Source organism: Staurois parvus, unplaced genomic scaffold (genome assembly GCF_062004578.1).
Source record: "Staurois parvus isolate SC_StPar_1 unplaced genomic scaffold, SC_StPar_1.0 ptg000133l, whole genome shotgun sequence".
In the NCBI taxonomy this organism is placed as follows: Eukaryota; Metazoa; Chordata; class Amphibia; order Anura; family Ranidae; genus Staurois; species Staurois parvus.
The window spans coordinates 2,924,254-3,068,432 of NW_028317929.1; positions in this window are offsets into that span (position 1 = coordinate 2,924,254).

Here is a 144,179-nt window from a genome sequence, read left to right on the forward strand (position 1 = left end):
TTCACAGCGAATTTATTCGACTCGAATCGAATATTGTCCACGAATTCGCCGAATCAGTCGAATCGAATTTTTCATTTCTTCGCTCATCTCTAATTGCTATATATTCAATATACACTGTTCAAAAATATTAAAGCAACACTTTTTAATCAGAGTATAGTATCAAGTCAATTAAACTCCTGGGATATTGATCTGGTCAGTTAAGTAGCAGAGGGGGTTGTTTATCAGATTCAGCTGCTTTGGTGTTAATGAAATTAACAACAGGTGCATTAGATGGGCAACAATGAGATGACCCCCAAAACAGGAATGGTTTTACAGGTGAAGGCCTCTGACATTTTCTTCCCTACTCATCTTTTCTGTTTTTCATTAGTTTGACATTTGGCTAGGGTCTGTCACTACTGGTAGCATGAGGCGATACCTGGACCCTACAGAGGTTGCACAGGCAGTCCAACTCCTCCAGGATGGCACATCAATATGTGCCATTGCCACAAGGTTTGCTGTGTCTCTCAGCACAGTCTCAAGAGCATGGAGGAGATTCCAGGAGACAGGCAGTTACTCTAGGAGAGCTGGACAGGGCCGTAGAAGGTCCTCAACCTATCAGCAGGATTGGTATTTGCACCTTTGTGCAAGGAGGAACAAGATGAGCACTGCCAGAACCCTACAAAATGACCTCCAGCAGGTCACTGGTGTGAATGTCTCTGTCCAATCGAACACCTGAATTGGCAGGTCCACCAGTGGCACCCTGTGCTTTTCACAGATGAGAGCAGGTTAACCCTGAGCACATGTGACAGATATGAAAGGTTCTGGAGAAGCCGTGCAGAATGTTATGTTGCCTGTAACATCGTTCAGCATGACCGTTTTGGTGGTGGGTCAGTGATCGTTTGGGGAGGCATATCAATGGAGGGACACACAGACCTCTACTGTCTAGACAATGGCACCCTGACTGCCATTAGGTATCGGTATGAAATCCCTGGACCCATTGTGAGACCCTATGCTGGTGCAGTGGGTCCTGGGTTCCACCTGGCGCACACAATGCCAGACTTCATGAAGCGAGAGTATGCAGGCAGTTCTTGGAGGATGAAGGAATTGATACCATTGAATGGCCCCCACACTCGCCTGACCTAAATCTAATAGAACACATTTGAGATATCCTGTTTCGATCCATCCGACGCTCTACTAGGTTGCACTTCAGACTGTCAAGGAGCCCAGGGATGCCCTGGTCCAGATCTGGGAGGAAATACCTCAAGACACCATCTGTCGTCTCATTAGGAGCATGCCCCGACATTGTCAGGTATGCATACAAGCACTTGGGGGCCATAGAAACTACTGAGTACCATTTTGAGTTGCTGCAATTAAATTTCAGTAAAATGTACTAACCTGCTGCATCATTTTTTCACTTTGATTTTCGGGGTCTTTGAATTCAGTCCTCTGTAGGTTGATCAGTTTCATTACCATCAAATGATGGGGCATACTTATGTTCCTAACACATTACCCAGTCCTTAGCAGCCCAGTCCATTCTCCCTCAACGCCGCCAAACAAGCCTACTTCGTAACCCTCATCGACGCCCTCTCCTCCAGTCATCGCCGGCTCTTTTCCACTTTCAACTCCCTACTCTCTCTCCCCCTTCCCCCACCCAGTACCTCACTCACCTCCCATGAGATTGCCAATCACTTCCAAAATAAGATCGACGCAATCCATAAGGACATCGTCAATGCTCAACCCACCTCTCCACCTAGCCTCCCTCCCACCATAACCCCACCAACTCTCCCCTCCTCTTACCTCGCAACCGCCCTGCCCCCCACCACATCTAACATCCCGCACACTATAACCTCCCCAACACTCTGCTCCTTCAGCCTTGCCACCACTGCGGAGGTCACCAAGGTCTTCTCACCACTTGCCCCCTTGACCCTGTTCCCACACAACTCCTCCGGGCACCCTCCTCCTCCATCCTACGCTCCCTCACCCACATCTTCAATCTCTCCCTCTCTACTGGCACATTCCTCCCCTTAAAGCATGTGTACATCACCCCCATACTCAAAAAACTCTCCCTGGACCCCACCGACTTGAACAACCTTAGACCCATCTCCCTGCTGCCATTTACTTCCAAGCTCCTTGAGCGCTTAGTCTACAATCGCCTAAGTGCCCACCTCACTGACAGCAACCTCCTCTATCCACTACAGTCTGGCTTCCGTCCCCTAAACTCCACCGAAACCGCCCTACTCAAAATCACTAATGACCTGCTAACAGCCAAAGCTAATGGCCACTACTCAGTCCTTTTACTCCTTGACCTTCGGGGCCTTCGACACAGTTGACCACCCCCTCCTCCTTAATAAACTAAACTCCCTCGGCATCAGAGACTCTGCTCTCTCCTGGGTCTCCTCCTACCTATCCCAACGCTCCTTCAGCGTTACCTATAATGCTACCACCTCCCCCTCTCTGTTGGGGTTCCCCAAGGCTCTGTCCTCGGGGCCCCTTCTCTTCTCCATCTACATCTCCTCCCTCGGCAAACTGATACACTCCCACGGCTTCAAGTATCACCTCTACGCCGATGACACGCAAATTTACCTCTCCACCCCTCCCCTTACCCCTTCAGTCTCCGCCCGTATCACCCACCTGCTGAACGACATATCAGACTGGATGTCGCTCCATTTCCTCAAACTGAACCTTTCCAAAACTGAGCTCCAAATCTTCCCCCCAGCCCGCCCCCCCCCCCCTCTCCATCACGACCAACAAAGCCACCATCAGTCCCAACCCACAAGCCAAAGTCCTAGGTGTCACTCTAGACTCAAACCTGTCCTTTCAACCCCATGGCAAACTCATGCAGGCTCCACCTCTGCAACATCTCCAAAATACGTACGTTCCTAACCCCAGACACTACTAAACAACTCGTTTACTCCCTCATTATTTCACGTCTGGACCACTGCAACTCCCTTCTCACCGGCCTACCTCATCACAAACTATCCCCGCTTCAGTCTATCCTGAACTCAGCGGCCAGACTCATCCACCTTACCAACCGCTCCTCTTCTGCCACCCCCCTCTGTCATTCCCTCCACTGGCTCCCGATTGCCCAATGCATTAAATTCAAACTACTAACACTGACATACAAAGCCATTCACAACGCAGCCCCAAACTACCTCACCGACCTGATACCCAAATACCACCCAACCCATAATCTTTGCTCCTCACAAGACCTCCTACATTCTAGCTGCCTGGTCTCCACCTCCCACACCCGACTGCAAGACTTCTCCAGGACTTCCCCCATCCTCTGGAACTCACTACCCCAATCCATCAGACTGTCACCTACTCTCCTCACCTTTAGGCGAACCCTGAAAACCCATCTCTTCAGGGAAGCCTACCCCACCCTCACCGAACAGCTGATCTCCTTCACTCCTCCTACCACTCCATCCCCCACAGCCACCTCCTCCTGTACCACTATCCCCTCCCTCCTAGATTGTAAGCTCGAAAGAGCAGGGCCCTCGAACCCCTCATGTATTGTTTTGTTACTGTATTGTTTCATGTTCTGTCCCCCACTATAATGTACAGCGCTAAGCAAACCTTTCTGGCGCTATATAAATACTGTATAATAATATTATCAGTATAGATATCCAGCATGATATTTTTCCCCATTGATAACTGTTGTGTTTTAAAAGTGTTTCTTTAATCTTTTTGAGCAGTGTGTTATTGAATCGGACTGATTTGAATCAGACATATTTGATATTTTGAAATGCTAGTCCAACCCACAAAGAGAAATGGCATGAGCTGATTGGACAATATTGACTGGCATCATGTGCATCTGAATTAACGAATGAAACAAAACTCAGTCATTTGTTATCCAAATTGAACAATTTAGAAAATTAAACTAATTTCTCTGTGGCCTCAATCTACTATCGCATCATGTGACATCATCCGAATAAAACAAATGCATTTTTTAATTTCATTATAACTTTTTTTGGATTTGTTGCCATTTGTTACTGTGTCTATTCGGAGATTCGGATACATCCGAATCTCTGAAAATGAAATTTTTGTCCTAAAAAGCAAATCAAAACTAAATGAATCGCATATGTCTAGTACATGGCTGGCTTTGCATTAGACTAATACATTTATTTTATTTTTATCAGTTAAGTAGAAAACTTGGTCTTTGAAATGAAGTTTATTGATCTGGGATAATGCACATTTTTTTTTATTGGTCATTACATAGATAAAGCTGATTATGTTTCTTAAAATAATTTTTAGATGTAATGGTTACTGACAATAAGCTGACATTAACAACCTCTGGCACAAAAATGGATTCGCTGTGTTGTTAAAATGTTCTGAAGTTGCTCAGGTATACCATTTTGAATGAGTAAAAATAGTTACCTCTAAAATGAGGTTTCCTATGGCGGTTATTAAAGTGGATTCCATAACAGAGTGACATCGTAGTAGGGGGGTCTCTGCTTTTTCATTTCTACTCTAGCCCGTCAGACAGTGGCTAAATGTTTGCTAAGCTCCTTAGCCTTGGGCTGTGAGCAGAGAAAGTAAATCTGAAGACCTAATCACATCTGGAATATATCAGCTCTTCTCTTGGCTAGTATTACAGTAACCAATTATCTGTAGATCAGCAGACAGCAGAGACTTTAAAGCCCAAATTACTGAACGAGGGAGAGGGAAAAGAGAAGAGAATACAGGAGATGAAAAGGAAGGCTGTGAGTCTTATCGTGCTAATGAAATCAACCTGACAACCCTGCCAAGCTGCTGGGGTTTTGCAGCATCTAGTGAGGAAAGAGCACTCACAACAAAGGCTCCCAAGTCAAACAGTCAATAGGCATGCAGATATGAAAACTGCAAGAGGTCTCCTCAATGGTGATTTATAGACGTGAAGGCTGCTGGTCACTGTTAACATGAATCTCTTAGCCTTTCAGGATAATGACATGTTGAAGTGTTTTGATCGGCATGTCAAGATTTCCAGAATGCTCTTAGATGTGTGCGTATGGAGGACCCCAAGTGCTCTTTAACATAAAATTAACAAGGCGAAAGTCCAACTTATTTATATCTCAGGCAATTGTTCTTTCTTAGTTTTTCATCCTGTAAAACATCTCATGCCAAGTAGCCCTGATAACACATAAACCAGAGCTTCATTGTTTAAGACTGGAGCAAATACAATTGCTTAGTGTTGCTAAAATACTCTAGCATGACATTATAATTTCTTTTCAAGGTTTAAATACCGAGAGACAAACATGAGGACACAAGTGAAAGGTGTTTACATTTCCCAAAGATTTCCCTGGCCTTTGTGTTAAAGCTCCGAGAACAGTAATTTACAGTACTAGGTTTTGTCTAAACTTTCTTTTTTTCGGCCTATAAATTGAAGGAAAGAACAAGGGTCTGGTTCAGGTTCACCGTTAGGCAAAGTAGTCATGGCCTATACTATAGGTAGCAGATGCAAAAAGACACATTTTTAGTTTATAATATTGTCCCACATTTCTTTCCATTTTTATTAAAAATAGTCATTGTATGTAAGGCTATTTATTACAGATTTCTGAGCCAAGTTATAACCCAGAAAACAAGAAAATGCACTGTGTAAAATAGATTATCCTACAAGTGGTACCTAGGACTCCAAAATGTATGAGAATTCCCTTCCTCAGGCCAGACCAGGTATTGGTTGTAGCTGACTTGGTTAGGTCTAATTAGGCAACTGATGTGGCTGTCATTTTAGTAGGAGATAAATGTCTCCTAGAAAGTATCCCAATCTGGAGAGAAGGGAGGGCGTAGACTTAGGCTATGCTGGCCTTTGACTGTGAAGGCAATGGCAGCCCTGTTAGTACAAAGCTTATATTTTGCAGATCTGGCCACTAGGTCCTGCTAAAGAGTAACTTAAACTGTGTAAGTCCTGGAGGAGCTAGGGCTTTACTAGTATTTCTCTTTCATGGAATCATGCTAGCTCCTGTGATTCTGGGGGTGCATGACCAACAGCTGACCTGTTGTAGCAATAGGGCAAATGAATGGGAGCTTACAGGTATTACACTTGCCCTGTTGAGGATTTGCCCCCCTTCCTGGCCAGGCTATTTTTTGTGTTACTTTAACTGACAATTGCGCGGTCATGCAACGTTGCACCCAAATGAAATTTACGTCCTTTTGTTCCCATGAATTGAGCTTTATTGGTATTTGCTCTTCTATATAGAATTGCAGCGCTATAAAATATCATACAAAACAACACAATGTTTAAATGTAAATAAAAATAGTCCCAGCAAAGGTGACTTGGAGTAAAAGTGCACACTAACCAGATGTGCACATTAAAAGTGCAATGTAGAGATCATAATGCTCATGGTGTAATCATCAGAGTAGAAATGGTGTTTCCTTGGTCAAAGAAGATCCTCGGGTGGTGCAGAGCTGGGCAGAAGGGAAAATCCTAGATAACCGGGAACAGGACGATGATCCACCTGAAGAGAACGACTCCTCCAAACTGGGCAAAAAAACATATCTAGAAAAAGGCAGCTCCCCACGGGAGGTCAAGAAAAAATGCCCATAGTGAAGTATTGCATAAACAATTTATTGTAATAAAAAGTGACAGTAGCAGAGGGGATGCATCCAATAAAAAAAGCAAGTACAGACAGGACTAACCGTCCTGTCAGATGTAATAGCCGCCGGAGCTCCACGATGCTCCGACGGCGTGACATCACGGCGTGCGTAGGCTCCTCCTTACGCGTTACATGCCAAGCACTTCCTCAGAGAAAGAACCATATGATATTTTATAGCGCTGCACTTCTATATATAATTTCATTGTGAGGATTTTTTGTTGGTTATCCTGTGTGCCTAGCTGCTTTAATTCTTAAAAGCGCTCACTTATTTCTTTACTTTATTGGTATTTGATCGCATGTGCACTTTTATTTTTTGCGCTATAAAAAAAAGACCGACAATTTTGAGAAAAAAACAATATTTTTGACTTTTTGCTATTAAACATGTCCAGTAAAAAAATTTAAAAAAATCAAATTTCGTCAAAAATGTAGTCCAAAATGTATTCTGTTACATGTCTTTGCTAAAAAAAATCCCAATAAGTGTAAATGAATTGGTTTACGTGAAATTTATAGCGTTTACAAATGGCAGAATATATACTGGGATTTTTTTTTAACTAGTAATGGCAGCGATCAGCGAATTATAGTGGAACTGCAGGACTGCAGTGGGCATTCTGACACTGGGGGGGAACTGACTTGGTGTCACTGACATCCCCAGTGACACCAGTACAGTGATCAGTGCTAATAAAAAGCACTCACACTGTACTAATGGCACTAGGCAGGAATGGGTTAACATGTGGGGAGATCAAAGGGTTAACTGCGTGCTGTTTTACTCTGTGCTGTGTCTGTGTGCTTCACTGTTGACTGTTTGTGTGCTTCAATTCACTGTGCACAGCCATCCAAAGCAGTGTGCATGAGCTGACAGGGAGGAGAACTGTATTGTTTACATACAGTTCTCCTCCCCATCGGAGATGCTCGTGAATCACCGGGCGCCGGTGAGTAATCACTGGCCGGGACCCAATGATTGACAGCCGCAGCCGCGAATGGTGGCGCGAGTAGAGCATGATTTTGTGCACCTGTGCTGCCCTGTAGCAGTATATCCGCTATAGGGCGGTCGGTAAGCAGTTAAACAAAATTTTAACAAAGTGCACATGAGGGAAATTCAGTAAAGCTGCTGCACCGCTTTTCTTGTTAATGCATTGTGCCAAATTCATGAAGCATCTGTGACACATTTGGTTCTGACAACAATTGGTGCACCAAATTCAGGTAGTTCTAAAATGCGCCACTTTTACATTGTGCAAATTCAAAATAAAATACCCACAGTTCGTATCTTACAAAATTGGAGCTAATTAAAGTGGTTCTAAAGGCTCAAGTTTTTTGTGCCTTCATGTATTCTATGCATTAAGGTAAAATACCTTCTGTTTGCAGCGGCCCCTCTACCATCCTTACCTGAGTCCCCTCTGATCCAGCGACATTGTCGACAGCATATTGGCTCCAGCTGCTGTCAATCACAGCCAGTGAGCCAATGAGGAGAGAGTGGACCGGGTGGACAGGGCTGGGCTTCTGCTCTATGTGTCTTATGGACGCATACAGCAGCAGCTCGGGGACGTGCATGCAGTAGTGCCCACTCTGGCAGACGGCTTTCTCTGGGGGCCCTACTCGAGGGGAGGAGCCAGGAGCGCCAGCGGGACCCGAAAAGAAGATGATCTGGGCTGCTCTGTGAAAAACCACTGCACAGAGCAGGTAAGTATAGACATGTTTGTTATTATTTTTTTTAGAACAAAGCTTTAGTGTCACTTTAAGACTAACTCCCTTTTGGCGTACAGAGTGAGAAATTGGCACAGGCAGAAAGTGTCTTGCGTGCATTCTAAAAGTGGCACAACATGTGACAAATTGAAGTGCAAGTTCTAGACAGGTACATTCATTTGGCACATGCTGTACCACTTTTAGAACACATAGGAGACACTTTTGTAAAAACTTTCTGTGTCACTTTATGAATTCCAGGGAATGTGTTTTATCTCACAGGGAAACCTTGCCTGCATAAATTATTCTCCTCAAAAGGTGAACTTAGCCTTTAACCAGATGTTTACATAAGATTTGCAAAGCATTACATTGACACTAAACAATATTCTTATTCTCCAAATATAATTGATGCACATTTTTGCCTCTGTCTGTCCTCTGTGAACTCCCAAACGTCTCATTTTCCCCTTGCTGTGTTTTGTTTAGAATGAGCATTGCACATTAGTTGAGATCATGTAAATGGCTCTATGCAAACTAAATATCCCATAGTCCACAGTCTCTAGTCCATCTCGGAAGTGAGCAAGAGAGGGTGGCTATGTTCCTACATACAGTGGAACCAAGAAGAATGAATGTAGCCATCCTCAAATAGAACACAGCAGCACAAAAAAAGTAATTTGAAGATTTGGAGGAGGCTGAGCGCAATAGAAAGCATTTTGTTGAGTTAAGAATACATAAATACATACAGGGGTTAGACAAAAAAATGGAAACGCTCCATGATTTGGAGGTGTGAAAGCGTCAACAGGTTTCGCATTGAAAGTGGAAGTGATATAACATACCACCAGCCCCTTCCTCTTAGATTGTAAGCTCCAAGGAGCAGGGTCCTCCTGACCCTCTTGTATTGAACTGTATTGTCTCCCTTTATTTTGTAAAACGCTGTGAAAACTGTTGGCACTATATAAATCCTGTATAATAATAATAATATTAATAATAACATTCTTTTGCTTCTGCTGTGTGATGAGACACCTAGTTAACAGGTGGGAAGCCCCACTTTCGTCATTCACTGCATGTGCTGCTAGTAATACGGAGTCATGTCAGAACTTACTGAGCTTCAAAGAGGGCAAATTGTTTGTACCCTCCTAGCTGGTGCTTCTGTGACTGAAGTTGCTAATTTATTTGCCGTGTCGTGAGGTACAGTATCAAAGGTTATGACGGCATATACAGTTTCTAGGAATACATTGAAGCGTTTTCGCCATGGTCAAAGAGACAAAAGGACATTGCTCAGGATTGTGACCTAGAATAAGAAAACAACTGCTGCAAAAGTGACTGCAGAGCTCAATCTCAGTTTTTATGGGACTGCACTTTTGCTTATCAGACAATGTTGTTCCAGAAACTGGATATACTATATTAATTGGCAACTTCAGTCTCAGAGGCACCAGCTAAGCGTGTACCAACAATTTGCCCTCTTTGAAACTCAGTAAGCTCTTACATGACTCCATATTACTAGCAGCACACGCAGTGAATGATGAAAGTAAGGCTTCCCACCTGTTAGCTAGGTGTCTCATCACACAGCAGAAGCAAAAGAATGTTACATCACTTCTGCTTTCAACAAGAAACATCTACCGTTTCCCTTGTACTTGAAAATATTTTTTTTAAACTGGAACTGTCACTTTTTAAAACATTATTCTGCTAATGTTTCAAAAAGTGGTCGTTTACAAGTGTACTGCAGGTTTTACTGATGCTACATCATTTCTGCTTTCAACAAGAAACATGTAGTTTTTCCAGGTTTTGTCTAACCATCGTACTTGAAAATATATATATTTTTTTAAACTGGAGCTTAGTGTCATTTTTTAAAAGATTATTCTGCTAATGTTTCAAAAAGTGGTAGTTTACAAGTGTACTGCAGGTTTTACTGCTGTATGTGCATGTTTTAACTATAGTCCTAATAGTTATAGTGCCACAGTTTAAAGAGAGGCTTTGAATTACATTTTATTCTATAGGCCTGACTCTAATGAATAATATGAACAAAATAACTATAAATTTCCTTTAAAGCAGATCTTGCACCAAAATTGCAAAGACTGCTTATTTACTTGTTCTCCTTAAACCCATGTCAAAATGTTTAAAAATTCATTGAAATAAAACTCTAGGGACAAAATGCCTCTGGCACCTATGTGAGGATGATGTCATGATCCTTACAGTAGGATCTTGGGGAATGACAAGTTACCTAAATCTCGCTAAAACCTGCTCCTGCACTGTGTTTGAGCATGATTTTGCAGGATTACCCCCCTTTCACACGTGCGGACTGTTTGTTCCATCAGTTCAGTCACATTTTTTCAAAGAAACACAAATTAAGTTTACATCAGTTTTTCATCAATATTTTACAACCACTACCAATGCAAAAGCGGATTAAAAAATGACTATTTGTCCATTTACACACATTTTTCCTCAGTTTTCTTTTTTTAATGAAATGCAAATAGGGCTTTGATCCATTTAAAAAAAACAGATGTTGACAAATGCAAATGTAAATGGATGATTTACATCCATTTTTCCATAGAGATGCATTGATGTCCATTTTTCATCCATTAACGGATGGATGACAAATGTAAAATTGGTCTGCACGTGTAAAAAGGACCTTAGGACTACTCATTACTCCCTAGGATCTTATCAGAAGAAACATGACCTCAACTACTGCAGTATGGAAGCCGTGGGAAAAGTAAGTATATTTAACAACTTTTTTTTCCCCAAGATTTTTTTTTTTTTACTTTTTGTCTTATTTTTCCATTGGGGTGGGGGAGTTAGCCTGTAGTGCAAGATCTGTTTAGGATGTTATTTAGCTGCTTACAAGTACCACCTCTCACAGGAGGATCTTAAAGTTGGCATTTAGTAATGACTCACAAGGTCAGTAATAGGTCAGTAACAATCTGGCATTTAGTAATGACTCACAAGGTCAGTAACAGGGGCGGACTGACAACTCCTGGGGCCCCCGGGCAATAGGGGATCATGGGGCACCTGTGTCCTTGCCCACATTCAAAAACGGCACCAGGGGCATTTCATGGGGCCACCTACTGACCCCGGGCTCTCTGGCAACGCCCGAGTGCTCGAATGTCAGTCCGCCCCTGGTCAGTAATGAACTTGCAAGTCTTGTGATTTTGGTTTGCAGCCTTTTATTGTTCCAAATGTAACACAAACAGTGACCACTACTGAAGAATTTATTCTAGGCAGTACATGCATTTTCTGTTGCCACCTAAAGAAGGAGGATTTCAAATCCTGAAAAAACACACTGGCAACAAACCTCCAGCAAAAATTTGTATTTCATATTGGAAATGAGATTTGTGTTTGAGTCAAGCATGGGCAACATCTTAATGCTAGGGTTTAGAGTCTTCAGGTTTCAACAAACTCAGATTGATTTTGCACATTCTGTAATCCCTATTTTTCTATTCCCTATTTTATATGTAATCAATCAATCTTGGTACTCCATTATTTTTATTGTTCACGTTCTTACCAATGGTCCATAGCAGGGCATCAGTGGTTTAGCAGCAGCCTATGTGCTATACTCGCTTTGGAAGACTTCTAGATCCAGTACCAAGTCCGACCATTTTGTCTACAGACTTTCCCTTGGTCCATGAGCTTTTTTTTTTTTTAGTGGCAGCTTAGCAGTAACACAGAAAAGACAACTCCAGGGTACCTATTGTTGGTAGTGTGACCTAAATAATGGTACTTCATGTGGTGGATGAAGATGGCCAAGGTAGAAATGAATGTGATGTCTACAGTACTGCGGCTTAAGAGACATGCTAACCACTTGAAAGTTGGATATGCCAGGGGTGACTGTGATAATAACTATGATAACAACAATAAAAAATTCTACTGCCAGGAAAATATGGCTCTAGTTTTCAAGATATGTTGGAATTGTAACACAATGTGCTTTCTTCTTTCCAGGAACACCGGTATACCTTGTTTTTAAGCCTTCAGTATACATGCACAATGCTGGAAAACCCATTAGGCAATACTGCTTTCTAGACTGTTATTGGTTTTATACTGAATGTTTTTTTAACATTTTGCTTCTTACCTTTTATGTTTCCAAGGGTGAAATGTGTATTTTCTAGCCTTTCCTACATACTTCCTTGAAACAGGCTAAGAAAATGAACGCTCTCCTTTGAGAGCTCCATCACTATTTCATGCTCAGAGCTCGCAATAGTTTCACATCAAAACACATCAAATGTAATTTTTTTATTGCTGAAAGGACTGTAACTATCTTGCTGACTAATGAAGACAGTAATCCTATAATTGCTGTGCACGCATTGGCACTTTAAAAGTCTAAAACAGCTGAACATTATCCAACAAATGCAAAGAAAACATTGAGACTGCAAGTCTTCTGATGTGTGCCCTGCATTCAAAAGAAAAATAACAAAGTGAAAGTATTTGGTCTGAGGAATTGAATGAGCTATACTAGATCAGGTCTTTAAACTTTGGATTTATTGAACCAAAATGTAAAATCATTATGAGCATCTTGTAAACATGTGCTTACTCATAACAAAAATAGAACATACAAAACAGGCACATTTATACGTCCCACCATTTTATGATGTCTATATGTTATACTTGAAGATTATAAATTGGACTGATCATGTTGATATATAATAGGGAAAATATAACATCTTGCCTCGATGTGACATAAATATTACCTTTTCAAAAATAATGTATGTATATCAATGGCAACTGATACCTCCATAAAAGAACTGTTAATAAGAAACATGTAACAAAAAATTTTTTTTTTTTAGTTCTCACTGATTATAACCAATATATATATATAAATATATATACCAATATTCTACTTTATATGCACTTTATATATTTTTTTATTCTACTTTATTAACTATATCTAAATTTTACTTCTAGCCAAAATATAAAATCTCAAGAATCTTAACATGCATGTAAATGCTAAATAAAATATATGAAATCAGCCTTTTTTTTATACAGAATGTAGAGAAAGTGTATTTAAAGACTATATACACAAAAATAACAATAGTCAACAACTGTAAATTTCTCTACAAAATATTTTTTCACAAAGGTGGTTTCCTGGAAAGAACTTAAAGAGAGATAAAGATAAGTGAAGGATACTACAGTAACAAGTGTCTAAAACATATCTAAGCCCAGAAACAAAAATCGTATATATTGTAGCCTACCAGTCCTTAAATGTGATGCCTACATTAGTTTTCTTTTTTCCATTTATTTCCACCTGTTCATCTTACCAGTAAGTCTGTTATTTTTCAACTTCTTTTAACAGACCATTCTGTCCTGCAAAACTGGCAGTAGTTGAGGCAAACTATTTATCATTGACAGGGGGTGCTTACAATGATCAGCTTTTATTCATTTGGGTAAAACTTTTATCCCCTCCCCCCCCCCCCCCCCCCCAAAAAAAAACAAAAGCTTTAACCGCTTATATTGTGTTAATGAAGTTAGTCTTCAATTTGTTTGTCAAGTCCATCTAAACTTGCTAGTTCATCTATCACTACCCTCTTACCAGTTGACAATGCTGCTGTCCAAACATGGCTTCATTGCCTCTCAAACGTATTACTGGCGATACTAAACAATGGAGCCCAGGCAGATGTGCTCTTCCTATTTCTCCATTTCTTGTGAGTTTAGCACTGTTGTGGGATTAGATTAAGGACAGGTTAGTGTTAAGGTAAGACATTGGGGGGGAGTTAAGGTTAATTGTTAATGTTCATGTCAGGGATAAGGATACAAGTAAAGTGTATTTCCTCTTCCTGACCACAATCTTCATAATGTCTTGTGCCATGAATAAGTTGATATATATTCTTCCCTTTGAGAAACATTGCATACTGCTGCTTGTTCTCAGTCTAGTCAACGCTCCCACTGATGACTGCAAACCAAATAGCTCTAAAACAGTGATCACATGTAGGCTGAAGGCTCCATTCATAAAAATGGCAGCTTTCGGCCTGCAGATGAACACTGTCTTCTTCAGGCTAGTGTTCATCTGCAGTGCCATGTATTTAGCATTTCAAATGTCAGATACAAAAATGTTGTTTTTTTTTTTTCACAATTGCCAATCTATGATAAAATCAGATCAGGGTTTTTTTTATTAAAAGGATAAATTCATCTTACATGTTACACCCATATTTAGGGTATAACATGTAACATGTTCAGAATCAAGCCCTTCTTCCCCCAGATCCTTTGTGGATGTCAATTTGTAGTTCTTAATGAACTACCACAAAGCTGTTGAGCGCTGTGGTAGCTCATTGATTCTTCCTGTCAGTGTAAAACTGCCTGCCCGTGCATCAACTCACACTGACAGTCTGCAGGGGATCTGCTGATGCTTTACAGGCCCCTGAAAAAATATGTACATTTATTATATTTTAATAGGTGAACTTATCCTTTAACTAAATGTATAGCAAACAAGAAACTCTTATATGTCCTTAAAATGTGTATAAAAATGATTTGGGTATGTAACTTTCATATTGTTATTAAGTTAACGGACATACAATGACACTGCTAAACCTGGCCTGGGCACCTAGGCATCAATGACCTTTGGTCATAAAAGGGTTAAGTTTAAGGGTTAGTTTATGTGCTAGAGTTAAATGGTAGGTTTAGGCAAAGTGTAAAGTTTAAGAAAGAATCAGAACTTCTGTCGGCCTTTAGTGCCATCAGAGGCTGTTGGATTCACGCAAAAAATCATGTTTTAAAATTAAAAAACCGCATATTGAAATGTCTTGATATGTGTAGTACATTTAGCCATTATCTCAACAGAAGTGAAAAGCTTTCTCTTGTAATCCTACAAACCGAGCCTAGCATTATTCTAGGTGTGTTTGCTTCTAACCTATCCCTGCAGGAGAAACAGATGGCTTTATCAGCAGTTTGTCAGATAGTTGAAATAGAAAATCAGTGAAGATCCCAGTAGAATTACTGGTGGCAGAAGAACAAGGGAATAGATTAAATTGTGTGATTACAAACATGCTTATTGTATTTGGATATTAAAGATGTTAAGGTGTTCTGCTATTGTACTTTCTTCTTTTATGACAATCAAATATTAAATTGTTATCACCTTTTCCATCCACTGACATCTAATGACAGGCCAAGAGCAAATATGCTTTCTTTAAATTTTCACGTGAAGTTCCCTCTTCAGATGCATTGTAGAATTACAAGGTATATACAGTATTATATTATTATTTTATAAGTTCTACATACATTTAAAATAATGGACAGAGTACCTTTTCATCTATGAGCGCTTTATGTGAAATAACCACAGCAAACCCTAAAAGTACAGTGTTATCATATGTACATTTAAAAAGTGGAACTTTCCCCTCCACCCCTAAAGCATGCACTGATCATCCCTATACCTAAAAAGCCCTCACTGGACCCCACCAGCCTAAACAACATAAGACACATTTCCTTGTTACCATTTACCTCTAAACTTTTAGGATGCCTAGTCTACAATCGTCTGAGCTTTGACCTCACTGACAACAACCTTCTTGACCCCTTACAGTCTGGCTTTCACTCACAGCACTCCACAAAAACTGTCCTACTAAAACTCACTAACAATTTACTAACTGATAAAGAGACTCTGCTCTTTCCTGCTTCTCCTCCAACCTATCACAGTGTTCCTTTAGTGTTGCCTACAACTCTGTCTCCTCCACTTCACTTCTTCTGTTGGGGTCCCCCAAGGTTCTACCCTTGGACCCCTTCTCTTATCCATCTACATCTCCTCCCTCGGTTACTCCCACAGCTTCCAGTACTATCTCTGAAGCTGATGACACAGATATCTATCTCTCTACTCCCCACTTCCCCCCATTCAGTCTCCTCTTCCATTACTTACTTATTAATGGACATATCAGTATGGTTGTCACACCACTTTCTCAAACTCAATCTTTCAGAAATTAAGCTCAAAATATTTCCCCCAGCCCGTGCCCCCTACCCAGAATTCTCCATCAAGATCAATAATGCAACTATCAGTCTCTTCCCTCATGCCAGGGTACTGGGTGTAATTATGGACTATGACCCGTCTCTTCAGCCACAAAGCCAATCACTGTCGAAATCTTGTAGATTACACCTTCATAACATCTCCCAAATATGCCCCATTTTATCCAATGAAACCAAATCATTCACTCCCTTGTTTTCTCTCACCTTGACTATTGTAACTCCCTCCTCAAAGGCCACCCTCTACATAGGCTTTCCCCCTTAAGTCTATCATGAATGCTGCTGCTAGACTCATCCACCATACTAACTGCTCAGTGAGCTCCAGCCCTCTCTGATAATCCCTCCACTGCCTTCTGAACATACAAAGCCACTTACAACTCTACCCCAAGCTACATCACCAGTCTTGTCTCAATATATCACCCAAACCCTCCTCTCTGCTCTTCCTTGCAAGACCTCCTGCTTTCTAGTTCCCTTGTCTTCTCCTCCCATGCTCATCTCCAGGACTTCTCCAGGGCCTCTCACATCCTCTAGAACTCTCTACCCCAATCTGTCCAGCTTTCTCTTACTCTATCCACTTTTAGGCGAGCCCTGAAAACTCATCTCCTCCGAATTGAATTTTTTATTTTTTGTTTCTCCCAAAAGCTTGTCTCTCACAGTTATTACCTTTTATTCCACTTGCCCCTCTCTATTAGATTGTAAGCTCTCAGGAGCAGCGCCCTCCTAACTCTCCTGTATTGAACTGTGCTGTTACTGTGCTATCTACCTTTGTATTGTAAAGCACTGTGCAAACTGTTGGTGCTATATAAATCCTGTATTATAATAATAATACTGAGAAAGTCCATCCAGACTTATGAGCTGAGATAACATTTAGGAGGGGCTTACAGTTTCATGTTGTATTGAGAGGATTTGAAAATAAAAGAATCCACCAAGACAGTTTCCTACAATAGATAAATAAAGGTGATATGCCATCTAACACAGCAACATTTATGCTGTATGGTGGGATATTCTGCAGGACATGACGGACTTTGTAAAATAAGTAAGTGCTCTACTGAAGAGCACCACTGTTCTAAAGCATTTATTCAGCCCTTGTGCATATATAACCATACAATGAAATTAGATACATCATTTATAGAACTCGTCAATTGTGCATGCTGTTTTTTACCTGTGAAATAACAATATGTGTACTTTAGAACAAAGTTACAGGGTGCGCTCTCACTTATACAGTTTATAAGCTACTTTACTTCTTAAAAGTCAGGAACAAAAAAGTAAGAAGAATACATTGTCAAACAGAATTATTCAAAACAAAATCTGCTTAGTACAACATGTTTAAAGAGTGACAACACCCATGAAAATATGTTAAGCTTAATTACCCTTAAAATCTGTATAATATATCCTGCCATCATTCTTTTTGAAGTTCATACTTACAGTCATATGACAGGTATTCCAAAATTCACAGGCATAACGATGAAGAAACTAAGCATTTTGAATGATTGCATGTCTCATTAATCCAAAAGTGCTGTTTAGACGAAGTCATCAGCGAAGTTATACAGCATTTCCACTGCAATAGGTTTAGGCTGGTATATCTATTATAATTGTTCCATAGACTAAAGAGCACATTTATGAATGATCGAATTTGCAGTTAAAGTGTATCTAAACCCTTGACAAAATTTGTAATTTACTACAGATTAACAGTCCTTACATGCAGTGATTGCATTACTTGTATTTTTTGAGGCTGTTTTTCATTTATATTCACCTGGTAATCTCACCAGTAACACACTTCCTATCCCAGGGTGACGACACTAAAGCTGGCCATAGATGGATGGAATCACAGCTGGTTCAGCAAGGACTGGCCAAGATTTGTTCCAACTATGGACAGGCTGGTTGTACTAAAGTCGACCCATTGATTGACTTCAGTACAACCAGCCTGTCGGATTTTTTTTCATTGTGATTAGTGCCACCAGCTAAAGACGCCAGCAGCGATCCCCACCAGAAGAACACAAAAGCACTGTGGGAGGTATTCCCCCATCAACATTGACTGTTTTGATGGGAAAATTTAGCAATTTTCTATCCTTCCACCCATGGTGGAAAGAAAGAAATTTGAATAATCTATGGGCTGTTTTACTTACAGTACTGTATTTGTGGAGATGCAGTGTTATCACTCTAGGACAGAAAGTGATGGGAACAGTCTCCCTCATCTCTTTTACATAATATAGATATTATTTAATTTACAGCATGCACAGGTAGAGCCCACGGGAAGTATATCACAATATCTCTAACAGAATTAAAAGCCACTTTTTGCACAAATATAACAAAATTATTTTAATAGTATATTAAATAGTAAAAAGAGGTCAGGGGTCCTCAAACCATCTCATCAAAGATCCATTTCACCAGCCTTGAGACCTTTGGGGGCTTGACAGTGGTCATTGCAAGTAGAAAATGCCTGTCTTTAGTTGCCAGTGGGGGCAAACAACCCCCTTGGTTTGGTGAACTGTGGGAGTAAGAAATGTCCAAGTGTTGGTCAGTGGGAAAAACAATAATAGTGTCTATGAGGAGTGGAAGAAAAAAGAATATTGTATGTTCTATTCCTGGATGTGAGTGGGAGGAATAATGCTCCATAATCAGTATCAGAGGATTGATGCCCCTTTGTTGGTATCAGTGGAAGGCATAGTGCCACTTCATTTGTGCTAATGGAAGAAATAGTAGCCCATCACTGGAGTTAGTGAGAGAAATGATTGTTATAATTGGTGCTCATAATTGGTGTCAGTGAGGGCAATGGTGACCCAAAAGCTTGTAAAGGGCAATCAAAAGACTGCAGTTTACGAACATGCATACATTTACATACATTTTAAATAACCTATTTCCTAATCTACCTGTCTGTTTACATCTCTATGAAATGTTTGTGACTTGGAGATTCTAGGATACACAAAATACTAGTGATATAGAAAGTTAGAGATGCCCTCACAGTAGTTAAGTTTGGGTTTTTTTTCTGTTTTTCGTTGGAGAATATGTCACTGACATTTGGCTTTATAATGGCCATATCAACTGGATAGAGGATTCCATATGTATTCACAAACACTCAGCGGATGATCACAAAACACATTCCTCATCTGTGTACTACCAAGGATTAAATCAACAATTCTACAAGCAGCATGTCTTCTGTGAGTGTGGCCTCTACCTACTGAATAGGACTTTGTTGCACACCCTGAATTTTGTGACTTTTGAAATGACAATATAATTATATATGAGTCCTATTTGGTCATATATATAGCATTGTTTGTTACATGCAGATTTTGGGGATGTGAGGACCATACTGTGTATTCTGGGAATTCTCTTTTGTGGTTGAGAGATAGAGGGCATTTACTTTGGGAGGGGAATAGTCCATAAGGATTAACAGATAAAAGTATGTCTTCCAAACAAGTCTCAGCATCACTTGTGGCTGGTTTCCTAACCCACTCACATATCTCTGCATGGCTTTTACTACAAAAAAAAAAATGGAGAATACCATCAGCCCTAAACGACTGCTCTTCTTTGTAAGGCCAGCATCATCACATGGCCATACTCTTTGAATGACCCCCTTTAACTGTGCTGTATATCTCTAAACTGGGCATGGTAGGACTTTTGGCATGACTGTATAATATGAATGTATTATTTCATGCTCCTTTTTTGTTGGTTGACATAAATCTTTTCAAATGTTTAGGCCACACACACCCATTCCTCAGCCAGGTGAGAAACCATAGATATCCAAAGCCTTTCAAAAACACTGCAATGGCTTCAACACTTTACAAACACAATACAAACTCGTTTATAAAAATCATGCTATTCATCGGCTGGAATATATTTTAAAGCCAAACCTAGTAAATTCCGTTCTATTTCCATATGGAGATTTTTGCTTGCTTCAGGAAATCTGTACTTTGTACCCATTGTAAACATTAGGACGCTGGTAAATGATGCAATTATCAATATGTTATTACTGGGAAACTTCATTGAGTTCCCACACAGTTTCAATGCTCTGAAACACCTCTGGTCATTGTCACTGATGGATAGAGGCTGCTCTGACCCTATGAAAGAGTCCCTGTGGGCTTAACTCCAGGAAAATATAAAATGCACTAATTGATGCAGAACTGTATTCATTAATGCATCATTTTTATGCAAGCAGTATAAGAACATGAATTTGACTCCTGCATTCCCTTGTACAGCTGAGCTCACAAGAAACATGATAATAGGAGGAAAGAGCAGAATGAGCGACACAACCAATCAGTCTCCTTCTTTTCCTTTTACTTTTCAGTTACAGGCTGGGGTAGAGACAAGTCCTATAAGTATTACTTAACTACTTGTCTACCGGGCATTTTCACCACCTTCCTGTCCAGAACAATTTTCATCTTTCACCTTTGTCGCACTTTGAATGACAATTGTGCGGTCATGCAACACTGTACCCAAACAACATTTTTAGCATTTTTTTGAGACAGATCTTTCTTTTGATGGTATCTAATCACCACTCGGTTTTTATTTTTTGCTAAACACACTAAAAAAGACTGAAAGGCACTGATAGGCTGCACTGATGGGCACTGATAGGCTGCACTGACGGGCTGCATTGATAGGCACTGATGAGGCAGCACTGATGGGCTGCAATGATAGGCACTGATGAGGCAGCACTGATGGGCTGCAATGATAGGCACTGATGAGGCAGCACTGATGGGCACTGATGAGGCTGCATGGATATGCGGCACTGATGAGCACTGATAGATGGCACTGATGAAGAGGCACTGGTGAGGAAAAACTGATGGGCGCTGATGAGGTGGCACTGATGAGGCTGCATGGATATGAGAAGCACTGATAGGTAGCACTGACAGGCATCACTGATGAGCACTGATGGGCACTGATAGCCAACACTAATGAGCACTGAAAGGTGGCACTGACTGGGCTACACTGATCAGGGCACTTATTAGCAGTGTAGATGTCCCTTGTCTAGATCGCTGCTTACCTGCTCTCCTCTCCTCATGAGCTGTCAGCATGAGGAGAGGGCTGCCAATAACAGGCATTTCCTGTTTACGCTGTGATTGGACACAGCTGGGCACATTGCAAAGGGTCACTCTGATTGGACCTTTACTGTGATATGTGATCAGCTGTGTCCAAAGGGGAGCATGGTTCTTGGAGGATGTCCATGGATGCCCTCCCAGAACTAGGTGACCATGCAATAGCAGTCTTTTGGCTATAGCAAGTGCCAAGTGGTTAAAGTGACATAAAACCCTCATTCTTTAAGTACTTTCAACAGTTGATTTGATCACTTACTGGGTATGCAGGTTTTTGATCTTTTGGTCCTTGCATAGGAAGATGGTGCCATGATCACTGCCTCAAGATTCCAATTTTAGGGTTCTCACTTTTTCTTGCAACATCATATGGAGCCACCCTAGCACACAGGGACTAGAATTGTCTCACTCTACACTGTGGGCATCAATAGAAACACAGGCCAGTAGCCTAGGAAGGAAGGGCACTCCTCTAGACTCTCCTGGAGTAGTCAGACTGCACTGTCCACTGTTAAATCTTTCCTGTGAAGGTCAGATGTTCAGGGAAGCAGCCCTGAGAGAGTAGAATCCAGCAGCATAGAAAAATGTAAAGTGCTAGGGTAAGAATTTTAACAAATACTTTACTGGAGAATAGTTATTTTTTATGCTCAATGTGTTAAGCTATAAAACACTGTGGGATAAAGGAGAAGTAAGGGCAAATCTCTTTTGGACCTACTTTTCCTGGGGATCACAGACGTGAACTTCGTTCTGCACTCCTGGAACCCATATTCAGCCGAAAGTGGGCTAAATCCCACTATTGGCTGTTGTCACTCAGTCGGTTCAGGTTCAGAGATCCTGACTAGCGATGGGTCGAACACGCCCGTTTGATCCATGGTCCAACATTCAAACCTACTGAAAGTTTAACCACGAACTTCAAACAAGGACAATTCACTAAAGCAGTATCTTACCGCGTTTGAGTATGCAGTAAGATACCGCACAGCTACTAAAATACCACGAGTTATATTATTAAGTCATATGTTATTTTAGTAGTGAAAACTTTGTTTATTGTTTCAGATGTCAGCGAGGTTCCCCACTGACGGCTGAATGTAAAAAATTTGCAGGAATTGCCCGGTAATTTAAAAAAAACACATGGACCCCCCCATCCATACCAAGACCTTCAGGTCTGGTATGGATTTTGAGAGAAACCCCCAAGCCAAAATGTAAAAAAAAAGGTGTGGGGGGTCCCCCCCCATAATCCCTACCGGACCCTTATCAGAGCATGCAGCCTGGCAGGTCAGGAAAGGGGAGCAGAGTGCTCCCCCTCCTGAACCATACCAGGCCACATGCTGTCAACATGGGGGGGTGCTTTAGGACAGGGGGGCTCCCCCCAAAAGCACCTTGTACCCATGTGATGGGGACATGGGCCTCTTCCCCACAACCGTGGCCAGTGATTGTGGGGGTCTGCAAGTCCAGATCCTGGCCCCCCATGTGAATGACTATGGGGTACATGCTACAGCTACCCATTCATAAAAAAAAAAGGGTAGTGTAAAAATGACAAGAGACAGTTTTTGACAAGTTCTTATTAAAAACAAAAATTTAAAAAATGTCCCTCGAAGTAGATCCAACGTCAATCGCGATGCCCGACCTGAAAAAAAAAAAAATGCTCCGCTCTCGAAACTGGTTCCCCAGTCTGACAGCTTTGCTAGGATGACCGTTCTTAAATCATGTGATGAGGTCATAAGGGGGCAGGGTCACCCTGCCCCTTGTGACATCATCATGCACTGTGATTGGTTAAAGCATTGCACCTGACCTGTGGTCAGGTGCAGTGCTTTGGCCAGTCACATTGCACTGTCAGGGCACAGTGTATTGTGGGGTGTGGCGGGCAAAAATCCCATGGAACGCCCTTACCTTTGGTGTGTTCACCAAACACACAAGTGGCCAACAGGGGTGGACTGACAACTCATGGGGCCCCCGGTCAGTAGGAGATCATGGGGCCCCTGTGTCCTCGCCCACACTCAAACCACATTCAAAAAAGCCTATGAAAGGTACCAGGGGCATCTCATGGGGCCCCCTACTGACCCCGGGTATCCTCGCCCACACTCAAACCACGTTCAATAAAGCCTATGAAAGGTACCAGCAGCATCTCATGGTGCCCCCTACTGACCTCGGGCCCTCGAACAGTGTCCGAGCTCCCAAATGGTCAGTCCGCCCCTGGTGGCCAAAGTTCCTGTCAAACTTATGTTATGCTAAAACGTATGTAATCCTGACTTTAACGTTGGGATCCACCCAGATGCCTGGACCGAGAGCTGCCTCAGCTTCTGAGAGCCTGAACCAGCTGCTCCTGCCCACTCCACAGCCCACCGCTCCAGTGAGCGCTAGCGGGACAGAGCACAGAGCAGTCACTGGCCTCTGCTCACTGAAGACCACGTTTTTGAACGCTCAGTTCTCGGTCTTAGAGGCGGCAGAGGACAGATGCATCATCAGACCAATGCTACATCCACCTAAGTGAATATAAATGTTTTTTTTTTTTTTTTTAATACCGAACTTCTTATTTAAATACCACTTTAACTGCAGCAGAGAAAAATCAAATTGCCTACTTTGCCAGACAGTTATAAGGTGATAGCAAAACTCTTCAAGACTAGCTCTGTTTACAAGAAAGTACTTTATCAAAATAGTCCCCTTGCACAGTAATACAGTGCTACCAGCATTCCTGCCACTTCTGGAATGTGTCCTGGAAGTCTTTTCGAAGCATATCAAGCAGCTTCTGCTATTCACGCTGGATCTCTGCAATTATCAAAACGGTGACCTTTGAACTGGATCTTCATCTTCAGGAAGAGGGCAAAGTCTGCAGGAGTCAAATCTGGTGAGTAGGGTGGGTGCGGAAGTGAGATCATGTTGTTTCCAGCGAGAAATTCACGTGTGAGTATAGCTCGGTGACAGGGTGCCGGGAGGATTGCTTGGACTGTTCTGTATGACACACTGGCAATGGCAGCAATGTTGTGGATTGTTCTCCAACGATCATCATGAAAGTCTTCCTGATCTCGTCATCTTGCAGTGATGTTCATCCGCTCTTGAAGCGTGCGTGCTGCTCAAAACACCTTGAACGACTCATTGCAGTATCGCCGAATCATGTCAAACATCTCTCTGGACAGAATAGCATCAGTTGCAAAGCTCCCGATATACACAGCACAATGTCTTTTAGCCCACTGACATATGAAGATTGGTGCTCCCTGTGACTGTGTACGCAGCCTTGTGTTGTCATCTGTTGGCGTGTTACAAAAGTAGTCTAGAAACCTTTTTATACCACATCGTATGTGCTGCCTGACAAGGCTGTGTAAATCTCAGTGTATTTAACTGTTTGCTTAAAGGTCACCCTAAAGGATTACTGTCATATTGAAAAAAAAAAGTTCTAAAGTAAAACAAGGTAGAAGGAGGGGAATCCCTGTTACAGAAGGAGGACTAGTAAAAATATAAACTTTTCTTTCTACTGCTATTAATTTTTAGGCGGTGGTGGGAGATGTAGTCTGCAGTGGTAGTGGTAACCTCTATGCATACTTAACTGTATTACATTAATTATTTGTTCACTATTAAATACATAAACAACAAGAATAGCTGTATTTTGTGTTGAAAAACCCGGAGCCTTTGCCCCAATTAAATGTGCTTTTTCTGCTAAAACACGTGTTATGGTAGCTTCTTAAATGAGTTTTACTGTATTTAATTGGCATACTGGACTGGGAACTGTTACTAATTGGGGCTCATTAAGATCAGAGTCTGTCTAGAATGTCAAGAAATAGAAAAACAAACTAATCACAAACATACACCACAAAACAGTAATAAAGTATAAATACAGCACATATGAGACACTGGGAAGTATAGTCTAAACTGTGCCGAGCATTCACTGTTAGGTAAACTCAGGACATCTGTATGGACCGGAAAGTAAATAAGGAGAGTCTTTTGGAAGGAAGGTGATATGCTGCAATTTATTCCCTGGCAGTAATCATTTGTTATTCCATGAAAAGAACTTCACACTTTAGCAGTAAGTAAAATCTGATACAGGCTATAAGTGGCAGTAACATAGATTAAAGGTTTACTAAAGATGTCGTTTTTTATCTCTATTTTGTTATCCAACAGAATACATGTATTTGTAGCCTAAAAATAAAGTATTGTTACATTCTACAACTTTAATGTATCTATCAGTATTAAATTATTACATACATACAGTATGTATCGACTGTATTGACATTTCGCTGGGCGTAAATGTTTAGTTAGTCTCTATAATAGATAAAACTGCAGTGAAAATACAGAAAATAGTTTATTTATTTCAGGTACCTATATAGCGCTGTCAATTTACGCAGCGTTTTACATATATATTGTACATTCACATCAATCCCTAACCCTCAAGGGGTGTACAATCTAAGGTTCCTAGCTTACATTCATATATTAAGGCCAACTTAGACAGGATCCAATTCACCTACCAGCATGTCTTTGGAGTGTGGGAGGAAACCGGAGTACCCGGAGGAAACCCACGCAGGCACAGGGAGAACATGCAAACTCCAGGCAGGAGGTAGTTGCTCTTTATTTATTGTGTTTATATATTTTGAGCAATAAGCCACATAAGAAATTATCTGTAGCATCAAATCACATTTTAAAATGTACTTAAAAAATACAAAGCACAAAAATTAAATATATTACAGCTTACTAGACCATAAATGGGGTGGCTGCATTTGTTTTCTTTTTTTGTTCAGATTTCTTCCCTTTATTTTTACTTAGTTGCTTGCAAGTAACACACTTCCTATTCTAGTATGACAAAGCTCACCCTCTGTACTGTTTCTTTGGAGATGCAACATTGCCATCCTAGGACAGGACTGCACAACACTTCCCCATCTCCACATAGTTACATAGTTAGTCTGGCTGAAAAAAGACAAAAATCCATCCAGTTCAACCATTAAAAAAAAAAAAAGTTATAATCCTACACCTACAGTTGATCCAGAGGAAGGCAAAAAAAACCAGCAAAGCATGATCCAAAACTCCTTCCTGATCCCCCGAGAGGCAATTGCCTATAAAACCATAAAATAGGTGAAGGTGTTCTGTAGTTCACAGAGGTAACCTTTGTGAGGTCAACCAGACATGCTAGCATTGTTTGAGATAAGACTGCAACGTACACAGGAGACTTTGTACAGCTTGTCACCAGCTGGGACAAATCTGTATTACTTCTATATACTTCATATATACTACATTATCTATTTTAACGTGAGTGAATATTATTTTTTGAACAAAAGTGTTCATGATTGGCATTTCACTGCTGTGGTGCACACCTGTGTTTTTATTATCCCTACATAGATACCGTAAAACAGGCCATAGATGATGTGATTTTTTTTTTCTGCAAACATCTGTTGCAGGAAAAAAAATTGCTCAATTCCCCCATAAACAAAGTCAGTCTCATAGAGCTAATGCCTTCTCCTAATGGGAGGGGGCTTGGAAAGCCGTCTCTTCCCAATGAACATAATTATTATTGCTAGTGGCTATATCCGCTTGCAATCATCGCATGCCAGAAATTCGACATGCTGGTTGTACTCAAGTTGATCAATGGATCAACTTGGGTACAATCAGCCTGTCCATAGATGGTTCAAATCTCAGCCGATCCTTGCCAAACTGGCCAAGATTCGAACCATCTATTACCTGCTTAAATCTACCACTCTCAGTCTGTCAAGTTTACTGCTACAAGTGCAAAGAGGAGTCTGAAATGGAAACATCATTTGTTTATCTGTTTTTATGAGGAACTTTAGGTCATGTGCCATTTTAATTTTTATTTGGGTTTTTTCCATGCATTATCTGTCTCGTCTGCCATATTCTCTACAGCGTTTGAGAGATGCAGTACCTCTGCTATTATCTACACATCTTAGTTGGTACGATTAAGAGTTATTGGTTTTATGAATTAAATGAGCAAATTAATTTCAGTTCTGCCTTGGAATGCTAAATCTGACCGGTGATACCAAAAAACAGAGAGAGATTGGGAGTGAGAAAGCACAGGCAGCGCCTCTACTCATTTAACATGTGAGGAGTGATCAGTATTTTAGAACCTAGAGCTACAGTACCTGAAACCAAAAGTGGTAATAACAGTATCTACATCTAGCAGAGCACAAACACTTGAAAGGATGCAGTTTTACTCTTCTAGATTATTAGTGAATTAGTAGATTTTTCAGTTATACATATCAGAATTGCATTACATAATTAAATTTTTTGCAATAGTTACCTACAGCTTTGGTTCAGATTCTGGTAAATGCATTCAAATGCCCAGGTTTTGTGGTCTTTGTTCTTGCTTTCGCTTCTATGAGAAATATGACATTTCTGGGCAATCCCAGTAAGTTTAAGTCACCATACATAAGCTAAAATTCTAAAATTGACTTATAATTTAGTTTTAAAAAGTGCAAAATATGTGTTCAGTTAGGTTTATATTTAAAGATAAATTCTAGGCATGGTATATTTTTACGTAGTTACATTGGTCCAGCTTGGAAGAATGTATCTGCATATGCCATACCTGGCTGATGCCCTTAGAAGCTGGAAATCACTGAAGTAAACACCAATACATCAGTGATTTCCACTGACTTCCAAGTCCTGTGCTGTGCAGCTGGCCTGATGCATTCTGAACACAGGAGGTCAGCTGCTCAGCATGGGTGCCTTTCAGATTTTTTTTTTTAATATACTAGTAATGGCGGCAATCAGTGACTTATAGCAGGACTGCGGGACTGTGGTGGGCATTCTGACCCTGGGTGGGAATTGACTAACTGCCACTGACATCCCCAGTGACACCAATACAGTGATCAGTGCTAATAAAAAGCATTGACACTGTACTAATGACACTGGGCAGGAAGGGGTTACCATCTGGGGTGATCAAAGGGTTAACTGTGTGCTGTGTGTATTTACATTGTATGCTGTGTGCTGTTTTACTTTGAGAAAAGCTGCTTTGTATCTCTCTAGTGTGAAGAGAGATACACAGCAGCATGTCCATGCTGACAGGAGAGATCTGTATTGTTTACACACAGATCTCTCCCCTCTCAGCTCTGCCGATGATCACTGAGTAACAGGACCCAGTGAATGACATCCCCAGCAGCCAATAGTGGCTCATGTAGGGTGCACGTGTGCCCCTATTTGGAAATGAAAATCACGTATATGTACCTGATTTTGCACAGCCATACTGCACTGCAGCAATACTTCTGCTATGGGGCAGAGGGCACCAGTCAACATATTTGAAATTACTTATTTTTTTCAACCATCCTAATTAGAAATTCACCTCATTATATATTGATTATGTGGTGCTCTCTTTTTGCTCAGGTTTCTGAAATCAGGACAAAGGTAATCTTCTGTTTACATAACATAGTTGATTAAAATAATGTAAATAGAGTATTTAGGGTGGGAAGCCAAATTAATTATCAATTAGCATTTTTATCAGCTGTTGAGTGTGCTGTTAAATAATTCTCTGGCAAGCTATTTGATTCATTAAATCCATGCTAAACCAAGTTTGCTTACATAAAGTATCTAGTAGTAACACAAAACAATGCAGTTCATCTGGACTGACCAATTAATTTACAGTTTCAGTAGGCCCATATATATATATTTGGACACAGGCACAATTTTCATACTTTTGGCTCTGTATGCCACTAGAATAAATTAATATGAAACAATCCAAATGAATTTGAAGTGCAAACTTTCAGCTCAGTTCAGGGGTTGAACATAAATATCAAGTACAAATTTTAGGATCTGCAAATGTTTTTATACACAGTCCCTCTATTTTCAGGGACTCAAATGTAATTTTACAAATGAATATAATCATAAATAAAATGTTCATTTTTAATATTTTGTTGAGAATCCTTTACTAGCAATGATTGCCTGAAGTCTGGGTTTCCTCCTTTCTGATGCTTTGCCAGGCTCTAACTGCAGCTGTCTTCAGTTGTTCTTTGTGGGTCTTTCTGCCTTTAGTTTTGCCTTCAGCTAGTGAAATGCATGCTTAATTGGGTTGAGATCAAGCCATTGCAGAATATTCCACTTCTTTTCCTTCAAAAGCTCCTGGGTTGATTTTGCAGTGTGTTTTGGATCATTGTCCATCTGTACTGCGAAGCACCATCCAATCAACGTTGCTGCATTTGGCTTAATCTGGGCTGACAGTATATCTCTAAACACTGCAGAATTCATCTGGCTGCTTCTGTCTTCTGTCACATCATCAATAAATACCAATGACCCTGTGCCACTGGAAGCCATGCCCATGCCATCACGCTGCCTGCCTGCTGTGTGCTTTGGATCATGAGCTGTTCCAAGCCATCTCCACACTTTTTTCTTCCAGTCATTCTGGTACAGATTAATCTTAGTTTCATCCATCCAAATAATGCTTCTCCAAAACTGGTCTGGCTTTTTTAGATGTCTTTTGGCAAAGTCTAATCTGGCTTTTCTATTCTTCAAGCTTATGAATGGTTTGTACCTTGTGGTGAACATTCTGTGTTTGTTCTCCTGAAGTCTTCTCTTGACTGTAAACTTTGACAATGATACGCCCACCTCCTGGAGAGTGTCCTTCACTTGTCTGGATGTTGTGAATGGGTTTTTCTTTACAATAGAGAGGATCTTGTGATCATCCACCACTGTTGTCTTCCATGACTGTCCATGCCTTTTTATATTGCTGAGCTCACCTGTGCGTTTTTTTTTCCTCAGAATGTACCAAACTGTTCATTTGGCCACTTCTAATGTTGCTGCTATCTCTCTGATGGATTTTTTCATTTTTGTAGCCTCACAATGGCCTGTTTCACTTTCATGGACAGCTCCTTTGAACACATGATGTAGGTTCACAGCAATAGATTTCAAATGCAAATACCACAATATACACAATATTGTTAGCATAATTGTTAAAAAAAAAAATTTCCACCTTTTACACACTAGATGACTTCCAATTTCATTATGTTAGAAACATAGAAGACTGATGGCAGAAAAAATCAAGTGGTCTGTTCAGTCTGTCCATGTTGCTCATGTAGTTTGATACAAGGCTCAATCCTACAACTTTTATAACTACTTGATCTAGATATGAATTACCCATCCCAAAGCTTTATTCAATACATTGCAATTCTTCCTAGTGTTAAAGTAAAAAGCTGATAAAGCTGAATTAAAAAAGGATATAAAGATACAAGTTGAATTCATATTCAAACTTCAAAGATTCTGTGATTCAGATTTACTAAAGTCAAAGGCCTGCATGACCAATCTTTGATCTAAAATTATGCTAGAAAAAATAACCTCCTCTAGATTTAACTTTTTGATATAAACATGTATGCTCATGCCATAACCATGCACTTTTAAGACATCCAACATTTTATTCAGATATTTCTTACTATTCATTCCCTTGCCTCCAAAGTCAGGATTCTAAACATTTTTGACATGAAAATTATAATGTATGAGGGCCCATTTTGACTTAAAGCAGAACTAAAGTCTCAATACTTACCTGTCCAATGGTCCTGTGCTGTCATCTTCTTCTGAGTACCGATCTTCAGGCCCTTACATTAGCCGGTGGAGGATGATGTCACTTCTTCATATGAGGCCATCAGAGACCAGCCCAGTACTGTAAGCTGAAGCTGAGCTGCGTATGCGCTGCACAGTTTTCAGTACCAGAGGAGACAGCGAGCAGGCAGGCAGGGGCATGTTATTGTAGAAGAGACAGTGCATGTCTCTTCTACAATAAAAGCTTGCCTACTGGCAGTTTTTTACAGTGGGACTTCAGATCTGCTTTAAAATGTGTTCCCACAACAAAATGTGCTACATAAGCACATTAATTGCAAATGGCACCCCAAAGCACTGTAGAATAGCAGGTAATGTACAACACACTAGGGTATGTTGGCAGTCCATTCATAATGAATGGGTTGCCTTAATGAAAAGCACTTTATTGCACAAGAAAATGCTTTAACACTCCTCAACAGAATAAATAGGTGTAAATCCAGCCTAAGTGAATTGAATACTGCATAGCTTATTTTGAACTTTTAACGCCTTCAGGCCTAAGGGTAAAACAAATCTAAATGCCTAAGCACAATTTTGCAATGTTGACATCTGTTAGTAAAACCGTACATATCACCACAACTACTTTGTACATCCAGGTGAATTATACCTTGTTTTTTTCAGGACAAATTGGGATTTCATTTGGTGGTAAATGGTAATGGATATCTTCTGGTTTATTTTATTATCAAAGGAAAACTGGCCCAAAATCATTTTTTTTATTTAGCTGTGTGTTTCTTGTTACTATCTTAACCTACCACCAAAGAACAACTCAAAATAAATTCTCCAGTTCTTGACAATTGCAGCAATACCATATATGTGTATTTTATTTGTTGTTTGTACCCGTACTACAGCCCAGAAACAACAGTGAACATTTTGTTTTTGTCTTTTTTTACCTAAAACACACTGACACCAATTTTTTTAAAATCCTGACCTTTGACCCTGACCTTTTGACCTTGACCTTTGACCCAAACACTAACCCTGGCACTGAACTAGATCAAACCTTGATCTAGGTATTTTTTCTTTATTTTTTACTTTATTTTTTAATATTTATTTATCTTTTTTTTTTACAAACATTTTTTTCCCCCTCTATGCCAGGAGTTAGAGAGATACAATGTATCTCTCTTCTCCATTCATGGAGAGATAAGAAAACAAGGGGCCGGGCTGTACAGTGAATGATCACTGTGGTAGCCAATCAGAGGCTATCACAGCGATCATGTGACCCGGAATCGGGAGTCCCGGGTCCCGATCGTTAGAGCGTTAGTGACACTGTGATCTTTGTTCTGGGAGCGCGCCATGCGCCATGCTCCCAGCACAAAGACAGGTACGCAAATATGCGGCTCCAAAAAAAGTTCTGTGAGGCCACATACAATTATTTAAAATGATATTACATGGCAGAGGTGGTGTGTTGGCTTTGCTATCACAATACCGAAAAAGAGCAGCATTGGCTTCCTTTAAATATTGCTTTCCTGAAAAGCATTTAATAGATATACAGTAAATTACACTGAAAGTAAAATATTGTATCTCAGTTTCATTTTTATGAGGTAGCACAACCTTTTCTATACAAAAATAATTTCTGATACATGTTTACTTCATTTTATCACTGCTATACTAGCTGTTAGAATGCTGGAAATTTTACTATGGTAGTTAATATATAATAATATGGATAGGGAGCTCATATGGTTGGGGAGCTACAGTATATTTAATTTGTGCAAATCCTGTTTCATATATAGAATTTATTAATATTCATTATGCTATCCTCTCTGGGATCTCATGGGAAATAAAATATGCTAGGGCTCAGCATAGGCACATACTGTATGCGTGTACACGCAGCAGACTCAAAATCTCACTCTTCTGAAAGTAATAGAAGGGGCTGTAAACTCCAGCAATCCATAGAGGACCTCTACAACCCATTTGTTTATTGTTACCATTTTTAACACATCTATACATTTCATTTAGTGTTGAAATTGCAAAGGGAGGATTTAGTTTAACTGTAGGCTCCTTTTGACATGATTTCCAATTTCCTTACCCACTACTGAAAACACAATTGGATTAACACAGCTCAATAGCTCAAGCTTACATTTTAGCACATAAGTGAATGAGTCAGGCTGGTGGCACATGGTTGTGTCTCATACCTTTTATATATCTATATATTTAACCGCTTTGGCAACTGGTTGTACCAATAAACAACTGTGCATGCATGTGCACCATAAGCAATTATTATATATCTTGTGTAGCTCAATGAGTCTTCACATGTCTCTGAACTTCATAAACTAGGCCTAATGTGCCATTCCAAACAATAGAAATAGATTTTGAAAAGATGTATGAGGTCTGATGCTTGAAAGGTCATTAACACAATTTGTATTGGTTTCCTTATAAAAATTGTATTAACATTTTTCTAATGTGAAAACTATTCTAATGTATTATTTGTTTTTAGGTTAAGGAACTTATGTGACCAGTTCTAGCACCCCTGTCAGTGTTATAGTTTGCCCTAACCTGTGTGACTCTTATTTTCCCAGTCAACTTGGTCTACATATAAATGTGGATAAAAATGAATAAACTGAATAATTATATTTTTTGTAATAACAGTATTACCAACAAGCTAAGCTAAGTAACAAGTTAAAGTGTTACTAAACCCACAACAGTAAAATCAGTCTGCATATGAAGTAAAGCATGCTTGTAATACTCACTGTGGAACCTAAGGGGTTAAACCTCCGCATTGTGTAAAAAGGATGCTTCATCCTGTCTTCTCTGATCCTCCCCTTCTTCTGTTGTCCCCAATCCATCTGCTGATATGAGAAAGTCTTGGGGGCATGCTGAACATGCTCAGTTTGATGTGTATTGCTAGTTGTTTTTTTTTTTTTCTTGGAATAGTGCATGTGATCAGCACAGGACCAATCAGCAATATCCAGGCAGAGGGTCAGGGATTCTGCTGCCTCATAGAAGAGAATGAAAACTCCTTCTACAAGCTTTAACCAGTGCTCTGCTGGACGCTGATAGAAGTCACAAGATTGCTTCAACTGCTGATGAGAAAATGTATTTAGCAGTTTATATTTACTAAAATAATTTAATTTCCATGTACTGTGGGAGATCAGATATAGTGAATACAGAGTCCTGGGTTTAGTCACACTTTAACCAAACACAATAACTTAACAAATACAATATTTTTCATGCTAGTGGACTTGTTAAACCCCATTGCCAAAGTCAGTATATTAAAATATGCACCTTTTTGGGGGTAAAAATTAAGGATCAACAGACAGTCTAATGAAAGCTTCACTTAGTTCACAAAATACATATCTATTTATTTATTTGACAATGTATTTCCAGTCTCAGTGTAATAAAGTCCATATGTAGAATCTGTTTTTAAAAATAAATTTCTGTTGAAATTAAAAGGAGCTGACATTCTATTTTCCTGTATAGGCTTGTTTTGACAATGTATTGATTTTTTTATGACAAAGTGCTGACATTCTCAGTGTTTTACAACTGTATTATGTTAACAAAATAAAAATATCTCACTTCTATTTTTCTAAGACAATGGGTTGGTTTACTACAGGAGCAGAGTATGTTTGCTTAATCTGGCCATAGGTGAACTGAAATTCAGCCAGTTCAGCAGGGGCTGGACAATAGACATGTGGGATTAATTTCGTTTTGATGAGTTTTTCAGATGGAAATTTCATTTTTGGAGATTTGGATTTATTTGAATCTTCAAATATACACAGAAATGAATAGCAATGAATAAAAAAAATGTTATAATGAAATGCATTTGTTTTATTCATTTCATTTGGATGACATCACCTGATGCCATAGTAGTTCAGTGCCATGGGGAAATGTATTACATTTTCAAATTTGTTTGATAATTCAGATTTGGATAACAAATGAATCCAAATTTCATTCCATTCATTAATTTGGATGCACATGCCTCTAGTTAATATTGTCCAGTCAGCTCATACCCTTTCTCTTGGTGGGTTGGACTAGCGTCTGAAAATATCAAATCCGTCTGATTCAAATTCATCCAAATCAATATTATATCGAATATATAGCAATCTTCCAGAAAAACTGATACATTTTTTTGAATATATAGAAAATGAATGTCGAAGATACGAAACAAATTCCAAAAATGAATCGGTTCAACATAACAGATATGACAAAACAAAATTCTTCAATTAACGAAAATTTCCAGTTTGCACATGTCTACTAACTAAATTTCTGTGTGGCTGTGCCTGTTCATCAAAAGTTGATTGTTATATCGATTTCTGTTGAATGAGATTTTTTCTGAATTTTTCACGATCAGCCAGCTGCAGCAATGTATTCTGACAGAGTCTATTTCTATAAGCAACACAGTCTATTTTCATAGTCATGGCTATAATGCTGATTAGCATTGTTGTTGAAACATAAAATGAGGCTTCTTGCTAAAATACCTCGCTAGTTACAAGAGTAGGCAGTAAATACTCTGTCATACAGTATTAACTGCTCAGTACTCCTTGAGTTAAAAACTGGACATTGTTTGTATATAATGCTTGCTGGAGAAGGGGGAATTTTCATTTCCAAACTGATTATTGCTACTCAAAATGGCACAAGAAAAAAGGATTGGATGTGGACACAGAAGAGGTAATGCCACACAGGATCACAATATTCAAGAGGTTGAGAAAGTGACAGAAACAGTAAGCAGACTGGTATCTGAAGCACATGGCAGCTGTTTCCTCATTATTCCACAAGAGATTGTCAAGTACATGACTCAGTCGTGAGACCTTATCAGACGTGTTTTTGCATAACAGAAAAATATATAATACTTTAATAACTTCTTAATAATGTTGTTTAAGAAATGATCCTGAGATATCTCTAATGGATGCCTACATCCCTAAAGTATAAATTATATTAGAGATCCCTCCCCGGTTGGGACTTTAAAGGCATCAATGAATATTATCCCGCAACTTTGTAATGCTGATATACCTTTGTATGGTGATACTGTACTTACCTTTCAATAACCGCCTGCTTTATATTTTATGGCTGATCATTTTTAACATATCTATGTTCAATAAAGACTGATATAACTTATATTTATTCATTGATGCCTTTAAAGTCCCAACCGGGGGGGGATTCTCTAATATAACAATTGTTAATGTTGTGTTCTTTTCTCATGTGCCTTCACAAAAAAGTTAAAAAACATACTAACCCCAGGCTTTCCAATAATACAAAACAGACATTAAAATGTCTAAAGTCATGTTGTAGATCAGAACCTTCATAGGGAGGAGTTAGACAGCAGAGGGAATCTTGGGTGTAAAACCAGAAATTGATAGTGTAGCAAATTTTGTATAGTAGGATCACCTCTGGCAGTATAGGTTTTCTCTCTTGCAATAATAATACAATGTAAATTGGATCCAGTGCTGGAAGCTGTCTTTTGCTCAACTCCAAGAAAGTGCTAACTTGGGCCAGATTTGTCAAGCTGCAAAGTTGTGTCCTGATCTAAAACTAGCACCAGTTCTGGAGGTCAGGCAATGGAAGCCACCAGACACTGCATTAAATAAGCAAAATACAATGATACTCTAGTAGAGAAAGAAAAACAGAAGAAAAGAAAAGGAAAGAGGAAAAGACTGGATAAAATACTAGCTAAAGATTGAAGTACCAATGTAAATTATCCAAGTAGATAAGTAATGTGGCAGAGGTAGACTGACTGCCTAAATACAGATCAGCTCATACTAATCTAGAATAGCAGTCAACTCAAGCAGGAGAGGAACGGAAGCTCCAGGCAATATCTATTAAACAAAGCAGAGTTGATCAGTGCAAAAAACTATAATGTAGTAATTTACTTATCACAAATACACTCACAAACAAAATTCATTTATTTTTTAAGCAGGCCATACACGGTGCAAATTTCTTCGTTGAATTAAAGAAATTTGCTTAACTCCCCCATCAACAAAAACGATGCTGACAGAGGAATCCCTGCCACCTAGTCACTGGAGAGAAGACAGTGATTATTGTTAGCAGCTATACCTACTGCTAGCCATAATCGCATGTAAATTCCAGCAGGCTGGTTGTACCCAAGTTGATTGATCGATCAACTTGGTACTTTCAGCCTGCCCATGCACGGTTCAAATCTTGGCTGGTTCTTGCTGAACTGGCTGAGATTCAAAACATCTATGGCCAGCCTTAGGCAGATGCAGCAGTCAGCATCACTGCCATGTCCCAACATGTACCTGATTTCTTTAGAGTTGCCATATACATCCTTATTGTGACTCCTTATTGTTTTATTCCCGTAGTTCTGAGTGTCAGTGTTCCCACAGGGACATTACTTGCAGATGCCTAGCTGGCATGACTGCAGTGTCCCAATATGTATTGTGACATCTTTGAAGTCAGCACAAGACAGTTTTCTCACATATACTCACCATCTGTGACTCCGGCTATTAATCACTTTAGTTTTTTGGAGGTTGAGGATGGCCCTTATCCCCTGTAGACTTTGCTTCATACTTTCATTTTGGGGGTCTTTTATCTTCAGCTGCTATATGCTTCATTTTGCATGCCAGTGGTGCAGCCATGATTTATTTATTTATTTTTTGTCACACTTTACATATGTCCAATGAGGTTGACAGTATCAGAATATATTATGCTTTACCTGTCTAAAGAGTAAAACAGTGACAGAGCTTCACCCCTCCTGGCTGCAATGTTAGAGAGTACAGAAAGCATTCTGAGGTAGACAAATCCACTTCCTGAACATACCCTTTGATGTTATGTCCTCTCTGCATACCCAGAGCCAGCAATGAAGTGCAGCTTTAGACCTAATAACTGAAATCAGTACTTTTGTGAAGGTTGTCTAATGCTCTTATTAGGGTTTAGTTTGGAAATTAGAAATCTGAATACATATTTATAAGTATGTACTTTAATTTCATAATTTTGGGGGTGGCTACTTGATGAATGTGGAATAATGTGAGTTTACAGTATATATGGCTCTTCTTTGTTTGACATTATAGCAGTAGAAACCTGCTTATGATTATGATTAATTGTGTCATATCTTAATCATCAGAGCTGCTGCAGTCTATTTGTAATACCCGGAAGAGACTACTGAGTATCAGAGGGAGATGAGAGCTATCTCTACTCTGAGGCATTGTTAACACAGTGGCATTATGCTCTGGCATGCACTGTAACTATGTTCAGAGAGAGCTGCATGGGACTGTAGCACAGGTTAGTGGAGGATCTCTATTCCTTTATAGAGTGCCCCATTAGTATATCAGGGGATATAAGGGATGAATTTAAAAATAATATGTGAAATACCTACAGCGCAATAAATACCTATCCAGGGGCAGACTGACCATTTGGAAACGTGGGCACTGCCCGAGGGCCCAGGGCCAGTAGGGGGCCCCATGAGATGCCCCTGGTACCTTTATCATAGGCTGTTTTGAGTTTGGGCAAGGACACAGGGGCCCCATGATCCCCTATTGCCCGGGGGCCCCATGAGTTGTCAGTCCGCCCCTGTACCTATCTACCAAATATTGTAACTAACATGTATAGTGTTCCCACATTCAAACAATATTTTACAAAAGAATGCAGCACAATAATATAATCGCAAATATTACTAAATATATATAAACAAAATTGTGAATATATAAACATAAATCTTGCTGCGTGACAGTATGATATAATTAAATAACCATATCTGTGCATACACTGTGCGCCATATACGAAACGTCCGCATGGATCCCTTATTCAAGATGGCGGTATGTATACTTCCGGTTCTAAAGTGATGACGTCAAGCCGTAGAACTGGAAGTGTACGTACCGCCATCTTGAATAAGGGATCCATGCAGTTCATTCACAAAAAGTAATATGTAAAGAGTCCTTGATCCTATAGTGTCCCAGGCAGACACAAATAAATGTGAGTGGAATATTTTAAGTGTTTTAATAAAGCATATACATTTTTTATATACTTCACTATTTGGAGCATTTTTTCATTTATTTGTGGTGCATTTTGGAGTCTGGAGGCGCAGGAGGAGTTGGAGATCTACATACCAGCATACCTACCCGGGTTAAAGGGAAAGGCGCGGTTTGACCTGACGGTTCGGGTCAATTCATAAGGTGAGCGCATAAGTGTGTCAGAGGTGGATAAAGCACGGGGGGGTCACATGGAATCACTGGATGAATATACACAATTGGAGCACTGAAGTCTTAAAGAAACGGTTCACCAAGGATTGTGATATCATAATATTGGAACACTGGTTGTTGATATTAGATGCACAGCGGCTATGTTGCAATAACACATGGTTAATACAGGAAGCAATATAGGAATGGTGCGTCATTATGATATTTTGAGACGTTTTGTATATGGAGCACAATGTATGCACAGATATGGTTATTTAATTATATTATACTGTCACACAGCAAGATTTATGTTTATATATTCACAATTTTGTTTATATATTTAGCCATATTTGCCATTATATTATTACGCTGCATTGTTTTGTAAAGTAAGGGATAAATTACAGCCAACCACTGACAACCAATGATGAGGAGAGGGTTATTGTTACAGCCAGCCACTGACCACCAATGCTGGGGTATTTTTATAGCCAACCATTCAACATCAATACTGGGGGGATTTTTTTTTTTCAGCCAGCCACTAATCACCAATGCTGGAAGAGATATTGTTCCAGCCTACCACTGACCACCAGTGCTGGGAGGGCTTTTTGTTCCAGCCAATAACAGACCAACAATGATGGGGGTCAGTGAAGTCCAGAGTAGTTCGCATAACATAGGTTAACATCTGGAGGGATTCAAGGCTCATGTACAAAGGGCCACCCCACTGAAACTGGAGTACTCTGGTAGCAATTGGGGAGAAGCTCCCCACAGTAGCTGGGTCTTCCTGCGAAGATGCCTGCTATTAGGCTTCTGCCCGGCTCCCTGCACTTCAGTTCTGACATTGAAGGGCAGGTCACCTGGCTGACAATAACTTGTTCAGGTACCCAGGGTGTTGAGGGAAATAAAATGATAAAGTCATGCACCTGCATAGTGAGTAAATTAACATTCTGCTATAGTACTGCTAAGTGAAGCAATGGTTTGTTGCTGTTTTGATTATCTTGTACACCTAACTCCCTCTTGCATCATTTCAGCCAATACATTTTGAAAAAAGAAGCTCATAGGGCTGGAAGTCTGATTGTCACCACTACAGGGTCAGTGAGCACAGGGCAGGTCCCTAGTAGGAAGGCTAGGGGGGCCTGCAAAAATCCAGCAGCACCTTTGGGAGTCATAGCTGCAGCTTCCCCATATTATGCAAAACCAAATAAAAATGTTTTGTTAATAAGTACACTTTAAAGATAGAGGTTGCATTAACTATCCTGTGTGAATAGCCTATCTTGTTGTACTGACAGCAGTGTCTGGTCCTCAGTCTCTGTTAGATCTTGTAAAGTATGACATCAGTATAGTATATAGTAAAAGCTGTATAGCAACTGTGGATCTAGCATTCCAATAAAAGGACATAGTACAACAAAAATGCTAATAAAGGTTGAAATCAACTGTAATGTGGTTGAATTACAATGCTATTTTCTTGAAGAAGCCTTTATGCTTTACAATCTCTTTACAAGATAATTGCTTTAAAGTTTTACAGAGCTTAGTTTTTATGAGTTGTTTTTTACTTGATGTGTAGAGTTGACTCACATGGCTGGAAGGGCAGGCTGAGATGCATTAAAGGCTGGTCTTAAATCACTTAGCTGTTAGGAAGTTGCAGTAATCAAAGCTCATTTGGTTTTACTTAATCTATGACACAGCGGCTACTGTTGCTTCTTTGAGGCTGTCTCTGTATGTTCTGCATTCAGTGCTCTGGCAAGAAACAGTTAAAATGTCGTTAATCTTCAATTTGTTATATCAATCCAAAATGGGAAATGCAGAACTGTCTAGAACAGGGGAATATTACAGCAATAACTTATTAAAATGTTAATCTAGGCAAGAAATGCAATTAAGCTATCCAGGAATGCTGGTTTTATGGCAAAATCAGAAGTTCAATAAATGCATCTTTATTTCAGATTGTAGGTTGCTCTAATGCAGTGTTTCGCAACCTTTTTTTCAGTCAAGGCAGCCTTTAAAACTATGAATAATCTCAAGGTACCTTTTAAAATTCTGCACATTCTCAAGGCACCCCATTCTAAAATATAAAAAACTATTCTACACCCATCTACACACATAGTACACCGAACATTAGAGGTGATTTATTCTTTCAAAGCACATATACCTTTGCACATTGGTACTGACTAGTATTCCAGTGTGTCTCTCTCAGTTTTTCTCCCCCACTCTGCTAATGTGACCCCCATTGCTGACGGAGAGAGGCAGGAGAAGGGCAAACAAAGTGATGATGTGCATGCAGCCAACGTCCTCCTTATCAACTGATGATGTCATTGGTTGTTAGGACGCTGGCAGCTAGAAGGTCATAAAAGTGCACAATAAAAACCTGTGGCTTTGTGTAACTAAAATGCAGGATTGATCCCCCTACTGGCTTGTATACACTTTGTGGGCAATTTTTAGACATTTTGCAAAGGCACCCCTGAAGAAGCCTGAAGGCACCCCAGGTTGCGTGGGCACCCTGGTTGAAAAAGGCTGCTCTAATGAACTCCTGCGGTCAGACTGATCAGGACTTTAACTTTTGGCCATGTCATTGCTAGTTTTGTCATTTCATTTGGAAATACATACCCTATTGCATTGAAGTAGCATTATTCAAGTGAATATTATCAGAATGATCAATGTGTTCATATTGAAAAAGAGGGCTGTCCTGAAGTTGTGTATGATTAATATAATATCTTCAGAGAGCTAACATAGGTGGATGTAGACATTTCTATTCTCTTTTCTCATTCTGTTGCCGATTTTGACATTCACTGTTGTGAATGGTTGGGTTGACAGAACTACCCTGAATTATGTTTGCCATTTTACCTGTATATGCATTTCTGTTAAATCCATCCATAAGCAGGAAGGATGAGAGTTGCAGCAAATACACGTAAAAAAGATGCAAATACCAAGCGCAATGAGCTTCCAAGGGATATGTAGATAACCACAGTATGGGCAGCTCCAACAACTCATCTGACCAGCAATGAGACATGAGCACAAAACAACAAATAACGGAGCGCTCCCAACCCTGTGGAAGTCAAAAAAGTCACAAGCCCAAGAACAAATAAATTCAAAATTCGCTTTATTGTTGAGTTAGAAAGCATGACATTCAGGAGTGCCCAGACTGATACATCACCATGCCAGTGGAAAGGAGAAACACATATTCCCAGAAGCTGGAGGATGACACATGATCCTGGACCCAACAGTAGGTAGCTCAGCCCAGGAGTTTAAGGACAATGGGAGAAGTGCATGGATAGCGTTCACCAGAATCACTAAGATGGTGCGTCTCCTGGAAGTCAAGTGTCCCAGATCTGGATGTAATGTCACACACCTGGTGAGAGAATGCCCAAGAATGCCCTGGTGAGGGCAAATCTGAGGAAGGGGCAAGCCTCTGAAACGTTATCATGATTACTGGCTTCTTCCCTTTGGTTTGGTATGGATTGAGTGCTCCCCTACGCTTACAGTTTGCCTTCAAAAGCCTTAGTTTGGGTGGTCTCTCACCAGGTGTATGACATTATATCTGGATCTGGGAAACATGACTTCTGGCAGATGTGCCATCTTAGTGATCCCAGTGGTCGCCATTCACACACTCCTCCCACAGTCTTGAGGCTCCTGGGCTGAGCTACCTACTGTTGGGTCCAGGATAATGTCTCATCCTCTAGCTTCTGGGAATATGTGTTTCTCCTCTCCACTGGCATAGTGATGTATCAATCTGCAAACTCCTACATGTCATGCTTTTTAACCCAAGATTAAAGTGAATTTTTATTTTATCTGTTCCTGGGCTTGTGACTTTATTGACCTTTGATCTACCTGAAAACTTTCCAGCTGGTCAAACATTTAAACCACTGAAAGTAAGCAGAAAATGTTGTAACCCATTTTTACCAAGCAGTATTCATCATTCACCTATTTAAATAGACCTAATTGACATAACCTTCAATGACACAGTTAAGTGATACAAAATCCATATTTTTTGATTAGTCACAGGAACAGGTGAACAGGTGAAGAACAAACTAACCATGTGGGTACTAGATCTGGTGACAACTGTCCATGAAGGAAATGCTCTCGTTTAGTGTGCATCTTCTTTTGCTTTCTGCTGTATCTCTAGGACAGTATATAAAGAAACATTTCTCCAACAGGACACAGGAAACAGAAAATCTTGTAGGAATCTTAACCACTCCCTACTTTTTTTATAACTTTTTTATAACTAAAAAAAATGAGTTTATATAAACTTTAAATTGTGACATGGGTGACCAGTGCATTGATTCATGAAAGGAGAGTGTGCATTTTTGCCTGGTTGCCTGACTGCTCTTTTACTTATACACATTGCTCTCCCTTTAATCAAGTGCTAAAAAACAGCAGTACTGGATTATGTTCAAAACACCACTCATGGTGATCTTTCTGTTGATATGATATGACGAACTATTCTCCTTTAATATTTTTCCTTGTAATCAGCATGGCTCATGACTGGTTTCTACACACATCATAATCTGACCCCTGTCATGGCTAGTTTTACAAGAAAGGTTGTGACATTAAGTTGTCCTTTAGTAGGCCTACCTTACACCTTTAAAACATTTTGTTTTGCCTTGGGTGTTGTCAAGCCATTACATTAAGTACCACCAGTTAAAAGTCATAGATTCAGCATTAGTATCCCATTAATTAATGCCAAATACCAAATAGAATTGTAAACTGATTATAGTTCTATTTGAGTGTGTGTTGCATTACACTTTTAGTAGTAAAACAATTATATATATATATATATATATATATATATATTGTTATTACTTGTCTGATTCTGTAGAGAGTAGCAGTGTCGAGCACATTGGCCACAAAAGAGAAAAAAAAAATCAGTTTTAAGTCTGCTTTTTCTATGTACACGAGAGAGTGAAAACACTGTCATAGCCATAACATTTTTTTAAAATGAAGTGTAAGAGCCTGTAACTTCATACATATCTGAGTCACTGAATGGAAAGAAAACCTATTGTAAAAGAAATATTAAATCTGTTATAGCTGACATCACTCTAAAAAAAGCTACTTGCCTGGCTGTCTCTGTTTTTTTTTACTTTTAAGATACTGACCCAGAATAAAAATGCATCAAGCAAAGTAAAATCTTATCTGCATATATATGTGTTCACTGGCTATGAAACTATTGAAATCATTAGGTCAGGACAAGCAAACAGCAAGCATTATCAAAAAGAGGTTAGCCACAGAAGGTTTCCCTGAATTTCCCATTTTAAACATTTTTTAATGTTTATGTGATGATGCAGCACAGAGAAAGTAGCCAGCACTAGTGACCTAAAAAAACAATTACTGCTGGGTTCCTGCAATGCTTTTATTTTTTTTAAACCAGAATGCACTGCATAGATTTATTATGGCCAGCAGGCTTAGAAAGACTGATAAGGGTAGTTTTGGTTAAGCCAGCCATCTCACTAAAAGGGGGGAGGGACCAGGGCAACCAGAGTGTCAGTGCATTGTAAACTGTTGTAGGGAAAGCAAAGAGAATGCTGACAAACTGCATAGTGATCCAATATAGGGGTTGATTTACTAAAGGCAAATAGACTGTGCACTCTGCAAGCACATGTGCTCCAGACCTTAGTAAATGTGGCAGAGTTCTGCTGACATCCATCATCCAATCCTGCAAAAATGCTAATTTTTTATTTTCTTTGCATGTAATTTGGTATCTTTTGCAAAATGAAGCATCGCTCCATTTACAAAGATCTTGAGCAAATGCCCTTGCAAAGTGAAAAAAAAAGAAAAAAAAAAGAAAGTTAGGCATACAACAGTTTGGCCTATTGTCCCTAATTAAAACTGGCCTGCTATTGGCTAGTTTTACACTGCTGTATCCTCTGTAGAATTTTATTCTTGTGGTATAACCCCATCCTGTGCTCTTTTTCTCTAGTACAATTCTCTCAATAAAATTGTTCTATTTTTGTTTTGATAAAAATTGGCTAGGGACAGGACAGTTTTGCATCAACAAGAACATTGACAACAACAGCAAACTACTGGACAATTTTTATCTGCCATCTGAAAAAGCATGTGTCATTGCTAAGGCTGAAAAAGACCAGTTTTTAATACCAAAATCAATCAGCTTAGGGTGCCACTGCTGTTTGCAAGGCAAGCTAATTGAAAAAAAAAAACGATTTCAATGTCTTTGCTAAATAAAGCCTATGGTCATATTTGGACAGTGGGCAGTAATGTCACTGCTATCCCTACCCAGGGGTGGACTGACAACTCATGGGGCCCCTGGGCAATAGGGGATCATGGGGCCCTGTGTCCTTGCCCAAAACTCAAAAAAGCCTATGAAAAAGGTACCAGGGGCATCTCATGGGGCCCCCTACTGGCCCCAGGCCCTCGGGCAGTGCCTGAGTTTCCAAATGGTCAGTCCACCACTGTCCCCACCCCTTGGTTTAAGTGGCGGGGATTCCTGATGACATCAGTGGTTCCTAGGGACACTGCAGGTCCAAGTACCTGAGTCTTCCTTACGGACCAGTGACAGCAGAAATCTGTCTAATATAGAAGTGGCAGAAATACAGCTTCTATATATACTGTTGAACTTCCTCTGAACAGGAGGCCAAACAGGAAAAGGTTTGCATCTAAGTTTCAGCATCCTAAGTTTGCCTCTGTGGTACAGTACCACAAGTTTGCCTCTAAGGTCCAGCACCTTGTTGTCCTAGAATGGTACTGAAAACTGTGTAATATGATTCTTTGCTACAAGAGTGTTATGGAGATACCTGGAAAAGCCTTCAGATTATAATGGTAGCACTACTTCCAGATGAACCACTGATGGATTGGGTCCTTTTTCCTTTTGAAGTTGATGACCCCCACTCAAGTAGTCCCCTAACTCAGCAACACACCTGGGGTTTACAATGGTTTTATTGGACAAGTTACAAATAGGCAACAGTTAGACGACAATGCACTGCAACAATTAAACACAAAAATGTACTAGAAACCATTTACAGATACAAGTTACTGTAAATAAGAGCAATTGTTAAGAGTGGTGGCACTGCTAGGGGACCTTGCTAATTTCAAGGAGTTCCTCTCTAAACCACTGGCCAGTGGATTAGCTGACATTGGGGCCCTGTACCTTTGGCTGGAATTCTTACTTCCAACTCCGAGTGTTTGTAATCCCAAGGGTTAGCAATGTATAACAAGAACAAGTTTCAGCAGGCCTCTCACTACTGTAAATGACACAGCAGCATCCTTGGAGTCAGGTCTTCCTTCTTCTTTCATGCAGTCTCCTCTGTACCCCTCCTCTGGGGGGTATATGTGTTTGCCTCTCTCACAGCAGTACTGGATCCACTATGATGCTCTCAGTACAGCTGCACAGGAACAGCTAAACAGTCTCTGATGAGTTCAGCGCAGTAACTTTTGTATGGACTTGTTACCAGCACAATCTTACACATAGGTTTTGGCAGCAGGGGCGTATTTACCACAAGGCAAACAAGGCACTTGCCTAGGGCAGCATTTTTCAAGGGGGCAACACCTCCCCCCAGAAGAAGGGATGAAAGAAAGGACACATGCTCCATGGGAACCAAGTGGGATCCAAGTGAGACTGCGCGCTGCTTAATATTTTATTGTATTAAACGGTAAATAGTAGTGATAGCTCAGGGAACTTCATCCACCAATGCAGTGAGTTCTATTTCAAAGCTCTCATTCAGACTGGATGCAAAATATTGGTTACAAGGCTGATCATGTATATTATGCAGTATATAAAGAGTAAGATATGTGAGAATGATGGGTGTTTTAGGACAAGAGTCATTCTATGAGATTAGCTGAAGTATGAAACTACACTTCTTTGGTCATCTCAGGTTTGATATATGTGTATGTTTATTGTATGAGTACTAGTGTTCACATTGGGCAAACATCTTAGAAGATGCAACTATTGGAATGATTAAAAGCCTTTTAATACTTCTGCCTTTGACTCCATTAGGGAGATTTCCTTCACTTCCTGTCCCTGTGACACCAATAGAAGAAATAAGGGAAGCAGTTGTCATGGAGGCAGGAAGACACAAACAGCAACTAAATCATTGTCAGACAACTCTTCTTCACTTTGCGTAAAATGTGATTTTGTTTTTTTCTTTTGTTCCCTGATTTTTCTTCATTACCTGTCCTTATAGGAAAACTTCTCAGTAGGGAGTCAGGCAGCAATAAAAACATGTCCTCACTGTATCTCAAACAAAATTGAGGGTCTATGTCCATTGTTGCAGTGCATTAATGCATGTGCGCTGATGAGCGTTGTGTTAAGTAAGCCCATTCATTTGAATTTGAATCTTAATACACTAAAAAAGGTGCAAGCACTGTTTTTAGCAATGCAGCACACCACAACAAAATAAATGCATTAACATGCACTGCAATGCAGGTGCATTGGAAAAGGTGCATAGCAGTGCCATACAGAATGAATGGCACCACAGCACACCGACACACATAATGTGCATTGACACGTGTTTTGGTAAAGGCTTGGACAGAGTTAAGCTTTAACTCTTTTTTATTTTAGAACACCTTAACTGCAGAGAAGTTAAATGTAAGGATTAGGCTACAGACGTTATTTTTTTTCAGTAGCAAATTATTAGCTTAAGTTTAATAACTGGTTAATTTTAGATGAGTACATTCAGTCCTGTCATTCTTTAGCTTCAAAGGAACAAAGGAACAGAGAACATACAAAACATTTAGGCCTTCAATCAAACATAATTAGTTTAATAAATTAATCCGTAGTTTCTAAAATCTTGATACATTTAGTGAGCTCCCACCCTAAGCTTGCGTATGCTTATATATGTAGGTTAGGTGTAAGAAATACATATATATATATATATATATATATATATATATATATATATATGTGTGTGTGTGTATATAGTCCAAAAGAGAGAGCAGTACTCATGGGTCTTGACAGGTGAACACACAGTAAAGATTTTATTTCAATGTTTCGACAAGGCTTGTCTTCCTCAGGACTCGTGTCTCATCGAAACATCAAAATAAAATCTTCACTGTTTGTTCTCTTCTCAAGACCCTGGGCCCATTTTCTCTCAAGTATGTGTGTAGTGACAACCACTGGATTATATATTTTGTGTATATATAAATATATATACAGTGCTCAGCATAAATTAGTACACCCCAAGAGATTTGCCAGAAAACCTTTACTTTCCTTTCAGAATCAACATTTTCTATGGGACACTGTACTGCAAAATACTCCCACAAATGTGGGCCATTGATTGCAAACAAGATTTGTTAATTTGCGCACACAAAAATCTCCATCCCAATGAACGTCTTAGGAGCAAAGATAAATTTTAGACAAGAAAATCCTAATGAACAAGAATTCAAGTACAGGTCTAATTATTCATTAAACAGGTGTCCAGCAGACAGTTGATTATGAAATGGCATTACTTAACAAAGAAAATCCTTTCCCATTTCATGCTGTCAGCAATGGCATCACATGGAAGAGAAATGTCACAAGGCCTGTGAAAGAAAATATTTTCTTTACACAAGAAAGGTGAAAGCTACAAGAAGATCTGCAAAGCTTTACTTGTCAGTCAGAATACTGTAGTAAATGTGATACAAAAATTCTACAAAGATGGAACTGCAACCATCTCACAGAGATGTCCAGGCTGTCCACGGAAGTTAACAAATCGACAGGAGCATCTTCTGATGAGAACGGTTGAAGAAAATCGCCATGCAAGTTCACTAAAGTTAGCTAAAAAAGTAGAAAGCCAAACTGGGGTGATTAATTCCCGTGACACAATACGGCGTACACTGCAGAGGAATGACATGCATGGGTGTCGTCCATGAAGGAAGCCTCTCCTAAAGTCCATACAAAAAAGCCTGCTTAGAATTTACCAGGGCCCATGCTGAAAAAGAAGAAGACTACTGGGACTCTGTACTCAGGAGTGATGAGACCAAGATAAATGTTTTTGGAACTGATGGCTTCTAAACTGTATGGTGTCGCAAAGGTTAGGAGTACAAAGACAAATGCATGGTTGTCGTGCACTTTTCTAACATGGAAATGATCCAAAAAACACATCTAAGGCCACTGTTGCTTTTCTGAAGAAGAACAGGGTGAAAGTGATTCAATGGATAAATATGCCTCCTAATCTTAACCCAATCGAACACCTACTGTATGGGAAATTCTGAAGAGACAAGTTGAGAATAACTCTCCTTCCAGCATCCAGGCTTTAAAAGAGGTCATTCTTGAAGAATGGAAAAAGATAGATGTTGCAATATGTTGCCAACTTGTTCAGTCCATGCCTAGAAGACTTGGTGCTGTCCTTACAAATCATGGAGGTCATACACAATACTAGATGTAGTAGTTTTTGTTGTGGGGTGTATTCATTTTTGCATCAACTAATTTGAGTAAAACTGAAGATTTTGTAATCTAAGTTATAAAATTAACCTTACTTTCTTGTAATGAGCAAAACAAATGTTCTATAAAACAAATTTTTGTCAAAATTTTGGAAATTGTTGTGTTCATTGAGATATTGATTAAAATCTTACTTTTCAAAAGGGGTGTACTCATTTATCCTGAGCACTGTATATACAGTGTATGTGTATATGTGTGTATATATATATATATATATATATATATATATATATATATATATATATAGGGCCATGGATAAGGGGGTACCACCAGTCTTCCTGTATGGGGTCTAGGCCAGCAGGGGAGCCAAGGCACAATGTGTCAATCGGATGTGGGCAGGGAGGGTGATTGGCACAGTGGTGGGGGGAGGGGGGGACAATTACTGGAACCAATATCTGTATGGCTTTCTCTGTAGCACTTGAAAGCAGGCTGTGGCTTTCAGCTGCCGCAGAGAGAGAGCCATACAGGGAATGGGTTCCAGTAATTGCCTCCACCAGCCATCACACTCCCTGTGCACCATATGTTTCCTCTTGCTACCCAGGACCCTTGTGTGCCCTCTACTTCTGCAGTGCTACCAGCTTCCCTCCTCTCCTTCCCTCTGGCAGCTGCAAGCACACAATAGGATCCTTCAGGATGGAGAGTGGGAGAAGGGTCCAGTATATATGACACAATTACCAGCCACTTCCATTCCTGAATGAACACAGTGAGTGATTGGTACCAATCGTTTACTGTGTTCATTCATAACTGAAGCATAGTAAACTGTGTTTTTTTGGGGGGAGGGGAGCTCTCAGGTTGGCTGTATGGGGCCCTGTGGTTTCCATTCCAACAGCAGCTCTGTGTGTGTATATATATATATATATATATATATATATATGTTCCTCCTTCAGTTGGGCCTGGGCTAGAGACACAAGAGAGGCCAACTTTTTCATCTCAGTCTCCTATCGGGTACATGACAGGCGCAATCACGTCAATACCCAGAAACCAATGTATTGAAATGTAAAGTACTGTTAGTGATATTGAAGTGCTAGAACAGAGACTGGATGAGGTGGAACAATAAATTAAATCTGTGGGTTATCTCTATAATGTGATAATAGAGAAACATCTACATCGGTTAGAAACATGAACATCCAGCAGAACATTTAATAGGTTTTCCTTTGTATAACAGTACTATTCTTAAATGTCAATGCTGACTATATTATGTGAGTGATACCACCTAAAGTCCAAAGACAGGATCGATCAGACACAAATGAGTAAAATTACTAGTTGCTAGACACTTCACAGAATGTTTTCACATATCTCAGTTAACATTAATATAATTATTGAATGCATAACAACAAAAGGAGTGGTGGCCATTAATTTATGCTTAATGAGAAACTTACTGGATAAGTTATTTAAATATAGGTCCACTTGGCAGTTTAAATTTGGATGTATATCTACAATTATTTTTGTAATTAAATTGTCTACATGATATTGTGTATATACTAAGAGTTTCTTTACATTTTTGCAGGTTCCTTCAGCCCAGGTCTCTATTCATAGATACAAAATTGGCTCCTCTGTCTCTTAGGAGAGGTACTAGACAGGGATTCCCCCTTTCCCCTTTACTTTTTGCATTAGCAGTGGAACCACTTGCTATTGCTATCCGTTCTGACCCTGCTATCTCTGGTATCTACAGTACTGTGGCCAACGAGATCATAAATGTCCTTATTTGGTGGTTTGGGACTTCCTAATCTTATGACTTATTTCCATGCAGCTCAGATAATGCAGCTCTCATGCACTACTGCTAGGGGCTATGTGCCTCAATGGGTTGGCATTGAGGCCCTATCTTGCCGTCTGTATGCTTCCCAGTCAGTTGTGTCCTCCCATCTTTTGCCCTACATTATCATATTCTTTAACAATCTGGGATAGATGGTAGGCCCCATGCCTTTATTTTCCCTACATACCCCTCTGGCCCCAGTTTTTTGGAATCCTGAATTCATGCTTAACACCATCTGCGTTTCACTGCTGGATCAATAAGGGCTTTTTGCGTATCGGGGACTATTTGGATGGACTTAGTCCATATTCTCTCCAATATTTTCAGACAAAGTGCCACCTGTTTCACTATCATCAAATTATGTCTTTTGTCACTAGCAAACTTAAATTACTAACGGAACCCTGTACGCTCACCCCTCTCGAGATCTCCTGTAGGGCTAAAGGTCGTTTGTCTAATATATATGCTTCCCTTGTTGATCCAAATATTAAGCTCTCTTATATGGTACATTGGGAAAGGGATTTAAATATTTTTCTGAAGCAGGACATTTGGCAGAATATGGCTGATGCTCTTTCTAAAATCTTGATTAACACTACACTCATTGAATCTAACTACAAAACACTTCTTTGGTGGTATCTGGTCCCTTGCTAAAATGTACCTGTAACGGAACCGGACCCCGACTGTGCTAGGGTATTTCACTGCTGACCATACAAGACGAAACAGCACCAGACTTGTCTTAAAACAGGAAGTGGAGTGCAGGCCATCCCATCAGGGGGAAGGGCTGCCGGAAACACCTCCCACCAAGCCAGTACAAATGCATAATAGAACAATGGGATACACCATGTGGCAGTAGACAATACACAAACCCATACATCCCATAATAGTTTGCTGGCCAGCAAGACACAATAGAACATTGGGATGCAGCAGGTGGCAGTAAACAATGAACAACCCCCACACCCCACCTATACATGTCTACTCAATATTAGGACAGATCACCCTGCACCCCTAACAGGCACAGGGTGCCTTACACATAAGAGGGATATGGGGAGCTGAGACAGGGGTCTCCCCACCTCTCCAAAGGGGGTTGTGTTCCATGGGCCCCCCCACCCAAAGTCACTCCCGTCACAGTACCCTTCTGTGTCACCCATTTGTTTTCGACCGTGTGGACAAGAGGGTACTATGCTCCACATATGGTGAAAATGCCCTGTGGTGACTAGGTTTTAGATCCGTTTATTTATTTCCTTTATTCGGTAACGGGGGTTAATATTCATCGATCCCCTGAAATAGCTCTATTGCATTTATTGCCCGCTGATATTTTTAAGAAATCCGTTAAACTGATTTTTTATATCCTATTGGTGGTGAGAATTACGATAGCCAAACGTTGGAAACAGTCTACAAGTTTTCTGGAATTAGTCAAGCAGAAACTTAATTGGATTATGATTAATGATAAACTTACTAGTATACTTAACAACAATACTTCTAAATTTGAGAGCACTTGGGACCCATGGATTCGGTATATTTCTGCTATTTAATGGACTCTTGGCTGGCCCTCTCCCTTATTTCTTTTCTGGGTTTTATTCTTTATTTTCCTCTTCAGTTCTTTCCTCATTTTTTTGTTCTCTATATTTTTGTCTATTATTTTAATGATATTATTCATACCACCTTGTTTATGGAGAAATTTGCTCATAATCGATCAAACTTTGTTTATGCTACCAGTGTATTCCTCGTTATGCTTTATTGGTTGATTTTGTTATGTTGCTACACATTGTACTTGAATTTACTGTTTTATTGTTCATGTTTTGCAACTCGTCATGTTGGTGGGTTGCTTCTCCTGTCTTTCTGTATAATGTTTCTAAAAATTCTTAATAAATATATTAAAATATACATTTTTGCAGGTATGTTTCCCATAGTGACTCTTCTTGACTTTTTCATTTGATCATGTATTAATTAGGTATATAGCAAAGAGCTCATCTGAATGACTGTAATTCAGGGATTTTGCTTCTCTTTCATTTATAAGTTTATATTTATATTATTTATTATGTTGTGTGCTACTTTGATTCATAAATGTCTCCTGCCTGATGAAGGGCTAATTTTAAGTCCAAAACTGCAGCATATTTAAAGAAAAACAAAGTTTACTGGATTTACATTACAAATAAACTCTTGTGTGCAGCAACAATTGGACTGTTCCTATGTGTGTGTATATGTATATATATATATATTTATTCAGTGACTAAGTCTTAGCACTTCCACCTGGCAGCGCTAGGGTCATCTGTTCAAAAACCAGCCACTACTGACCTGCAGTTTCCATGTTCCTATGTTTTTTTTTCTCCTGGTACTCCGGTTTTTTCCTACACTCCAAAGACATGCTGGTAGGTTAATTGGCTTCTGCCTAAATTGGCCCTAGTATGTGTATGTATGAAAGTCAGTTAGGGACCTTAGATTGTAAGCTCCTTGACAGCAGGGACTGATGTGAATATACAATAAATATGCAAAGCGCTGCATAAATTGTCAGCGCTCTATAAGTACCTTTAATAAATAAAATATACCGTATTTTTCGCTCCATAAGACGCACTTTTTTCCCCAAAAAAAAGGGGGGAAATGTCAGTGCGTCTTATGGAGCGAATATAAAGCGGCCGGTCAATTTCTGCCGCCACCATGTCAGAATACCGGGCCGGCCGCTCAGCTGTTCTCTCCTGCAGGGCCTTACCTGTTCCTCGGTCCAGCGCTGCACAGTCTTCCTGCGCTGGCTTCTGTGACAGCCGGGTGCCCACTGCGCATGTGCTGCGCTTTGTGAATGATCCGGTGTCTTCTGGGACACATGACAGGTCCCAGAAGGTGCCGGGCCATTCACAAAGCGCAGCTCTTCTCGCGCATGTGCAGTGGGCACCCGGCTGTCACAGAAGCCGGCCCGGGAAGAAGAGGGAAGGACAACTCCGCGGAAGTGGGAGCGGGTACCTGTCAAATTCAGGTACCCGCTCCCCCTCCCTCCCCAAAGGTCAGCAGTCTCTGGTCATTCCCTGCACTGTCTACAGTCTCTGGTCATCCCCTGCACTGTCTGCAGTCTCTGGTCATCCCTGTACTGTCTGCAGTCTCTGGTCATCCCTGTACTGTCCGCAGTCTCTGGTCATCCCCTGCACTGTCTGCAGTCTCTGGTCATCCCCTGCACTGTCTGCAGTCTCTGGTCATTCCCTGCACTGTCTGCAGTCTCTGGTCATTCCCTGCACTATCTGCAGTCTCTGGTCATTCCCTGCACTGTCTGCAGTCTCTGGTCATCCCCTGCACTGTGTCCGCAGTCTCTGGTCATCCCCTGCACTGTGTCCGCAGTCTCTGGTCATCTCCTGCACTGTGTCCGCAGTCTCTGGTCATCTCCTGCACTGTGTCCGCAGTCTCTGGTCATCTCCTGTACTGTGTCCGCAGTCTCTGGTCATCTCCTGCACTGTGTCCGCAGTCTCTGGTCATCTCCTGCACTGTGTCCGCAGTCTCTGGTCATCTCCTGCACTGTGTCCGCAGTCTCTGGTCATCTCCTGTACTGTGTCCGCAGTCTCTGGTCATCTCCTGTACTGTGTCCGCAGTCTCTGGTCATTCCCTGTACTGTGTCCGCAGTCTCTGGTCATCCCCTGTACTGTGTCCGCAGTCTCTGGTCATCCCCTGTACTGTGTCCGCAGTCTCTGGTCATCTCCTTTACTGTGTCCGCAGTCTCTGGTCATCCCCTGTACTATGTCCGCAGTCTCTGTTCATCTCCTGTACTGTGTCCGCAGTCTCTGGTCATCCCCTGTACTGTGTCTGCAGTCCATTGGTTCAGAATATTTTTTTTTCTTGTTTTTCGCCTCTAAAACCTAGGTGCGTCTTATGGAGCGAAAAATACGGTATATGTTCAAGGTGAAAAAAATACAAATATATCATGAAAAAGCTGGGCATAAAATATAAAGTAAATTAAACAAACATAGATTGAAGGTTATAAAACTATGTTAGTTACCACGTTGATATGGTAGTTTTGAAAGCATCAGAGTTTGTTCACACCAATGTGTTTTCTTTTATATTTTAGTACTTGGTAAACAATTTAAATCTCCAGAAAAAATTGTGCACATTTTTGAGGTTGCTATTTTGACCCACTGTTTAACTCTCTAGAAAAAACACAAAATAACAACTATACAGTATATGTCAAGAAAAATACAAACTAAAATGAAGAGAAAAGTTTTTTTTAAAATGCAAAAAATAATGTTTTGCCTTTTCTTTACTTATTTTTTGTACACATTGTTTTTTTTTTTTGGGGGGGGGGGGGGGTTGTGTACTTTACTGTTGAGGTTTCTTATTGTTTAAAGCTATTCACAAAAAAGACAAAAGCAAAATAAAGGGTGGATATACATAAGAAAAGGGACACACATTTTTCACTATTATTTATTAAAACAAGAACTACAATGAACATTGTTATTTTCAAAAAACATCATGGTCATTATAAAAGTTATAATATAATAAAAATGAAAGTTTTGGGGGGTTTTTCTTATGTTTTTTATTTTAATAACAGGATGAAAAGGAACCTAAAAACAACTTGGATCATTTCAAGTGATAGAACACTTTTTTTTTTCTTTTGCTTTTTTTTATTTGTTGAAGAACATCAAATAAACATTTAAAATATCTGACAGAAGACTCTTCACATTTTCCAAGGTACTATTTTCACACCTTTTTATTATTTACTGTCCAACACGCCTCAAGTAGACTCAGAAGAGTATGTGGGGGCTTCCTTAGCCATTTTGTGGACAATTGGTACCCCATTGACTAAAATTTTGTGAGTTAGAAAAATGTAAATTCAGACTTTATTTGAATTGGATTTGAATTGAAGCTCAACGCTATTGCACACTCACTGAACTATAGAACACATGAGCCCACTGAGAGAGACATGGAGGCCAAATAGTCAAAGCAAACTGAAAGTGTATTGGTTAAAAGAACTGCAAAATAATGTAATCAATTCCCAACCAGCCATTGTAGCTAAACAGTTAGTCCTGGAAGCTGTTACTCTTTGTTTAGACCTCGTGTGTACATGAGATGTACGCACAATGCCTGTGATTGTGTTTTCACTAGATGGCTCGGATCACAGGCAAAATTAAAAAAACAATCAGAGTGCTTTTGTATCTCTGTGTCTAATTATTAAATGCAACTGAAAGCTCTATTTGTCTCAGAAAAAAATATGTAAGTAATTTGGGAACAGTATTGCATGACCGAGTAATTGTCAGTCAAACTGTCACAATACAGAAGTAACTGTTAGTGTTGTAATGTTGCAATGCCTCATGGGAAATGTAGTTCCACAACAGCTAGAGAGCCGCAGGTTGCCTACCCCTGCCGTAGCAGAAAGGAAAAAATAAAATTAGCGCAGGGCAGGCATGACTAGGCCTAGATTGGGAAGGAGAATAGAAAGGGTTAATTATGTGCCAGGGGGTGTGGAAAAGTATAGCTGGGGGTGCTGGTTGGTAGAGAGAGAGCGTGGGTGGGCTCTGCCGCACCTTAGGGTGGGGTGTCCCGGTGGGGGGGGGGCATCAGTCGGAGCTGGACATTGGTGAGTGAGCTTCCCTCCCGCCCTCCCTATTTTAGGGAGTATTGTGTTCCTCTCGGGGGGAAAGCGGTTCTTATCTTGGAGGTACAGATAATGGTGTGGGAACCATCCGTGGTATGGGGGGCCCGGGGACATTCCAGTTAACCAAGGTTTAACTGGAAGGTGGTGGTGCTGCACTGTGGACGGTATGGTTGTCTCCGAGCTGGTTGGTTGTGGCTGGAGGCCTTGTGTAATATGGTTGTCCGCAGGTGCATTTCAGATCATTTTTGTGGGGTGCCTTCGAAGACCAACAACAACAAATCTGTATGTTTCTGTTATAAGGAATGGTTGGTGTGTTAAAATGTTTGTTAATAAAAGGCCATGTTGGCCATTTACTCCAAAATTGGTGTCATGTTTTTCTTTAAGTATAGCCAAAAGGGGGGGGGGGATTTGGATGACCTATCTCTGGTGCTCTAGTCATGAAAATTAAAAAATGGCCTGGAGAGGAACATGCCAGTATTGGGATGAGTAACATGTTATGTGGAAAATGATAGAAAAATAGAAAGCTAGGTTAGAGTTGCTAAATGTCACAAAAGTAATGCTCTACAGTTATCACAAAATTGAGGCTGCACCACTTTTATCCAACCTCATACAGTATGTCATAAAAATGTACCATATAAGTTGGCGTTTATGATAGGGCCACTATCTAATATATACATGTAACCAAACGTTTCTCTTTACATCACTCCAAACTATAAAATGCAAGTATTCTTCATTTTCCTATTTGCTTAATACAATTGGATAAAGGTATTGAAAGAGTAAAATCTTTTCAACTCATGCCTGCTTGGTGACTCTTCCTAAATGCCTGGTGACTCTTCCTAAATAGATTTATCAAACTCTACAGAACTTGGCAGTGTATTCCTAAAATCTGCATAAAACCCAATAGCAGTTGAACATTAATATAGCACACACCCACAAATTAATTATGTGTGACTAATTTTGCAGATACTCATTATTCTAAGCAATTTGTCTGGTGACAACACCTCATGTCTTTTTGGAAGGCAGGGATGGACTCCACCTTCTCCTTAGCTGAACTTTAAGCAGATATTAAAGACACACATGAATGCAATTCTGTAATCATTACTGCATCATATTCATATAAAATGCATCTGCAGTATTTTTAGCAATATAGTGCACCACAATGCACAAAATATTCACATCTGTGCATTGTGGTGTGTTAACCCACATGCATTTTTTTCATTCATTCATTGTGATGCTATTCAAAATATATAGCAATGGCCAATGGTTTTTCGCTGGTGCGACGCTTTTTGACTTCTCGGTTCTTCCCTACCTGGAATTTTCTTCGGGAGTCATGGGATGTCCCTCCGGCAGAATTTTTTCGTTACCTTCAGTTGCGGCATTGGCTGATCTCATTGCGGGGCACCTCTGCTTTCCTGTACCAGAAATCTGCCTTTGAACTGCTTTGCCAACAGCGTCTGGGCGCCCTGGGCCTTATTTCCCATCTTTATGCAGCTTTGAACCGACGCTCGACGTATACTTCTCTCTCATATGTTGCTCAGTGGGAGTGCGACCTGCGGGCAGTCATAGATCTGGAGGACTGGAATAGGGCCTGGTCGCTTATAGTTAAATGTTAATTTAATACAACCACACTGGAGGCAGCATACAAAGTATTGTTTCGTTAGTATTTAGTTCCGGCGCGTTTGGCCCAGGCGAACCCTGCCTGCAGTGATTGATGCTTTCGGGGTTGTGGCCATCGTGATGATGTATTGCATATCTGGTGGTCATGCCTGAGACTGCTTAATTTTTGGTCTTGTGTGTTTGGCCTCCTTTTCACCTTGTTCCATCTCTCTATACGACGGGATGCTCGGTATGCTTTGCTTCATTGTTCCATACTGGGCCTCTTGGCTCATCAGCAGAAGTTGGCTTCCTATTTGTTTTTGTCGGCCACTAGAACAATTGCTCAGGCCTGGAAGAGCCCGTTTGTTCCTCTTCAGGGGGTGCGGGACCGTATGACCACTATGATGCTCAATGAACAGATGTAGAGTAAATTCTTGAAAATATGGGAGCCGTGGTTGCAATATGCCTTTCCCACGCTCCCCATAGCTAGTCTGGGGATGTGATGTTGCTCGGCATTGGCGTTCTTGGATCCCTGCTCTTGGTTTTGTTATCTTTTTTCTTTTGTACTCCTCTTTCCTTTTCTTTTTTTTTTTTGTTTATTTTTGGTGTGGCAGTGGATAGCTGCCTTTAGTTTGAGTTACTATCAGTGTTATACTAATGTTTTTTTATTTAAGTGCCATTGATAGCCCCTGCGTGGGCGTACCTTTTGCTCTGTTGGTGTTAGAGCACTGATTTTTCTAATTTTCTAATTTTTTATGTGCAATTGATAGCCCCTGTGTGGGCCTGATTTGTTGCTCCTGTGTTAAACTGTTACAAATTAATAAAAAACATTGAAATACAAAATGTGTAGCAATGCACATATATCATGCTCAAGATTCATTAGCATGAAATCAAGAGTTTTAACACACTATAACACACACCCTTCCTAGTAGTAACACACTCTGCAGCTGCAACCATTAACACACTGTTACACCAATGTTAATAATTAGGCTTCAGTTGTTTTAGTAATTTTGTAATTGATTTGCTCAATAAACTGGCAGAGAGAGGGTTGGGGCTATTGGTAGAGGCATATGCCTCTGCCACAGACTAATGTAGATCTCCTAATCTCTTGCCATCCATGTAACATATATTTGCAGTAGCAAAAGGGTGGGCTTTAACACTCACACTGCACATATGCGTCACTGGGTGGCCAAAGTTTTATGTCATAGACCAAGTTTGGACCCTTCAGATCTCTCTCACAGCTGAGTCTAGGGCACTCTAGACCTAGACAGGCAGTTAGGAAAACAAATACTCTTCTTTTGGCTATGGCTTCCCTCTTCGGGCATGGGACCTCAAAGGCAAAGACTGGGCCTTTCTTTAGATGCACCCTTCCTAGGAAACAGGACTAAAAAGGAAAGCACTGGACTCTGGTCCATGCAGAGAACATGGAAGGCAAAGACCCTAGAAAGTCTTTACAAGTATTTATCCTCTTTCCCTAGGCAACATCACTAGCATAAACCCCACAGTGATTGGCCAGGGTTGAATAAATATTCATTATCCAATGCATTGTATCTACTTACACTACCTACTGGAGAACACTCAAAACTAGCAGATAGAACCAAACAATGGGCAGCACAGCGGCTAAATGGTTATCACTTTCACCTAGGAGCACTAGGGTCATTGGGGTGAATGTCAAACATGGTACTGTCAGGAGTTTGCATATTTTCACTATGCTTACGTGGGTTTCCTCCAGGTACTCAGTTTTCCTCCCACTTTCCAAAGACATGCTAATAGGTTAATTGGTTCCTGTCTAAATTGAAGCTAGTATGTGTATGATTGCGTGTTAGGGACCTTAGATTGTAAGCTCCTTGAGGGCAGGGACTGATGTGAATGTACAATGTATATATGTGAAGCCCAGTGTAAATGGATGGCACTATATAAGTCACTGTAAATAAATAAATAAATTGTCTTTGGGCTAAGTAGAGACCAATTTATCCAAATAACATAAACAAAGCTCAAGCTGGCTACAGCTTATCTGCAAACACTAAATTTAGACTCAGGGTTTTTAGGATGGGATGCATGAAGGTAAAAAACCTTCTGTGTGCAGTAGTTCCCCCCCCCCCAGTACTTACCTGAGCCCCATGGTGATCCAGCAATGTGAACGAGAGCTTCAGCTCTCCGGAAACCCTCCCTCCTCACTGGCTGAGCATTGGCTCTCGCTGCTGTTAATCACAGCCAGTGAGCCAATGAGGAGAGAGAGAGGGCAGGGCCAAGCCACAGCTCTGTGTGTGAATGGACATGCAGAACAGTGGCTGATGAGCATGCCTGCTTGGGGTCTCTGGGGGTACTTGGCAGGAGGGAGAGGCCAGGAGTGCCAGTACGGGACCCGGGAAGAGGAGGTCCAGGCTGCTCTGTGCAAAACCACTGCACAGAACAAGTAAGTATGACATGTTTGTTATTTAAATAAAAAAACTTGCCCTTAGTATCACTTTAAAGAAGGATCCATACAGTTACTATGAGTTACTCCAAAATGTTTTAATAAAGATGCAAGTAAATAGGTCATATTCACACACTGGTGTAAATTTATAAATCCACTCTTTAGTCCTGACATCCTTGTAAAATGTCCTCTGTACACAAAGGTGAACCACGGGTAATTACTCTTTGTGCTTTTGTCTGTCAGACTGCCAATTTAGATGTTATAGTAACTTGAATCTCATTCAATGACTGCTCATCATCTGAATAATGGGAAATTTTTCTTCAGACATACTTTTAATTAAACTCATGGGAAACTGAGATCATAAATTAATAGTTATAGCTGGAAGCTGAAAGCAATGAGCCCATCCCACACCACTTAAAGCTCCTCTCAAGTGTTTCCACTTCCTAATGGTGGAGATTACTCTTTGAACCCAGAGTGGAATGCCCAGGCTCTAAATGACCTATTAAGCAGGCCCAGGCATTGCCATATAGTGAATATATATGGATTTGCAAATATTGAAAGTCACTATTTCTGGAGGGTGGTAAAAAGCACTGGAGGGACACATTGCTGCAAAAAATGGCATGATCGGACAGCTTATGCTATAGGCTACTAGGTACAACTCTTGGTAGATATGATTTGAGCTGTCCACAGATTTCCTTTATAATGATATCTAAAGCTAAAAGTTAGTTTTCTTTATTTTGAGTAGAGTAGGAAGTATTTAAAACCCCTGTTGGATTTCTGGTATCTGTTACCAATTGGAGAGATTTCTTGTGATTTCCTGTCCGGAATACATAGCAGTAAGTGAAAATAGATCTCTCCAATGTGGATCTCTCCAAAAAATGTATTGACATTGCAAGACTTCCTCCTTATTTCTTTTCTGGTGACTGCTCGGCATGTGCTGATCGAACACAAATTTTCCAACAGTCCCATTTGAGAGGATTTGATCACTAGACCGAATCCTCTTGAATGGGAACAGCCATAGATGGATCGAAAGTCAGCCAGTCCCTGCTCCTACTCTTACACTGTATGACAGCAGCTGCAAACCAACATTCATGAGACATACAGACTACATTTTATGTTAGAAAAGGTTCCACAATTTAGCAGATCAAAGATGCATTTGTGTGCATTTTTATTTCCATGATGCCTCCTTTTATCACAGAGATGAATAAAGATCTATAAACGCAAGGCATGTTGCATGTCATCACAGATACTCTTTTAAAAAAAAACAGAAATACATACAAATGTATTGTATATGCAGCCCTGGCAGCAGTCAACAGCTGTCAAAATCAGAGCAGAAGCATAGGCATGAAATCTTTAAAAATAGTTAAAAACAAAAAAATATTTGTAATTACATAACTCATGCGTGGAACAGCAATTTTCATTTATTGCTGGCATTAGAGCAAAAACATTCTGATCAGGGAGGTTTTTTACCTATGTATCTTTTTGAAATGAGAAATGCAGCATGCAGGACAATGTGGACACTGAAATGGAGGCTCAGTCATAACAGGAAAAAATAGAAAAATGTATCTATAAAAGTGTTTGTAAAGCTAATGCTGGCCATACATGGATCCATTTTTTTTATCAGGCAGGGGGCTTGTAAAAAAAAATTAATGGATTCCCCAATCCAAACAAGCAAGAAGGAAGGAGGAATCTTGCCTGATGTGATCTTGGTTTCTGACAGCAGGGATTCCTTAGCTGTCAGAATAAAATGATCAGCACTGCAGCTGATTGGCTGCAGTGCTAATCGAAGGAAAATTTTACAAGTTGGTTCAAGAAAAATCGATCATTAGATCAGCTTTTTTGGAATGACAATGACCATAGATGGATCAAAATTCCATTTGTTCCTGCTGAATTGACCAAATTTTGAATCATCTATGGCCAGCTTAATTTTTTTCCCCTATTTTCTAGTTTCACCTGGAGAATGAAATGTTTAGAACCTCATCAGGTTTCTTTTGTTGTCCTTATCCTTTTGTGGAAATCGCCTTTATTTATTGCCCCAGAGACAAAGCATGAAGTAAGAAGAAATCTCTATAAAGCTAAGAGAAATCCTGTCTTAGCTTAGTTGTTCCTGTGACAGGTGTTTCCATTTCAAATTTTCCCATTACCTCCTGTTACGTGAATAATTTCTTTAGCAGATACAGGACTAATACAGAAGGTGAATGTTCCCGCTTGGACAAGAATAGCAATAAAAACTTGAATAAAAATCCATTCTTCACCATACCTTTAAATGCCTTCAGGAGGGTGCACGGCCAACAGTGATACCCATGAATTCCAAACACAAAAATGGCCAACACACCAAACATAGGCATTTGGCAGACACTATGGCCCTGATCTTGAAGCTTAAGAAAGGGGACCATAGTGTCCTATAAAAATCTGTTTTTGTATGTCTTTTTAAGCTATTTAATAATAACAAGGATACATATACAGTAAAGAGAAAATTAATTAAAAATGGTAATGAAATGGTGACCATATCTAGTTAGTAGAACAATCTACGTATATATTTGCAGAAGAATACATGACAACAAAGTGTAGCGATTGGAAGAGCTCATTATTAGCCTTAAGCAACTAGTATTCTTCCGAAAGATTTTTTTAACTATCTTCTTACCCTAGAAATGGTTATATATAATGTGATCATGACCTGGATTCAAGTTCTGAACTCTGAATTCATTGACTCAGTAGACCTTTTTTAGGTGCTCTCTCTTCACTGATATCATGTACTCAAACACTATAAACAGGTATAATAAAAAATAAATAAATAGACTAAATCAGTTATGAGTTAGCCTGCCCTGGCAAATTTTCTTGCAGTGCTCTAAAAAACAAAATTAACCATTTCAATTTTACAATGGAGTACAATATGTTCACTTTACAAAGTGCAATTTTACTCAAGTGTGAGACAAAATCCTGTTTTTTCAGTGTTTCTTGTATGCGACTGGGTATTCTTTCCACAGTGAATGTTCACTTTGCTTCATCTTATTCACTCAGATAAATGAAAATTCACTTTGTAAAGTAGAAATTTCCCTTGAAAGTGAACATGTTCCATTTGTTAAGCGTACCCCAACATAGCTGCACAAGGTGAAAACACTTTGCAAAACTACTTATATTAGTATACAATATGAATCCTGAGTAAAAACAAAAGCAATAAAATATAACTTATACAATATCAAGTGTTCATCAAAAAATGTCCACAAAATTATGCAGTACTCTGTGCTGCTAACAGGCTGTCATGCCCCTAAAGATGTCAGCAGGAAGAAATGCTGCATTGGGGCAGATTGACAGAAAGTGACGTCATCCCGCCGCCATAATCTGAAAGGAGAGGTATACCTGTATGAGAAGTGAGGCTTGTGCTGCAAACAAGCAGTAGCAGCAGAGCTGATATTTTATATGATTCAGTGCTCTATCACTTGTGTATTGTTGTGCACATTTCAATGTGAGTGAGCATTTACGTGATTTTAGTGCAAGTTTTCTTCCTTTTTGGTGATGCCTGAGTCTGAGTGATTTTTATTGGAGGAGAGAGAGACAGTGGTCTGGGGTTCCCCTCCATTGAAGAAGAAAAGCACTGCATGACCCACAATACATCGGAGGATCATGGTGATCCAGTGATTTGCCTGTGTTAAAGATGGTGGCACATGAAATTGGTTGAAAAGTACTGAGGAGCACAGAGCACTGCACAATTGTATAGACACTTCTTTGATGGACACTTGATATTGTATAAGTTATATTATATTTCTTTGGTTATGACTGTCAGGATTCATATTGTATACAAGTAGAAGTAATTTTGTGCAGCTACTTTGGAGTACACATTTTAGCACTTACAGTTAGGGAGTGTAGGGGTAGCAGCAGCTTTGTACACACATGCCAACATTTTTTTTTCTTCTTTATTTACATACAATTATTTTTATTTACATATCTTTCATTTTCATTAACGCATTTTTATTTTTTAGTCTGAGGCACCAGTTTATTGGTTCACAATCTATTTGTCAAGAAAATTAACCCCTATAAATAGTAGGACTTTTAAGATCAAATGAACGTTGACAGATTATTAAATTAAAATACATACATCTCATCATTTAATTTAATTTAAGGAATCCTTAATGGGTTATTATAAAGGAAATACTTAAAACACACAAAGTTATTGTTTTTGTTTCAGAACTATAAATGCTAAGACTAGATTCCAAAGATGCAATGAGCTAATTTATTGATTTGGTTCTACACTGTCTTGATCAGTCACATCATGTCCCCTTATACACATGTAGGAGAGTAGGTTACAAAATAATGAACTACTGAATTGTATACATTTTAAGTGAGACATTTTCATTCATGAGCATACATTTCGTCATTTGCTGCTATGTATGTAGTTTTGAATGATCATTTCTGAACATCCTGAAAGACCTTTAGCACCAATGTTTATTTTTGCAAACACCATTTTTTCCCTTTTTTATAATTTTTGAATCGGTATCTAAAACTAATACTCTCTATAATAACTTGTGAACACAATACTAAAAAGTCCACCTTTCACCCTTGAAAGTATAAATCAATATAATAAACCTTTTTAGCGTTCATAAACAGTGTAAAACATGAAAAAAATCCCCTCGAAAAAATTCATAAATACTTTTCCAATTTCTTGAAAAAAATCACCGTGTCAATATAATAAACCTTTTTACGTTTTTTCCCTGCTGCTCAAGTCTGGATTCATACCATACCATAAATAGCTTTATATCTGTAAAAGTGACAGTTATTATGCACATGTGAAAAATATCCCTTATGCTCAGTTTTGCAAGATTTCCATAGAATTCCAAATCCTGGTTTTGTATACACCCCCTAAACAGTCTACTTCATACCCCCCTTTCAAAAAAGACATGCTTGTTCTTAAATGTTCAGCTTTTCTTTTTAGAGATCATGTAATACAGATTTGCTTCAGCATAAAATACTAAAAAAGCTAGCCAGTGGTATCAAATAGTTCCTTCACTCTCTGCAAAATGCCGAATTCTTACATGGTAATATTAATTCGATATATAATGCAAAATAGTGATTTTGGCAAAATTGATTTCACATCATCTTTGAAATTTCAAAAAAACTTTTAATTTTGTTCTCAGTGTTGTTTAGGTGCAACTTGAATAAATAAAAATTTTCTCTTTTTTTATTTAGAAGATGTGTGCTTTTTGGAGGGTGTTTTAGGGTGGTGTAGTTTATTTCATTAAGTGTTTTCTACTTTTTTAAGTATTTGATTGTTTGTGTAATAATGCTTTAAATTTTATGTTTTTTTTCCCTACTGTGTTTCTTTCTGTGAAAAAAAAGTAAAAAAATTTAACTAATAGGGAGTTTTTTTTGACACAAGAGCAGGTATAGGAAACAGTTTCTGTAACCCTAAGGAGTTAAGCTAGTTAAAGTTTTTTTCACCTTACAAAACCAACAAAAACCACCTTAACCACTTGCCCTCCAGAGGATTTACCACCCTTCCTGACCAAGCCATTTTTTGCGATACGGCGCTGCAGTACTTTAACTGATAATTTTGCAGTCATGCAATGCTATACATAAATGAAATTTATGTCCTTTTTTTCTCCACAAATAGAGGTTTCTTTTGGTGGTATTTGAACACCTGTGCGTTTTTTATTTTTTGTGCTATAAACAAAAAAAGACGACAATTTGAAAAAAATATATATATTTTTGACTTTTTGCAATAAAACATATCCAGTAAAAAAAAAATAAAAAAATCTAATTTCGGCATAAATTTAGGCCAAAATGTATCTCAGCAACTTATAGTGGGACTGCGGGACTGCAACGGGCATTCTGACACTGGGGAGAAACTGAATAACTTCCACTGACATTCCAATGACATTAATACAGTGATCAGTGCTAATAAAAACCACTGACACTGTACTAATGACACTGGGCAGGAAGGGGTTAACATCTGGAGCGATCAAAGGGTTAACTGTGTGCTGTTTTACTGTATGTACTGTGTGTGTTTTACTAGGGAAACATGCTGCTGTGTATGCGCTATGCAGAGATATACACAGCAGCATTTTATTGCTGGCAGGAGAGAGACCTGTGTTGTTTACATACTGTCACTGTTTCTCGGCGGTAACCGGGTGCCGGAGGGGAATCTCCTGCTGGGACCTGGTGATCGACATTTGTAGCAGGCAATGGCAGCATGGGTAGGGCAGCATAAGTGCCCCCTATCCAGAAATGCAAATCACGTATATATACGTGATTTTGCCCAGCCCTGTAGCAGTATTTCTGCTAAGGGTGGCTGGGAAGCGGTTAAAGTGTATGTATGGCCAAAAAATGTTTTTTTACTGTTTTTTACTGTCTATGTCATGATGAGAACATTTGTTTCACTTCTTGTTCTAAAGATGCAACAGGACATAAGAGGAAATCTTGATACATCTCTAAAATGTAGGATTTCTTATCACTTTCTGTATTGATGACAATGGTTCTCCACAAAAAGGGGGCAATTCTCTCCAACGGCACAGAATGTAATAAACATCGCAAAAGAGTGTAAATCCCCATCATACCAAAATTGAAAAAAAAAGTTTTGCCTTTACATACACTTTTTTCCTACCCCATTAAATCAAATTTTGCTGAAATGAAATGGAAAATTCCAGAGAAATAACAAATCCCAATTTCGTTCATCTCTAATCCCAATATGGGATACATTAACACAGTTGGAGGAAAGCGACAGAACCAGCTCTGGTCATTGAACTACATTATACCGTAAAAGTTGAAAGAGTCAGATTCCTAATTAACCATTTATTGCACATCCTAATTCAAAAATGTATTTTTTTTCAATTATTACTATTCACAACATCCCACCTCCAAAATATTTGCTGATGCGGATACAGCTGAAATAGTAGTTGTGTGAATCAGTAATTAAATATACTTTATACTTGTTCTATATTACATTTGAAATAAAAGAAAACTAAAAAAAAAAGTACAGATGACATCCAAAGTGGAAAAGTTAGCATATGCTCTATCATCTAATGTTACAATATTTTTTTGATGATTGTTTAATTTTATTTGGAAAATATTTGACATGTCAATGCATTATTTATCAAGGGAAGAATGTTCAGGATAGGAAACATTTGACTGAATGTTAACTATAAAAGGTCAATTTTTAATGACACACCTCTTCCATTATTGTAGGCAAGAAGGTGGCTGTTTACCAATGGCTTCAGTCCAATTAGGGCTGTTTTTATTCTTTCCTGAGTAAAAACCACAGAACCTAAATATTCAGAATCAACATAAACAAAGGCATTCAATGAAGTCATTATTGTAATTACATTTCAGCTCATATCATGGAGTCATTCTGTCTAGATGCTGCGACTTGTTCATCACACAGCCGAAGAAAGAACAGTTTTGTCCAATCTCGATAACTATGTTGCAAAATGACACAAGGGAAAAAAATTAATAACAGAGTGCCAAGTGAGTTTAGTAATGCCCAAAGCATTGTTGTATTAAGTTCATTTTTTTCTATTAACTCATATTGTTAATGTGCCCCATATGATTTTCTTTAGAAAGCATCTTAATTGGAGTACTCAATGGACTTCCTTTCTCATACAAATTAAATAAACAAAGTTTATTGATCTTTGTTATTCTACAAATTAAATAAGGACTTTTTTTCCTACTTCTTCTACAGCTGTATCATGTGCTTTAATTTTTTTTTCTTCAGTTTACATTTTTTAAGTGAATTTCCTTAATTATTACTTTTTGAAAGCAACATTTTTGTCTCTTTATGATCTCTGCCCAAACCCCACACAGGAGAATTGCAAACAAATATTTTTATACTTGTGTTTTTATTTATTCACATATGTAAATATTTATGCACACATGAAAATCAAACTAGTTTGGATGAAGAACATTGATAAGGCTAACCAAATTGATGTTTCTCCGGTTTCCATGAAAAATTAGAAATTAGTTTGTTCTTATTGTCATTATTTTGTGACTAAGTGCTTGGACTATTGCCTTTTTGGTTAAAGTAGACCTGAACCTAAAAGTGAAGATTTGCTATCTTATATGGAAAATATAGAAATGTTAATTTCTCCTAATTAGTACCCTGTAAAAACTACCTTTGGTCTTAAATACCTCATAAAAAATACCTCATAAAAAATAGCAGAGTACTTCCCGTCATCATCTAAGGCCCTAAGGCCTGTGATCACTTGTTGAAGTGAGATTTGATCATTTGGTCATTACCGTGCCACTTACTGTTCTCTTTGCTGGAAAGAAAGTTGTAGCTGAGGCCCTGTGAATTGCAAGGTACTGTTTCATTAATTCTTTGGATCTGTGCTTCCATCTCTGCTGCTGCTTCTTGATAATTTACAACCTTTCATGGGAATATTAGTCATCATGGGGCAGCTCTAACATTACGGGGCAAAGCCCTGCTCCTCTATCAAGACGCCACCACTACACAGAGACGCAGTGCAGAACAAGTTAAGTCAGTCAGTCAAGATCAACTGCAAAGAGCCTACATACAATATTTGTGGGTATCTTTTTGGGGCACACCTTCCACATTTCAGGAGCTCTTTAAGGAATATACAAGTGCTCAGTTCGAATAAAACTGAACTAATTTCTCTATCTACACAAGCTGGATAGAGGAATCCTCCCTCCTGTGTTTCTGTATTCTGACAGCAGGGAATCCTATGATCCTCCTGATTGAAATTTCCAACAAGTCAGTTCTATAGAATGGCCATAGATGGATTAAAATTCAGCTGGTCCCTGCTGAACTGGCTGAATTTCAATTTGTCTATACCAGCTCCCACATTACTATACCAATGAATTCCATTTTATTCAGATTTTCTTCTCTACTTAAAGCAAACCTTTGGCTTCTTCCACAACATCCCTCCAATCCACCCCTCTCTCCGTGCCATATACGAATTGTGCTAGTGTTTTATTTTTTATTTTTTAATTACCTTTTTCGTTAAAAATGTCCAGCTCCATCGCCCCGTGCAATCATTTGCCTTAGGTAAATGATGCATACACTATCTGCTGTGCCTCCTGGGATATGTACGTCACATATTCCAGGAATCATAGCCTTCTATAGAGGAAAAGAAGGAGGGAGCGGGCCTATCGGCACATCCTCGGGTGGCCCACCTGAACTGAACCAGGAAGAACCGGAGGGTCTCTAGAGGATGTCAGAAAGAAGATGGCTACTCAGGACGAAGTTGTAGCCAGCCAAGAGAGGATCTCAGTGGGACAACATTAAATCCGCTGGATGGGTGAGTATCTGAAATATGCAGATGCCACCTAAAGGTGAGCGGGGGTGAAAAAAAAAAGGAGGATGGGTTGGCAACAGGTTCGCATTAATTAGATTTTCTAGTTCTACTTGTAAAAATCTCTCCACTAGCAAACGTTTCTGTTGTTTATTCAATACTATCTACACTGCTCGATTATCCCTAGCAAGAGTCAGGACTATGTACGAGTCACTTACAAGTGGCATCTATTTCCATGTAATAGTAGTTTAAATTGTTTATAGTTAGCCAAGAATCCTTAAACCCACTTAGACGAATTATGCATCTTAAGGAACTGAATGAGTATTCATCTTCACTGTGGTAGACAGGTCAAGCATAGGTTAAGCACTCTGATCTGTGCTTCAGTTTTTTTGTTGGGCACATAGTTGCAACACCTCTGACCATGCACTTCGTTAGCAGCTCCTGTTTCTATTTCCTTTATCTCCAGCATAAGTTTTCAGACACATTGACTACCTAAATCTCTATATACAGCACTCCAATTAAACTTGCCATATACATTACATGGATATACAAGCACAATCTAACAGTCTCACAATGGTTTTTGATTCATCTTTAAGCATGTGCAGGAGAGCTTTGGTATGTAGAAGTGTCTGATCACTTTCTCCTGGACTATAGCAACATCACCCCTGCCTCTCTCCTTTGCAATTTGATACAAATTGCTCAATAAGCAGCATAAGGTTGGCCATACAGAACACCTTCCAACTGCCCTCAGGCATTCTCAAACACAAGAAGTTTTTTATATTTAAGCCTATGGAGAGAGGCAGGGAAGCATACTGCTGACCACGCCAGTGGTTATCGTAAGGGAAATTGTGATAAAAAAAAGTATCTGATAACCATTGGTCCAACCAGAAACCATGGCCAGTAGGGTCTGAAAGTGGCCAATAGAGGTATGTCTCTGGGCATAACTGTCACAGTTGCCAATATGCTTATGTCAACTCTCAACCACTTTCAAGCTCTCAAATAGTTGATGGCATTGCTAATCACATGTGCAGCACCATAGCAAGTGTAGATTAAATTAATATCAAGACAGTGACATTTTTGGCAGATGGGAGATTTATTATTACTCATACTTATAGTTATTGCTCTAAAGGATAGCAGAATCCACTTTAACATGTTCCACATATACTGTACAGTGCAAGCTAGGCTTTGATATCACAGCACTAATTCATTTTAGTGCTCCCTAGCTGGCAGGACAAGATTTGAGTGGGGATGCAGAGCGGAAAGTACAAGTACAAGGCACATCCATCCAGCGCATGTGAGTTTATGAGTCTCAAGTATGGTTTACTTTAAAGTAATAATTACAAGGGAAAATCAACTGGGACAGATGGAGTAACATGGTCAAGTCTGATTCCTGTAATTGATTAGGATTAGCGAAGTAATTTACCTAACTTTGATTGAATGTTGCACATATGAAAGAACAGAAAATCTAGTATTGTACCATGGAAACTAATACAGTTAAATAATATTATGATAAAGATACCAAAATACACACATATATGTTATTATTAGTGTAGGATTACTATAATATAGACTAGACGCATTACAACCTTAATGACCTTAGCATTTTTCTGGAAGTTCAAACACATTCTACGTCCTGCTGCATGAAGTTATTGAGAGGATATTAAAAGTAAAAAAAATAAAAATAAACATTTTTAGGATCATTAAAAAATGTCTGCTGTGCGGTCCTATAATTGGGAAATTCATAAGAGTTAATTTACACATCAAATGTACACTTTGGACATCTCTTGACAGGGATATTAGTACACAGAGTCACTGGCTCTTGACTTTGAGACTTGTCTGCTTTGAGACATTTTTGGAATGTGAGTTACCAGCAGAGAAAAAGATACAAGAGACTTGACATGTCTTGTCTTGACTTGCCTTTGGCCATTACCTTTTAACCAACAACCATATATCAGAGAAAACAGACACTAAACAGAGACGTGATGTAAAATTAAAATTACTAAACATATTTGGAGACTAAGTTGGCTTTATATAAACTCAGAAGCAAGCCTATGAGGCACTCAAACAGATTATATGTGTGGGCAAAGTACGAAAATTGCTGCCATTATATTGCTATTATTAACACCTTGTAATTAGCCCAAAGGAATCCTGAGGTTTTCTATCCTGATTCGCATTTAATGAAGGTAAATTGCTACCTTTGCTACATGCATGGCGCCTGCTCTGCTTAATGTTAAAGACCAATTATTTTAGAGAACAGTTGCAAATACTTTCATTTTACAGCACAACTTGTCTCTTTTCATATGATGCATCTTTAAGTCAGTTAAGAAACAGGGTCATCAGCATTGGGATCAAACAAGATTGGAACTACACAAGAAAGGTTAATGGATTCATGAATATCATCATCGGTAATTACTATCATTTCAGCTAGTCTAGAAGATTACTTAGATTGATAATTCTTTGATGAGGATTTAAGTGCTGCTTTGAAATTGAAATAATGCTGATGTAACAAAATTACTGAAAACTACAACATATTAATACAGCCAACAGATTAGATTAATCATACTTTGAGTCAGTTTAATATACCAATGCAAGAGATTATCTGAATGTTTCAGGACAATAACTTTAAACATTTATGGAACCACTAATGAAGACTTATTTACAAAATCTGATAATTTTAGGATTTTTAACGGTTTTGAAAAGTTGAAATGTTTAGAAGGTCTGTCCCCCAATATGGATTCTTCAGCTTTTAGCAGATAATGGAGAATGTTGCCACTTAAAGCCCCCCCAAAATAGATTCTAAATAGTGCATTGTGCATCAATTACCTTACCACCCAGTCTTGAATCCAAACACCTCTTCTTAAGCCATCCTGAGGTGTAATGAGTCAAAGTTACAGTTTCCTCTATGAGCAAAGCTAATATCCTACCCCGGGGATCACACATTTTTGCCTGCTCCCTATCTTTAAGAATACTGATCCTTTCACCACCTCATTGAGTTCTGTTCCCTCTGAGATAGGACCTGGTCACTGGAAGTGTTGACTGCAAAAATGGGAAGTGTACACATCATGTGGGCAGTAATGAGGACACCAGAAATAATGCCCCAGGAAGTAAAACAGAAGAAGAGAGAAGGATCACTATGTGGCTGTGGCTTCAGTAAAGTAGAATGTACATTTAGATTTAGTTTTTTTTCATACTGGGGTTATTCAGAGGGGGATTGCTAATATCCTGGAATTGGGCTTTAAAGGTTGACCCTGGGGAAACCAGAGGTAAGACCTATACACACTTGAGTTCTATGCCTGTATACTTGGAATGACTATTGTGATAGATTGTCATTCTCCTTGTTGGATTTTAAGTTCATTTTTTATAATGGAAAAGGTAAGAAGAAGGGTGGGAAGATCCAAATTTGAATAGGGATGTTTACAACTTCATGGAACGCAGAAGAAGAGTCATAAACTAGGGCAAGAAGACCCCAAGTGATATAAAAAGACAGTAGATAACTGAGACAGCTAGACTTCATCTTTAGCAGAAATATATGTTTTAGCTGTACCAGCCCTGTTACTCATGGGTAGCTCTTATGGAAGAAAACATTAACTGATTTTGTAACATCTTTTTCCCTACAGAAAATATATCATGTAGATATCTTGAATGATATAATTTCCTATAAAAAGTCATTAAAAAACACTGGAACTTTTCTGAAACTTCCAGTTCTACTTTGTTCTCTTTGTTATGAAAAGGGTAGGGAAGCCATGTTTGCATAATTGACCCTGTCTGTAATGTGAAGGAAGATATGACCTCAACAGTTGTACTATATTTGAAAGTATAAACTAAATAAGGTAAGATCCTGTGACAAAGCTCCATGGGACCAACAGCACTCATCATGCCAGCCATCTGTGAAAGCTGTCCAACCATGCATAAGATAGTCTTTAAAATATAACACAATGAATATAAGAGGTAGTCAATAGGATCATAAATGAACACAACCTGAGAACAAACAGGTGTATGGGTAGTCATGCATGCATTAGGAAAAGACTGATCTAGCTAAGCATGGAATGATGCTGGGTGATCAGGAGGGGAAGCTCCATCTAATGCAAGAATAGAAGACAGAAAAGATACAGAACAAAAACCTGCATAGTGTAGTACGTCAAATTCAGAAAATGTATTAAAAATGCTAGGTCATTGCTCAATGACAAAGTCAACAATCTCTGATGGGAACAACTGTGCCTTGGCCAAAAGCATAGATGATCCAGTGATAGCAGAGTGCCAGACAGTGCCAGCCAGTAAGATGGTTGAAACCACCAGCAAGCCAGGACATGTGGCCATGAGACCAGGATCTACCCTCCTTTGATGTCACACATATCCAAGGTGTACAAAGTCTTTAGCAGCTAGTGATATCACCCAGCCTCATTTACTCATTTATTTACTAGCCTTATTTAGTCAATGATGTCAGTCACTATCTCCGCCCTCTTGTTTACATTCCAGATAACAGTTGGGGAAGTTGTCATTAGTGTGTTGTAGTTGAAGGGTGTGGACAGGTCAGTGTACTATATATTTGATCAATGGGTTAGTGGGAATCATTCATTATACATTCATACTTCACTAGATGATGTGATTGACATTGGCTTCCCCCATTGTACTTGTAAATAAAGGACTTCTAAATTGTGTGCGTTTACTTACTTTTCAATTTTTTTTGTAAGTGAGTAAATGGTGGTATTATGTACACCTTACTCACTTACATGGGGAGTTAGTGTCTGGGGGTCCCCTTATTTTAAAGGGGACTTTTAGATTCTGGCAAGTCACTCTCTGCACCTCACCATACACTGGCCCAGGGCTGCGGGGAAGAGATTCTGATCCTCTTCAACTTGGGGACAAGGTGCATTTCCAGGGGGGTCTCCTGCAAGGCACCCTCCCAATGTTAAGGACACATGGCTGGGGGGAGGGGGAGACACAAAGTCTGCTCATGGATTTAGGGGAGACCCTATGGATATCCATGTTCTACATAATTTCTTAATGTTTTTTTCATTTTGTGCTCTAGGGTGTACTGAAGCAAAAGTGACATTTTAAAGAAAAGTTATATAGATTGTGGCAATTGAAGCTTTGCTACTGACTTTATTTTAAATAAAGTATGGGAATTTGCCCTTTGCAAGGGCATTTACCCTAGTTTAGTGAATGTGGGGAAGCTCTGCTGACTTTAATCATTCAATCACATGCAAGCAAAAATACTTCTTTCTTTTTCCTTGCATGTGATTGAGTATTCTTTACAAAGTGAATTTTCACTAAATTCACTAAGCTAAGGGAATATTTTGAAGGGTTATTTTGAGTTTTAATTTCTTATGGGGTTATGTTGAATTTTCTTTTGCATTGACAAAGTCTTTATTTCTAATTTGATGGGCTGAAAGTGCAGCATTGACGTTTTCTTAACTGAATAAATCAGATTTGTGCTTGAAAATTGTACTGTTGTACAACACCACATACAGCTTCAAGGCATCTTTCAAGTCTGTAATTTAAAGGATTTGTGTTTTTTCCATGACACCCTTTGAACCCACATGAAAAGACTTCTTGCTTTACAGTAATGAACAAAAATGCAAGGAGACAAACTTTGGAGTCGCTACATTTGTAGCTACACCCCTGTGAGACTGGCTTCATTCTAGGTACAGTAGATTAGTTCACCACAAGGAATGAGCGAACCTGCCTAAATCCAAATTGCCCTTTATTTGACAATAGCTTTCCTATTAACCATACAAATTAACAGAATAACTAACAAAAATGTAATGGGGTTTGCTGCTAATTTCAGGTTCATCAAGTTTTTCACAGGATTTATTAAACTCTTTGTGATTTGAACCCAGGAAGGTTTGCTCACTACTGGTTCTGACCTTAAGCAACTGAAAATTCAGTCATTTTCATAGGGATACAGCTACAAATGTAGGGGCTCCAAAGTGTGGTTCATTACTACTGCTAAGTTCAGGTTCACTAAGGTTTTTATAGGATTTGTCGAACGTTTGGCCAATTGAACCGGTTCCGTCAAACCATTCTCACAGAGGAATAGCTACAAATGTAGAGACTCCAAAGTATGTCTTCTTACTACATTCCTTATCTTAGCCCCTCAATAACCCTTTTTTTACTCTACGCCTCCAAACTGTTATCCTTTTACTGAAGTCCTTCCTCTTTTGGAGCTCCCTGCTTCGCTGTCCACTATTTTTATTATGCAAAGCACACAGTCAGAGACTGGAGAAGTGCTGTCTGAGAATGAATGATAAATAGATAGGCTGCCCATGGCAGTTTCAGCGACACTTCCCCATTCACCTGTGTTTGGTCATCTGATCTGTGGCCTAAACTGTTCAAGTGCATCTCTGCTGTAGATTATGTTCAGACAGCATATGTTCTATGACTACTGGGGCACTCAACATATCTGTAAGTTTTACTATCAAAGGTGTGTTGGGTACCAGGTCAGATCTGACTGATTTGTACTAGGTCATATCAAAGGTTAAAATTAAGGTTAAAAGAATGATTGAGAAATAGTTATGTCTTCTTTGTAGTTATGCATTCATGTACTATCTGAAGGAAAATGACAATGTCAACAATGACAATGATGTTGAACTTACTTGGGAAAGTCAAATTATTGTCCTGGAAGCAATGGGATTCCTAGTGAAGAAGATTTACGACACTGAGATAAAGAACAATAGACATGGTAGAAGGTTGCTTAAATAGTGACCATTGTTTTGGATGTTTTACGCTAATTGCATGTTTCCTTAAATGTACTTTTCCTGCATTTTGTTGTTATGACAATTCATGACAAATTGCACATTCTAATATAACCCCTTAGCCATGACTCTCGAATGTGCAAACTAGATGGGATAAGCACAGAAGAAGTCCCAAAATGGAAGTGAGGGGTTAGTTGGTAGGTAGCCTTTTTAGAGGGTCAGAGAGAGTATTTTATTACTTGATTTATGTGTCCTTTGGTAAATACCTAAAGTACATATAGACATTAGCAGCAGGGCAGTCATCATAGATTAAGGGGCCCCTTAAACAGCTTTAGGCCTTGGCTCCACCGGACCTGACCACTAACATTCCCGGGGCCCACCCACTGGCCTTCTCTCAAAATTCACCCACTGGCCATCCCACCAAGTCCTTCAGTGCACCCACTTTTATTTTAACACTCAACTTAATATATGAAAAAAAGTGTATTCCAAGTCATCAGTGCTTTCAAGATTTAACAAGGAAGGAATTACATTTTGGCTAAAAAATATGAAGCCTGACACCATTACAAGGTACACTCTTTTGAACAGGACCCTACACTAACACTAACTGTACTACATTCTCAAAGAGACATCCCCATCAATTCAGCAAAAAGACTTCCCCATCAATCCAGCAAAGAGACAACCCAATCCAGCAAAGAGACATCCCCATATATTCAGCAAAGAGATGCCCATCAATTCAGCAAAGAGACATCCCAATCCAGCAAAGTGACAACACAATCCAGCAAAGAAACATCCTCATATATGCAGCAAAGAGACATTCCCTATGTGAGCTGGGGATAAGCAGTTGGGATATATGCTTCCTGGGGTAAGTAGTCTTTCAGGCACAGATACCAAATACAGTGAGATTAGTGGCAAACAGTGAAGGTGTTTATTAGCTCTATTTACAAAAGACTATATACAAAGTGCTGTACAGTGTTTAACCAAAATAAACAGGGCAGGAAAATATCAAACAAAAAAAACCTAGCCATGCCCCGGCTCTTACTACACAGTAATGCAGGTCCTAACTACCAGACTGATCAAGCCTACCATTTGTCAGCCACAATATACACAGCTAGTTAATTTCCACCAACCTTCCAGCTCTCCAGACAGGACTTGTGTGATCCCTAGGCCGAGAGCTCTGGCTACAGGTTCCAGGTGGATTTAATTGCCCATGGAGAGAGAGTTAAACCCTGCACTGGACCTCATATCAGAGATCCCTAAAGGTATAGGTAAGGAACCTGGGAGACGTTCCCATGGTTCCTTTGGGACGCTCTGCCACACCATATATTCAGCAAAGAGACATCCCAATCCAGCAAAGAGACAACCCCATATATTCAAAGAGACTCCTCAATCCACAAAGAGAAAGCCCAATTCAGCAAAAAAAAATCCTCATATATTCAGCGAGACAAAAGAGACATCCCTAGACATCCCCATATATTCAGCAAAGAGACTTCCCAATCCAGGAAAGAGACAGCCCAATCCAAAAAAGGGACAGTCTCATATATTCAGCAAATAGACTTCGCAATCCAGCAAAGAGACAACACAATCCAGCAAAGAGACATCCTCATATATTCGAAAAAGAGACTTCCCAATCCAGCAAAGAGACAGCCCAATATAGCAAAGAGAGATTTCCAATATTCAGCAAAGAGACATGCCAGTCCAGCAAAGGGTCAGACCAATCCAGCAAAGAGACATCCCAATCCTGCAAAGACACAGCCTAATCCAGCAAAGAGACATCCCCATATACTCAGCAAGGAGACATGCCCATATATTCAGCAAAGAGAAATCATAATCCAGCAAAGAGACAGCCCAATCAAGCAAAGAGGCATCTTCATATATTCAGCAAAGAGACATCATAATCCAGCAAAGAGACATCCCTATATATTCAGTAAAAAGACATGGAATTCAGCAAGTGCCATCCCCATATAGTCAGCAAAGAGACAGCCCAGTCCAGCAAAGAGACAGCCCAGTCCAGCAAAGAGACATTCCCATATATTCAGCAAAGAGACATTCCAATCCAGCAAATATATATCCCAATCCAGCAAAGACACAGCCCAATCCAGCAAAAAGACATTCTCATATATTCAGCAAAGAGGCATCCCAATCCAGCAAAGAGACAGCCCAATCCAGCAATGACACATCCCAATCCAGCAAAGAAACATCCCCATATATTCACAAGACGACATCCTAGTTCAGTAAAGAGACATCCCCATATATTCAGAAAAGAGACAGCCCAATCCAGCAAAGAGACATCTGCATATATTGAGCAAAGAGACATCCCAATTCAGAAGAGACAGCCCAATCCAGCAAAGAGACATCCCAGTCCAGCAAAGAGACTCCTCATATAGCAAAGAAACTTCCCACACAGCAAACATCCACTAAGCCTGCACAATATTTTCCATCTTTTGCAGCGTGAATAAAGCACCCATACCTGAGACTAAGGGCATTCCCATGCTATTCCTGTTGCTGTGCCTGTAGCTAGGTAAAGGTGCAAGTGCCAGGCCCCTCAGGGTGCCTGGGCCCTTCAGGATGACTGGGCTTCCTACATGTGTATGGGCTCCTGATAGCGGCCCTGATTAGCAGATATATTTTTAGGTGATCTGATATAAATACATTTGAATTCCTGTTTACATATACAGTACATAATGTTCTTTACTATATAAAGGTTTGTCTACCATGTTAATTTCTATTAATCACCAAAGAGCACACTAGTAATCAAACAAATGTGCTATCTATCATATACTGTCAGTGAAAGAATAAGATTTATATTGCATGCATCCAACAGGGTTGATTCACAACAGGCAAATTGGCTGTTCACTTTGCAGGGGAAGTTGCACTTTGCAAATGAATTTTCCTCAGGTCCTAGTGAATGTGGTGAACATTCATTTTGAAAAGAATACCCAATCTTGCATGGAAAAAAGACCATTTTTGCTTACACATGATTGAGTAATGGAAGTCAACAGTGCTTCGCTTCATTAAGTAAGCTCTGGGGAAAATTCCCTTCCAAAGTTCAACTTCCCTTGCACAGTGAACAGCCAATTTGCCTTTAGTAAATCAACACACTTATTTCATATATCCTAGGCATGCTGCTGTTGAGAACAGGAACGCCATTGGAATCCAGTTATAGAAGTCTTTGGTTCCCAGAGTGTTAAAACCCAACTAGGAGTCTCAGAAAACAGTTTCTTTGCACTAGAGGTCACAGTATAGAAAGTCTGGGAACCTCTAGCAGCTGTGCCACAGGGAAATGGGAGATGGGTTCCACTTTTCTTATTATAGTTATCTGTGTGTTTTTGCCTCTCCTCTTTTCTAGTGGGTTAATAGTTCCTTCAAGTTGCTGTAGTATACCCATATATATTTTCTTATAGGAGTTACAATGTGCGTTGGATCAGGGTTGTTATTCCATTTTATCCTATTTTACCACATTTCTTCTAATTATTAATTTATATATTTTAATTTTCACATATATTTTGCAATGCAGTATATCTTTATATGGGTTTTATTTATTTATTTATTTATTTATTTATTTATTTGTGTCTTTTTTTTAAGTGCATTCAACTCAGGCTCGAGTCCTAGCAACTTGATTATTGAGAGTTCTAAAAAGAATACAGTTTTTGCAAGTCTGGTGAGATCTTCCAGTGTCAATGTCACAGCTGTAATCAATGTGATCAACCATCTAGTAGCTGGTCTCTCTCTTCACCTGGTGCCTTCGATCTTCCTAAACAATATTTCCTTCTTCAGTGATCTCTCTAATAGGTGTGACCAAAATAGGACAGTTGTAACTTCATAATTTGGGCTTCTAGTGACATAGCCGGTTTGATCTCTTTTAAAATTGAAATATTTGTTCTATGGATTGTCCATGGCATGCATAAAATCCTTCCCTGCACCAATGCTCAAATTAGTCAATCTTTCTGTCCCATTTCCGTTGTTTCCAGCTTTCACAGCTGTAATTGATAACTGAGAAGAAAAGTGCATGGACAGGTCCAGGGGCGGACTGACCATTTGGAAACTTGGGCACTGCCCGAGGGCCCGGGGTCAGTAGGGGGCCCCATGAGATGCCCCTGGAACCTTTTTCATAGGCTTTTTTGAGTTTGGGCAAGGACACAGGGGCCCCATGATCCCCTATTGCCCAGGGCCCCATGAGTTGTCAGTCCGCCCCAGGACAGGTCTGATCTTCATTTTCAGTGCAATTTCTTTACCTTTGAATAGTTTGTCAAGAGTCTTCATTGTGTGGCTACCAAGTGCTATTCTGCGGAATATTTCATAACTGCTAATTGAGTCCTTGTTTATGAAAAAGCCCTCCAGACCCTGCCCATTCAGCTACCACCCGCTTTCTTCACTTCGTGTAGACAACTATGCAGCCTTTTCCTTTGGAATCACAAACGACCTCGTATTGCCTACTCCCAACTTGTGCTCCCAAAATCTAAAGGGGTAATCGGTTTGCCCTATTTACAACGATACCACTGGGCCTGTCACCTCACCAGGATAATTGACTGGAACATTCATCTTACCACCAAGGCCTGGGTTCAATTGGAACATTCCTGCTCCCTTCCCCCTTAGCTTCGGTTCCGTGGCTTCTATCTAAGCATGTGCCCCCAGATCTCCTCACACATCCTATTATTGGTCCTTCCCTGAAAATCTTCCGATTGGCCTGTAAATCGGTCTCCATTTCAGATGCTCCCAACCCCCTTACGTCCCTTCGTTTCAATCCAGACTTCCCTCCAGGTATGCACAAATCCTTCCCTTGAGTTCATTGGCCACATACTCAAGTCTTGGCAAATCACTTCTTCCACAAAGGTCAGCTAAAGACCTGCTTCTCCTTGGCCAGTTCGATGGGAGACCAGTCTTTCCCCTTTTGGGCCTACCTTCAGATCAGACACTTTCTGCTCTCCTCTACGTACCGTTCTAAATGGATTCACCCACTCACCTCATTTGAGTCAATCTGTTCTAAAGCTGAACCACAGAGGCATCTAATATCCTTCACCTATCTGCTCCTCCTTGCCGATAGGCCCTTCGACTCATTCCCAGCATGTAAGGCGTGGAAAAGAGACCTAAATATAGATTTCTCTCCCTCAGACAGGGAACAAATCTTCACATATTCTCACAAATGCTCCCTGAATGTCTCAGCCCAGGAAAATGGCTTTAAACTGGTGTCCCGGTGGTACAATACACCTTCTAGAATTCACCATTTTGACCCTTCTAAGTCTGGTAGTTGCTGGAGATGTGGAGCTCCTGTTGGATCCCTTTTGCATATTTGGTGGGACTGCCCCATTGTTCAGCCCTTTTGGCGGGAGGTGCATAGAATTACCTCTTCAGTGTCTGCTATTGACATTGAATATTCCTAAGCCCAACTCCTCCTTCACCACACCCCGCTCTCCAAACATATCTATTCCAAATCCCTGGCAATGCACATGCTCACAGCGGCTAAACTCTGCCTGCCAGTGCTTTGGAGATCCACCCACCCACATTAAGAGATTGGTTCCTGCGCATTGACAAGATTGCGGAAATGGAAGAGTTGATTGCCTCATCTTTAGATAATCCTACCAAATTTTCTCACACTTGGTCCTGCTGGACACATTTCTGCATGACTCCTGAATACCGGTCTCTCCTGGGCCTGGCTGACTGACTGATTTGAATACTTCTCAAGCCCTGACATACCTTGAGGGCTCTGTTAGCTCCTTGTTCCCTGACAAGTGTATATGAGACCCCTGATATTGGTACCCCTCAGTGCCGGGAGCGTTATTCATATTGATTTATTTCTGCATACGCTCACCTTTAGCCTCTTTTGAGGACTCCTTTTTGTACATGCACATATTTTACCCTGACAGTTTTTCAGTGAAGGTACCTTATTCGCCCTCCTACCTTCCCCTCCCCCCTTCCTATTATTCCCTTTTTCTGCTATTAACCCCGCTCCTCCCCTTCCCCCTTTCTCCCCCTTCCTCCTAGTTCCACTGCCCGCCTCCTTTTTTTTTTCTCTTTCTCTCTTCTTCTCTCTCCCTACTTATTCCCTATCCTACTCAGAGCCTTTTTCATTTTTCTTCTTCATTATCCTCGGATTCATTGCCTACCTGCAGGAACGCTTCATTTATACCCCGCTCCTCCCCTTCCCCCTTTCTCCCCCTTCCTCCTAGTTCCACTGCCCGCCTCCTTTTTTTTTTCTCTTTCTCTCTTCTTCTCTCTCCCTACTTATTCCCTATCCTACTCAGAGCCTTTTTCATTTTTCTTCTTCATTATCCTCGGATTCATTGCCTACCTGCAGGAACGCTTCATTTATTTGTTCTCCAACCGTGCCGTCTCTTCTTTCCCTTATCTATCAAATAGACGCTGACAACTACTTTTGAGTTACCTCTACAACATAACACAAGGGGCTACGCATTATTTGCCTCTATATGCATCTTCCTGCGATCACCATAAATAGTGCCATTATGCTTTTCCTACACCTCCTTCATTGGCCTTGATAAGGTAACCGATGTTTCAGATCAATACTTCTGCCAGTGTTACGACTCCAATAAGCTGCTTGGGGAACTGAGACCAGTTGTGCCTTCCTCTACCTTTTATCATTGATAATGTTCTGATAATGTTCCGTAATACACTATCTGTTGCATATACTTTGTCATCTACTGTATGCATTTCTGCTCTCATGTGATGCTTGTACCCGCTGTATGCTCTGAGTTCTTTAACCATTTGACGCCCGGCCAATAGCCGTATGGCGTCCGTAAAAATGCACTAGCTTTCCGGGAGGCCGCCATATGGCAGTTCGCGCACTTGCAGAGCCACGCAGCAGTGCGATCTGTCACCGGCTGTGTACCTCGGACACGGCCGATGACAGATCTGAGTATCCGCCTCATTGCCTGTACATGTGACCTGCTGTGACCAATCACAGCAGGTCACATGACAGTTGTATACAATGGATGGCTTCATTCATGCCATCCATTGTATACTAGTGACTAGCTGGGAATGGTCACAGCTAATCACATGCACATACACAAAAACCCTGAATGAATCCATGTCATTCAGGTAAATGCTTGCTTATAGCAAAGTAATTCTTTGCTATAAGCAAATTGTGTAAAAAAAAAAAAATACTGATCACTTCCCCAAAGTAGTACAATGTTACTATGGTAACATTGTACTACTTTGGACATAGTGAAATATGAAAAAAAAATCTTAAAAAGAGAAAAAAATGTAATAAAACTATATATTTTTTTTTCACACTGTCACCAGTCAGTGTCCCTGATCACCGCCATGACAGTTATATGATGATGCTGTACTGCACTGGTGACAGTATGTAAAAAAAAATTGTGAAAATAATTTTTTTTATTTTTTCATTTTCCGAAAAATTATGACAAAAAAAATACAACTTAAAAAAACTTTCCATTCCTCTTATGAAGTACGTTGGACTGTCTACTTTGCAAAAAGGGGTCATTTGGGGGATATCTGTACTGTTCTGACATTCTTGGACCTCAAGAAATTAGATTGGCTGTCAGTACTTCAGGATTGATGAATATTCAGATCTATACCATAGTTTGTGATCTCTATAAACTTTCCTACAAACTAAAAAATACATCCTAATTTGGGTTATTTTCACCAAAGACATGTAGCAGAATACATCTCGGCCTAAATTTATGAAGAACAGTTATTTATTTGTAAACTTTTATAACAGAAACAAAGAAAAACGTGTTTTTTTTTCAACATTTTTGGTCTTTTTTTGTTAATTTAGCAAAAAATAAAAACGCCAGTGGTGATTAAATACCACCAAAAGAAAGCTCTAGTTGTGTGAAGAAAATTATAACATTTTAGTTTGGATACAATGTTGTATGACCGCGCAATTGTCATTCAAAGTGTGAGAGCGCTGAAACCTGAAAAATGGCCTGGGCAGGAAGGTGTAAAATTGCCTGGTATTGAATTGGTTAATAAACATTATGGAAAAAAAAAAAAAGAAAAAGCCCAGGAAATTAAAATGCTTTCCAACTTCTATTCTATTGCCATCAAGCTCAAAATCGTCATCATTTTCTGTGTTCGTGATCTTTATCTGGTTTATATTCAGTTCTAATCCTGTTTTGACTTTTGGTTTCACCTTTTCCCAGTAAGTACAGCATATCCTCTTCACTGCTTCTTCACTGTTGGTGATATGCATTGTTTCATCTGCATAGCTGTCAGGAAACCCATACTCAAGTGCATTTTCAAAGGAATCTCCATGCTCAAAGAAATGCCTGTACTCCAAGAAATGCTTGTGCTCAAAGAAATACGCATGTGCGATATAGAACTGTGCATAGAATTAGGACCCTGCATGCATCTACATGAGTATGTGTTTGTGCACGTGCACGTGAGCATTAGTATGAGCGTTTTTGTTCTGGCACCCAGTGGCTTATTTAAAGCCCTGCTGGACATTGCTGAGGGGTCATCAGCTCCGTTTGCTTGTGACCTGATCCTGTGTACTCCTGTATTCTGACCCGGCTGGCTGAATCTTGCTCGTTCCTGAAGTCCTGTTGCTGACTTTGGCTTGTGATCAGACCTTGCTATCTTCCTGCTGTTCCAGTACCCTCTCTGCTCATCTGATGCTGACCTTAGCCTGGCTCTGACTCTGCTCTTGGTTTCCAATTCGGCACTCCTGCTGTCCGGTTGTTGCTGACCCCTGCCTTTCTGACCACGTATCTGAGATCCTGTAGCTGGCTGTTGCCAGCTGATCTTCTTCAACTCTGCATCTGCTATCAAGACATCCTACACAAGATCCCCTGCAGGTACCCATGCCACTCTGAGCCCTCTTATCCCCAGGGGAAACAAGACAAGAGGTGTAAGGGCAGCCCTCTCGTCAGCTTGGCCTCTACCAGGTAATAAAAGGTAATAGGCAGGGGCGGACTGACCATTTGGAAACTCGGGCGCTGCCCGAGGGCCCAGGGTCAGTAAGGGGCCCCATGAGATGCCCATGGTACCTTTTTCATAGGCTTTTTTGAATTTGGGCAAGGACACAGGGGCCCCATGATCCCCTATTGCCCGGGGGCTCCATGAGTTGTCAGTCCGCCCCTGGTAATAGGACAATAGTGCAGGTTGCTTATGTTTCGGCCACCAACTTTGATACCAACAGGCTCATCTTCAACAGCAACAATAATATATAAATATGAGTCAAATATAGACCAGATACAATACTCTATTATAATCAATTATATAGATTACGTATATTTATATTCAGATATTTTTAAACATGTGTCAGATACAGATTAGATACAATATGCCTCAATTATCAGCTGCATTTATTACTTTTCTTTTAATCATTTTAGTTATGTTTTTGAGACATGGGGTTGCTGACATTTATAGTTCACCACTTTGTTTGGCCTGTTTTATTTTCTCATTGTTTTATTGTATACATGCAGTATGCCGCTTTCCTAAATTCACTGTGGATATATGTTGTATAATGCTGGCACTTGTAGTTCGCTACTATGCTATGCCATCTAGCCTTGAAGTGCTCATACATATATTCTACTGTATAAGGATGCTTTTTGTTTTGGTTCTGTTTGCTTTTTGTTTTCTGCGTTCAGCGGGCTCCTTATTTCCCATGCCATCCGTGGAGGCTGGTTCTCATTATATTCCGCCCACTTTATTCATATACACCAGGGGTGTCCAAACTTTTTTCAAAGAGGGCCAGATTGGATGAAGTGAACATGGTGGAGGGCCGAACATTTTTCCGAACATTCTTTGAACCATTACAATTAAATGCAAATAAATTATTTTATGCCAAGTTAATTGCAAACGACATACTTTTCATTTCATAACATTAAGATCAACTGACAGCTGAGTTTTCACAATGTATTGAAAATAAATTTAAAAAAAACTAACCTGCACTAATGTGAAGGGTGAAAAAGGTAGCTGGAGCTGAAGTCTCTGCTCGGCAGCCGGGAGGGGAAGAGAAACACACTTCACGCTGGAAGCCCGGCCCTGACGTCACCGCCCTCTGTCGCTCCCAGCGCGGCGCAGTCACGCATGCGCACTGCTCTCAAGCAGAAGACTGTCTGCCACAGAAGGGAGGGCCATGCGACAGCCGCATTTACACAGACCAGGGAGAACGCGCCGCAGTCAGGCATGCGCACTGCCCTCTGCTCTCAAGCAGAAGACTGTCTGCCATAGAAGGGAGGGCCGTGGGAGGGCCACATTACACAGAGCAGGGAGGGCTGTTGGAGGGCCGTATTAAACCGACCCCCGGGCCGTAAATGGCCCGCTGGCCGGACTTTGGACATGCCTGATATACACAGTCCTTCTCAGTTGTTCCTTGCCATGTGCCACCTCTAATTCTCCCCATGGCATTCACTTTGGTGTTTTCTCTTTCTCCTGTGGGCAGGCTGAATGCATCTCCAGTATGGTCATCTATTCCTTAAACTAAGAGAAAGGGAATGCGTAGCCATGCCCACCACACCCAGCTGATGTAATGAGGCTTCCTTGAGCTAGCCAAATTAGATTTTGGTCTGTAGGGAGGGACCTCCTAGCTGTGGTGATTCCTTGCTGGCTGACAGAGCTGACTCGGGTGGAAGGAAGAAGTATTGTGGCACCTTTGTCCCTGATGATACCTACATGATTTTTCTCTTCATGTGAATGGTCATTTTTGAGTAATGTTATCACAATAAAGGATTAATATACTGTGCTTAGCTGCACCTTCCCCTTTTTCTTGTGCTCTTGGTACCTTTTATAGGCTTTTTTTGAGTGTGGGCAAGGACACAGGGGCCCCATGATCCCCTATTGCCCGGGGGCCCCATGAGTTGTCAGTCGTCCTCTGGCTTACAGTATCTCTTAACCACTTCAAGTCCGGACACTTTCACCCCCTTCCAGTCCAGGCCAATTTTCAGCTTTCAGCGCTATCACACTTTGAATGATAATTGCACGGTCATGCAACACTGTACCCATATTAATTTTTTTGAGACAGATAAAACTTTATTTTGGTGGTATTTATTCAGCACTGGGATTTTTGTTTTTTTGCTATATAAATGAAAAAGTCCCAAAATTTTTAAAAAAGTGTTTTTCTTATAACATTTTGCAAATAAATAATCTTTCTTCATAAATCTTGGGCAAAAATTTATTCATCTATCTTTTTAGCAAAAAAAAATAACCCAAATTAGTTTATAACCAAAAATTATAATTTTTCAAAAGCATTTTTTATATTTTTATTTTATATTATTATTTATGGGGTTTTTTTTTTAACATACTGTCACTCTAGCAGTATAGTGTCACCATAGTGACACTGTACTACTTGAGTGGAGTGATGAAGAATTTTTTTTTCTTTTTGTTCACGGATTGCTTTTACACCCATAACGGCTGTAAAAGCAATCATTTCTCCTTCTCTTTGTAGCAGCCATTGAGAAATACTGTGTGAGCTGTGATTGGTCGCAGCTTGTCACATGGTACAAGGCTGTTGTGAATAGCCTTGTACCATGTGACCTCTGTGATCATTCACAGATTTCACAAGTAGTAAGCAGGGGTGGACTGACAACTCATGGGGCCCCCGGGCAATAGGGGATCATGGGGCCCCTGTGTCCTTGCCCAAACTCAAAAAAACCTATAAAAAAGGTACCAGGGGCATATCATGGGGCCCCCTACTGACCCCAGGCCCTTGGGCAGTGCCCGAGTTTCCAAATGGCCAGTCCGCCCCTGGTAGTAAGCAATGTGCTCCGGAGGACACAGTGGGCACAGATCACGGTGCCAAGTGCTCACAGGTAATGGATGCGGGGGGGACATTTAGAAACGTCCCCCCGCATCGGCAGCGCTCCCATCCGGCCGTTTATCGACATGGGCCAGATGGAAAGAGGTTAACTTCTTTCCAGTGCATGAACTGATTTGCATGAACTGATTTGCTCCTGTAGGTACTACTTCCTCTCATACTACAACTCTGCTATACAAGGACTGGAAGATGCTGATACCAGGTTAAATTCAGGTACTCACACTTCCTGCATTTAAAAACTACAAGACTTGTTCATTATTCCTTATCAAGTCTGTAAATATTCAGAGAAGTGCAAATGATCCCTTACAGATTTATTTCTTTTTATAAACTGTACACAACCCCTACACATACTATATATGGCCTGCGTAAAGTAAGGAAAAATACAATGGGTTTACTTCAAGCATCCAATCAGGTGAAGAGGAAGTTCACTTCAATTCAGTTTACCACTTCATAAATCAGGCATATGTTAAGTTCACCTCATTTGACTAACTGGACATTTTTAGTAAATTCCAGGAGCACAATGAATACAGCCACTATCTTAGACTAAGTCTACCATAGAGGAGCAAGCATAGTTAGCTAGCAGTCATAGGTGCAGGGACAACCTGGAAAGACATATTAAGGCTAGATACGATAAAGTATCCTAAAATGTTTTTTCATAAAAACATTTAAGAACTTCAGCCAGAATAAAAGGCACCAGAAACCATCTAATATCATGTTATGTGCATTTCCTGCTTGCTTTTCTATTTGTCTTCTGCAATATTACTGCAGAGAATTGTGACTTCCCAGGTACTGGGAAAAACTTTGTCTAATGAAAGGCAGTAGATGGGAGGATATGCAATAGGAATAAAGTCTAACAAAACCTTCAAATGAAAATGAAATGAAAAAAACCAAACATTTTAAATGACTAACACCCTTTTTAACACTTAAATATACTTTCTTTTAGATATCAGTGATTGCACCATGCACAGTGCTTCTGCTCAGTAGGCTGGCTTTTGTTTTCTTGACAAGTGTTAATGCACATCGCTTTATTGTAGACTACACATCAGCCACTAAGTGTGCAGTCCCGATGTAGGGAACATTCTCAATGAAAAAATCAAACTATGTCTGCCATCCTGTTTGGCTCAGCATTTTAGTATTTACTGCAACATCCTGGGTGACAGCATTGCGACTCCATAGAATAACATTAGGGTAGTGTTTTCATCCTGGGAAAGAAAGTCACAGAGAGGGCCACAGGGATCCCAATGCGCAAATCAAAGAAAATCAAGTTTTCAGTGCAAAATATTCAGCCTCACAAGATCCAAAGGGGTAAGCTACTAAGTGTTCTGTAGTCCACGGAGACAACTTGGGACAATGCTAATTAAGACCAGGGTTGCAGAGGCAGAAAGCACAGGAAGTTCACAAGATTTCTGACAGATGTAACCAAATATTTTCAATGGTATACTTAAGAAACCAAAAGGGAGCAAATAGGAGAAGGTTATTGTTAGGGGTTATATACATTTTAATAGCTGCTGTGTCGTCAATGACTTGCCAAAGCCATGCAATAGAGAAAGGTTTACTCTCTTGGCAGAGGCACACAAATTTATAGAGCTTTATTTGTTCTTTAAACTGGTACACCTATAAAGCAAATATGGATAAAAGTGTTTCAACTTACATATCTATCACTGAATTCTATGTTTTGCCTGAAGTCCTCCTTTAAATCAATTTAATTTTACCACTAGTCAAAATATTAACTGTAATAGCAACTGACAGTAGTTTCTCACTTAGTATTAGAGTTGATGTGCAAAGTGAACATCAAAGGTCTTCTAGGGGAAGCAAATTATTTATGATAATTAGGTTATATGTGTTAAAAGCTTTGCCAAGAAGAATAAACAAATTTGTTAGATTGTTTAAAAGTAAGCTATAAAGACACGTTTACTTTCCTGGCTTAGAAAACATTTTCAATTGAACTTGAATCCAAGAGTACCATGAACCATCTTGTCAAGCCAAAAGAGCAAAATGGTATCACATTTACATTTTTTTTTCTTAACCTCCCTGGCGGTCTGATTATTTCAGATTTTTGGTGCTGAAAGCGGTACCATTATTTTGCATGGAAATTTGGCGTTTTATATTGTAGGCTGTAATTCTTAGGAATAACTCACTGAAATCTGTCTGAACAAGAGTCTAGTAAACATCCCGGGTAGGATAAAACTTGAAACACGAAATCAAAAATTATAATTTAATAAATAATCATAAAAAATAATAATATAATAATAAATGTAATTCAATATTATAATCAAACCAAAAACACTAAAATTTGAAATATAGCGCCAAGTTCGCACATCACTGAGCAAAGTCGCAAAATTGTTTTCAGTGTCTGATGACAAATTTCCCCACGAATCATTATCACTCAATTCTGCAAGTGGTTCTGATTTACTATCGCTGTTCTCTAGCTGGTCTAAAACCACTTTTGACCTAAAGGGACGCATTTTGGACGCCATGGACGTTTCTCAGTTTCCAGGCAGAAAGAACAGTAAAAATGCAGGCAGGGCGCAGGACAAAGCACTAGGGACAAAATGTATGTGAAATGGTTTGATACAGTAATGTTTTACTATGTGATTTTAGTGATTTTAGTGAATGTCACTTTTTGTCATTTTCAAATTTTCCTCCGTTCTGTTCCCCGTATGTCCCAGAGGACGGAACCCAGATGATAGATACCGGCATCCGCCGGATTACATTGCCAGGGACACTGCAGGAAGGACATCGCCGGAGCGCAGGACAAGGTAAGAGATCGAGGGATCGCGGAGCAGCGCCGCATGGTATTCCCGAGTGTAGCTCGGGGTTACCACTTGTGGTATTGAAACTTTACCCTGACCTACACTTTGGAATACCGCCAGGGAGGTTAAGGTAGAGTAGGCAACTGTATAATAGGTTATTATTGATATGGTAAGTCCTTTTTTGACAATAGCGGACTGATTTACGAAAGTGTGAAGTGAAATGAAATGCAGTAAAGCAAACCTATGTTCAGTATGATCATCCAACCAAACTGTTCCTGAGATTTACCTACTGCTCTCACATAATCATTAAAGTATAACTAAAGGCAAAACATTTTTTTTTTGTTTGGGTGGAGTGAAGAGGGATTAGAATGCTTGACAGCTTTTATTGCTGCCTGTTCCCCTGTTAAGGAGATTCTTCCTCTCTATTACAATTATCATTGAAGGTAAAAGTAAAAGAAAATCCCAAATCTTGTGTTGCCCCCTAAAAAGTAATAGTGGGTAATCTTCCAATGGAGACATTGGTTCTGGAGACCTGGGGGTCCCCAGAAAAATCCCTTAATTTGCAGGGATTTCTTATTCCTCTTTGGCTATGGGATAGGAAGTGAATAGAAATCTCCACGATGGTACACAAATGGCGAAAAAAAAAAATAATGACGGGTTATAACCTTTGCTTGCTCTATCCAAAATGAAAACAAATTTAAAATACAATTCAAATATACTGTATGTCTTCAAAAATACAAATCTACATTTTTGGAATGCATTTACAAATATATGTAAAAATATATGTTAAAATTTCTTTTTTATATGTTAAAAATGTTTTTAAAAATGTTTCCTTTCACTTTAAATAGTTAATTTGGGCCAAGCTTGCTCAAACAATCTCTTTTCATAACTAAGTTATTCTATTGCTGTCAGCGTCATCTAAATACAGCATTAGCATGTTCCAGAAGCATCACAGCAATTTCTTTTTTGCTTCCTGATCAATATCAAGTCTGGATGAATGTTTCTCAACCATTCAGAGGAAGCCTTGCATTTTATCTGATTGTGGTTGGCCAAGGTGCAGAGGCAGGCGCATGATCACTTCAGTATGATACAGTGTTCTAACAGCAGCAGAATGACTTAGTTATGGAAATAGTTCATTTGGGCCAGCTTAGGAAACCTGACTTCAACTTTAATTCTAGGCCCTTAGCCCCATGAGCACAGTCACAAGTATCTTAATTGATGAGCAGTGGTACTGTATCTTGCAATGTCCAGCCTAGCAACTTCTACCTAGCTATTCCCTGGATGCTCTTTATTACAAAAGATGTCTCCAAGAATGTTCCATATAGTCAACTGCATCTATCTTTGCTCCTTCTGGACCACAGTTCACTGGCTGGGGTAAGGCCCAAGAGAAAAAGCCCTTTTTGGAGGGTTTGCACCAAATATTTATTACCTTCCCTCAGCTTTCCTCAGTGGATCAAAACCCTCAGTGATTGGCTAGGGTATATAAAAATTCAGAACTCATACATTGTTATTTCTCACACTAACTACTGCAGACAACTCTTTAGTGCCGCACACACAGTCTAAGGAAAGGTTTCTGAATAGATCCCTAGTGAGGTAAGGTGACTCTTTGTATATACTGTACACTATATTGCCAAAAGTATTGGGACACCCCTCCAAATCATTGGATTCAGGTGTATAAAATCAAGTACCTAGGCATGCAGACTGCTTCTATAAACATTTGTGAAAGAATGGGTCTCTCTCAGGAGCTCAGTGAATTCAAGCTTGGTACTGTGATAGGTTGCCACCTCTGCAATAAGTCCATCCGTGAAATTTCCTTACTGCTAAATATTGATCGTGACTGGTCTTACATCACACAGACAACGTATTACTGTATATTTGTGTACCTTTGTATGTCAGATATTGTTTATTCATGTTTTCCTTTTTCTTCTTCCTAGAGTACATTTTATATAATATATACAACTGTTCGTCCTCTCAATTAACTATTTGGTCCATAAGAAGCGGGAGCATCTGGAAAACGCATAGATCTATCTTTTAGGATGCACAATGCACTCAGGAAAGATGATTTTGTATATAAATCTTTAATTTTTGTATGTAACTAACAAAATAAATACATCATGATTTTATATATATTAGGTTTATGTTGATTTACTTGTGAACACCAGATGTATATTTAAAGTCCCACTCAAACTGTCTACTACAAATGTTCTAAATAGTTCAGTAGTACATGCTTACCATGTACTCTTATGTACTGCAGACAACTCATCAGCAGCAGGCAACAAAAAAATTAATTGGCCTGGGCTTAGAAGGCATTTACTGAGCACAGAAAATGTAAACAAATCCCAAGCTGGCAACAGCCTTGTTGTAGCTGTTCTCTGGTTCCTGTGCTCCTCTCTGGTCCCCTGCTCTTCTCTGTTCCCCATGCTCTTCTCCATTCCCCCTGCTCCTATATGGTCCCTGTGTTCTTCACCAGTACCCCCATGCTCTTCTCCAGTTCCCTGCTCTTCTCCATTCCCCATGCTCTTCTCCATTCCCCGTGCTCCTATCTGGTCCCTGTGCGCTTCTCCAGTCACTTGCTGTTCTCCGTTCCCAGAATGGTCCCAAAACAACAGGGGACCGGAGAAGAGCACAGGGAATGGAGAAGAGTAGGGGACCTTAGAAGAGCACCAGGGGGACTGGAGGATACATGCAAAAAGGTGACACTGAAAACAATTGGAAGCTGATTTCCATCCTCGTGCTCCTCTCAGGTCCCTGTGCTCTTCTCCGGTCCCTTTGCTGTTCTCTGCTCCCTGTGCTGTTCTCTGGTCCACTGCTGTTCTCTGGTCCCCATGCTATTTTTGCAGTACCTGTGCTCTTCTCTGGTCCCCTGCTTTTTTCCAGTCTCTGTGCTCTTCTCCGCTCACCTGCTGTTTTCCTTTCCCTGTGCTCTTCTCCAATCCCCTGCTGTTCTCCAGTCCCCTGTGCTCTTCTTCGGTCCCCCCTGTACTGTCTCCTGCCCCCCCCTCCCCCCACACTGCTGCCACCCCCCTTCCTGCTGGCTGCTGCATGGGATCTGTCAGAATGGAGACTTGGGAAGGGTCCAGTAAATATGTAGTTTACCGGCCCCTTCCTTGTCTAAAATTATGGTACCGATCACTAGCTCTGTCCATTCATAACTGAAGTGTAGTAAACTGTGTTTACTATACTTCAGCTTGTAAATGAACAGAAATTTCTGTACAGAGCTATTTCTGTCCATTCACTCTGTGCAGCTAAGGGTGCAAAGATGGAGTTTGAGGGCTGTGTCCTCAATCTCCTTTCTCTGTCTCAAAGGTGGAACATCAGAGGTCTGCTTAGACCCCTGATATCTCACCAAATCCCCCCCTCACAGGGCTTCTAAAAAATTGTCAAAAATAATATTGTAAAAAAAAAAAAAAATTAAATGGTAAAAAATAATAAAAAAGAAAACTACTGACATTAGTGGCAGACCTACCAGGATTTCAAAGGTCGCACTTACAGCAAGGCCCTGGTGTTCCTCCACTGGGCTCGAAGGTAAGAGCTCTGGACTCATGGTTTCTTGCACTGGGGACCTAACTAGAACTGGTTCTAGTTATGCCTCTGACCTTAGTTATGAGGAATGACCAAAAAATTTAGCACATTCTCAATCAGCCTTACCAACTATGTAACTATGTGCCAGTTTTAGTCCTTCATAGGCACACCATGGCTGTTTGCCTCATTCCTCCCTCTGCTATATTCAGTGGGATTCAGGGGAGTTTTCCTCCTTGGGGATAGTTCAAAAATGTGACAGGAGCTAATGAAATCCCTTATGCATGTAGTCACAAGTTTTCACATTGCTATGCCAGGGGCATAGCCTAGAGGCAATGAGGAGGGGGTTCGCAGGTTGGGAGATATAAGGGTAAGCAGCCCGTTTCATGCCCTCTGTTTCCTTGTTAAGAAAGCTGGCCTGTAGGAAGCTTAGATTTTTTTTGACAGATAAAGGTTTATAGTAAGTGTGAGGACAATGATTTTATAAGCTTGAATGTCATTCCTTGAGAATTGACTCATGTCTTATAGACTGATGGAGGATGCATTTTTAAATTAAAATTGGACGTTTTAAAAAGAAGGACCAATTACTTTTTTCTGACTCTCTAGGCCTTATGACATAAGGATATATGAACAGGTTTGACATGCTTTTGTTCTATGTGGGTAGGTCCTTAGATGAGGGACTGGACCTGTTTTGGGCGTAAATTATTATTATTATTATTATTATACAGGATTTATATAGCGCCAACAGTTTGCTCAGCGCTTTACAATATAGCAGGAGACAATACAGCAACAATACAGTTCAATACAAGAGGGATAAGAGGTAAATACTAAAATCATACATGATGAGTCTTTGTTATATTATTTTTATCATTATCATTCAGGATTTATATAGCACCAACAGTTTGCTCAGTGCTTCACAAAATGCAGGTACACAGTAAAATATTAATACAATTCAGTACAAGAGGGATCTGAGGGCACTGTTCATTAGAACTTACAATCTAAACGGGAGGTCAAATGATATTAAAGGTAATAAATGTTAGGGATGAGCTGAGGGAGAGAAAAAAGCAAAGTTTATTAGTCAGAGGTTGAATAGGACTCACTGAAGACATATGTTTTTAGGGATCACATAATAGTGGACAGAGTAGGACATAATGAGACAGGTTTGATATCTAAGTTATCTTAGTTGATTTGATAAAGGCAAATAGGCTGTTCACATTGCAAGGGAATGTTCACTTTACAAGGGTGTTTTTCCTTAGCTTAGTAAATGAGGTGACACTCTTCTAACTTCCATTATCCAATAATGTGCCAGCATATTTATTATTTTCCATGCACATGAGTCTGTATTCTTTGAAAAAGACATTTTCACCAAATTTACTTAGATAAGGCAAAATTCTCTTGCAAAGTAAACTGACTATTTGCCTTATCAAATCAACCCCATTGTGTCTTCCTATTACTTATGACTATTAAACATTTTAAATAACATCTCACATAAAAGGATGCAAAGTTTGTGAAGATGATACTGTAGGAATAGGATGGTGGGTTAGGTGAGGAGGTTTCAAATTATAATTAACCATATGAAACGAGAAAACAAATATTATAAATATTTTATATTTTTAATGATGCTTTGAATGTTTTTGCCTTTAATTATATTTAGTACTAGAGATGAGCGAATCGAACCAGGCGAACCGGAATTCGAGTCGAATTTCAGGAAATATTCGATTCGCGGCGAAACCGAAATTTTGCCTACTTCGGGTGCGCGAATCGAACATTTCCCGATCAGCCGGCAAAAGTGTCCCTGCAGTGAGCTCCGCTATTTCTGACAGTTCTCTGACAGAAGGAACACATGTTTAACGGTTGAAACATTGTATCTATTAGTTTACATTTAGGATACAGATGTTTCAACCACTGTTCATGTGAAGAAGCTGTGAGAGAACTGTCAGAAATAGAGGAACTCTGCACATACACTTTTTGCCGGCTTGGAATTATACTTCTTTTCATCCTACTTCTTCTTCTTCTTCATCTTCATCCTCAGAAGAAGAGGATGAGGATGAGGATGAAGAAGAAGAAGAAGAAGTAGGATGAAAAGAAGAATAATTCCAAGCCGGCAAAAAGTGTATGTGCAGAGTTCCTCTATTTCTGACAGTTCTCTCACAGCTTCTTCACATGTACAGCGGTTGAAACATCTGTATCCTAAATGGAAACTAATAGATACAATTTGTATCTATTAGTTTCCATTTAGGATACAGATGTTTCAACCGCTGTACATGTGAAGAAGCTGTGAGAGAACTGTCAGAAATAGAGGAACTCTGCACATACACTTTTTGCCGGCTTGGAATTATTCTTCTTTTCATCCTACTTCTTCTTCTTCTTCTTCATCCTCATCCTCATCCTCTTCTTCTGAGGATGAGGATGAGGATGAAGAAGAAGAAGAAGCAGTAGGATGAAAATAAGAATAATTCCAAGCCGGCAAAAAGTGTATGTGCAGAGTTCCTCTATTCTGCAGATACACTTAGAGGAGCTCTGCACATACACTTTTTGCCTGTTTGGAATTAATCTTATTTTCATCCTACTTCTTCTTCTTCTTCTTCTTCTTTACCCTCATCCTCAGAAGAAGAAGAAGAGGATGAAGAAGAAGAAGAAGAAGAAGAAGTAGGATGAAAATAAGAATAATTGCAAGCCGGCAAAAAGTGTATGTGCAGAGTTCCTCTATTCTGCAGATACACTTAGAGGAGCTCTGCAGATACACTTAGAGGAGCTCTGCACATACACTTTTTGCCGGCTTGGAATTAATCTTATTTTCATCCTACTTCTTCTTCTTCTTCTTCATCCTCATCCTCAGAAGAAGAAGAAGAGGATGAGGATGAGGATGAAGAAGAAGAAGAAGAAGAAGAAGAAGTAGGATGAAAATAAGAATAATTCCAAGCCGGCAAAAAGTGTATGTGCAGAGCTCCTCTAAGTGTATCTGCAGAGCTCCTCTAAGTGTATCTGCAGAATAGAGGAACTCTGCACATACACTTTTTGCCGGAAACCGCTGTATGGAGGGAATGTCCCAGAACTGTCATAAATAGTCTATTTCTGACAGTTCTGGGACATTCACTCCATACAGCTGTTTCAACCGCTGTATGGAGGGAATGTCATAGAACTGTCAGAAATAGACTATTAATGACAGTTCTGGGACTGTCCTTCCATACAGCGGTTGAAACATTGTATCTATTTGTTTCCATAAATGGATCCATTTATGGAAACAAATAGATACAATGTTTCAACTGCTGTATGGAAGGACAGTCCCAGAACTGTCATTAATAGTCTATTTCTGACAGTTCTATGACATTCCCTCCATACAGCGGTTGAAACAGCTGTATGGAGTGAATGTCCCAGAACTGTCAGAAATAGACTATTTATGACAGTTCTGGGACATTCACTCCATACAGCGGTTGAAACATTGTATCTATTTTTTTCCATAAATGACATTCTGCAGATACACTTAGAGGAGCGCTGCAGATACACTTTTTGCCGGCTTGGAATTATTCTTATTTTCATCCTACTTCTTCTTTTTCTTCTTATGAGGATGAGGATGAAGAAGAAGAAGTAGGATGAAAATAAGATTAATTCCAAGCCGGCAAAAAGTGTATCTGCAGCGCTCCTCTAAGTGTATTTGCAGAATGTCATTTATGGAAAAAAATAGATACAATGTTTCAACCGCTGTATGGAAGGACAGTCCCAGAACTGTCATAAATAGTCTATTTCTGACAGTTCTGGGACATTCACTCCATACAGCTGTTTCAACCGCTGTATGGAGGGAATGTCATAGAACTGTCAGAAATAGACTATTAATGACAGTTCTGGGACTGTCCTTCCATACAGCGGTTGAAACATTGTATGTATTTGTTTCCATAAATGGATCCATTTATGGAAACAAATACATACAATGTTTCAACCGCTGTATGGAAGGACAGTCCCAGAACTGTCATTAATAGTCTATTTCTGACAGTTCCATGACATTCCCTCCATACAGCGGTTGAAACAGCTGTATGGAGTGAATGTCCCAGAACTGTCAGAAATAGACTATTTATGGCAGTTCTGGGACATTCACTCCATACAGCGGTTGAAACATTGTATCTATTTTTTTCCATAAATGACATTCTGCAAATACACTTAGAGGAGCGCTGCAGATACACTTTTTGCCGGCTTGGAATTAATTTCATCCTACTTCTTCTTCTTCATCCTCATCCTCATCCTCATAAGAAGAAAAAGAAGAAGTAGGATGAAAATAAGAATAATTCCAAGCCGGCAAAAAGTGTATCTGCAGCGCTCCTCTAAGTGTATCTGCAGAATGTCATTTATGGAAAAAAATAGATACAATGTTTCAACCGCTGTATGGAGTGAATGTCCCAGAACTGTCATAAATAGTCTATTTCTGACAGTTCTGGGACATTCACTCCATACAGCTGTTTCAACCGCTGTATGGAGGGAATGTCATGGAACTGTCAGAAATAGACTATTAATGACAGTTCTGGGACTCTGACAGTTCCATGACATTCCCTCCATACAGCGGTTGAAACAGCTGTATGGAGTGAATGTCCCAGAACTGTCAGAAATAGACTATTTCTGACAGTTCTGGGACAATCACTCCATACAGCTGTTTCAACCGCTGTATGGAGGGAATGTCATGGAACTGTCAGAAATAGACTATTAATGACAGTTCTGGGACTGTCCTTCCATACAGCGGTTGAAACATTGTATGTATTTGTTTCCATAAATGGATCCATTTATGGAAACAAATACATACAATGTTTCAACCGCTGTATGGAAGGACAGTCCCAGAACTGTCATAAATAGTCTATTTCTGACAGTTCTGGGACATTCACTCCATACAGCTGTTTCAACCGCTGTATGGAGGGAATGTCATAGAACTGTCAGAAATAGACTATTAATGACAGTTCTGGGACTGTCCTTCCATACAGCGGTTGAAACATTGTATCATACAATGTTTCAACCGCTGTATGGAAGGACAGTCCCAGAACTGTCATTAATAGTCTATTTCTGACAGTTCTATGACATTCCCTCCATACAGCTGTTTCAACCGCTGTATGGAGGGAATGTCATAGAACTGTCAGAAATAGACTATTAATGACAGTTCTGGGACTGTCCTTCCATACAGCGGTTGAAACATTGTATGTATTTGTTTCCATAAATGGATCCATTTATGGAAACAAATACATACAATGTTTCAACCGCTGCATGGAAGGACAGTCCCAGAACTGTCATTAATAGTCTATTTCTGACAGTTCCATGACATTCCCTCCATACAGCGGTTGAAACAGCTGTATGGAGTGAATGTCCCAGAACTGTCAGAAATAGACAGAAACTGTCACAGAACTGTCCTTCTTCTCATCCTTCTCCTTCTTCTCATCCTTCTTCTCATCCTTCTTCTCATCCTTCTTCTCATCCTTCTTCTTCTCATCCTTCTCCTTCTTCTCATCCTTCTCCTTCTTCTCATCCTTCTCCTTCTCCTTCTTCTCATCCTTCTCCTTCTTCTCATCCTTCTCCTTCTCCTTCTTCTCATCCTTCTCCTTCTCCTTCTTCTCATCCTTCTCCTTCTCCTTCTTCTCATCCTTCTCCTTCTCCTTCTTCTCATCCTTCTCCTTCTCCTTCTTCTCATCCTTCTCCTTCTCCTTCTTCTCATCTTTCTCCTTCTCCATCTTCTCATCCTTCTCCTTCTCCTTCTTCTCATCCTTCTCCTTCTTCTCATCCTTCTCCTTCTCCATCTTCTCATCCTTCTCCTTTTCCTTCTTCTCATCCTTCTCCTTCTGCTTCTCCTTCTCCTTCTCCTTCTTCTCATCCTTCTCCTTCTTCTCATCCTTCTCCTTCTCCTTCTTCTCATCCTTCTCCTTCTTCTCATCCTTCTCCTTCTTCTCATCCTTCTCCTTCTTCTCATCCTTCTCCTCATCCTTCTCCTTCTTCTCATCCTTCTCCTTCTCCTTCTTCTCATCCTTCTCCTTCTCCATCTTCTCATCCTTCTCCTTCTCCTTCTTCTCATCCTTCTCCTTCTTCTCATCCTTCTCCTTCTCCTTCTTCTCATCCTTCTCCTTCTTCTCATCCTTCTCCTTCTCCTCCTCCTTCTCCTTCTTCTCATCCTTCTCCTTCTCCTTCTTCTCATCCTTCTCCTTCTTCTCATCCTTCTCCTTCTCATCCTTCTCTTTCTTCTCATCCTTCTCCTTCTTCTCATCCTTCTCCTTCTCCTTCTTCTCATCCTTCTTCTCCTTCTCCTTCTCCTTCTTCTCATCCTTCTCCTTCTCCTTCTTCTCATCCTTCTCCTTCTCCTTCTTCTCATCCTTCTCCTTCTCCTTCTTCTCATCCTTCTCCTTCTTCTCATCCTTCTCCTTCTCCTTCTCTTTCCTCATCTCCAAGGGCATTTAAATTAAAGGTACAGTGTTCTGCACTAATTTAAAGGCTCTCTGAAGCCTAGAAACCCTTTTTATAAGTCATCTTCGTAGCGAAGAAATTCGCATCGAATCAAATTTCACACTGGAATTCGCCGAATCAGCCGAATCGAATTTTTGAGAAATTCGCTCATCTCTATTTAGTACCTTAAAACCCCTCTTCTTAGCTTCGAAGCCGTTAAGAAGCAGATGAATTTTATAACGGTTAATGAGAAGCTAACGGACATGCTGTTAGACACCCACACTAAGTTTCCGCAGATCTGGCATCCCTGGATTGATGTGGTCTAGATTTGAGCAGACCCTCCTGTCAATATAAGACTCTCCTGGCGGGATCCCCTGGAGCCCTTTCTTTGTCTTTACTACCCTTGTTTCTCCCTTCTTCGCTTTTTTCTTTTCTTTCTCTTTCTTTCCTTTGTTTTTGTCAGTCTTCATGTTATTTGCGCTGATTTTAATACTCCTAGAGAATCGTACCTGTAATGTTTTATATACCTGTCAGACTTTCTCAAGAGTCCTTGGTGCAGAGTACAAATGTGCGTCCAGTGATGCTCCGCGCTCAGCTTTTCCTGCCTTCTGTATGCGATTTTGGTGATTATCATTGGTCTTTGCCTTTGTCTTTGCTCATTGGTTATTACTTGTTTGCTGTTAACAAAAATTTACAAGGTTTCATTCCATCCTTTTATATATTATGTTTATGTACCCCGTTTCTCTCCCTGTCCATACTTCAGTGCATTTGTTATGTCCCTTAACAGAAGAATTGTATACCTTATTCTTTTGTGTCAGTGATCTTGCTTTTGAATGTTTCTTTGTAGTTGTTTTGTCTATAACAAAATCCATTGTAAAAGAATAGAATTATATTCAGTACCTTAAAAGTCCAGTTTAAATCATTTGTTTGTTTGTTTTTACTGGATTAGTTCTTTCCTCTGAACAAAGAGAAGTAACCTGTCACACATGATCTGTTTTTGTTTGTGGGCCAAGTTCCAAAAACCTAGTGGTGTTGATTTACCAAAGGCAGATCAACTGTTCACTTTTTTTCAACGGAAGTTGCACCCCACAAGGGAATTTTCCCAGGAGTTCAGCAAATAATTTTCCTTGTACATGATTGGGTATTCCTTGCAAAGTGAAACTTCCCCAAACTCACTAAGCTCAGGGGAAAATTCTCTTACAACGTGCCACTTCCCTTGCAAAGTGAACAGCCTATTTGCATTTAGTAACTCAACCTCAGTGTATACACCAAAGTGTATGAGGACAAACACACCACCATCTGTCTGTCTATAGCTCTACTACAAGATCCGAACATTTGGTGGATAGTTAGATGCACTAAAAATAGTTATATTTTAGCTTTGTCAGAGGTACCATAGTGTCTAAAGGTACCATAGTGAAAACATTGTTGGCCAGATGACGTGATGATTGTAATCAGGGGCGGACTGACAACTCATGGGGCCCCCGGGCAATAAGGGATCATGGGGCCCCTGTGTCCTTGACCAAACTCAAAAAAGCCTATGAAAAAGGTACCAGGGGCATCTCATGGGGCCCCCTACTGACCCCGGGCCCTCGGACAGTGCCCGAGTTTCCAAATGGTCAGTCCGCCCCTGATTTTAATAACTATGGTTTCTTTTCTTGTTATATAAGGTTGGAGCCTTTGTTACATATTTGCATGTGCATGCATAGGTTATACAAGTTGTTCAGTTTGTACAAATAAATAAAAATACTAATTAAGTTTCCCTACATTTTCTCTAGCACTTTTTGTATTTTCCTTGTGGAATAAATTAAGCTCTCGATAATAACTGGATGTTTCAATTTATTGTTCATATAAGACATATTCCCTCTTAGATTGTAAGCTGCAAGGAGCAGGACCCTCCTAACCCTCTTGTATTGAACTGTATCGTTGCTGTATTGTCTCCTGTTATATTGTAAAGCGCTGAGCAAACTGTTGGCGCTATATAAATCCTGTGTAATAATAATAATAGTAATAATAATAAGACATATAGGACTGATGACCAGAGACGCACCCAATATAGTGTGTGTCCCTCTGATGTCAGTGACTGCTGAGTTAAAGTAAGCATCCATGTGCAGCTACACAAACCAATAAGGCAGTGAAGAATGTTGGTGACTGCACGGTGAAATGAATGCTTTTAACCTGCTTACTCATTCCAGATGTGCACAAGTGCCATGCTGTGACTTGATGAGCCTTGTTATCTAAAGGGCATTTATGTCAAAGGAGACATGAAGTTCCCTTTCAAAGACGGAAAAACGTTAAAGTATGAAGTTAGTGCGCTGTAATGTGAGGACTCAATAAACTGTTTAAATGTGGATAGGAAAAAGTTATTCTGAAGTTTTTGTTTTACAAGGAAATGTAAGTGCATACCTATCTCTCCAAGTGGTTTAAAATAATGCTTATATTGATATGTATAGACAAAATGAATGCAAATATTAAGCTAGTGTAAGGAAAATTGCATAATAGCTGTTTATAGAAATAAAATTCAAAATCTGGTTGTTGGATACATATTTGATGTTTTTTTCCAGTGATTTTACACTCATTTGTCTAATGATGCAACAAGATTCCTGTAAGATTTAAAGTGGATCAGGTTTTTTACCTGCATAAAGGTATAAAGCCTTCAGTGTGAAGCTCCCATCCCTAAACCCCTTTATACCTACCTGTGTCCAATCTTGATACAGTGATGTGCATGAGAGCAGAGGCTCTCCCGGCTCTCTCCTTCCTCATTGGCTCAGACACAGCAGTGGGAGACACTGGACACAAAGACCCAGCTCAAGAGTAAGCCTGCGTGAGTGCCCCTAAAGCAAACGGCTTTCTATGGGGGCACTGGGTCGGGGGAGGAGCCAGGAGCACAGGAGGGGGACCCCAGGAGAGAAGGATCAGGGCTGCTCTGTGCAAAACCATTACACAGAGCAGGTAAGTATGACATGTTTCTTATCAAAAAAAATCAAACATTTACAATCACTTTAACACAGAAGAGAGGCCAAGTCTGACAGTTCTTAAAAATGTTCCCTCACCCATCCTCCTGCCTATCCTGCATACAAAGATGTGTGTACCTATCTATTTTCAAGCCACTACAATCATGTGATTCTGCAGTACAAGGTAGCAATGACACCACCCATAGGCTCTCATGGCCCAAGTGTTGTCTGTGCTCCCTCATCTCCCCTGCAGCAGCCGTTTAGTGACACTGAGGAGAGCTGTGAAGTCATGTGGCTGTACTGGAGTGGATTTAAATTAGGTAAGTATACTGTACATACCTTATCATACAGGTTAGGCAGGATAGGCAAGAGGAGCTGGGAGGGAACAGCTTTAAGAATAGTTAAGCTTAGGCTTTTCCTTCATTTTAAGCGCTTCCAGACCGCTCACTGTAGATGTACGGCTACAGGGCCATACACAAACATGTATGTGCTTGATCACATACATGTATGTGATCCAGCATTTATGGGTAGGGGGCACACGCCCACCTCCCCGGATGTGCTGTCATTCTCTACATTACAAGCTGATCAGTGGGTTCCGCCTAATGATTTATGGCCGGGACCCACTGATCAGCTCAGTAAATGACAGAAGAGATCCCTGTGTTGGTAAACAACATAGAGTTCTCTACAAATGCAGTGATGTGACTGTTTTTTTTCTCCCTGCAAAGCAGGAAGTAAAATACAGTCACATCCATTACTAAAAACAGTACACAGTACACACTTTACACTTGTTAGGCACACAGTTAACCCTTTGATTGCCCCTATATGTTAACTGTTTCCCAGCCAGTGTAATTAGTACAGCGACAGTGCATATTATTAGTACTGATCACTGTATTAGTGTCACTGGAGATGTCAATGGCAGATAATCAGTTCCCACAAAGTGTCAGTTGGTGTCAGATTGCCCACTGCACTATCACAGTCCCACTATAAGTCTCTTATTGCCGTCATTACTAGTATAAAAATAAATAAATTAAGAAATAAATAAATATTCCAATATACTGTATATACCATTCTTTGTAGACTTTATAACTTTCACGCAAATCAATTAATCTTATTGGGATATTTTTTTACCAAAGACATGTAGAAGAATATAGTTTGGCCTAAATTTATGAAGAAATGTGATTATTTAATGTTTTTATTGGATATGTTTTATAGCAGAAAATAAAAAATCTAGTGGCAATCAAACACCACCAAAAGAAAGCTCTATCTGTGTGAAAAAAAAATTATATAAATTTAATTTGGGTACAGTGTTGCATGACCACGCATTTGCCAGTTATATAGCTCAGTGCTAAATAGCAAAAAATGGCCTGGTTATGAAGGGGGTAAAACCTAACAGAACTTAACTGGTTAATAAAGGAATTCTGTTGAATCTTTAATCATGTCCCAGTCCAGGCCCTTGTATTGTTATGATGGGGGTTTTTTTCAGTCTGATTCCTCAGACCTGTAGTTCTAGGACAGTGTACTAATCTATAGCTTTGTTCACGCTGCCCTGCTTGCCCAGGAACTAATACTACTACTGAGAGTCAGATGATGGCAGATTTTAATAGTGGATAGTTCCGTATTAGGAAATCTCCCAAACCAATGACACTGACAGACGTTCTCACCATTGCCCACTCTAGTGAAAACTAAAAAAAAATAGCTATAGTTCCAAAAAAAATTCTGGGGATATAATTGTGTCTTAATGAAAAAAATGAGGCAGAGACAGGTTGAAAGTTACAGTTAGAACATATCCAGTCCTGTAGCAAATATATATTGTTCTGTTATTTCTATCTTGCTACACCAAGGTCTGTACAAAGTAAAACCTTTTTGAATATATGATTTATGACTGCTGGGATTTCAATACCACTGTTTATATTTGGGATAAACCTAAAAACATTTTGACTTTAAATTCCAGCAAATACAAATAAAATATCAATCTCACCAAAATTGTAATTTGTATAAAATCTATCATTTATTTAGTATAATTACAATAATGCCCTTATGTACAAATACAGTGTAGATGATCCAAACATCATTTAAAATCATGTAATCATATATTCTGTATAACTTTGTATAACAAGGAACCACCAGTATTAGTAATTTTAAGTAAAATTGATTAGTGCCAGTCCAATTTTATCGATACATTGGGTTAACGCATTTAACGCCACTTATTCAAGTTCCCTAAAATGTTAGTATATTCTGACCTTAATACAAACCCTCTGATGGTAGATCTGGTTGTTTCAAATATATGTAATAAATCATATTCATACATGTCACATTTGTTACAAATTTCAGAACCAGTGAGTAACCCCTGGGAGTTCACATAGATGTTCCCAAAGCACATTAACCTTCCAAAAGCCTATGGCATTTAGCTGAGTGGCCCGATTACAAATCTGGTTCATATGCACTAACAATTAAAAAAAAGATATGTTACCCTTATATCCTACTCATTCACTGGGTCCTTAGTTCTGAGTGGAATTAAAGTCCAAGATGCAAAATGTGGCTTTAATTATTTCTACAGTGCAGTTCTGTGCATATCATGTTGATTTTGCAGTCCTGAGCTTTTAACAAAGCTTTACAGATAACGCATTTTTCCCTTCATTTATAGCCTCACACCCTCTTGACCTTTAGATATTTTTTAGCTGCACAGAGAATTCAAAGAGGAGATGCCATCAGTAAGTAACCAAAGCAAAATTCATAATTGTAGAGGCCAGTAGTTCAGCCTTGAATGTGTGTAGCAGGGCTAAATAAACAATTTAGATAAAATCATGAGCCATTTTAAACATACTGAGGCTAGGATGATATGATTTTTATATCATCTACAAATACTGTACAAGTTCACAGATGGGTTCATCCATTTTTTTTATGTTGTTTTATTTTTGTATCCTATTTTAGCCACTTGCTCTTCCATATAGTTACAAAATAATCACAAAGTATTGGGTATGTAAATGAAAATATCATGGGTTAGCCAAATATACAGCAGAGAAAATTATCAAAAAGTTTAATAAAAAGTATAATCAGAAGGAAGAAAAAGGTCGGGCTAATCAGTCTTCTGCTAGATGTCAATATTCATTCACAGACTGAGAGCATCTGCATCTTCACTTTTCTTTCTTCTACTTGTCAGCTATTTTCTTGGCAAGAGTTGTACTCATTATTGCCTTTTATGCATTATTTTGTAAGGGACACTGGGTCTCGTGGATGATCATTAACGGTTATAAAAATGGAAGTCATACTTACAGTTACAATGGACCTTGTGGGCAGGGGTGTATTTACCACAAGGCAAACAAGGCATTTGCCTAGGGCGGCATTTTTTTGGGGGGAAGCACTGCCCCTTGGAAGAAGGGACAGAAGAAGGGACACACACACAGCATGGCGGCCTGGTGGGTTCCGGGAGATGCTGTGGGTTTCATGATAGTGTATGCACAGCCCGACTCTCATTCCTGGGGATTTCCGGAGCTGTGAAGGTGAGTGTCTTTCTCTCTCTCACCATGGGGGATGGTGTGGGGGGGCAGTGGTAGTGGAAGGCTCGGGTGGAGGGCAGAGTTGCTCTTGGTCAATGTCAGGCTCTTTCTGCAGGGGCGGCGCCAATTTTTGTGTTGCCTAAGGCAGCACAAAACCTAAGTACACAACTGCTTGTGGATGAACATTAACGGTTATAAAAATGGAAGTGATACTTACAGTTACAACTATGTAGTTAAATGTACTAAACACAGTTGTGAGTGGTGACTATGGGCAATGTCAGCATTAAAGGCGAAATTCCTTTTTAGTTTTGCATAGAGTGGAGAGGGATTAGATCACTCATCAGGTTTATATTACTGTCTGTGCCCCAGTTAGGGAGATTCACCCTCTCTATTTTTCATGCTTACTAATATCACTAAAAGTAAAAGTAATGAAAATCCCAAACCAGGGGCGGACTGACCATTTGGAAACTAGGGCACTGCCCGAGGGCCCGGGGTCAGTAGGGGGTCCCATGAGATGCCCCTGGTACCTTTTTCATAGGCTTTTTTGAGTTTGGGCAAGGACCCAGGGGCCCCATGATCCCCTATTGCCCAGGGGCCCCATGAGTTCTCAGTCCGCCCCTGTCCCAAACTTTGGGTTGTTCCCAGAACAATAATAGAGGGGAAAACTTCAAATTCTGGTGAACCAGAATTGCTTTGGCTATGGGCCAGGAAGAGAAGGGAAATCTCCACAATGGGACAGAGATGGCAAGGATCCCTTACTTATTCAAATGAAAATAGTTTGGGCTTTACTTATATTTTAACTAAGTTTATGTCATGGTGTTTATGTATGAGGACTTTAAGGCTCCATTCACACTAGTGTGATTTCAGATGCAACTTGAGTTGCAGAGAATCACATGACAATGTAAATCTCATTGTTTTCAATGATATCCATTCACATCAATGCAACCCAACACAGAGCAAATATTCCTGAACTAATTTGGTGCCATTCTAGGATGATTTTGACCCCAAAAAATATGTAAACTACTCTAAAGTATCATCCAAGTTGCACTACATAATCGCACTAAAAGTTAGATCAAAATCAATTTGCATCAGTGTGAACCTAGTCTTAACCACTTCAAGTCCGGACTCTTTCACCCCCTTCCTTTCCAGGCCAATTTTCAGCTTTCAGTGCTATCACACTTTGAATGACAATTGGACGGTCATGCAACACTGTACCCATATGAATATTTTAGCATTTTTTTGAAACAGATAAAACTTTATTTTGGTGGTATTTATTCACTGCTGGGATTTTTATTTTTTTGTTATATAAATGAAAAAGTCCAAACATTTTGAAAAAAAAAAGTGTTTTTCTTATAAAAATTTAGCAAATAAATAATCTTTATTCATAAATCTTGGCCAAAATGTATTCAGCTATCTTTTTAGTAAAAAAAAAAATAACCCAAATTAGTTTATAACCAAAAATTATAATTTAAAAAATTTTTTTTTACATTTTTATTTAATTTTATTTTTAATATTATTATTTATGGGTTTTTTTTACATACCGTCACCCTAGCAGTACAGTGTCACCATAGTGAACATAAGTATTTTATACATGACTATATACTGTAAATATTGATTGTTTTTATAGAGCTGATTACATACAATATGAATAGGATTACATTTATGCCATATACTTAATTATACATTGTTGTGTTTCATTTTTTTCTTTTATTATATATTTTGATATATTTATCAGGACTATTTTAGGACATAGTGTCACCATAGTGAACATAAGTATTTTGTACATGACTTTATACTGTAAATATTGATTGTTTTTATAGAGCTGATTACATACAGTATGAATAGGATTACATTTATGCCATATACTTAATTATACATTGTTGTGTTTCATTTTTTTCTTTTATTATATATTTTGATATATTTATCAGGACTATTTTAGGACATAGTCCTTTTTTTTTTTTGCTATTCCAAGTCAGAATTTAAAAAATGTTCAATACTGGCCCTAAAGCCTATTTTGTATAACAACTTTTAGATGGAAAAAAAATATTTCATTATGACACAGAAATTTGGACTGCTTCTCTTGAACTGCACTTTGCATATACTTAGAAATTCTGCTTTAATAGAAAGGGAGGAGAGAAATAAGCATATAATGATAGAAACTTCATTTGTTGCCTGGCACACTATATAATGATGATAATAGGTAATAATGATGGTATAATGATGACAATAAGTTAGACTTCAACAATCACTAGACATGGCATGCTAGACTACGTGCTAGAATCTGACCTGCTATTCTATAATTATCTCTTCAGAACTTACTCATCTATAACAAATCCTTAGTATTAGCTAGTTATCTCTGCTGCTGTACATCCAGGACAGCCCTATGAGCTGCTAGCCAGAGCTTGCTCAAGAGAAAGTAGTTCAATTAATAACTTAGGTGACAGATAGGGAAGTTTTTTGTTATGGCTTGATTAACCGTTACTTACTGTCACTCATAATAAAATTTAGCCTCACAACAATGGTACGGTGTAGAAAATTTGATCTACTGAGAATAAAGCTTTGGGTTGGTGTACACGAGTATCAGTGGTATGGCTTTTGCCACTTGCTTTATAACAGTTTATTAAACTCAGTTAAATACAGACAAAAAGAAGTAGACGGAGCAACGTCCATTCACATCAATCCATCTGGTTATGCAATGTCAAAGCACCAGAGATTGTCTACATCCCATTTCTTAACTTCTTTTATACTCTCAAGACATTATGTTTTCAGGATCCCCTTTATTTTTGAAAAATGACTAACTGTCATAGATAGGGAGAAGTTTCATGTTTAAGGCCAACATGAATTTAACCAGAACTGCAGTTGTTCTCAGTTTTAGAATATGGTGAACGAATGCGGCTGTTCACATCCATAGCAATGGACTGCCAATATGTGCTTCTTAGCCTCTAACTGTGAGCTTAACCCTGGTACACACTATGAGGTTTTATTTTTGTTCAACTCACTGAACCTGAGGAGCTTGCGAGGAGGTCTTTGTACTAACTATGCCAGGGTTCAAAATTTCAAGTCCTGAGCTACTAGCCAGGCCTTAAGAGTTAATCGCCACCAATTGCCCCACCCAACCCCTACCCTTCCCCGCCCCTAATTTCACCCCTAAACACGCCCTCATAAATTATCTCATGAAATGACATTGTGAAATGTTTTATGTGGAATAAATATTAACAACAACATATTTAATAATATTAATAAAGCAATGTAAACACCTCCTCCATCCCATGTCTGTCTCCTTCTCCAGTCCCATCTCCCCCATCCCATGTCCTCCTCTACCAGTTCCACTTTACCATCAGAGTCCCCATGTACCATCAGAGCCCCCATTCCCCATCAGAGTCCCCTGTACCATTAGAGTTCCCCTTTACCATCAGAGCCCCCTGTACCATTAGAGTTCCCTTTTACAATCAGAGCCCCCCCCCCCACCATAACAGTTCCCCTTCACCATCAAAGCCCCCCTGTACCATCAGAGTTCTCAAGTAAAATCAGAGCCCCCCTTTACCATAAGATTCTCCATGTGCCATCAGAGCCCTCTTTACTAGCAGAGTCCCCCTGTACCATCAAAGTCCCCCTGTACCATCAGAGTCCCCATTTACCATCAGAGTCCCCCTGTACCATTAGAATTCCCTTTTACAATCAGAGCCCCCCCCCCATACCATAACAGTTCCCCTTCACCATCAAAGCCCCCCTGTACCATCAGAGTTCTCAAGTAAAATCAGAGCCCCCCTTTACCATAAGATTCTCCATGTGCCATCAGAGCCCCCCTTTACCATCAGAGTCCCCCTGTACCATCAGAGCCCCCATTTACCATCAGAGCTCCCCTTTTACCATCACAGTTCCCCTTCACCATCAAAGTCCCCCTGTACCATCTGAGTTCCCATGTAACATCAGGGCCCTCCTTTACCATCAGAGTCCCCCTGTACCATCAAAGTCCCCTTGTACCATCAGAGTCCCCCTTTACCATCAGACTCCCCCTGTACCATCAGAGTCCCCACTTACCGAAAGAGCCCTCCAGCTGTGCTGGAACTGTGCATGGCAGGGAAGGAGAGGAGGAAAGCAGAGAACAGGTTTGGCTTGACTTAGAAGGCAGAGAGGAGTAAAAAATGAGACTGAAGCAGAATAGAACATCTACACTGGAGAGGAGGGGAGAGATTGTCAGGAAAGAAAGTGCAACTGCAGCCGGAGCACAGATATCTAACCTGTCAGGTGAGAACCCGCTTGTCAGGGAGTTGAGGTTTGTGCGGCGGTACCCTGTACACAGTGCCGGCCCGCACATGTTCCCCTTCGAGAGAGACCTGGAAGCACTTGAAACCGAGGCTGAGAGAGGAGAGCAAAACACTGCGGGTGAGCAGGGACAGGAATGGGGGAATGGTGAGGGTGATTGGTGCACAGGTCTGGACATGGAGAGCCGGGGTCTGCCTACCCAGCTGCCTGTGCTGCTTTATAGTGGTTCCAGCTTTTCCAGTGACTTGCCCCCATGTTATTTCCACTCTCCAAATACGAGCAGGCGAGCGGAAATTTTGAGGCCTGAACTATGCAATGTTAGTACAGCAATTTCCATGCTGAGCTATTGTGTTCGGACAAGGGGACTGCCCCCTTGCCAGAACATACCAGCTGCGATTGGTGACCAGATGCCAAGCAGCAAATGTTTTTCCAGCATGCCCCTTCGACAGAAGTAGGACATTCGACGGGCTTCTGTGAGACAAGATGCTGCACACACGGGCCGAAGGGGCTGGTTTCTGTTGAATCGGCCGATATTTGCACCGTGTGTACCAGGCTTTAGAAGGGCCAATTATGGGGGTTTTCTTATATGTCAGCCCCAACTTATAAAAGTTAAAGTTTCCAGCAGCCTTTTTGGCAGTGTGTGTTGGAGGAGACATAAAATAGATAGTGACAGATCACAGAGTGTTTTCAGATATTGATAGTTGTTGTAGATGAAAACTGCTATGTTTACAGTCAGTCACATGCAAACTTAGTGTGTGTTAGAGAGGCCTGGAGCAGACAGGGATATATCACAGAATGTTTTGCAGAGAGAAATGAATGCTGCTATACCACCATATAATACTGCAGCTGATAAATGCTAAAACTACCCAACTCTGAATAGTTATGCATTACAGTGAACTGTAGTGTGGTGGGCTCTACAATGTTTATTCCCCAAACCTCCCATATTTATTGTAATGTATTATTCTAGGGTGGGCTAAATATTATTGTTTCATAGACCTTGCTTGCACTACTACTACTATTGCTATTACTACTACAACAACTCGTACTTTTGTGCTTGTTTCTGCAGCAACTTTAGTTGCTGTTTTAGGGCTTTATTGTTTATATCATATTTTATGTTAATATCATTTTGATTTTAATATATTTTATTTGGTTCAGCTGCATGAATTCACTCCTGACTGGGGGAATCAATGGTCAAAGTTAACAGCTGAGGGAATCAATGGTGGAGAAGGATCTGGGAGTTCTGGTAGATCACAAGCTTAATATTGGCAGCAATGCCAAGCTGCGGTTTCAAAAGCGAGCAAAATCCTCTCTTGTATTAAAAGAGGTATAGACTCCAGAGAGAGAGATATCATATTACCCCTGTACAAACCATTAGTAAGACCTCATCTGGAATATGCAGTTCAGTTTTGGTCACCAATTCATAAAAAAAAATTGGGGAACTGGAGAAAGTACAGAGAAGGGCAACCAAACTGATAAGAGGCATGGAGCTCAGCTTTGAGGAAAGATTAGAGGAACTGAGGTGTCCGTTTATGAACCAGTGGTAAATGATCGCTGCTCAGTTCTCTGGAATTCTCGGAGAACACAGTTCTCCTGCGAATGCCTTTTATGAAGCATATGTAGATCAGTTCTCCAAACGAAGGGAGAACAGTCTAAAAATGGTGGAAAATGGCTGCTTTTACTATAATCTTGCGAGATTACAGTAAAAGATCAGTTTACTAAGCAGAGGTAAATTATCGCTGCTTAGTTTGCGGTTCCTCCGATTCTCCAGCTCAGCTCTGGGCTGGAGAATCTGGAGGGAGAACACAGATCACCAGTGAAGGGCTGAACATGTTCTCCGCTGATCTCCTGAGTGTCATAAGCTGTGAATGACCAGAGAGTAGCTGCGATCCTCTGAATAGCAGCTATTCTCAGTGTCATAAACAGATACCTGAATTTGTTCTCTCTTGAGAAGAGGAGATTAAGGGGGGATATGATCAACATGTATAAATACATCAGTGGTTCATATAGTGAACTTGGTGTAGAGCTATTCACCCTGAGGTCATCACAGAGGACAAGGGGGCACTCTTTACCTCTGGAGGAAAAGAGATTTAATCTCCAAATGTGGAAAGGTTTCTTTGCAGTAAGAGCTGTAAAAATGTGGAATAGACGCCCTCAAGAGTTGGTTCTGGCCAGCTCAGTGCACTGCTTTAAAAAAGGCCTGGATTCCTAGATACACACAATAAAAATGGATACTAACATTTATATGTAAAGTTGATCCAGGGAATATACAATTGCCTTACGGGGATCAGGAAGAATTTTTTCCCCTGTAGGAGAAAATTGGATCATGCTTTGCTGGGTTTTTTTTGCCTTCCTCTGGATCAATGGTGGGTATAGGATTATAACTTTTTTTTTTTAACTGGATGGACTTTTGTCTTTTTTCAGCCAGACTAACTATGTAACTAATACAAGCAAAGATCTGCCCTTTTGTTTGCACATCACTGCATATTTGTGTGGTACAGCTTAGTGCACCAAAGCATTCAATCCTTAAATCCCCTTTTTATGTAGTTATATCTGCTAATAAAAGCAGAATTTAACTAACCAGTCTTAAAAATACTTTCCGACCCTAACTCCTATTCTGACTTACCTGTATAAGAAAGATATCTGTACTTAGCTATTTTCAACCTTGCTCTATTCCAGTCATGTGATGTCCCCTGTGTCAACCAGCGGCGGCTGCAGGAGAAAGGGGGGGCTGGTTATTCCTGGGAGCAGTGAAGTCACTTAGAGGATTAGTATGGTCCATCCATTATTCTCTCCCCTGCAGCTGCTGCTGGCTGACACAGGGAAGCTGGATCTTATGACCAGACTGGAGTGGGCTGAAAATAGCTAAGTATTCAGATCTTGCTGATACAGGTTAGTGAGCATAGGTGTTAGCAGGGGGGAGGGGGCATTTTTAAATCTAGTTAGGTAAAGCCTGGATTTGTACTGTAAGTTAAGAAATATACTGTATTTAAAAGGTCTGGCAGGCCTAAAGAGACAGGGAGAGGTTGTGCAGTTAGTAGGGGGTTAGCAGGTTTTGCAATTGAAAAAAATGCACATAAACCATATGATTTGCTCTTCAAAGTGAGGAGTGTACTCCTACTGAGTGCCCAGGCAGGACCACTGTCTGCAATTTTGACAGTACATTCTAACTTTTTTTTATGATAAAACCCGCATGGTTTCTCCTTTTGAAAATGCAACCTATTAGAGTCGCTTACCTTTTGTGCATTAATTCTGTACAATTTTTGTCTTTTGTCGGTAAAACTGAAATATCATCTCTTTATAAAAAAATAAGCCAGCTAAGTAAAAGTGCTTTGAATCAAGTCAGTACAATATTACTATTTTTTATGTGACATAATACACTATAATTTGAAGTTTCCTGGTGTCTCTGAAACTTTGGCCTAGTAAAATCATTTATAGATTTTTTAATATGAAATAATATACTGTAATTTTGATTCTTGATTAGAAACCTTCCTGGTGTCACCCTGTGAAACTGTAGCCTAATAAAAGCTGCTTGTTCAATATTTATGCCTTTGTTTTGTGAAATAATACAATCTATATGTATTTCTTGGTTATAAACCCACTTGCAGCCTAATAAAAGTGCTTAACCACTTCCCATCTGGCCTATTGTAATATGACAAGTGGACGGGAGCTCTCCATCCTGGGTGGACTTCATATGACGTCCTCCTAGGATCTTTCCGCCACCGGTCTCAGCGCACAGCAACAGATCAGTGCATCAGGTAGCTGGTGGTACCATGAGATCGCTGTGACCAATCCAATAGTACCAATAGTACAGACTGAATTAATAGGTTTCATTCAGAAAAAATGGCTGCTTATAACAGTTATTAACACTGTCCTTACAATCTATACCAAATCTAAAATAAGGGTCTGGTATGGATGAAAGAAATGCTCTTTGTTTACAAAGAGAGGGAAGCCTGGCAGGAAATGTAATTTACCAGCCAGCAATTTAAATGGATTTTTTTTCAATAAATGTTATTTTGCCTGTTTACATTATACAGATGTGCTACTTCACAGGCAGGTTTAACTCTTTTGCTGACAAAGACCTTTTTGCATTTTTTTGCACACGTTTAACCACTTGCCCTCCTGAGGATTTACCCCCCTTAATGACCAGGCCTCTTTTTGCTACTCGGCGCTGCACTAATTCAACTGTTAATTGCGTGGTCATGCAATGCTGCACCCAAACTAAATTCTTCTTTTCACACAAATAGAGCTTTCTTTCGGTGGTATTTGATCGCCTGTGTGTTTTTTATTTTTTGCGCTATAAAAAAAAGCTGACAATTTTGAGAGAAAAAACAATATTTTGGACTATTTGCTATAAAACATGTCCAGTAAAAAAAATTTAAAAATCAAATTTCGTCATAAATTTTGGCCAAAATGCACTCTGCGACATGTCTTTGCTAAAAAAAAAAACAATACGTGTAAATTAATTGGTTTACGTGAAAGTTATAGCGTTTACAAATGGCGGGAAAGATACTGGGATTTTTAATTTTTTTATACTAATAATGGCGGTGATCAGCGACTTATGGCGGCGAACAGCAACTTATGGCGGGACTGCAGCGGACATTCTGACACGGGGGGGAACTGACTTGGGGTCACTGACATCCCCAGTGACACCAATACAGTGATCAGTGCAAAAAAAAAACCACTGACACTGTACTAATGGCACTGGGGAGGAAGGGGTTAACTTTTTTATTTACTGAAAGGGTTAACTGTGTGAGGGGAGTGTTTTACTAGGGGGCGGGATGCTGATCGGGAGAGATAAACTCTTCTCTTCGGCTCAGCATGTCAGGAGCTGACAGGGAACTGACAGAAAGCAGAGATACTGCAGCCCTGTAATGAACGGCTGTGACCCGGCGACTGACATCCACCGCCGGGATTGGCGGGACAGGTAGGGTGGTGGTGCGCCTCGCGTGTGCCCCCTACCTGTTTTGCAAACACATGTTTTAAAACATGGTTTTGCCCAGCCGTGCCACCCTGCTGCCGTATTTCTTCAGTGGCTGGGCGGCATGTGGTTAAAAAATAATTTTAGACCTGAAGATTACATAAAACCCTCAAATATTATATATTTTCTGAAATCAAACACCCTAGAGAATAATATAATGGTAACATAAAAATAGCGCAACAATTTATGAAATGCAAACTTTCCGTATAATATACACGTAAGTGTATTTTAGGGCACACAAACTCAGTACAGTAGTTTATCCATTTTTTGATTACACCAAGTAGATACCAAACATGTCAAACCTTAATATTTTGTGCACCTGTGAAATGGTTACAAACTTCAGTACTCTATATTTTTCTTAGGCAACACTTTAAAAGCCCCTACAGGTCATTTGATTAGCGTTAACTGTGAACAATTGCATTTTACATGTCACTTCTGGGTCAGTAACAGGAAGGGAAGCAAATGGAAAATAGCACCAGAAGACTTCCAACTGACATTCGACAGCTTGTCAGATCCCCTCCCCCCCGCTACATACATTGGTGGCTGTACAAGGGGTAAAGACATCTCCCAGACAGGTTATTTGAAGGAAGTTTGTGTTTTTAATGTTTCACTTAAAAAATGAATAAAATAACTGCTACTCATATTTTGTTTCTTTTTTTTTATGCATTCCTACAAGTTCTCCCTGTTAATGCTGAGCTCCACATGCCCTTTGTTTGACAATTCCTTGCCTATTGTCTTGGCTAGAATTGAACTTCAAGATTTGACTTTGATTTCAATAAGGTTTGCATTACAGTTGCAATTCCTGAACCTTTTGATTAGTTCAGCGAACATCCCATTAAATGAGCCCCAGAATCCCAACCCTCCTTCTCTCCATCACCATCACCACAATACTCCTCCTCACCACCAGTACCCTAAACCCTCCTCCTCTTTACTGTCAGCACCCCAACCATCTTCCTATTCTTTGTATCTCTCCTCTGCATGTTGCTAATTCATCACACTCCAAATGCTGGTGGAGGGCAGGGAAAGCTTTCTCTTAGGAGTAATGGCAGTTAGCATATGCTCTTCTGGGAAAAATAATGGCGGCTGAATACCTAACATTGTGTTATAGGACACGCTTTCAAAAAGACTTAAAGAGGATAGTTGGCAAAGTTGGCTCAAGATGTTGGGCATGAGGATGATTTGGGGAGACTTTTGTCTTACATTTCCACAATAGCAAAGCAAACTGGCCCTGGAGATAGCAGGAACAAACATTTCTGCAACTCCTCATAGCCAGTTAGCAGCAATAGATTGAGATTAGCAGTGGAAGAGGAGGAAAAGAGAAAATGTTTAAGTGTCTTAGCGACTTGATGAATAAGAGTTCTCAAAAAAAATTGGTTTTGTGCTAGTTTGGTGATATCTTCCGATGTCATCCCCACAGCTGTAGTCAATATGTCTAACTATCTAGTAGTTGGTCTTCCTCTTCATCTGGTGCCTTTGATCTTCCCAAACATGATTTCCCTCTCCTTTCTTCTAACAGCGTGACCAAATAGGACAGTTATAATTTCCTCATTTGGGCTTCTAGTGACATAGCAAGTTTAATCTTTTTTCCAATTTGAATATTAGTTCTATGGGCTGTCCATGTCCCCCATAAAATCCTTCTCCAGCACCAAAGCTAAAATAAATGGTTGTTATGCACCCATGAGAAGGAGGAGGGAGAAAAGGGTACATTAGCAGGTCCAAAATAAATGGCTGCTATGGGCCCTTGAGGAGGAGGATGAAAAGAGTGCAGTATAAGACCCAAAATAAATGACTACTGTGCACCATTGAGGAGGAGGAAGAGGGCACATTTGAAGGCCCAAAATAAATGCCTGCTATGTTCCCTTGAGGGGGAGGAGAAAAGAGCAAGGATTGCTCTGCTAGATTACAGTCATGGCCAAAAAAAATGGCACCTCTGCATTTCTGTCAGATAATGCACATTACACCCATGTTTATTTCTTTTGTTTGTACAGGTATGACACAAAAAGTGGAGAAACAAAAAGCCAAATCTGACACATTCCATGCAAAACTCCAAACGTGGACTGGACTTTAAAGTGGTTGTAAACTTCAAACATGAAATTTGAACAAAACATATCCCTGTATAGTGTGTACTTGCCTCAATTAAGAGAACTGAGTATGATTTCTGTCTGCTTCCTCATTCCTTTGCTATCTGCATGAATCAGTTTTGATAAGTTTTCCTGACACCAAAAGAATTGACAGCAAGATTATTTCAATTCTCCACCCCCTACTTTCAGAACTCTCAGACAAGCTTTTAAATTCAGCACTTTCAACAGATGTAGAGAAGAGAAGACTGCAGATAGACAAGTACAACTTATGTAGGATGATTGTTTTCAGCTCTCTGTATCACCTGAGGCCAGTCAATGCACTGGGTGTATGTAAGGGTTTACAAGCACTTTAAACATGGATTCATTATTGAGGGAAAAGTAACACACTGCCCAGTTTGTACATGTGCAAGTATTTTATTTCAGATTAGACTAGACAGACAGCATCAGTTATTTATTCAAATCACAATACATGATTTTCTTTGTACTGCTGGGCATGGTCATAAACTAAAGAAATATATTAAAATGTATTTAGGTTTTCTTTATTTCACTTCTGCTTTACAACTGAACACTGAAAAATGGATCAAACGTATGTTATTGTTAACAGTGGTGATATAATCAAATAGTTACTGTAATATAGAACCTTGGTCTGGTTTTATGTGAAATCTGAAGAAAAGGTTTAAAATGTCCTTAAATATTACCAGAAATGTATTTCCCATATTTATTCCTGGCCTTTCAAAGTGTGAAAGTTTTAAAGACTATTCAAGTATAAACCATGCCAAGTAATGAAGACAGTTATAATGCTCAGATATGACAGGTACAGCTTAATGTAGTAGCCAGGTCAAATACAGCGAACCATTCTCTCAGTCTTTTCCAACCTTTTTTCAGTCAAAGCTCCCTTTAGAATTGCGCACAATCTGGGGGCAAACCGGTTTGAGGGCTCTCTGACACATAGAGGTGTTTCTGAGCGTGAGCATTTTTTTGCATGTTCCCTCGTGTTGCGTTTTTAGGCTGCACTATGCTAGTGAAACATGCAAAAAAGGTGCTGGAATGATTTTTACCGCATTGATAGTGCGGTACTATGCATTTTAGTGGGCAAAAACACACATGCAATTGGTGGATGCGTTGGGGTGCTATTAAGAATTACTGGCACCTGTGTGCAACTGTAATGTAACGCATTTTTGGCACTGCACCTGGTGTGGAAAAGTCCACAAATGTAGTGTTTATGGCAGAGTTAAGCAGTCAGCAGGTTGTAAATCTCCCCATCCCCTTAGTTAGCACAAATCCCCCCTCCAAAATCTCCCACTCCTAGCACAGATTTCCCCCTCGTAGCACAACCCCCTTCCAAAATACCCTCTTCTTCCACAAATCCCCCACCCCTTGCTAGCCACAACCCCCCCCCCACTAAAATGCCCCCTCCTAACCACAAATCTCCCTGCAAAATCCCCCCCCAGGACAAATCCTCCCCTCCTACTAACCCCTTTGCTTTTATCACAGCAAACTTACAGAAAGCCCTGGTAGAGTTCCATGATTAACGGCTCGTGCACACCATGGTGCGGAGATGTCAGTTTTTCTGTACGCATTCTGCAAGGGTACAACAAAATCAATTGATCTCTATGTGTCCTGTTCACACCACAACACTAGTATCACGTGCAGATACAGGCCTAGTGCATTACCATAAAAATTGTTTAATAAGAAATAAAATAGGTGTTGTACTCAAACGACAATAAAGTCAAGGCACATCATAAAAGAACAGCTGGGTCAACACCGCGCTGAGTAACAGTCCGCAATGGGTAATGCACTAGGCCGGTGCGCCCTCTGTTTGTTCTTTCCTCATTCAGTATATTTGGATTCCCCCGCTCCATTTGAGGGCAGCAAGGTGTGCATGTTCCAGAACATTCTTAATGTGGTTGTAGCCTGCATTGAGTCCATCCCCAAGCACAGGAGCATTTTTGTTTGCTGGTTCAAGTGTATAAACTACACTTACCTTTTTTATCCAGTTCCTGTGATTAGGTTATTTAATTGGCAGGTACCAGACGCTTATTCCCCCAGCGTCTTCCAAGCTGATCTATCTTTTTTTAGAGGATTTTCATAAGATTTTTATAGATAATACTTTAATCTGAAGCATAGGCAGGAATGAACAGCATGGACAGTCTACTGATGAACCTTTACATCATTCATTGTCATAAACTGGCAATGTCTATAATAACATTTACTTTTGCACAGCAACTATTTACTGGAAACAGTATCTAAATACATTTTTACAACACAGTTGATAGGTAAATTAGGTGATTAGATATGTCAGATGACAAGCTGATGATTGAATTATTGAGAAATTTCTTCAAATTCCTCATTGTTCCCCAGCATATGTTGTCTATGTAAGCCATAAAGTTGGTAAGTGCTGTATATGGGTAACGTTACTGCCTATAGAAAAGTCCACACCATTTTCTAGGTGACTGTGATCTTGTTTTGTTACTAGGGAAATGATCAACATTTGTACTCACTTTAGGGTAATTAGTTCATAAGAATTCTTGTGGTGAAATATCTTTCCTGGCATTTTAAAGTTTTCCTTGGCTAAGATGAAAATGTTAACACCTGATCCTGTCATTCCATTTTAATACACATAACCTAATTTCTGAACTTATTTGTTTTGGTTTCTTGTATGTATGGATTGCATGTGTTGTTACCATTGTGTGGTGAAAATTTCATGACAATAGCACAAAATTATCTTCATGCAAAATTATTATATAAAAGGTATATTAATGTCCAGAAACATAGATTGTAAGAATTGTAGTGTCCTGTTGCACTGGTAGTCAGAGGAGAGGTTTGTTCTTATATTAGTAGTCAGTTCAGTAAACCGTGTATTACTGGTCAGTGGAAAAGTGGCCCTTACCTTTTGGGTCAGTGAAACCCTTATGTTGAATGTTAGTGGAAAATTTCTCCCCTAAGGTGGTTGTAAAGGAATTTTTAAAAAATGCCTATACTTACCTATTCCGTGCAATGGAATTGCACAGAGCGGCCCCAAACTTCCTCTTCTTAGATCCCCGCTAGAACTCCTGGCTCCTCATCTCTTGGATGCCGCTTCCCATGGGGGCACCCGTGCAGGCTCACTCCTGAGCCTCCCAGTCTGACACAGACACAGATGGTGTGACTTGGCCCCGCTCTCTGCAACCTTGTCACTGGCTTTGATTGACAGCAGTGGGAGTCAATGGCTCCCAGTGCCCCAGCAAAGCCAATGAGACCCGGAAGTTAGGGGACAGAAGAGTTGCAGACATGCAGAGTGCTAGATTGAATGAGGGCTCAGGTAAGTATAAGGGAGAGTGAGAGGCCAATACTGATGTCCAAACATTTTTTACCTTACTGCAAGGAATGAATTAAGGTAAAAATTGTTTAGGCATTGTTTAGGAACCATATTAAATCAATTGTCAGTGTAGGTGGGAGCTCAATCTTCACTGCTCAATACTCAATAAACCCCTAGCAACCTGTGGAGGAACCCTGGAGTTTCACAGAGCCCTAGTAGAGTAGACTACTTTAAACAGTGGGTTTACTGTATATGAAAGTGGAAATGTGAATCTTTACTCTACACTGACGCCACTATCCTAAAATGTCATCACTAAAGAAGTGAAATATGAATTGCTAACACACGCTCAAAGAAAGCTGCATCCAACTTAAGATTTTTCATTTCTGTTATATTTCTGTCAGGTGCATGACAGCAGCAACAGAGTTAATATTGAAGCTTAGCCTGGAAATATTGGAAACATCAGCTTGAGCATGGAAAATTCTTTGTATAACATCAGTCGCAGGCAATATGTTAACATAAAACTGTGTGACTGTAAAAAATGGAAACATGAGGGTAGCCGATTCTGGAACAACAAAGAAAGTCAAAGATCTTTTGGACTTTAATTATCCCATAAGACATGGAAGATCTGAATGATGATAGCTTGTTACCCCAGATGAATCCAATTATGGTATTAGAAATAGCTTCTTATAAAATTTATTACTAACCTTTGGAAAGCGATGAGATAAGGTTGAAAGTCTCTCCTCATGTAACATTGTTAATTTATTATCTGAGATGCAAATGTGTACTAATATTTAATATACCTGATAGCCTCAAGGGAGCACTAATATTGATATATTTATAGGTTTTCTGAGGACTAAACCATGAAAAATATTTTCACACAAGTCTTTTAAAACATTTAAATGAATCCATCCTTACCCTCATATACAAAGAGAGTCAGAAAAAGAAAAGTTAAAGGCAAGGGCAGAGAAAACAGAGGCATTCATAGTATGTAGGGGCAACAAACATAGACAGACTCCCTCTGCAACCTCAGAGGGAATCCCAGGGTTGGGGGGTTAGTGCTAGAAGTATTAAGACTTAAGTCAACCCAGGCACGGCTGGGGTACACATTGATGCAACAATAGACCCAGAACAGGCAGAAGCAGTGGTGGACTTTATGACTTGACCCAGTTCCATCACATCATTTGTTTCATAGACCAATAATCAGCAGCAGTCACAGAGGGGCTGAAAAACTATTTCTGCTTGAAGTGCTCAGACCAGCAGCAGCAGTACCTTTGCAAATGCACACAAACCTCTATTATGATGCAAGTGTCCACGATGGACACCAAGCCTCCTGGCAAGGATCCTTGGCACAATCCTTGGAATAAGAAGCTTACGCTGCTCTAGCTGCCTTGCCACCCCAAGGCTCCCGCCACCATTAAGATCCACATTATGTGTAATATTTTAGTATCCCTGGCAACAAAGATTCACTTACACTGCTTCTGGCCATATTCCTACTGCTGCTGTCTGAGTATACCAATGCTGAAACTCCCCAAAACCAATGCAATTACATTTTCTTTCCAGAAAGTTTAATGTAATTGGTTTCCAGGGAATTTAGGAGCTGCTGCTTTTTTATTGATTTCCGCAGACTGTGAAACACTTTTTCTACCTTGTGACACCATCGTTTCATTAAGCATAGAGACCAGGAGCTTCCAAAATCATTATGCACAAATGTGCATCATTTCCTTGCTTTGTAATATACATTTTTGAAGACTGGTTTAGATTCCTATTGACCTTTTTTATAACTATTTATCAAGGTCAAAAAAGGGAAAAAATGGCATATTGGTACATAAGATAGATTTGCAAACAGTTGTGCAGTCAGGATACCTCGTAACACTGCACATTTAAATTTTATAATATAATATTTATAATTTTATAATTTATAATAAATTTCAACTAACGCAACACAAGGCCATCTACAGTAAGTAGTACCAAATTCCTATTAACTTCAATGAAACTTCCAGTTTAGAAACTTCTAGTTTTTGAGGCTGAGAAGTTTGAGCAAACCACAGTATAAATGTTTTCAAAAGTTCATTTTTCTCTAGTCTCACTGTCCTCTAAAGCATTAAAACAAATAAACAATTGGAGATAAAAATAAAATCATGGAAATATTTTGCTAAGAAAACTATAGTATACATTTTTGACTCATCAGAGTTGGCATATTTTGCAAATTTAAAGAGCTGGACACACTTGTGGCATTCTGTCTAAAATGGAAATCAAATGTTCAGAAAGTTTTTCCCAGTACTATTGCAGAATTTCCTTCAAATGTGTGGCATTTGTAGGTTGCTTTGTTTTCGCCCTTATGTACAGTTTGCTTCATTGTAAACCAGCTCAATGTGGTTAAAGTCTGGAGACTGTGGTGGCCATGCCAAAATGTTGTCTTGTTCTTTCTTCTATGATATTAGTACCTAGGATGGAGCAGGGGCGGACTGACAACTCATGGGGCCCCCGGGCAATAGGGGATCATGGGGCCCCTGTGTCCTTGCCCAAACTCAAAAAAGCCTATGAAAAAGGTACCAGGGGCATCTCATGGGGCCCCCTACTGACCCCGGGCCCTCGGACAGTGCCCGAGTTTCCAAATGGTCAGTCCACCCCTGGGATGGAGGTAGGTCTTCAGTTAGAAGGGCTGAGTAGCAGCCCAGGTGTAACAGTCAGAGCGAGGTCAAATTGTGGTCAGAGCTGACAGGCTCTGCAGATCAGCTCTCTGAGACTTCTCCCTGCACTGGAACTTTGGAGAAAGTTCTAGAAGCAGTGGGAGGAGGTAAGGAGTGGCTGGACTGCACCTTTGACGGATCCTGACCAATCCCCAACAGGAGGCTTGGAATGGGATCAGGACTTCAGCAACTCCTAAGGGCTACATATGGTTTGGGTCCTGCTCTTTCTGTAGGATAAACACCTAACTAAGCATTGAAAGGAAACCAACAGCATGGGGCTACAAAAAGCTGTGGTAGGCATTTTGGTAAAAGTGCTAGTCACTCTGCGCAAGTCTATGAATCTAGATCCAGCAAAACAGCCACAGGCCATTATGTTTTTAACTGCATGTCTATCTTTTTGACCGATTGTTGGCATACAAAAGCCCTGCCTGATAACCTGAATATTTAAACTTTGGATGCATCAATCCTTAAGACCTTTTCCAGTATGCCACGAGCAGAAGCGTCTCACCTAAGCAAGCCTCTTTTTCTTGCCTTTTTAGCTTTTAGCACTGCCACTTGCCCTGTTAAACCTGCAGTTCCCTTCACAGTTGAAAAAGAGCTGAAAGAGTATGTAAGCAAAACTTGGGCTTTTTTTTTCCTTGGGGAAGCATTAACAGCTCAGTTGTGTTGTTATCGCTGTCTGTTTCCCTTTTCGAGATGTTCATCCCCTCTGTTTGTCCCAGTGACTATTTACCAGAGACAAAAGGTGAAAAGGTGATAGGAATCCAAAATGTTGTCATAAGAGATAGAAATTAGTAGAATACCTCCAATGGGGACAACTTTTCCAGTGACAACCATCTAAAATAGTAATCCCTCTCACTTTTAGATGAGTTTCTTCCACCTACTGATGCATCTTCAGAACATGAAGTGAAGTGGAATCTCCCTAGTGCAGTGTTTCTCAACTCCAATCCTCATGGACCCCCAACAGGTCATGTTTTCAGGATTTCCATTATTTTGCACAGGTGATTTGATCAGTTTCACTGCCTTAGTAATTACCACAGCTGTTTCATCTGAGGGAAATCCTGAAAACATGACCTGTTGGGGGTCCATGAGGACTGGAGTTGAGAAACACTGCCCTAGTGAGATGCCACTAGCACAAAACTTTAACTTTTATGGGTTTTAACACTTACCTGCTGTATATATAAATCAAAAGAGTTTTCTCAAGGCAGTGGAGAATGACAGGGTGGGCATCTTATTATTTCAGGCATTTCTATAGCGCCATCAATTTATGCATTTTTTTACATATATATATATATATATATATATATATATATACATATATTGTACATTCACATCTGCCCTCAAGGAGCTTACAATTCAAGGTCCCTAACTCACATTCATACATTCGCATACTAGGGCTAATTTAGATAGGAGCCAATTAACCTAACACCATGTCTTTGGAGTGTAGGAGGAAACCAGAGTACCCAGGGGAAACCCACACAGGCACGGGTAGAACATGCAAACTCCAGGCAGGTAGTGCCATGGTTGGGATTCAAACAGATGACCCTAGTACTGTCAGGCGGAAGTGCTAACCACTGTGCTGACAGGTAAGTCTTCAAAGCACAGCTGTCCAACTTTTTGGCCCTCCAGCTGTTGCCAAACTACAAGTCCCATGAGGCATTGCAAGATTCACAGTTACAAGCATGACTCCCAAAGGTAGAGGTATGATGGGACTTGTAGTTTTGCAACAGCTAAATGGCCACCATTTTGGCACCCCTGCAAAGCATCATTTTCCAGAAAGCATTTTTTTTTTGTATTTCAGTGACGACAGCTTCATTTTAAAGGATGGGCAGTTCTTGTTTCCAACAGCAATCACTCTTGTTTTATCCTACTGCACTACATAACGGGGAGAATATGATTGGTTACACTAGAATGTTCAGCTGCCCAATTCACTTTGAACAGCTAATCAAGAACAGAGGAATTCAAAAAATAGGAATTTCTACTAATTTTAATTGGGGAAATGAAGTTAACATTCTATTCCTTTAGCAAATCACCCCTTTTGTTTTCAAAGGTTTTTTAAACACCCTTGTAATTATATGACAACATGCAAGAAGCACTGCAGCCAAGCCATTTACTAATTGTTAAAGAACAAATTAAAGGGCTTTAAGACATATGTAAGTGTCCAATGATTTCACTTTACACAACTGTTTCACTGAAGTCATGTTACAGCCCGTTAAATTATTGCAACATCCCAGTCCTGTGAAGTACATTTGTATGAAATGTACTTTTAATGTGAAGGTTATTGCCACAGCACTGTTAGTCAAACTAGTGAGTAATGCTACAGCCATATGAGAATTCACAAAAGCACTGAATGTCCTCATAATAGTCTTGTTAGTCTTCATTGTTCTACTTACATTTCAAAAGCAATTATCCTCTGCTTTTGGTTTATAGTGTTGTAAACGGTGTTTTATTATAAATGGGAACAATGATTTATTTTACTGTAAAGTTTATTTTAATGCAATGAACAATGACTTACACTTTGTATAGGCTGACATTAGGTTAATGTTGTTGTAAGATGTTTTACTCTAATATGAAATTTGTTTAACAATAAAATCTGGATAATTTTTCAGGGTTTGGTTTAATTGAAACAATATAAATGGAGATGATTTAGATCTTTGCAATACAGCTTTTACTTGCTCATATGACTTGAATTTTTTTTCTATTTTATTTCTACTAGATCATAGTTTTTGGGCAAGAAAGATGTTGGTGAAGATTGAAAAGGTGTTGCCAAATCTGATTATAAAATGCTCTTTTGTTGACTAGTAAAACAGTCATATTGAGTTAGAAACTCTACCAGGGTGATATTGCTGTTTGTGGGAAATTGCCTCCAACTTCCTATTACGACAGGAAGTGATGTGAACTCTCTTCTGTTGGGACACAGGCAAAAATAAAACGTATTTTACTACAGTGAGAAAGGATTAAGACTTTTGACAATATTTTTATTACTTCCTGTGTCTTCCTCTCTTGTTGACAAGTGAAGGAAAATCTCCCCAGTGGAGTCACAGAAATAAAAACCTGATAATGAGGATGTCAAGGTGATGTTTGGTGATTTTTAGGAGTACAATAGGATTTAAATGGCACATGAGAGTAATGAGAGTTATTTTCATCTATCCTGGACCTGTTCTTGTACCAAAAAAAGTCCCTCATTAGAATGATTATAGTTTCTTTTCTTTTAGAAAAAAGGAAAATTAAAAAAACTAAAATGACAATACACAAATACGTAGCTATCAAATCCATAGAAATGGGAAAAAAAACACAAATAAAAAAAACACTTATGAGAAAATTAAACAGCCATTTATAAAAAAAAAAAGGGAAAAAGGAGCATATAATTTACAGTATTATTTCAAGCAAATTTTGTGGCATTTTTCACTTTGAAAATTGACAAATTTTTATGTGAAATTTGACAAAGAGAGAAATATCTCGGTGAAATCATTTGTGCCAAAATCTTTCAGCTCGTTTCTTTTTTTATAGGTGTCTTGTCTTTGCATGTCATGGTGTTGTAAAGGATAATTACTAGAGATGAGCGAATCGAAGTATCCGAAGTGGAATTCGAGTCGAATATCGGAAAAATTTCGATTCGTGCCGAATCCGAAAAACAGCCTAATTCGGACGCGCGAATCGAAATTTTTCCGAAAATGGCGGCTGACATGTGCGGCGACGGAGCGGGGATGTCGGGGAAGGCGCGCAGACAAGGCGCGCTGCCCCATAATGCATTCCTCAACGACATGTGATCGCATCAGCCAATCAGCAGCCAGCCAGCCAGCACTGTGTAATGGTCGAGGTATATATAGCGGCCATTTTGGAAATCTTCATTTGCCTGCAGTCATTGAACAGAGGCAGACCGCTCTGTACTAGGGACAGGGACAGAGTTAGGGCCACAGAAACGAGAATTGGGGACAGAGAGAAGTTACTTAGGGACAGAGAACCATTACTCAGGGACACAGACTTGTTAATGAGGGCCACAGAATCGTTATTTAGGGACAAAGAAACGCTAGTTAGGGCCACAGAATTCATACTCAGGGACAGACAGAATTGTTACTCAGTGCCAGAGAATTGTTACTTAGGGCCACAGAAACGTTATTAGGGCCACAGAATTTTTACTCAGGGACAGACAGAATTGTTACTGAGTGCCAGAGAATTGTTACTCAGGGACAGACAGAATTGTTACTGAGTGCCAGAGAATTCTTACTCAGGGCCACAGAATTCATTCTCAGGGACAGACAGAATTGTTACTCAGGGACAGACAGAATTGTTACTGAGTGCCAGAGAATTGTTACTCAGGGACAGACAGAATTGTTACTGAGTGCCAGAGAATTGTTACTCAGGGACAGACAGAATTGTTACTGAGTGCCAGAGAATTGTTACTCAGGGACAGACAGAATTGTTACTGAGTGCCAGAGAATTGTTACTCTCACAGACACAAAATTGTTACTTGCACAGACACAGAATTGTTACTTGCACAGACACACAATTGTTACTCAGGGCCACTAAATTCATACTCAGGGACAGACAGAATTGTTACTGAGTGCCAGAGAATTCTTACTCAGGGCCACAGAATTCATACTCAGGGACAGACAGAATTGTTACTCAGGGACAGACAGAATTGTTACTGAGTGCCAGAGAATTGTTACTCAGGGACAGACAGAATTGTTACTGAGTGCCAGAGAATTCTTACTCAGGGACAGACAGAATTGTTACTGAGTGCCAGAGAATTGTTACTCTCACAGACACAAAATTGTTACTTGCACAGACACAGAATTGTTACTCGCACAGAGACAGAATTGTTACTCAGGGCCACAGAATTCATACTCAGGGACAGACAGAATTGTTACTGAGTGCCAGAGAATTGTTACTCAGGGACAGACAGAATTGTTACTGAGTGCCAGAGAATTGTTACTCTCACAGACACAAAATTGTTACTTGCACAGACACAGAATTGTTACTTGCACAGACACACAATTGTTACTCAGGGCCACAGAATTCATACTCAGGGACAGACAGAATTGTTACTGAGTGCCAGAGAATTCTTACTCAGGGCCACAGAATTCATACTCAGGGACAGACAGAATTGTTACTCAGGGACAGACAGAATTGTTACTGAGTGCCAGAGAATTGTTACTCAGGGACAGACAGAATTGTTACTGAGTGCCAGAGAATTGTTACTCTCACAGACACAAAATTGTTACTTGCACAGACACAGAATTGTTACTTGCACAGACACACAATTGTTACTCAGGGCCACAGAATTCATACTCAGGGACAGACAGAATTGTTACTGAGTGCCAGAGAATTCTTACTCAGGGACAGACAGAATTGTTACTGAGTGCCAGAGAATTCTTACTCAGGGCCACAGAATTCATTCTCAGGGACAGACAGAATTGTTACTCAGGGACAGACAGAATTGTTACTGAGTGCCAGAGAATTGTTACTCAGGGACAGACAGAATTGTTACTGAGTGCCAGAGAATTGTTACTCAGGGACAGACAGAATTGTTACTGAGTGCCAGAGAATTGTTACTCAGGGACAGACAGAATTGTTACTGAGTGCCAGAGAATTGTTACTCTCACAGACACAAAATTGTTACTTGCACAGACACAGAATTGTTACTTGCACAGACACACAATTGTTACTCAGGGCCACAGAATTCATACTCAGGGACAGACAGAATTGTTACTGAGTGCCAGAGAATTCTTACTCAGGGCCACAGAATTCATACTCAGGGACAGACAGAATTGTTACTCAGGGACAGACAGAATTGTTACTGAGTGCCAGAGAATTGTTACTCAGGGACAGACAGAATTGTTACTGAGTGCCAGAGAATTCTTACTCAGGGACAGACAGAATTGTTACTGAGTGCCAGAGAATTGTTACTCTCACAGACACAAAATTGTTACTTGCACAGACACAGAATTGTTACTCGCACAGAGACAGAATTGTTACTCAGGGCCACAGAATTCATACTCAGGGACAGACAGAATTGTTACTGAGTGCCAGAGAATTGTTACTCAGGGACAGACAGAATTGTTACTGAGTGCCAGAGAATTGTTACTCTCACAGACACAAAATTGTTACTTGCACAGACACAGAATTGTTACTTGCACAGACACACAATTGTTACTCAGGGCCACAGAATTCATACTCAGGGACAGACAGAATTGTTACTGAGTGCCAGAGAATTCTTACTCAGGGCCACAGAATTCATACTCAGGGACAGACAGAATTGTTACTGAGTGCCAGAGAATTGTTACTCAGGGACAGACAGAATTGTTACTGAGTGCCAGAGAATTGTTACTCTCACAGACACAAAATTGTTACTTGCACAGACACAGAATTGTTACTTGCACAGACACACAATTGTTACTCAGGGCCACAGAATTCATACTCAGGGACAGACAGAATTGTTACTGAGTGCCAGAGAATTCTTACTCAGGGCCACAGAATTCATACTCAGGGACAGACAGAATTGTTACTCAGGGACAGACAGAATTGTTACTGAGTGCCAGAGAATTGTTACTCAGGGACAGACAGAATTGTTACTGAGTGCCAGAGAATTGTTACTCTCACAGACACAAAATTGTTACTTGCACAGACACAGAATTGTTACTTGCACAGACACACAATTGTTACTCAGGGCCACAGAATTCATACTCAGGGACAGACAGAATTGTTACTGAGTGCCAGAGAATTGTTACTCAGGGACAGACAGAATTGTTACTGAGTGCCAGAGAATTGTTACTCTCACAGACACAAAATTGTTACTTGCACAGACACAGAATTGTTACTCGCACAGAGACAGAATTGTTACTCAGGGCCACAGAATTCATACTCAGGGACAGACAGAATTGTTACTGAGTGCCAGAGAATTGTTACTCAGGGAAGACAGAATTGTTACTGAGTGCCAGAGAATTGTTACTCAGGGACAGACAGAATTGTTACTGAGTGCCAGAGAATTGTTACTCTCACAGACACAAAATTGTTACTTGCACAGACACAGAATTGTTACTCGCACAGAGACAGAATTGTTACTCAGGGCCACAGAATTCATACTCAGGGACAGACAGAATTGTTACTGAGTGCCAGAGAATTGTTACTCAGGGACAGACAGAATTGTTACTGAGTGCCAGAGAATTGTTACTCTCACAGACACAAAATTGTTACTTGCACAGACACAGAATTGTTACTTGCACAGACACACAATTGTTACTGAGTGCCAGAGAATTGTTACTCAGGGACAGACAGAATTGTTACTGAGTGCCAGAGAATTGTTACTCAGGGACAGACAGAATTGTTACTGAGTGCCAGAGAATTGTTACTCAGGGACAGACAGAATTGTTACTGAGTGCCAGAGAATTGTTACTCGCACAGACACAAAATTGTTACTTGCACAGACACAAAATTGTTACTTGCACAGACACAGAATTGTTACTCGCGCAGACACAGAATTGTTACTCAGGGCCACAGAATTCATACTCAGGGACAGACAGAATTGTTACTGAGTGCCAGAGAATTGTTACTCAGGGACAGACAGAATTGTTACTGAGTGCCAGAGAATTGTTACTCAGGGACAGACAGAATTGTTACTGAGTGCCAGAGAATTGTTACTCAGGGACAGACAGAATTGTTACTGAGTGCCAGAGAATTGTTACTCGCACAGACACAAAATTGTTACTTGCACAGACACAGAATTGTTACTCGCACAGACACAGAATTGTTACTCGCACAGACACAGAATTGTTACTCAGGGCCACAGAATTCATACTCAGGGACAGACAGAATTGTTACTGAGTGCCAGAGAATTGTTACTCAGGGACACCTAATCGTTGAATTAAATAGTATGTCAGACAACATGCAGAGGAGTGGCAGAGGAGGCAATGTTTTAGGAGCGAGCAGACGTGGCAGCAGAGGAAGGGGTCGAGGCAGCAGTATTCGCAGCCAGAGGCCAGTGCTCCCGGTGTCATCCAGCGGTCGTGTCTCCACCGACAACCCTGCCGTCATTGATTGGTTGGCTCGGTCGTCTTCCTCTTCCCAGGTCACCTCTGACACCTACAGCCAACGGTCGGTGGGTACGTCAGACACAACCGTTAGTTGGCATGGCCCGGGACCAAGCCCACTGAAATCACGTGTCCTCTACCTGCCCCTGTCCTTTGCTGTTCCCTCACCAAGCGAAGTATCGCATGCTGTGGGCTCAGCCCCACTGTACAGTGAGGAAGAGCTAACAGAGGGCGGTCAGGAACGGGGGGAGACATCGGCCTTTTCAGCAGCCAAGCGAACAAGTACTGGCGAGGAGAGTGGCTCGGTAGCCGGTCTAGAGACAGGTCTGTCTCCTGACCCAGACGCAGCCGAGGGGGCTAGTAGTGAGGCGGAGACCCTACTTGATGATGAGGAGGTTGATCGCACTTGGCAGCCTCGTCGTCATCAGGCAATTTCTTCCGCATCATCAGGAGAAGAGGGTGGCAGCTTGGCAGCGAGCAAAACAGTCGGTGGGTTGCCCAGGAGACAGCAGCAGGGTCGCATCAGTGTCAGTGGAGCCAAACGTCCACGGAGTAGAGCACCAGCTCCACTGCAGCCTACCACCACGGCCAGTAGTGGTGCCGGTGCGCACGGAGGAAGTAGCAGTCAGCCAGTGAAGAGTAGCGGGGGCAAAGTTTCCTACTCGGTGGTGTGGCAATTTTTCCTCAAGCCGCCCGAGGAAGTAAATGTAGCCGTATGTCGACTATGTGGCCAGAAATGCAAGCGTGGCCAGGGGGCCCATGTTGGGACTACAGCGTTGCGTCAGCATATGCAGCGTCACCATTCGGTGGCCTGGGAAAACCGTGATAAACATACGGCGGTTCTGCCTGCCCCAGCCCCCGCTCCATCACCCGCTCCGTTACTTGCTCCGTCACCCGACGTCGTCAATCGCCCTCTATCAGCCAGTCAAGGCTCCAACACCTCTGCTGAGGGGAGTTGTCGCTCATTGGCATCTTCCGCTCGTTCAGATGCTCCTTCTCCTGCTACTCCTCTTCTCGGATTCCGTCAACAGTCTTTCTTGGAATCCGTATCCAAGAGACAACAGTTTGCGAGCACGCACCCGACGGTGCAAAAGCTGAACGTCCTCCTGTCCAAGTTGCTGGTGCTGCAGTCCCTCCCTTTCCAACTGGTGGACTCAGCACCTTTCCGAGAAATGATGGCTTGTGCCGCGCCGCGGTGGAGAGTGCCAAGCCGTCATTTCTTTGCCCAAAAGGCAGTGCCAGCCCTGCATTCACATGTAGAAGAGATGGTGGGCCAGTCTTTGAGCATGTCGGTCTCTGCCAAAGTGCACGGCAGCGCCGACGTGTGGAGCTGTAACTACGGTCAGGGACAGTACATGTCATTTACGGCCCACTGGGTGAACGTGGTGCCGGCACAGCCGCACCAGCAACTTGGACAGGTCACGACGCTTTTGCCTCCACGTTTGCACGTCCTTGGTCCAGCAAGCATGTCCGCCTCTACCACCTCTTTTTCCGCCGTGTCCTCAGCCGCCACCCCCGTGCCAAGTCCCATTACCCGACCGGCATATCACATGTGCAGGGCGCAACGGTGTCACGCTGTGCTGCACCTGGTATGCCTTGGCGAACGTAGTCACACAGGGGAGGAACTGCTGAGTGTAATGAACAGAGAAATCGACAGATGGCTGTCTCCGCGCAAACTAAAAATCGGAACCATGTTGACTGACAACGGAAAGAACATGGTGTCTGCTCTGCGTCAAGGAAGGTTGTGCCATGCGCCATGCATGGCTCACGTGTTCAATCTGGTTGTCAAGCGGTTCCTAAAATCCACCATCCCACTGCAAGACATCCTTAAAATGTCACGTAAACTGTGCATGCATTTCAGCCATTCCTACACCGCAAAGAACACCCTCATTGAGCTGCAGCGGCAGAACGGAATTCCACAGCATCGCCTGATCTGCGACGTTGCAACAAGGTGGAATTCAACCCTACACATGTTAGACCGCCTTTACGAGCAGCGAAAGGCCATCACCGATTTCCTGATGTTACAAGCGGATAAAGGTACTCCCCTGTGTAACTTAGATGTCAGCCATTGGCAGCTCATGCGTGACACCTGCCGCTTGCTCAGGCCCTTTGAGGAGGCCACGCTATTCGTGAGTCGGCAGGACTATGGGATGAACGACGTCATTCCTCTGTTGCACGTCCTGGAACAAATGCTGTTAACAATGGCTGGTCAGGGTGCGGTAGACGTGGCGCACAGATCTCAACGCCACATGACCCCTGTGGGGGCAGGACAGGAAGAAGAGGAGGAGGTAGAGGAGGACATTTGTGCTCAGGAATTATTGAGTGAAATGGGTGGTTTTTCCACTCAGCGGACAGGAGTGGAGGAGCAGGAGCATCTGGTAGAGGAGGAGGAGGAGGAGACAGAGGACCCAGACGCACCGTGGCAGTATGCTGTGGAGATGGAGGCAGGGAGTCCCTCGCATTCCTTGGCACAAATGGCCCATAGCATGCTCGGTTGCTTGCGTAGCGACAGCCGAATAATAACCATCAGACAGAGGGATGACTTTTGGCTGTCCACCTTGTTGGACCCTCGCTACCGGTCCAAAATGGTGGCCTTTTTCACACCTGCTGAGAGGGAGGCCAAAATTACGTACTATAAAAACCACCTATGTAGTCAGTTGGTCTCTGCCTTTGTGCGCCATCGTCCATCCTCAGACACTGTGGGCCCTGTGCGCTCGCGTTCCGCTGGCATGGCAGCAGGGGAGGGGTGGGGTGGTAGGAGCAGTGGCAGCTCCACCAGCAGCGGCTGCCTCAGTCTGCAGTCGATGATGAGTAGCTTTCTTCACCAGCGCAGTGAGGAAACTACTAACCAGCCGCAGCAGCAGCAGCAGCATCAGGTGGACCTGGAGCAGGAGCTCAAACAACAGGCTTGGGCCTACTTGGACAGCACCCTGCCAACCGAGGTAGACAATCCCCTTGACTACTGGGCAACGAAACTTGACCTTTGGCCCCAACTAGCTGAATTTGCCCTTGAAAGGCTGTCATGCCCGGCCAGTAGCGTGGCATCGGAGCGCGTGTTTAGTGCGGCAGGAGGTATTGTAACTCCGCGGAGGACACGACTGTCCACCCAAAGTGTGGAGAGACTCACGTTTGTGAAAATGAATCAGGCGTGGATTAGTCTGGATTTCAAACCACCAGTTCCTGACACAACTGACTAAATCCGCCATGAATCATGCCTCAAACATGTGCCACTTTCAGGTCTCCTCACACTGCTGGTGTGTTGAATTTTTTGACATAGGGTGCTGGCAGATTACGGGCCTCCTATAGCTGCTGCCAGGCCCCTAATCTGCCATAGGCCCCTATATACCACCTCCTCCTGCTGCTGCCAGGTCCAGAGTCTCTCATGGGTCCCTGTACGGCCTCCCATTGCTGCTGTCTCCATCGCCACACTCTGCTGCCATGTGCCACTTTCAGGTCTCTTCACACTGCTGGTGTGTTTAATTTTTTGACATAGGGTGCAGGCAGATTACGGGCCTCACATAGCTGCTGCCAGGCCCCTAATCTGCCATGGGCCCCTATATACCACCTCCTCCTGCTGCTGCCAGGTCCAGAGTCTCTCATGGGTCCCTGTACGGCCTCCCATTGCTGCTGTCTCCATCGCCACACTCTGCTGCCATGTGCCACTTTCAGGTCTCTTCACACTGCTGGTGTGTTTAATTTTTTGACATAGGGTGCTGCAAGATAACGGGCCTCACATAGCTGCTGCCAGGCCCCTAATCAGCCATGGGCCCCTATACCGCCTCCTCCTGCTGCTGCCAGGTCCAGAGTCTCTCATGCCATGTGCCACTTTCAGGTCTCTTCACACTGCTGGTGTGTTAAATTTTTTGACATAGGGTGCAGGCAGATTACGGGCCTCACATAGCTGCTGCCAGGCCCCTAATCTGCCATAGGCCCCTATATACCGCCTCCTCATGCTGCTGCCAGGTCCAGAGTCTCTCATGGGTCCCTGTACGGCCTCCCATTGCTGCTTTCTCCATCGCCACACTCTGCTGCCATGTGCCACTTTCAGGTCTCTTCACACTGCTGGTGTGTTAAATTTTTTGACATAGGGTGCAGGCAGATTACGGGCCTCACATAGCTGCTGCCAGGCCCCTAATCTGCCATGGGCCCCTATATACCGCCTCCTCATGCTGCTGCCAAGTCCAGAGTCTGTCATGGTCCCTGTACGGCCTCCCATTGCTGCTGTCTCCATCGCCACACTCTGCTGCCATGTGCCACTTTCAGGTCTCTTCACACTGCTGGTGTGTTAAATTTTTTGACATAGGGTGCAGGCAGATTACGGGCCTCACATAGCTGCTGCCAGGCCCCTAATCTGCCATAGGCCCCTATATACCGCCTCCTCATGCTGCTGCCAAGTCCAGAGTCTGTCATGGTCCCTGTACGGCCTCCCATTGCTGCTGTCTCCATCGCCACACTCTGCTGCCATGTGCCACTTTCAGGTCTCTTCACACTGCTGGTGTGTTAAATTTTTTGACATAGGGTGCAGGCAGATTACGGGCCTCACATAGCTGCTGCCAGGCCCCTAATCTGCCATGGGCCCCTATATACCACCTCCTCCTGCTGCTGCCAGGTCCAGAGTCTCTCATGGGTCCCTGTACGGCCTCCCATTGCTGCTGTCTCCATCGCCACACTCTGCTGCCATGTGCCACTTTCAGGTCTCTTCACACTGCTGGTGTGTTAAATTTTTTGACATAGGGTGCAGGCAGATTACGGGCCTCACATAGCTGCTGCCAGGCCCCTAATCTGCCATGGGCCCCTATATACCGCCTCCTCATGCTGCTGCCAAGTCCAGAGTCTGTCATGGTCCCTGTACGGCCTCCCATTGCTGCTGTCTCCATCGCCACACTCTGCCATGTGCCACTTTCAGGTCTCTTCACACTGCTGGTGTGTTTAATTTTTTGACATAGGGTGCAGGCAGATTACGGGCCTCACATAGCTGCTGCCAGGCCCCTAATCTGCCATAGGCCCCTATATACCGCCTCCTCATGCTGCTGCCAGGTCCAGAGTCTCTCATGGGTCCCTGTACGGCCTCCCATTGCTGCTGTCTCCATCGCCACACTCTGCTGCCATGTGCCACTTTCAGGTCTCTTCACACTGCTGGTGTGTTAAATTTTTTGACATAGGGTGCAGGCAGATTACGGGCCTCACATAGCTGCTGCCAGGCCCCTAATCTGCCATGGGCCCCTATATACCGCCTCCTCATGCTGCTGCCAAGTCCAGAGTCTGTCATGGTCCCTGTACGGCCTCCCATTGCTGCTGTCTCCATCGCCACACTCTGCTGCCATGTGCCACTTTCAGGTCTCTTCACACTGCTGGTGTGTTAAATTTTTTGACATAGGGTGCAGGCAGATTACGGGCCTCACATAGCTGCTGCCAGGCCCCTAATCTGCCATAGGCCCCTATATACCGCCTCCTCATGCTGCTGCCAAGTCCAGAGTCTGTCATGGTCCCTGTACGGCCTCCCATTGCTGCTGTCTCCATCGCCACACTCTGCTGCCATGTGCCACTTTCAGGTCTCTTCACACTGCTGGTGTGTTAAATTTTTTGACATAGGGTGCAGGCAGATTACGGGCCTCACATAGCTGCTGCCAGGCCCCTAATCTGCCATGGGCCCCTATATACCACCTCCTCCTGCTGCTGCCAGGTCCAGAGTCTCTCATGGGTCCCTGTACGGCCTCCCATTGCTGCTGTCTCCATCGCCACACTCTGCCATGTGCCACTTTCAGGTCTCCTCACACTGCTGGTGTGTTGAATTTTTTGACATAGGGTGCTGGCAGATTACGGGCCTCCTATAGCTGCTGCCAGGCCCCTAATCTGCCATGGGCCCCTATATACCGCCTCCTCATGCTGCTGCCAAGTTCAGAGTCTGTCATGGGTCCCTGTACGGCCTCCCATTGCTGCTGTCTCCATCGCCACACTCTGCCATGTGCCACTTTCAGGTCTCCTCACACTGCTGGTGTGTTGAATTTTTTGACATAGGGTGCTGGCAGATTACGGGCCTCCTATAGCTGCTGCCAGGCCCCTAATCTGCCATAAGCCCCTATATACCGCCTCCTCATGCTGCTGCCAAGTCCAGAGTCTGTCATGGGTCCCTGTACGGCCTCCCATTGCTGCTGTCTCCATCGCCACACTCTGCTGCCATGTGCCACTTTCAGGTCTCTTCACACTGCTGGTGTGTTAAATTTTTTGACATAGGGTGCAGGCAGATTACGGGCCTCACATAGCTGCTGCCAGGCCCCTAATCTGCCATGGGCCCCTATATACCGCCTCCTCATGCTGCTGCCAAGTCCAGAGTCTGTCATGGTCCCTGTACGGCCTCCCATTGCTGCTGTCTCCATCGCCACACTCTGCTGCCATGTGCCACTTTCAGGTCTCTTCACACTGCTGGTGTGTTAAATTTTTTGACATAGGGTGCAGGCAGATTACGGGCCTCACATAGCTGCTGCCAGGCCCCTAATCTGCCATGGGCCCCTATATACCGCCTCCTCATGCTGCTGCCAAGTCCAGAGTCTGTCATGGTCCCTGTACGGCCTCCCATTGCTGCTGTCTCCATCGCCACACTCTGCTGCCATGTGCCACTTTCAGGTCTCTTCACACTGCTGGTGTGTTAAATTTTTTGACATAGGGTGCAGGCAGATTACGGGCCTCACATAGCTGCTGCCAGGCCCCTAATCTGCCATAGGCCCCTATATACCGCCTCCTCATGCTGCTGCCAAGTCCAGAGTCTGTCATGGTCCCTGTACGGCCTCCCATTGCTGCTGTCTCCATCGCCACACTCTGCTGCCATGTGCCACTTTCAGGTCTCTTCACACTGCTGGTGTGTTAAATTTTTTGACATAGGGTGCAGGCAGATTACGGGCCTCACATAGCTGCTGCCAGGCCCCTAATCTGCCATGGGCCCCTATATACCACCTCCTCCTGCTGCTGCCAGGTCCAGAGTCTCTCATGGGTCCCTGTACGGCCTCCCATTGCTGCTGTCTCCATCGCCACACTCTGCTGCCATGTGCCACTTTCAGGTCTCTTCACACTGCTGGTGTGTTAAATTTTTTGACATAGGGTGCAGGCAGATTACGGGCCTCACATAGCTGCTGCCAGGCCCCTAATCTGCCATGGGCCCCTATATACCGCCTCCTCATGCTGCTGCCAAGTCCAGAGTCTGTCATGGTCCCTGTACGGCCTCCCATTGCTGCTGTCTCCATCGCCACACTCTGCCATGTGCCACTTTCAGGTCTCTTCACACTGCTGGTGTGTTTAATTTTTTGACATAGGGTGCAGGCAGATTACGGGCCTCACATAGCTGCTGCCAGGCCCCTAATCTGCCATAGGCCCCTATATACCGCCTCCTCATGCTGCTGCCAAGTCCAGAGTCTGTCATGGTCCCTGTACGGCCTCCCATTGCTGCTGTCTCCATCGCCACACTCTGCTGCCATGTGCCACTTTCAGGTCTCTTCACACTGCTGGTGTGTTAAATTTTTTGACATAGGGTGCAGGCAGATTACGGGCCTCACATAGCTGCTGCCAGGCCCCTAATCTGCCATGGGCCCCTATATACCACCTCCTCCTGCTGCTGCCAGGTCCAGAGTCTCTCATGGGTCCCTGTACGGCCTCCCATTGCTGCTGTCTCCATCGCCACACTCTGCTGCCATGTGCCACTTTCAGGTCTCTTCACACTGCTGGTGTGTTAAATTTTTTGACATAGGGTGCAGGCAGATTACGGGCCTCACATAGCTGCTGCCAGGCCCCTAATCTGCCATGGGCCCCTATATACCGCCTCCTCATGCTGCTGCCAAGTCCAGAGTCTGTCATGGTCCCTGTACGGCCTCCCATTGCTGCTGTCTCCATCGCCACACTCTGCTGCCATGTGCCACTTTCAGGTCTCTTCACACTGCTGGTGTGTTAAATTTTTTGACATAGGGTGCAGGCAGATTACGGGCCTCACATAGCTGCTGCCAGGCCCCTAATCTGCCATAGGCCCCTATATACCGCCTCCTCATGCTGCTGCCAAGTCCAGAGTCTGTCATGGTCCCTGTACGGCCTCCCATTGCTGCTGTCTCCATCGCCACACTCTGCTGCCATGTGCCACTTTCAGGTCTCTTCACACTGCTGGTGTGTTAAATTTTTTGACATAGGGTGCAGGCAGATTACGGGCCTCACATAGCTGCTGCCAGGCCCCTAATCTGCCATGGGCCCCTATATACCACCTCCTCCTGCTGCTGCCAGGTCCAGAGTCTCTCATGGGTCCCTGTACGGCCTCCCATTGCTGCTGTCTCCATCGCCACACTCTGCTGCCATGTGCCACTTTCAGGTCTCTTCACACTGCTGGTGTGTTAAATTTTTTGACATAGGGTGCAGGCAGATTACGGGCCTCACATAGCTGCTGCCAGGCCCCTAATCTGCCATGGGCCCCTATATACCGCCTCCTCATGCTGCTGCCAAGTCCAGAGTCTGTCATGGTCCCTGTACGGCCTCCCATTGCTGCTGTCTCCATCGCCACACTCTGCTGCCATGTGCCACTTTCAGGTCTCTTCACACTGCTGGTGTGTTAAATTTTTTGACATAGGGTGCAGGCAGATTACGGGCCTCACATAGCTGCTGCCAGGCCCCTAATCTGCCATAGGCCCCTATATACCGCCTCCTCATGCTGCTGCCAAGTCCAGAGTCTGTCATGGTCCCTGTACGGCCTCCCATTGCTGCTGTCTCCATCGCCACACTCTGCTGCCATGTGCCACTTTCAGGTCTCTTCACACTGCTGGTGTGTTAAATTTTTTGACATAGGGTGCAGGCAGATTACGGGCCTCACATAGCTGCTGCCAGGCCCCTAATCTGCCATGGGCCCCTATATACCACCTCCTCCTGCTGCTGCCAGGTCCAGAGTCTCTCATGGGTCCCTGTACGGCCTCCCATTGCTGCTGTCTCCATCGCCACACTCTGCTGCCATGTGCCACTTTCAGGTCTCTTCACACTGCTGGTGTGTTAAATTTTTTGACATAGGGTGCAGGCAGATTACGGGCCTCACATAGCTGCTGCCAGGCCCCTAATCTGCCATGGGCCCCTATATACCGCCTCCTCATGCTGCTGCCAAGTCCAGAGTCTGTCATGGTCCCTGTACGGCCTCCCATTGCTGCTGTCTCCATCGCCACACTCTGCCATGTGCCACTTTCAGGTCTCTTCACACTGCTGGTGTGTTTAATTTTTTGACATAGGGTGCAGGCAGATTACGGGCCTCACATAGCTGCTGCCAGGCCCCTAATCTGCCATAGGCCCCTATATACCGCCTCCTCATGCTGCTGCCAGGTCCAGAGTCTCTCATGGGTCCCTGTACGGCCTCCCATTGCTGCTGTCTCCATCGCCACACTCTGCTGCCATGTGCCACTTTCAGGTCTCTTCACACTGCTGGTGTGTTAAATTTTTTGACATAGGGTGCAGGCAGATTACGGGCCTCACATAGCTGCTGCCAGGCCCCTAATCTGCCATGGGCCCCTATATACCGCCTCCTCATGCTGCTGCCAAGTCCAGAGTCTGTCATGGTCCCTGTACGGCCTCCCATTGCTGCTGTCTCCATCGCCACACTCTGCTGCCATGTGCCACTTTCAGGTCTCTTCACACTGCTGGTGTGTTAAATTTTTTGACATAGGGTGCAGGCAGATTACGGGCCTCACATAGCTGCTGCCAGGCCCCTAATCTGCCATAGGCCCCTATATACCGCCTCCTCATGCTGCTGCCAAGTCCAGAGTCTGTCATGGTCCCTGTACGGCCTCCCATTGCTGCTGTCTCCATCGCCACACTCTGCTGCCATGTGCCACTTTCAGGTCTCTTCACACTGCTGGTGTGTTAAATTTTTTGACATAGGGTGCAGGCAGATTACGGGCCTCACATAGCTGCTGCCAGGCCCCTAATCTGCCATGGGCCCCTATATACCACCTCCTCCTGCTGCTGCCAGGTCCAGAGTCTCTCATGGGTCCCTGTACGGCCTCCCATTGCTGCTGTCTCCATCGCCACACTCTGCCATGTGCCACTTTCAGGTCTCCTCACACTGCTGGTGTGTTGAATTTTTTGACATAGGGTGCTGGCAGATTACGGGCCTCCTATAGCTGCTGCCAGGCCCCTAATCTGCCATGGGCCCCTATATACCGCCTCCTCATGCTGCTGCCAAGTTCAGAGTCTGTCATGGGTCCCTGTACGGCCTCCCATTGCTGCTGTCTCCATCGCCACACTCTGCCATGTGCCACTTTCAGGTCTCCTCACACTGCTGGTGTGTTGAATTTTTTGACATAGGGTGCTGGCAGATTACGGGCCTCCTATAGCTGCTGCCAGGCCCCTAATCTGCCATAAGCCCCTATATACCGCCTCCTCATGCTGCTGCCAAGTCCAGAGTCTGTCATGGGTCCCTGTACGGCCTCCCATTGCTGCTGTCTCCATCGCCACACTCTGCCATGTGCCACTTTCAGGTCTCCTCACACACTGCTGGTGTGTTGAATTTTTTGACATAGGGTGCTGGCAGATTACGGGCCTCCTATAGCTGCTGCCAGGCCCCTAATCTGCCGTAGGCCCCTATATACCGCCTCCTCATGCTGCTGCCAGGTCCAGAGTCTCTCATGGGTCCCTGTACGGCCTCCCATTGCTGCTGTCTCCATCGCCACACTCTGCCATGTGCCACTTTCAGGTCTCCTCACACTGCTGGTGTGTTCCATTTTTTGTCATAGGGTGCTGGCAGATTATGGGCCTCCCATAACTGCTGCCAGGCCCCTAATCTGCCATGGGCCCCTATACCGACTCCTCATGCTGTGACGTTGCAACAAGGTGGAATTCAACCCTACATATGTTAGACCGCCTTTACGAACAGCAAAAGGCCATCACAGATTTCCTGATGTTAAAAGCAGATAAAGGTACTCCCTGTGTAACTTAGATGTCAGCCATTGGCAGCTCATGCGTGACACCTGCGCTTGCTCAGGCCCTTTGAGGAGGCCACGCTATTCGTGAGTCGGCAGGACTATGGGATGAACGACGTCATTCCTCTGTTGCACGTCCTGGAACAAATGCTGTTAACAATGGCTGGTCAGGGTGCGGTAGACGTGGCGCACAGATCTCAACGCCACATGGCCCCTGTGGGGGCAGGACTGGAAGAAGAGGAGGAGGTAGAGGAGGACATTGGTGCTCAGGAATTATTGAGTGAAATGGGTGGTTTTTCCACTCAGCGGACAGGAGTGGAGGAGCAGGAGCATCTGGTAGAGGAGGAGGAAGAGGAGACAGAGGACCTAGACGCACCGTGGCAGTATGCTGTGGAGATGGAGGCAGGGAGTCCCTCGCATTCCTTGGCACAAATGGCCCATAGCATGCTCGGTTGCTTGCGTAGCGACAGCCGAATAATAACCATCAGACAGAGGGATGACTTTTGGCTGTCCACCTTGTTGGACCCTCGCTACCGTTCAAAAATGGTGGCCTTTTTCACACCTGCTGAGAGGGAGGCCAAAATAACGTACTATAAAAAACACCTATGTAGTCAGCTGGTCTCTGCCTGTCTGCGCCAACGTCCATCCTCAGACACTGTGGGCCCTGTGCGCTCGTGTTCCGCTG